At 45.3% G+C, this 144,179-nt stretch overlaps 1 protein-coding gene across 1 annotated transcript; it reads right to left on the minus strand.

The window, feature by feature from the left end:
• Window positions 1-980: 980 nt before the first annotated feature.
• On the minus strand, window positions 981-80,092 carry LOC141111254 (indolethylamine N-methyltransferase-like). The gene is made up of 3 exons (XM_073603397.1): window positions 79,888-80,092; window positions 77,203-77,410; window positions 981-1,566 (listed from the first exon to the last, which is right to left on the minus strand). Exons 1-3 carry the CDS (start codon window positions 80,036-80,038, stop codon window positions 1,143-1,145), a joined length of 783 nt encoding a protein of 260 aa, XP_073459498.1. The 5' UTR covers window positions 80,039-80,092; the 3' UTR covers window positions 981-1,142.
• Between the last annotated feature and the right edge of the window lie 64,087 nt (window positions 80,093-144,179).

Consider the following 144,179-nt stretch of genomic DNA (forward strand, 5'->3'; position numbering starts at 1 on the left):
GCACTAGGAGAGAAGAAGGAAGCCAAAAACCGGCTTGTGTTAAAGGGACATCAACACTAATAATAAGGGCACCGATTATCAGTGTACTGATTATCAATGCAGTCCCAACAGTGCCCATAAGTGCTGCCAATCAGTAGCCATCAGTGCCTCTTCATCAGTGCCACCTATCAGTGTTGCCTACCAGCGCTACCTATCAGTGCTGCCTATCAGTGTCATCTGCCAGTGCCACCCATCAGAGCCCATCAGTGCCACCTGAGTGCCCATCAGTGCCACCTATCAGTGCACATCAGTGCCTCCTTATCAGTGCCCATCATTGCAGCCTAATAATGCCCATCAGTGAAGGAGAAAAATTATGTTTGCCAAATTCCATAACAAACTATGAAAAAAAAATATTTTTGAAAAGTGTTTGGTCTTTCTTTGTTTGTTTAGAAAAAAATTAAAAACCCAGTGGTGATTAAATACCACTAAAAGACTCTATTTGTGTGAAAAAAATGATAAAAATGTCATATGGGTAAAGTGTAGCATGACTGCGCTGAATTGTCATTCAAATTGTCATTCAAAGTGTGACAGCACTGAAAGCTGAAAATTGGCCTGGGCAGGAAGGGGGTAAAAGTGCCCAGTAAACAAGTGGTTAAAGGGACCACAACCCAAATAGTGGGGAAATATAGCTGCCAGCCAGGACCCATCCCTGCCATCCTATACAACACTTAACACTCAATTTAATCTCCTATGTTTTTTCTCCTCGCAAACTTTTAATAATGTTTACGTATTGAACCTGATAATGTTATTTTTTTTATGTTTTCTAATATATTGTCCATACACTGTATCTGATATTGTATTTTTACATAATCTTTATCCATATTCTGATGAAAGGCACACAGTAAATGTCCTGAAATGCGTTGGTTATCAATAAATAGATAAAAAGATATATTGTATACATAAAAGGTTTACAATATTTTTCCAAGACAAGTCAACACACATTTAGATTCTGAATCTTTATTAAGATAGCGATATTTGTTAAAACAATTTAACACAGATTAATGCAAAATAACATTGCTGACTTTAGCGCAGCTGCTGTGATTTCTGACTGCCATTAGTAGGTCATTACATAATTCTATTTAGGTTTATTTGGCTCCAATCATCTACTCCCCTTTGCGTCCTACAATGAATAGCATAGCTTTATAATCAATGATATCGCTGACATTGCGTCTCCTCTGCACTGCATAGTAATCAATGACTAAACCCAGCTTACCAAAGGCGTTTTTCACAAACTCCTCATTAATTTTAAAACAATGGAACCGTTCTGCTCCAGCAAACCAGTACGTTGCATCTAATGACGCAATAAGTAACAGTTGGCCTCCGGGTTTTAGCAGCTTTATGATCTTCTCCAGATTCTTCATGTATTCATCTTCATTTTTACTGATAACTTCCAGTATCCACGCACTGATAATACAATCAGCAAGTGGTAGTAGCATGGGGGAAATTGTGTTTTCCTGTTCAAAATCACATTTCAAAATCTGCCTGATGGATGACCTTAGGCACATTTCTTTCTCCTGAAGTTGATCTCTGAAAGAAAAAAAAACACATAATATGGACATTACAGGAAATATTTCAATATACAGTGATGTGGCGTAATAAGCAATTCTGCCAAAATTCAGTTAGACTTTAATTTGACAAGTTAAAATAAAATTGTCATACTAGTGTAGCACTACCCCCGTAGGAGTTGCTAATGGCAGGGTTCCCCATTACTGCACAGCCAGTCACACAGCATTTCCTTCTCACATCCAGACACAGTGATCAGACCTTTGGCTTGTTTTTTGTTGTTTTGTTAGGTGATGATAACTTGGATGGGGTAATGGCAGTTCCGTCCTAATAGCATCATGGGCCCCTGGGCAAAGTAATGCACTGGGACCCCTATCAGCTTGCCTCAATTTACGAACCTACTTTCAAGAAATAGTTCATAGAATTAAACATAGATTCATTAGTACTTTCAATAAAATAAATAAAAAAAAAATCAAAGACTAAATCAACACAAAGCGCACAGTACACTGGGGAATGCAGAAGGGCACAGTACAGGAGGGGTCAGGAGGGCACAATATTAGGATCAGGAGGGCACAGTATAGGTTCTGGTACTCTTCCCAGAACACGGCCATCTTGGGACAGTTTAGTAAAAATCACCACTGTCCCAGCAAATCCGGGACAGTTGCCAAGTATGATGCCCAGGAGTGCCCTTGTATTAAGATGGCCCTGGGTAAGGGATTATGGGATACTCAACTTGAAAATGTCCAACAATTAAAACCAGGGACAACTTCCTCCCTATTGACAGATTTCTCTTCTTCCTTACACCTGCACAAACTTGGTTCCCTTGTACAGCTACTGCTGGTTCACTCCTAGGGGAACTAACAGTCTTTAGTTAGTTCAGCAACAGCCCGTTACAGGCTAGAAATAGGGATGAGCTTGATGTTCGGGTCGAACATACAGTAAGTTCGACTCGAACATTGGGTGTTCACCCGTTCGCCGAACAGCAAACATTATGGGGCATTCATGGAAAATTTGAGCGCCGCAGAATGCCCCATAATGCACTGCGAGATCGCAGTGCATTGCTGTATGATGATTGGCCAAAGCATGCTCCTGACCTGCATGCTTTGGCCAATCACATCACGCTCTGCTGAGAAAGCCATAATTGGCCAAAGGCAGGGTGCCTTAGTGGCAGTGTATTATATACATACATATACATACACACACACACACTCTGCATCCAGTGTAGCCTATATCTACATTGCATTCTTTGGTGTACTGTTTCTAATACACTTCAGGCAGTGTATTAATATATACAGTATCTCACAAAAGTGAGTACACCCCTCGCATCTTTGTAAATATTTTATTATACCTTTTCATGTGACAACACTGAAGAAATAATACTTTGCTACAATGTAAAGTAGTGATGTACAGCTTATATAGCAGTGTAAATTTGCTGTCCCCTCAAAATAACTCAACAAAAAGCCATTAATGTCTAAACCACTGGCAACAAAAGTGAGTACACCCCTAAGTGATAATGTCCAAATTGGGCCCAATTAGCGATTTTCCCTCCCTGGTGTCATGTGACTCGTTAGTGTTACAAGGTCTCAGGTGTGAATGGGGAGCAGGTGTGTTCAATTTGGTGTCATCACTCTCACTGTCTCATACTGGTCACTAAAAGTTCAACATGGCACCTCATGGCAAAGAACTCTCCGAGGATCTGAAAAAAAGGATTGTTGCTCTACATAAAGATGGTCTAGCCTATAAGAAGATTGCCAAGACCCTGAAACTGAGCTGCAGCACGGTGGCCAAGACCATACAGTGGTTTAACAGAACAGGTTCCGCTCAAAACAGACCTCGCCATGGTCAACCAAAGAAGTCGAGTGCACATGCTCAGCATCATATCCAGAGGTTGTCTTTCGGAAATAGATATAGGAGTGCCGCCAGCATTTATACAGAGGTCGAAGGGGTGGGGGTTCAACCTGTCAGTGCTCAGACCATACGCCACACACTGCATCAAATTGGTCTGCATGGCTGTTGTCCCAGAAGGAAGCCTCTTCTAAAGATGATGAACAAGAAAGCCCAAAAACTGTTTGCTGAAGACAAGCAGACTAAAGGCATGGATTACTGAAACCATGACCTGTGGTCTGATGAGACCAAGATAAACTTTTTTGGTTCAGATGGTGTCAAGCGTGTGTGGCGTCAACCAGGTGAGGAGTACAAAGACAAGTGTGTCTTGCCTACAGTCAAGCGTGATAGTGGGGGTGTCATGGTCTGGGGCTGCATGAGTGCTGCCGGCACTGGGGAGCTACAGTTCATTGAGGGAACCATGAATGCCAACATGTACTGTTACATACTGGAGCAGAGCATGATCCCCTCCCTTTGGAGACTGAGCCGCAGGGCAGAATTCCATCATGATAACGACCCAAAACACACCTCCGAGATTACCACTGCCTTGCTAAAGGAGCTGAGGGTAAAGGTGATGGACTGGCCAAGCAGGTCTCCAGACCTAAACCCTATTGAGTATCTGTGGGACATCCTCAAATGGAAGGTGGAGCAGTGCAAGGTCTCTAACATCTACCAGCTTCATGATGTCATCATGCAGGCGTGGAAGAGGACTCCAGTGGCAACCTGTGAAGCTCTGGTGAACTCCATGTCCAAGAGAGTTAAGGAAATGTTGGAAAATAATGGTGGCCACACAAAACATTGACACGTTGGGCCCAATTTGGACACTTTCACTTAGGGGTGTACTCACTTTTGTTGCCAGTGGTTTAGATATTAAATGGCTGTGTGTTGAGTTCTTTTGAGGGGACAGCAAATTTACACTGTTATACAAACTGTACACTCACTACTTTACATTGCAGCAAAGTGTTATTTCTTCAGTGTTGTCACATTAAAAGATATATTAAAATATTTACAAAAATGTGAGGGGTGTACTCACTTTTGTGAGGTACTGTATATACAGTCAGGTCCATAAATATTGGGACATTGACACAATTCTAATCTTTTTGGCTCTATACACCACCACAATGGATTTGAAATGAAACAAACAAGATGAGCTTTAACTGCAGACTTTCAGCTTTAATTTGAGGGTATTTACATCCAAATCAGGTGAACGGTGTAGGAATTACAACAGTTTGTATATGGGCCTCCCACTTTTTAAGGGACCAAAAGTAATGGGACAGATTAACAATCATCCATCAAACTTTCACTTTTTTTTATAAGCTTGTTTTTTTTTTTCCAAAAAGTTTATTAGAATTTCAAGTTATACAAACAAGCACAACAGATCTGTAATCATTACATCAGGTATAGATAGTTTTACAATGTACTGGGCAAATATCAATAAAGAGCACGTTTCAGAAATAGCACATCTATACACTTGAAATACAGTCTATACTTAGATTGTTCATGGTAAGCGTAGAGTATGGTGAACACCAACGTCGCTGCCGTACGACTTAGGAGGGTATTCCTCAGAAATCTTGCACCAGAGTGTCTGGTAAACCAAAGCAGGCCGTCCCATATCCCCAAAACCCCAGACCGGATCATACTGTGTTAGGGAGGGGCGATTATAGCTGTTAGGATTTAAAGCCATAGTAATAGAATACTCGTTGGAATAACTGGCCTTCACCATAAGCAAGATGGTTTGGTAAAGTAAGCCGTAAATAAGGAGCCGTCAGAAAAAGTATTTTTACATATTACCTTTAGGTAGTCCCTGCTTAGGAAGGTTGGGGCAATAGTATAAGGAGATAGTTTCTCCTTACTGCATGGAGGGTTAGCATGAGAAATTAGGGATTAGGGATGAGCTTCGAGTTCAAGTCGAACTCATGTTCGACTCGAACATCGGCTGTTCGCCAGTTTGCCGAACAGCAAACAATTTGGGGTGTTCGCGGCAAATTCGAAAGCTGCGGAACACCCTTTAAAAGTCTAATGGGAGAAATCAAAAGTGCTAATTTTAAAGGCTTATATGCATGGTATTGTAATAAAAAGTGTTTGGGGACCTGGGTCCTGCCCCAGGAGACATGGAACAATGCAAAAAAGCAGTGATTTTAATAATGCTTAAAGTGAAACAATAAAAGTGTAATATTCCTTTAAATTTCATACCTGGGGGGTGTCCTGCACCCCTTTACAGTATGCCTGTAAAGGGGCGCATGTTTCCCGTGTTTAGGACAGTCTGACAGCAAAATGACATTTCAAAGGAAAAAAAGTCATTTAAAACTACTCGCGGCTATTAATGAATTGCCAGTCCAACAATACACATAAAAGTTCATTGATAAAAATGGCATGGGAATTCCCCACAGGGGAACCCCAAACCAAAATTTAAAAAAAAAATGATGGTCCCCCTAAATTCCATACCAGGCCCTTCAGGTCTGGTATGGATATTAAGGGGAACCCCGGCCAAAATTTAAAAAAAAAATGGCGTGGGATCCCCCTCAAAATCTATACCAGACCCTTTAGGTCTGGTATGGATTTTAAGGGGAACCCCGCGCCAAATTTTTTTTAAAAAATGGCGTGGGGTCCCCCCAAAAATCCATACCAGACCCTTATCCAAGCACGCAACCTGGCAGGCCGCAGAAAAAGAGGGGGGACGAGAGAGCACCCCCCCTCCTGAACCGTACCGGGCCACATGCCCTCAATATTGGGAGGGTGCTTTGGGGTAGCCCCCCAAAACACCTTGTCCCAATGTTGATGGGGACAAGGGCCTCATCCCCACAACCCTTGCCCGGTGGTTGTGGGGGTCTGTGGGCAGGGGGCTTATCAGAATCTGGAAGCCCCCTTTGACAAGGGGACCCCCAGATCCCGGCCCTCCCCCCTGTGTCAAATAGTAAGAGGGTACAACAGTACTCCTACCATTTCACAAAAAAACTGTCAAAAATGTTAAAAATGACAAGAGACGGTTTTTGACAATTCCTTTATTTAAATGCTTCTTCTTTCTTCTATATTCCTTTGGTTTCTTCCTCCATCTTCTTCTTCTTCTGGTTCTTCTGGTTCTTCCTCTGGTGTTCTTGTTCGGCATCTTCCTCCGCTCCGTCTTCTTCCCTTCTTCTCGGGCCGCTCCGCATCCACCATGATGGGAGGCTCCCGCTGTGTGATGCTACTCCTCTTCTGATGGTTCTTAAATAATGAAGGGCGGGGCCACCCGGTGACTCTGTCCCCTCTGACACACGGGGACTTGACGGGGACTTCCCTGTGGCATTTCCTGTGATGTCAGAGGGGGCGGGGCCACCCGTTACGTAACATATTATTCTGGTGATATGGCATGCCCATTGATATTTGTGTAGGTCAGGGAGGCCCAATCCCCCTTTGGGGATAGTTATTTGGTTCCAACTAATTCTCGGGCATCCAGTTGCCCAAATGAAACTCCTGCAGATTCGTTTGTAATGAGTGAAGAAAGACAAGGGGATTTTAGTTGGGACTGTCTGAAAAAGATATAAGATTCTGGGCAAGATGTTCATTTTTATTATTGCTAAAAGACCAAACAATGAAAAATTCCCTGGTGACCTTTTGTGGAGGTCTTGTTGGATAGTTTTGATTATTGGAACATAATTCCTGTCGTACAATTCAGTCAGTTTCGCTGAGATTTGTATACCTAAATAAGTAAGTGCTTGTTGTTCCCATCCAAACGGGAAATTGGTCTGACATTGAGAAACCAGTGTGGAAGGAAGGGAAATATTTAGTGCTTTTGATTTTGCAAAGTTTATCTGTAAGTTAGATATAGATTTAAAGAGGGTAAATTCCTTAAGCAGGTTGGGGGTGGTGGTAATGGGGTCAGTGATTTTACAGGTTTTGTTTAGAACATTAATGCCCTTAATGTTTGGGTTCGCTCTTATTTTGCGTAGCATGGGTTCAAGAGTGAGCACAAAAATTAGGGGGGAGAGGGGCATCCCTGGCGTGTGCCGTTCGAGATGGAGAAGTGCTCGACAGGCGGCCGTTGACTCTAATTTTGGCTGTGGGAGTAGAGTATAATGCCTTTATTAAGTGAAGGAAGTGGGCTGGGAAACCCATAGCCTGTAATGTAGCCGATATGTAGTCCCATGCCACCCTGTCAAACGCCTTCTCCTCATCGAGGGAAAGAAAAAAGCCTTGTGTGGAGGTATTTGTGAGCCATTGATGAATGTTTAATGCTTTTATGGTGTTATCCCTGGCTTCTCGTCCAGGGATAAAACCTATCTGGTCCAATGAGATCAGTTTGGGGAGTAGGGGTAGTATGCGGTTAGCAAGAATTTTAGCGTAAAGTTTCACGTCCACATTCAAAAGGGATATGGGTCGCTAGTTAGATACTATCGTGACGTCTTTGCCTGGTTTGGGTATGAGTGTTATGTGGGCTTCGAGGATATCTTTGTTAGCTTGAGGAGATGATGATAAAGAGTTAAATGCCTTTGTGAAGTGGGAGGTGAGTATGTTAGAAAAAGTCTTATAATAGCTCACCGTTAGGGCATCCGGTCAGTGGCTTTTACCCGTTTTAAGTTGTTTTAGGGCAGTAAGGGTTTCGTCCACCATGATCTAGGGTGATCTATGTTCGCCGAGTCCTCAGTTGAAATGGACGTTGGACAATATTGTTTTAAAAAGGCGTTAAGCAGCGCAGTCCTGCTGTTGATGCATCCCGTTGTGTGAGGGGAAGGCAGGTTATAGAGTTTAGAGAAATAGTGGACAAACTGGTCTGCAATATCTTCTGTGGTCACGTGAGCACGTCCTAGGGGATCCTTAATCATGTGAATGGTCCAAGATGCCTTTTTATGTTGCAGGGCTCTCGCTAACAGTTTTCCTGGTTTGTTCCCAAACTCATAAAACAGTTTCTGTGTTAGTAGATATTTGCGTTTCAATGTTTTGCCCAACTCCTCTAATGGGGCATACACACGGTCGGACTTTTCGGCTACAAAAGTCCGACGGACGCCGACGGACCAAATCAGGCGGACAATTAGATCGTGTGTGGGCCTCCCCGGACTTTCAGCGGACGTTTCCAGTCACAAATCTGATAGACTTTAGATTTGGAACTTGCTTCAAATCTATACGTCGTAACTCCGCCGTACCCAGAAATCCGCTCGTCTGTATGCTAGTCCGACGGACAAAAAACGACGCTAGGGCAGCTATTGGCTACTGGCTATCAACTTCCTTATTTTAGTCCAGTGTACGTCATCACGTACGAATCCGTCGGACTTTGGTGTGATCGTGTGTAGGCAAGTCCGGTCATTAGAAAGTCCGCCAAAAGTCCGTCGAAAGTCTGTCGGACAGGCTGTCGGACTTTTGTAGCTGAAAAGTCCGACCGTGTGTACGCCCCATAAGAGTTCTTTTCTAGCCTGTATGAGGTCAACCAGGACAATAACTTGTCTTCATTCCATGATATATCAAAGTACCGTGGCGTCAATATTTATATGTGGTTTTTAGCATGCCTTGCATTTATGCTATTTTGTGTATGCATTTTTTGTCAATGAGTATGCTGTATAAGATCTCGCAAGGTACAGTAAAATGTTCTTTGCAATGACTGCTTTTTGTTATACATCTCTCATTCAAAGTCCCCAAAAAAACACCTTTTTTGTTGGATATTATGTAATAAACTCATACAAGCAATACTGTGTTTTACAGTGCCATGCAACAGTATTCACCCCCCTTGGCATTTTATCTATTTGCTACATTACAGCCTTTAGTTCATTTTTTAAAATTTGAATTATATGTGATGGATCAGAACACAATAGTCTAAGCCGGTGAAGTAAAATTAGAAAAATATATACATAAAACAATTTTTCAGAAATAAAAAACTGATAATTGGCATATGCGTATGTATTCATCCCCTTTGTTATGAAGACCATAAAAAGCTCTGGTGCAACCAATTACCTTCAGAATTCACATAATTAGTGAAATGATGTCCACCTGTGTGCAATCTAAGTGTCACATGATCTGTCATTACATATACACACCTTTCTGAAAGGCCCCAGAGGCTGCAACACCTAAGCAGGAGGCACCACTAACCAAACACTGCCATGAAGACCAAGGAACTCTCCAAACAAGTAAGGGACAATGTTGTTGAGAAGTACAAGTCAGGGTTAGGTTATAAAAAAATATGCAAATCTTTGATGATCCCTAAGAGCACCATCCAATCTATCATAACCAAATGGAAAGAACATGGCACAACAGCAAACCTGCCAAGAGACAGCCGCACACCAAAACTCACGGACCGGACAAGGAGGGCATTAATCAGAGAGGCAGCACAGAGACCTAAGGTAACCCTGGAGGAGCTGCAGAGTTCCACAGCAGAGACTGGAGTATATGTACATAGTACGACAATAAACCATATGCCATAGAGTTGGGCATTATGGCAAAGTGACCAGAAGAAAGCCATTACTTTCAGCAAAAAACAAAATGGCATGTTTTGAGTTTGAGAAAAGGCATGTGGGAGACTCCCAAAATGTGTGGAGGAAGGTGCTCTGGTCTGATGAGACTAAAATTGAACTTTTTGGCCATCAAAGAAAACATTATGTCTGGCACAAACCCAACACATCACCCAAAGAACACCATCCCCACAGTGAAACATGGTGGTGGTAGCTTCATGTTGTGGAGATGTTTTTCAGCAGTCGGGACTTGGAAACTGGTCTGAGTTGAGAGAAAGATGGATGGTGCTAAATAAAGGGATATTCTTGAGAAAAACCTGTACCACTCTGTGTGTGATTTGAGGCTAGGACGGAGGTTCACCTTCCAGCAGGACAATGACCCCAAACACACTGCTAAAGCAACATTTGAGTGGTTCAAGGGGAAACATGTAAATGTGTTGGAATGGCCTAGTCAAAGCCCAGACCTCAATCCAATAGAAAATCTGTGGTCAGACTTAAAGATTGCTGTTCACAAGCGCAAACCATCCAACTTGAAAGTGCTGGAGCAGTTTTGCAAGGAGGAATGGGCCAAAATCCCAGTAGTAAGATGTGGCAAGCTCAGAGACTTATCCAAAGCGACTTGGAGCTGTGATAGCCGCAAAAGGTGGCTCTACAAAGTATTGACTTTAGGGGGGTGAATAGTTATGCACATTGACTTTTTCTGTTATTTTGTCCTATTTGTTGCTTGCTTCACAATAAAAAAAAATCTTCAAAGTTGTGGGCATGTTCTGTAAATTAAATGATGCAAATCCTCAAACAATCCATGTTAATTCCAGGTTGTGAGGCAACAAAACCCGAAAAATGCCAAGGGGGTGAATACTTTTGCAAGGCACTGTATATCCTATGTGCTTGCTCTATATAGTGATTGGCCTCATTCAAAGTCCCCCTGACCAAAATTCTCTTTCTTTCTGTCCATATTTGGGATGGAGGCCAATTACTGATGGTGCCACGAACCACATAATTTTTCTCTTTCAATATGGAGGGAACAGCATCTCACACAACCTTCTGCCTCTTCGTAGAGGCTCATCCCAGTTTTACTGCTTACAGAAATGCTAGCCCACCTGGCTGCCACCAGCCCATTTGGCTGCTTTCTCTTCTCAGTCCTCCCAACTGACACACATGGAGACTCCCCAGGGCAAGGTTGGATGAAGAGTTGGCAGACTACTGTCTATAAGAGAGCACTGCTACAGCTGGAAGTCTCTCCCCTTGTCTGTCCCTGCACTGTGTTGATCTACTCGCTGTCTCTCTTTGCTCTCACTGCCTCTCTAGCTAGGGTCCCTCCAACTGCCTCCTGTAGTGGGATCCTTCCAGGTTTGCCTACTGAACTCTAGCCTGAGGCAAAGCCCCTCCTGGCAGGGGTCCCTCAAGGGCTACCGACAAACTCTCTTCAACACTGCTTCTCCATCTGCCACCCATCTCCTTTGCTGGCATAGGTCATTAGTTCCCTGTCAGGCCCCCAACCTGGGGATTGGCTAAGGATCCCTAAATATTCAAGGCAAACTCTCCTAGCTTCCGTCCACTATCTTCCAGAATGTTCTCCAACATTCTAGAAACAGGGTGGGGGCATCAGAGAGCTGCTAGGATGAGTCATTTAGCCTTGGCCTCTAATAACCCTGACTTAGATCCAGTGACCCAGGTTTATCCCTGGGCTAGACAATAGTTTGCCTACTCTCCATTCTAGTAGCACGCACTGGAGGGTGCTACACTAGGATTTTAAAATTAAATTACATTGCAGTCAACAGGAGGTCATATTTTATGTTTAACACAAAGACAATTTAAAAAAATAAAAATTTTCTTGCATGTGATTGAATGATAGAAGTCAGTAGACCTTCACTTTATTCGCTAAGTGCAGGGTAAAATTCCCTTGCAAAGTACAACTTCCTTTGCAATGTCTATTTGTCTTTAGGAAATTAACTCCAAAAAGTGTAATAATAGCACCCTAAAAAACAGAGGCTCCGTCTCTCTGAAGTTTGGCCCCCTCCTCCTTCCTCCACCACCGGACCAATTAGAAAGCACAGCCCACTTTGCACATGCGCAGTAGGGACCTGGCTGTGAAGTCGAAAAGCTTCACTGCTGGAGTTCCCTTACCTTGAATGGCGGCGGCTGCACCCGACACCGCAAGATCCCTTAACCTCCCTGACGGTATTCCTGAGTGTGGCTCGGGGTTAAATTTCAGTACCATTAGCGGTAACCCCGAGCCACACTCGGGATTACACCTCAGGATTCTGGTGCAGGTTACTTACCATGTCCCCTGGATCCTGCGATGTCCCCCCGCGCTGTCTGCAGTCTCCATCCTCTGCCCGAAGCCTCTCTATGCCAGGCTCCGTTCCCTGCGAGTGTCGCGATGCACGGGGGCGGAGCCTGGCGGCAAATTAAAAAAAATTTAAAAATCATAACACATACAGTACTGTAATCTTACAGATTACAGTACTGCATGAAATCATTTCACTTCCCTTTTGTCCCGAGTGCTCTGGCCCATGCCCTGCATATATAAAACACCAAATTTCTATGCAAAATAATTGTACCGCTTTGAGACACAAAAATCTGAAATAATCATACCACCAGAGAGGTTAACAGATAAGTGTCCATATATTAAAAGTTATCAGCTGCAGTATTTGTAGCTGCTGACTTTTTTTTTTTTCGTGGGGAGGCTGGACCTCCTCTTTAAGTTCATTCTCTTAACTGATTATTCACTGTGATTGTATTTCAATACATTTTACCTTCGACTAAATACATTTCTAATTTTTGCATTCTGCCTAATAGTACTTTCCTGTGCATGGCATAGCAGCATACTGATGGGTCAAACCTTACAAGGCTACAAGACCGACTACTCCATAAATAAAAAATAAAAAACTCTACCTAGCACCAGAATCCTTTTTTTCTTATTTATCCTCACAGTAATAGGATGCAGCTACTGTCCCTAGCAAGAAATTCATTACTAAAGAAATACATTTTTTTTACCATTTTTACCATTACCTGACTTCATACCTTTGGTCCATTTCAGGCAAGTCCTCTGAAACTCTCCTCCATGAATTCCTCATACCACAGGTGCTAAAGGTGTCCCCCATGAGGAACCCTATTCTGGTGGTTGTGGGGGTATTGTGTAATAAGCAGGTAACAAGTAATGTGGTGTTCTATTAATGAAGCACAGGACATGTGTCCAGGGCTGTCTTTAATATGGATTGGACTTGGACCCTGGGCAAACATTTTCTTTGCCCCCCCCCCCCCCCAGCAATTTTGCTCTTCACCCCAACATCTCAGTTCCCCTTATCACATCACAGCACCCCATTACATTGCGGCCATTTCTACATCATAGTGCCCCTCTACAAATCACAGTGCCCCATTACATTAGAGTCCCCTTCATGTCATAGTGCCCCTTTACACATCACAGCACCCCAATTACATTGCAGCCATTTTCTTATCACAATGTATACTAGTGCATTATGACTTAAACCTGTAGTGTTTTAATTTGTAAATTACTTTACTACCACTTTAGGCCTGGTTCACCTGTATGTGAGTTGGCGGCCCAGATTTGCACAGGCACAGCAGCCCATTCATTTCAATGAGTTGCCATGCCTGTGTTACATGCAGAAAAAAGGTGCATACAGCATTTGAACCCCTTCAATACTGGGCACTTTTACCCCCTTTCTGCCCAGGTCAAATTTTCAGCTTTCAGCGTTGTCACACTTTGGATGACAATTGCGCGGTCATATAACACTGTACCCATAAGCAATTTTTATAATTTTTTTTCACACAAATAGAGCTTTCTTTTGGTGGTATTTAATCACCTCTGGCTTGTTTTTTTTTTTTTTTGCACTACAAATAAAAAAAGACAATTTAAAAAAAAAATTTTTTTCTTTGTTTCTGTTATAAAATTTTGTAAATAAGTACATTTTCTCCTTCACTGACGGGCACGGATGAGGCAGCACTGATGGGTACCGATGAGGCAGCACTAATATGCGGCACTGATAGGTGACACTGTTATGCAACACTGATGGGCACTAAAAGGTGGCACTAATAGGGGGCACTGATGGGCACTAATAGGTGGCACTGATGGGCAGTACTGTTTGGCACTGATGGGCAGCAGTAATGGGTGGCAATGATGGGCACCGATGGGCAATGATGGGCACTAATAGATGGCACTGATAAGGAGTCAATGATAGGCATTACTAATGAGCACTGATTTGCATACTTTATTGCCACTGATTGGCATATGATGTGGGTACAGTTGGCACTATTTGACATACAGGTGGGCTACTGATGGGCATCACTAGCAGGCACTGGTGGGCATTGCTGATTGATCTGCACTGATAATCAGCGTAGACCCCCCCTGTCAGGAGATCCGCCAATCAGCTCTCCTCTACCCACACCTTGTCAGCCTGAATAGAGGAAAGCCAATAAACGGCACTTCCTAGTTACCACTGTGATCAGCTGTGATTGGGCACAGCTGGTCACATGGTAAAGAGCCTATGTCAGAGGCTCTTTACCTAGACCAGAAATTCAGTGTGTTGGATCGACACACCACACCACAGATCACCGCGCTGCATGCCCCTGGGATGCGCAAGAGTGGCTGCAACCACTTTCTGGCCGTCATTCTGCTATATGGTGGGCAAGAAGTGGTTAAAAATGCAGTGCCTTGAAATCCATTCTGCTTTTGCACCATGCAACTTACCTGCAGTCTCTGCACATACAAACGCACTGTGTTTTTAAGTACATGGCCCACGCATCTAAAAACACAGCAAGTTTGCTGGTGCAGGAACTGCAGGTAAATCGCATGGTGCAAAAGCAGAAAAGGTTTCAAGACCACTTGATTTTTAAAATGCTGCATGCACCTTTTTTTCTGCAGGAAACGCAGGCATGGCAGCCCATTCAAATGATTGTGCCAGGGGAAAATCACATCCATGTAAACCAGGCCTAAAATAAGCCCATCAAGCAATAAAATACAGTACTTATATGTGATAGAGTCTTGCGAGCTACTCAAGAACCAAAAGTAATTATACATGTACTAGAAACACAGAATGGGTGTGTGAAAGGTATTCAAAAGACCAGCTGCTAGCACTGATCACATCCCCATATGCATGTGCAAAAAATAAATATATAAGAGTGCAGCTCTGAATCATGAAATATAAACAAACACATATCAAAAATCATTGAATCAAACAACATATAAAGTGCATAATAAAATGTCCATACAATAAAGTGCAAAAATAATAGTCCATAATAAATAAGTGAACTTTCCACAAATGTATATTGATTGATGAATGACTAAATGCAATTGTAAAAACCTATATGTAAAACTTCCAGACCACCAACGAATCACCTCACACGTGCTCCCCCCAATGGGTATAGGCTCACCTCTGGGATTGCGACCCCCATTTTAGCAGGGTCAAAAATGCCTGTGAGCCACCCCAGGACTCAGTGAGTTATCCAACACAGCTGGCTCCTAAACTTCTCCCAAGATCTCCTCCTCAGTATGTCAGCAGCAGAGTCTATGCAGAGAGAAAGACTCCAATAGTGCTTGAATTGTTTAAAACACTTTAACATGCGTTCATTAAAATGTACAGGGTTCTCACAATATGCGAGTGCTTCCAGCACACCACACTAATAAGAGCATAGGTTTAAAGCGCAACATAGAGCCACACATCCAAAATCTTGATCAGCTCCTCAAATCACTATAGAGCCCGAGTGCCTTCACCGTCCTAGCCCCTCCCCTACGTGTGTTCGACACAGGGTCACATGTCTTCCTCAGGGGGAACTCTGATTGATCTGGTGGCCCATGCTGCATGCTCTGTAATAAATACAGCCACAGCCTGGACTGGTCAGGGTTTTGAAAAGCTACATATGGGGAGTCAGGGGAGGAGAAAGGCCTACCTGGTCCTCCTTGCCAGCTCATCTCTGATCACCATTTGCAGGCGGGCTCACACCAGTGCTGTTGGCTGCCACAATTTACCACCCAGCACTCTGACATCGGCTCCACTGCGCAGTCCTACCCGAGGACTCCGATGTACAGGAAGCACGGCACACATAGAGAGGGGTGGGGTCAGAGCATTAGTGGAGCTCAAGGCCCCGCCAGCCCACGGCCTGCTCCTTGCTTGAGAATATGCAGCACTGCACGCTGATGCTGGCTGCCTGTGTCACTGTCTGCAGCGCTGATGGGGGTCTTGATTTGTGGACAGCGCAAGCTTAAGGGGCAGCTCTGCTTTGGGCCCCAAAACAATGATAGGGCCCTGGCAGGCTGCCCCGTTTACCCTGCGGTAAAGACAGACCTGCACATGTGCCATGCTTTTATTTCCATGCTTTCAAACAGGCTTCCTGAGCCAGTGCATATGGAGATCATTACTTTAGATAAGCCAAATTGGCTCTAGGTATTAAATCTGCAAAAGCAGCTGGACATGGGAACTTGGATCACAATATGTCAGATGTCAGCACTCAAGGCTGCAGAGCTCATTTTCAGGATATTCTAGTCCAGGGCAAATAGCCAAGGTCAGAAATAGTAACAGTCTTCAATATTCTGGAACTTTGAGCAGCATGACAGACATTGTACTTCTTTGTTTCTCTAATCAGGAATAAGAAAACTTTAATTCAAACAAACAACAAGATGGTAGTGTCTTATTTTCTGAAGCAAGAGACAATGAAATGCAACACCATCTACTACAAAGCCAAAGTACTAGACTAAATGAAGTACTGGTTCTCTTCCCAAACAGACAATAGGTATACTCAACTAGAAAGAGAGATTACTCCAGGACATAACCTTCCAGCTTTAGCAATGGCAGTCTGCACCATAGCCCATCAATTCCTCCTTACTTGACCATTCAAGCCACTACGGCAATGTGGCCCTCACCGACGAGGCAAAACTTTGCTGAAACACCAGTTTGTACACTTACAATACCCTTAGCATCCCATGAATACCTAATCCCAGGGGTTATCCACTCAATGCTGGGCAAAAAAGGGGGAGCATTACTCCACAGCTGATATAACAGATCCAGATGCATTGCACAGGTGCAACATTTACCAAATACAGCACTACAAAACCTCGAACCAAGCCCACCCCATAGAATTACCTCTAACAATATGGAACTACTTAAGGAACAAAAATACAAGTAAAACTAAAGGGATATCCTCCCCTCTATGCATACAAGCTAAACTACCAAACATGGTAAAATGGGAACGAGATCTGCAAAATGAATTTACATTACACCAATGGCAGTTAGCTATACATTATAGTAGTAAATCGTCAGCATGTGTAGACCACTGGGACAACACCCAGAAAATACTCCACAGATGGTACCTCACACCTTTACGTATAAACAAAATGGACCCAAATACCTCACCATTATGCTGGGAGATTGCTATGGTACTGGCAATCTCCTTCATACACTCTTGAATTGTGTAGTGATACGTCCTTTCTGGGAAGAGGTCTCGTCTCTTATCCAAGAAATTACAGGGCACAATTGCACCTTAACCCCATCATTAGCCATACTGAGCCTGGGGATTGAGCAGTTCCCCCCTCTAACGAGGAAAGTGGTCATTCATATACTCTTTGCCACACGTATTAGCCTAGCGAAAGAATGGTGCTCTAAGACATCTCCAAAAATTGAGGAGGTAATCTCCAGACTGAATACACAATACACAATGGAAAGTTGTTTGCATATAAAGAAGGGAGAGCCTTGGGATTTCATAAATTTTGGGATATCTGGAGAAATTCTCCAAAAGCCACCTCACATTTATGATGTACGATTTATTCATCCAAAGAATGATGATAACTGATGTAAACGTGTAAAGTGTTCACCCTCCAGTGGTAGTACTGATTGATGATAACTCCAGCTTTCTAGAGGCGACAGTATATATGAGCTGAGAACTGCTAGAAAATGTGTATAGCTCTACACCCTAAGCATGAGTTTATATGTTTGCTTATCAACAAATACCACTAAGCACAAGCAGCATTGATGTGACCGAGCACAAGAGCCCTTCTCCAAGGGTCGGGGTGGGCCTCATACTAATGTATGACCAAAAGCCTGCTCACAGTGTGAACCCAGATGGGGTGACAGGTTGTAGCTCAAAGCAAAACCATTATTTATTGCATTATAAAAGGGCCGGCATATGATAAGCTACGTTTCAACATTGAAATCCCCTCTTGTGTTAATACTTTGTATAACTAATATTTTGTACGAAATGCAACTTATAATGTAATGTACACTATGAAAATCAATAAAAAACTATGGTTAAAAAAAAAAAAAAAAAGAAAGAAATGCAACACCATCCTGAAGGAGTCCAAGCCAATTTTTCTCTGAGCACAGAACAATCTCTTAGACCTTAAAGCGGAGTTTCACCCAAAAATGGAACTTCCGCTTTTCGGAATCCTCCCCCCCTCCGGTGTTACATTTGGTACCTTTCAGGGGGGAGGGGGGAGCAGATACCTGTCCAATACAGGTATTTTGCTGCCACTTCCGGGCATAGATAGCCGAGCCACCCGCGGGTATCTACGCCACTTCCAGCGGCTTCCCCGTCCCCCCTTCTGTCTTCTGGGAGAGACACAGCTCCCAGAAGACAGCAGGGACCAGTGGGATCGCACAGCGCGAGTCGCGCATGCGCAGTAGGGAACCAGGAAGTGAAGCCGCAAGGCTCATGTGAATGAGTATCGGGTACATAGTAACACTACCCATTCATCAAAAAAGTGTAAAAGTGTAATAAAAACAAGTTTTTGACAAATCCTTTATTAAAAAATTAAAAAATAGTGTCCCTCAATGTAAATCCATCATCATTTACGCCACCCGCCGCACCGCCGACCCCCAAAAATAATTGTTTTTTTATAAAATGCTTTGCCTCCTGGGATGGCCTCCCGCCAAATGCCTGCTCTGCACTTTGAGATTTCTTATATGGCTAATGCCGCGTACACACGGTCGGACTTTCCGGCATACTTGGTCCGGCGGACCAGAGTGTGCCGGACAATCCGCCCGTGTGTGGGCGGCGGCGGACTTTTCCGGCGGACTTCTTCCCAAAAGCCTGCCGGACCTAGATTTGAAACAAGTTTTAAATCTTTCCGTAGGACTCAGTTTCGGGCGGAAAGTCCGCTCGTGTGTGTGCTGGTCCGACGGAAAGCCCGCTCGTGTGTAGGCTGGTCCGACGGACCAGATACGACGCGAGGGCAGGGTATTGCATCTCGCGCTCTCTGCAATAGGAAAAACAAATCTTCCTATTGCGGTGAGCGCGGTGCATGCCAGGCCCTTAGGTCTGGTATGGATTATAAAGGGAACCCCGCTACGCCGAAAAAACGGCGTGGGGTCCCCCCTAAAATCCATACCAGACCCCCGATCCGAGCACGCAGCCTGGCCGGTCAGGAAAGGGGGTGGGGACGAGCGAGCGCCCCCCCCTCCTGAACTGTACCAGGCCGCATGCCCTCAACATGGGGGGTGGGTGTTTTGGGGGAGGGGGGCGCCCTGCGGGGCCCCCCCACCCCAAAGCACCTTGTCCCCATGTTGATGAGGACAAGGGCCTCTTCCCGACAACCCTGGCCGTTGGTTGTCGGGGTCTGCGGGCGGGGGGCTTATCGGAATCCGGGAGCCCCTTTTAATAAGGGGGCCCCCAGATCCCGGCCCCCCACCCTATGTGAATGAGTATGGGGTACATGGTACCCCTACCCATTCACCTAGGGAAAAAGTGTAAGTAATAAAACACACTACACAGGTTTTTAAAATATTTTATTAGACAGCTCCGGGGGGGGATCTTCCTCCAGCTTCGGGGGTCTTCTTCCGGCTTCGGGGGTCCCTCCGCTTCATCTTCTCCCGGCATCCGGTTGGTTCTTCTCCGCTCTCTTCTCCCGGTGTTCCTGTTCTTCGGCCGGCTCCTCTGCTGTCTTCAGGTAGCTCTCTTGCCAGCAGAGGTCCGGACTTGTGGGCTTCTGGGCTTCTGGGCTTCTGGGCTTCTTGTCTTCTCTTCCCCAGATGTTGACACGACGCTCTCTCCGGCTGGACTGCTCTCCGAGGGCTGCGTTGTGACTTATATAGGCGGAGACCCCGCCCCCTTTTGATGTCACAGTCCCTGGGCATGCTGGGACTGTGACGTTTTAGGGGGCGTGGTCAACATCACCCAGTGACCACGCCCCCTAAAACGTCACAGTCCCAGCATGCCCAGGGACTGTGACATCAAAATGGGGCGGGGTCTCCGCCTATATAAGTCACAACGCAGCCCTCGGAGAGCAGTCCAGCCGGAGAGAGCGTCGTGTCAACATCTGGGGAAGAGAAGACAAGAAGCCCAGAAGCTCAGAAGCCCAGAAGCCCACAAGTCCGGACCTCTGCTGGCAAGAGAGCTACCTGAAGACAGCAGAGGAGCCGGCCGAAGAACAGGAGCACCGGGAGAAGAGAGCGGAGAAGAACCAACCGGACGCCGGGAGAAGATGAAGCGGAGGGACCCCCGAAGCCGGAAGAAGACCCCCGAAGCCGGAGGAAGATCCCCCCCCGGAGCTGTCTAATAAAATATTTTAAAAACCTGTGTAGTGTGTTTTATTACTTACACTTTTTCCCTAGGTGAATGGGTAGGGGTACCATGTCCGGTCGTGTGTGGGCAAGTCCGTCCGTTTTAAAGTCCGGCGCACCTGGCGGACAAAGTCCGTCGGAAAATGTGCCGGACCAAGTAGGATAGAAAGTCCGACCGTGTGTACGTGGCATAAGGGGTGGGCCCACCTGTCTACGTCACCCAGGGGCCCATTGTGACAACACAGACACAGCATTAGGGATGGGCCGAACACCCCCAGGTTCGGTCAGCATCCAGAACATGCGAATGAACCAAAAGTTTGTGCGAACATTCGAACACCGTTAAAGTCTATGGGACTCGAGCGTGAAATCAAAGTGCAAATTTTAAAGGCTAATATGCAAGATATTGTCCTAAAAAGGGTTTGGGGACCTGGGTGCTGCCCCAGGGGGCATGTATCAATGGAAAAAAAAGTTTTAAAAACTGACGTATTTTCGGGAGCAGTGATTTTAATGATGCTTAAAGTGAAAAAATAAAAGTGAAATATTCCTTTAAATATTGTACCTGGGGGATGTCAGTAGTATGCCTGTAAAGTGGCACGTGTTTCCCATGCTTAGAACAGTCCCTGCACAAAATGACATTTCTAAACTAATAAAAGTCATTTAAAACTGCTTGAGGCTTTAATGTAATGTCAGGTCTCGGCAATAGGGATGAAAATCAGTGAGACAAATGGCATGGGTACCCCCCAAGCGTATTACCAGGCCCTTTGGGTCTTGTATGGATATTAAGGGGAACCCCGCACCCAAATTTAAAAAAGAAAAGGCGTTGGGCCCCCAGGCCCTATATAGGCTGAACAGCAATATACAGGTGGTGCAAACAAGACAGGGACTGTAGGTTTGTTCTTATGTAGAATCTGTTTGTAATTTGGAACAGGTGCATTTTGTAAGTGTAGCTCCAGCTAAAAAATCTATTTTAAAGCTTTTTGGAAAACATAGGGAAGGGTTATCACCTCTGTAACATTTGTTTTGCAGTCTGTGCCCCTGTTTAGAAGATTTCACCTCACTTTCTGTCCCAATGACAATTGGATTTTGAAAATTTGGGGTTTTTAAAGGAAACAAGGATTGATGATAAATCAGTGGATGAGACACCTTTTTTTCCCATATTAAATCTTACAGGAGAGAATTTCCCTTCCTAGGGGTAGATTTCCTCTCACTTTCTGTTGTCTCCCTCCGTTTGCAAGTAGGAGTCGTTTGTAAGTCGGATTTTTGAAAATAGGGGACCGCCTGTATATACTATACGGCCTGCCCTATACACTCTGCAGAAAATTGGGCCTTAGGTGTTGGTGGTACCAGAACACTGTAAGCCCTCACAGTTACTCTTGGTGGACTCTGGAGTGGGCCCTGCTGTGAAATATTATATTAAGAATTGTAATTACATGCCCCTGTTAAACAGGGGCAGAAAAATTGGGGCTTAGGCGGTGGTGGTGTCACAACACTGTAAAGCCTCACAGATACTTTTGTTGAGTACAGGAACAAGCCCTGCTGTGAAATATTAGATCAAAAATTGTAATTACACGCCCCTGTTAAACAGGGGCAGAAAAATTGGGCTTTAGGCAGTGGTGGTGGTGCCACATCGGTCAGACGGCCACCCTCTCCACCGCTCTTTCTGTGACTGACCGAAGCCTCAGCAACACGTTGTCCATGAGTACCGGGAAATTGTAACTTCCCAGGCTCTGGAAATGCATTGCACAAACCTTTCTGCAAGGCCTCCCGAAGATGTTTAATCCTCTGCTCCCTTTGCGACGGATGGATAAGTTTATGTGGATCAAGAAGGGTTGCCAGCCAGTACTGATCCCTCTCCTTGATACCACGAATCTGAGGGTCCTTTCGCAGGCATTGCAGGATCAGGGAGGCCATGCAGCATATGTTTGCTGAGGCATTTGGTCCAGAGTCCTCTGGGTCACTAAGGACGACCTGACCTGCAGCCACCTCCTCCCAGCCACGTACAAGTCCATGGGTTTCTGAGGACTGAAAATGATCCCTTGAAGACTGCTGCTGATGCTGAGTGCCAGGCTCCACCTCCATGCTGACATAATCCTCCTCCTCCTCCTCTTCCTGTGTGATAGGTGGGCCTGCAGGAATACTGTTTGGGGGCCTTGAGAGGTAAGGAAGTCCTCCTTTTCCTCCCTCTGTTCTGCCTCAAGTGTCCTGTCCATTATTCCACTCAACGTGTGCTCCAACAGGAAGTCAAGAGGGACAGTATCACTGATGCATGCACTGTCACTGCTTACCATCCTCGTGGCCTCCTCAAATGGTGACAGGACAGTACATGCATCCTTGATCATGAGCCACTGGCATGGCGAAAAAAAGCCAAGCTCCCCTGACCCTGTGCTGGTGCCATACTCGCACAGGTAGTCATTGATGGCCCTCTGCTGCATGTGCAGCCGCTGCAGCATTGCCAACGTTGAGTTCCACCTGATAAGCATGTCACAGATGAGGCGGTTCTTGGGCAGGTTGCATTCCTTTTGGAGGTCAGCCAGCTGAGCACTGGCATTATATTACCGGTGGATATGCCCACAGACTTTCCTGGCCTGCCTCCGGAGATCCTGTAAGCCTGGGTACCTGCACAAAAACTGCTGCACCTCCAAATTAACGTGAGCCAAACAGGGAACATGAGTGAAGTGTCCCTGTCGGAGGGCGGAGAGAAGGTTGGTGCCATTGTCGCAAACCACCATTCCTGGCTGAAGCTGATGTGGCATCAACCACCTCTGAGCCTGCCCCTGCAGAGCTGACAGAATCTCTTCCCCCAGTGTGGCACCTGTCCCCTAAGCAAACCAACTCAAGCACTGCATGGCATCTTTTTTGCCTGAGTGCTTGCGTAGCCCCTAAAATGCCTACAGAGCACCGCTGGTTCTGAGGACAAATCTGCACAGGAAGAGGCCATAGAGGAAGAAGAAAAGGAGGGGGTGGAGGAGAGAGGTGTGGCAGAATCACCACTACCAGCATTTTGGAGGCGTGGTGGCGGAACAAGCTCCAACAATACTGCACCCTTCCCAGCTGCCAGCAGGGTTACCCAGTGCGCCGTGAAAGAAAGTTAACATCCCTGTCCATGCCTGCTGGACCATGAGTCAGCGTTAATATGCACCTTACCGCTGACCGCCCTGTCCAACGAGGCCAAGACATTGCCTTCCACATATCGGTAGAGAGCTGGAATGGCCTTCCAAGAAAAAAATTGGCGTTTGGGAACCTGCCACTGATGTACCGCACATTCCACAAATTCTCAAAAAGGGGGCAGAGTCTACCAGCTGAAAAGGCAGTGGTTGGAGTGCTAGCAATTTAGCCAAACTAGCATTCAGCTGCTGAGCATGTGGATGGCTGGGACCGAATTTCTTTCACCGGTTTAGCAACTGGGGTAGGGAAATTTGCCTGCTACAATCGGATGTTGGTGTACCGCTAGCAGATTGCCTGTGCTTGGGATACCTAATTCTACACCTTCATTCCTGTCAGTGCAGGTCTCTGAGAGGACAGAAGTCATAGTGGGGTTGGAGAACCCAGCTGATGAGGAGCAAGGAGAGGTCCCCCTTGTTCTTTGGTGTGGGTCTTTTAAGTACTGTTGCCAAGGGACTGCATGGGAGCTCGACATATGTCTGATCAAGCATGTGGTGCCCAAGTGGCTGCTGTTTTGGCCACGCTTGATACGCTTTAGACATATGTTGCAAACAGCAAAGGTGCGATCTGCTGCACAGGTCTCAAAAAAGGCCCACACCAAAGAACTTTTGGAAAAATGCACGTGAGCAGTACCCTGCACATGCGGAGCTCTGCGGTGTGATGCAGTTGGTTGCCTGCCCTTAAGCTGGCCCCTGGAGGGCATCCTGCCTCGTTGTGCCTCCTCTTCCTCCTCTCTTATATCTGGCACCCACGTAGAGTCAGTGACCTCATCATCCCCTCCCTCCTCGCCAGTGGAGCAAACCGGGCAGTATACTGCAGCTGGGGGAACATGACTGCCAGTTTCTTGTCCTTCTTGGAATCACACCCTCTCTCTGGGCTCACGTTACTGCCTTCATCCTCAACCTGGGTACCATCATCAGAGCCTTCAAAATGCTGCACATCCTCCTGCAGCATGTACCCTACACTGTGCTTGAACAGTTCGGGGGACTCCTCAGGGCATGATGGTGGGGCTAGGGAAGGAGTGACTGATGACATTGAGCCGATGGAAGAGGCCGCTTTGGCAGCTGCATTGGCAGACAAAGTACCCTGAGCCTAGGTGACAGAGGATGAGGAGGATGAGGACGGCTTGGTCATCCACTCTACCAACTCTTCTGCATGTTGTGATCAACAGGGCTAGCTGCCGAAAAAAAAAAAGACAAGCGTGCCCCACGGCCACGTGCTGAGGATGCACCGTGTCCACGACCAGCACTGTTGGCTGTACAGAGCCTGCTCGCCCTCTTTTAGTGGCCTGTGAGCGTCTGCCTCTCCTTGGTGGCCTTCCAGACATACTGTACAATTAGATTAGCAAAACAATGCCTGAAGTTTACTAAAAACAGTACACCAGGAATGCATGGAAAGCAATGGATGAGTTTGTGTTCGGTTCTCTGCACAGATGGTGTTGCTGTGTTTGGTCACTGGAGGGAGCTCTTAGGTAATTCCATGATAACGCTCGTTACTTCAGTATAAAAATAGTAGGGAACGTCCCGCTGCTGTCAGAGATAGAGTGGGGTGTCATGGGGGGCTGCCAGCGTCTATAGCATTGCTATGTCGACGCGTTTCATTCTTTGAACAAGCACTTCATCTGGACATTTGTGCTTATGAAATGATCATTCTTATATAGGGCATACCTGCCAACCAAAAAACCACTCGCACCTTGGATTGCATAGCGCCATCATGTGGTAGCAACTTAATACTGCAGCTATCTTAAACATATAAGGAAAACAGGCAGAAAAGGTTAAGAGTCATGCAGGACTGTGATGACAAATAAATCAAGAAAAAACAGAGACTGTTGTATTTTTCATTGATCAATACCGTTGTGATTCTCCCATTGATTGCAGTCCTGGGACTGCTCTAATCCCAACCCCCCCTTTTTTTCTTAAAAATATATATATATATACATACACACACACATGAGGAATAACAGGAAAAATCTGCGCTAATCTATAACAACTCATAAATATAAGCAGCCAGCATAGTTGGTTGATATCCAAACACAAAAGTCCAAAATCTGTAAATGCGGCGCTAAAATAGCAACTGATAAAATGTCCAATGAAGAGCAAAAGATGTGGATAATCCAATCACCAGCTATAGTGCGTCTATGGGGGAGCACTCGGCACCACGTGATAAGGTAGACTGCTTACCAGATGACTCTAAAAGATAGGCATGTGGAAATATTCCCTGGCTCATCCTGCACATTCAGCTCTCTGGAACCACTCATCCATCAAGAAGCAGCACTATACAGATGGAATTCTCCATCTATTATTTTCTCCCAGCAGAAGCAAGACTGCAAATCCGTGATCAGCAAGCACTTTTGTTATGCTGAAGAAATCCATGGAAAGCCAGAGCTCCCCCCAGGCCTGACATGTGGAGGGAGACGGAGGATGCGGGCTCCACCCCTGGTGAACATGCAGGGGGGTGGGGCTTCGGAGGGGAAGCTGTCTGCAGCGATGTAAAAACAAGTATCTTATATAGTGTATATATATATACTATATAATATACTATATAAGATACTTGTTTTACATACATATATTGTTTTTTGTCCAAGAGTAAATGAAGGGGAAAGCCTCTTGGGGGGAATGCAATATCTGTACAAATCAATGAGTTTTGAGCAAACTATTTAGGAGTTTTTTGTATTTTCTCCTTTCTTTTTAAAGGTTAATCTGGGACCCTCCTGGGCTGTCCTTTCACTTGGGGGCCTTTGCGAGGTCATTCCTGAAGCCGAGGGATAACCATTATCTCACACTGGTTGGTCAGCCGACAGCCAGTGTTTTTTATCTAAAAGATACAATTTGTTGCGCCATCCAAAATTAGATGCCTGTGCATACTTGTGCATATATCTTTCATTTTTGAACAACTTCTCACTAGTATGTATGGTGGACACAGTGGTATGCTGGGTTACAAAACCTTTTTCTGTTCATATTGCAAATTATTCTCATTTGTTGTTTCAGAATGTATCTCCTACCCATACGATTTTTCTCTCTGCAATACGCCTCTGAAGAAGGGACATCGTCCTGAAACATGTCAGACCCTTAGAGAAAATATCCTATCATAAATGGAAGTATACAAAATTGTTATATGAAAGCAAATTCTATTGTACAAGTAATACTGCTGAGATTTATGTCCAATGTATCTTGTTTTTATGCTTTTTTCAAATAAATAAAACATTTTTTATCTAAATTTAATCGTATGGTTTGCCTATAAAGTCCCACTATACTGGGGGTATATAAGTTCCCTAATCGAAGGGTCTTATTTTTCTGTACCAATTCGGGATGTTGGCAACCGTTTGAAGGCAACATATTTGGCCTTCAGTGGTTCATTTCACTATATACTTTTTTAGGCAGCCTGGTAAGTCTGTTTTCTCTTCATTATATATTGCGGTGGAGGACGGGTTAGGGGTGGGTGGTGGGAACAGGTCTGGTAGGCAGCTTACTCCGCAGCAAGCGGTTCTACCATTGCCCCCTTCCGGCCGCGTTGGTCCGCGACCACGCCATGGCAGATATGGGTTTACAGAGGTTTCTGGCGGGTTTAAAGGAGTTGGAAAAAAGGTTTGAGCTGGGGCCGAGCGGGCACATGTCGCCGGCGTCAGCTTGGGTGGCTCCAGGGGGAGGAGGGCAAATGGGGGATCCAGCAACGGGGGTTGCACCCACGCCTCCCATAGTAGCGGCAGCGCTCGCGGTGGGTGCAACGGCGGTGGCCGGGCAGGAGGAGGCTCCCATGACGTCGGCGGGGGACATGGCGGGGAGGCAGCTAAGAAACAGGATCTTGTCAGGTTGGCGGACACTGCTAAGTGTGAGGTTTATGTTTGTTTTGAGGGGCCCCTTGGGGCGCACTTTAAACCGAAGGTGCGGGAGAAGATCTGGAAAGGTGAGTATGTGAAGATATTCACACTGCTGCCGCTGGAGAAATTCAATTTAATTTCAATAGTTTCTATTGTTTTATAAGAAGTAAACAGAGGAGAAGTGCATACTAATGTAGGAACATAAAGGTTAGTTCCAATTGTTATATTGAGTAACATATACAGGTACAATCATAGACATATTATAATTTTGAATATAATTCTGGTTTAAACATTAGAGTATGTTGAATTGTAGTGGTGATCTTATTTAGGTTCTATTGACCTATCCCATATATATCTTTGAAGTACACATACTCCTATTTCTGAATATAAAAGATAAAAAGAACCGAAAAAGAGGAAAATAAATGCGCAGCAAACTAACCAAAGGAATATGAACTCTATGTTCATCAGTCAACCCATCTGTTTAAGAACATCATTGTTGGTGGTATTACCAATAATATTACCTCATCTATATTTATTGTTAGAACTTCAAGGCTTCACTCCCTCATGGTCTTGGTTGGATGTGTACCATTTTTGCCAGTAACTCCATAGCTTATTGGTTCTTTCTTTGGTACCTATACTATATGCAAATTGTTTTTCATAGACGCTGTGTCTATTCGTTGTTTGTAGAGTTTCTAGTATAGTGGGTGGATTGTTGTCTTTCCAGTGACGGACTATAGTAAGCCTAGCAACTAAGAGTATGTGGGTTATCATTGTTCTTAGGTGTGGTGGGAATAACTCTATGTCAAGTGATAGAAGTGCTAGACCTGGGGAAGGGACCACTTGTATGAAAGATGCGGGACCAGAACTTTTTGATGCGTAGACATGCCCAAGAAATGTGATAATGTTCCTGTTCCTCCACAACCTCTCCAGCGTGCCGATGATTTCTCAGATGTAAATTTTTCTATGCGGTATGGGGTGAGATACCATTGCAGCAAAATTTTTTTGGTGTAGTTCCCAAAGACCAGCACTTCTTGTTGATGCATAGGTTATTTTAAGAGCTTTCTGCCACTTGTGTTCTGTGTAGCTTTCCCCAAAGTCCCTCTCCCAGACTTGTATATTGGGAGTTTTCTTAAAGGATTGTTTATCCTGTAAGTGTCTGTATATTAAGGATGTGCCTTTAAGTTTGGTGTTAGTATTTGTATAATATAAGGCTTATTGCCAGGGTAGAAGAGTGGTAAGGTTGTTGTGTTGTTTAAGTAGGTGGGATATTTGAATATATTTGAAAAAATCTGATGATGGGATAGAGTATTCTATCTGTAAGGATCTGAATGTCTTAATTACTGGCCTTACATATAGATCTTCCAAAAGGAGATTTTTGGTGGTACACCAAGAGTTTAAGGACATGTCAGGTATCAGGGGGGCTATGGCTGTGATTGGTAGTTTCAGAGGTTTTAGGGTACTTGAGCTTCCTACTATTTTAGAAAAGTATTGCCAAGCTTCTATAGATGCTTGAATAGTAGGGGCGAGTGTTGGGGTTTTGGATATGCAAAAAGAGCTAGTTACTAGATAATCGTATAAGTTACCCCCTGGTACTTGAATCCCTTCGAGTTCAGCCCACAGGGTGTTGGCAAGAGGGTCACACCATGTCATAATCTGCTCTAGGAGTGTTGCAGCGCGGTAATCCTGTAAATGTGTATGTCCCACCCCGCCTACTCGTTTAAGAGTAATAAGACTGCTGAAGGCGCAACGTGCCTTTTTCCCCATCCATAAGAATTTGTTCAGCTCAGACTGTGCCTGTTGGAAAAATGCTTTAGGGACTGAGATAGGCAGTGTCCTGAACAGGTATAAAAATTGTGGGAGAATTTGCATTTTGAATGCAGCTAACCTGCCTGACCAAGATCTCAACTTAAACTTCCCTATATTGTCCAGCTTGTGTCTTAGGGTGTGGAGGAAGTGGGTATAGTTCTCTTTAAATAGATCTGATGTTCTAGGGGTGAGAGGGATTCCGAGGTAACCTATACCTTTTTCTTTCCATGTGTAGGGGAAATTAGTGCTGATATCCTTCTTGATGTCACTGGTCAGACCCAGCCCCAATAGGTATGACTTGGACTCATTGACTTTATAGTATGATACAGTGTTGAACAGTTGTAAAGCTTGATGTACAGAAGCCAGGGAGGATGTAATGTCCGTTAACATCAGTATTTATTTCGTCCGCGAATAAGCTGATGGTATGCATTCTACCCCCTACTGAGAATCCTTTCATTTTTGGATGTTGGCGGATATATTCAGATATAGGTTCCATGAGCAAGTTAAAAATCAGTGGGGATAAAAGGCACCGATGGTGGGTTCCGTTTGTTATGTTGAATGGGGTTGAAAGCATGCCCGAAATATAGACCTGGGCTGATGGGGTTGTATACAGTGCCATAATGGCTTGAAGCATCTGGCCTTGGAATTGTATACAGTGCCATAATGGCTTGAAGGATCTGGCCTTGGAATCCAAATTTATGGAGAACTTGCTCCAGATAATCCCAGTGGACTCTTTCGAACGCCTTCTCTGCATCCAAAGCTAGGAGCAGAGAAGGCGTTTTATTTTTTTGTGCAAGATGTATGATGCTAATTAGGCGCCTGGTAGCATCAGCCGTCTGCCGTCCCTTGGTGAACTCAGATTGGTCCAAATGGACCACAGAGGGCAGAATGTCCACCAGCCTGTTAGCTATTAATTTAGCGTAGATTTTCAAATCGTTATTGAGTAACGATATAGGGTGGAAGTTTTGTGGGACGTTGGGGTCCTTCCTAGGCTTCGGCAAAGCAACAGTCATAGCTCTAAGTATTTCAGATGGGAAAGAAGATGAGGAGACGGCTTGATTGTATACCTCTAATAGATTGGGAGTTATTATATCTCTGAATGTTTTGAAATATTCCCCAGTGAAGTCATCTGGGCCTGGTGACTTGTTATTAGGTAAAGAATCTATGGTCTGGGAAATTTCTTGTATAGTAAATGGAGAGTTTAATTTGGTTATATGCTCTTCTGTGAGTTGTGGAAGATTGATTTTGCTAAGAAATTCAGCAATCGTGTGGGAGGTATGTTGGATCGTGTTGGGATCTAGTTTTAGATTGTAAAGTGAGCTGTAGTAGGAACTGAAAGCATCCGCTATAGCTTGAGGATGGTATAACTTAGATTTATCAACTGGATGGATTGTATAGGGTATTTTCGCTTTGTGTCTCTCCCCCCTAAGCCGAGTAGCAAGTAATTTACCTGCTTTATTGTTATTAATGTAGTAGGACATTTTAAGCCTCTTTGAGGTCTGTTCAAAGTCCTCCAGCAATATTACACAAAGCCCATATCTCAGTTTAGTTAGTTCGTCTGACATTGCTGGAGTAGTATTAATTTTGTTTTGGGCTTCTAGTGTTTATATACAGGAATAAATAGTTTGAATCTGCCGTCCCCTCAACTTCTTGGCTCTGGCTCCCAGTTGAATTAGTAAGCCCCTCATAAACGCCTTATGTGCATTCTAGGTTATAGAAGGGTCAGTCACAGAATTCACGTTATGTTCAAAGTATTCTTTAAGGTTTTTCATTAGATCTGATTTGGAGGGATCATCCTGGAATATCCGCGGGTTGGATCTCCAAATGAACATGGACTTGGCATTAAATGCATCGTTAACCCGCAGAGACACAGATTCATGATCTGACCAAGTGATAGTGTTAATCTTAGACATTTTAGTTTTGGTTAGTAACCATTTATCTGTTAAGAAAAGGTCAAGTCTCGTATAGGTTTTATGGCTTGTGGAGAAAAAGGAGTAGTCTCTTTCTGCAGCGTGTAAGCATCTCCATGCCTCATATAAATCATATCAGAGAAGAAGTGGTTGGAGTGCCTGGTGCTGTCTATTAGATGATGTGGTGGAGTCCATCTTAGGATCTGGGGGTAGATAGAAATCTCCACAGAGCAGTAGGTAACCTTATCTGATCTGTGAGATCTTTTTCAGAATTCTGTGCAGAAAACGGGTTTGATGGACGTTTGGTGCATATACATTAACCACTGTATAGGTTGTGGAATTAATGTCACAAATCAGAACATGGTATCTGCCCATATGGGCAGAGATTTCTTTGTTTAAGTGGAAAGCTACCATGTCCTTTACTGCAGTAAGTACACCCCTTTTCTTAGTATCCGCACTGGCGAAAAAAATGTGTGGAAACTTGGGATTTGGACAGGAGGGTTGGGCATGGATGTTAAAGTGGGTTTCCTGGGCACACAAAATGTCACAGTTATTCTGTGTTGCCTCTTTCCACAGAGATCTGCATTCTCTGGGTGGTTTAGACCCCTAACATTCATGGTTAGAAAGGTGATGGTCATCTTAAGGTTTGGGCAGGGATGGTGTTATGTAGCAGGTGCTGGTAACACTTACACGGATTGGTTATCTTGGCAAGCCAGGCTCTGAGGTGTTGGTAGTTGAGGTTGTGGTTGTTATCATTACTCCTGTGCCTTGTCGTAGACATTCCTGAGGTGGGATGGGTAGAACTGTGACTGCGGATTGGAACAATAGTTAGCTGCAACATCAAAAATAAGAAGAAAGGTAGAAATAGTTGTAACAAACATAGGTCAATGCAACCCGGGTGTGGCATTGAGCCACTCATGTATGCATAGAGGGTGTAAACAGAGAACAGTTCCTCTTTATGGCTTTCTACTAATCAAGGAGCAGCAGGTATTTCCCATTGCTGGCTGCATTCAGTTTAGCTGTGTCTGTGAGCATTTTTGGAAGTGACTAGATTCCAGTCCTCCGCAATGTGGTTGGGGCTTTGTTTTTTGGAGGATTGAGGAGATCCTTCTGGTACAATGTGCCACATTTTGAGCAACTGTATGTCCTTGGCTAGAGTATCCACAGTGTGATCTTTGCCTTCTTTGGTGATGATCAGTTTAGTCGGGAACCCCCACTTGTAGGTGATCTTGTGGTTCCTTAGTGCTTTCAAAATGGTATTCAGATTTCTGTGTTTCTGTAAAGTGGACTGAGAAAGGTCAGCAAAAAATTGGAGGTCCCTGTATTGTGGGGGGAAAAGATCTTTGGTGCCTGATGCTGCCATTAGACGTTCCTTTACTTGAAAGAAGTGAAGACTTAAGATGACTTCTCTGGGTATGTTGTCAGGCAGGTGTACCGGCTTTGGTAATCGGTGGATCCTGTCCACTGTGATATCCAAATCTATCACATCCAGTAGTATGGATTTGAAAAGTTGCGCTGCATATTCACGCAAGTTAGGTTGTTGGACCAATTCTGGGACCCCTCTGATTTTTAAGTTATTTCGTCTGGAGCGGTCCTCAATATCCGCTAATTTAGCTTTGATCGCCTCCATGTCATCCTCAGTGTTGTCATGGGCACCAACTAGATCATTGATGGTGGTTGCAAATTCCTCCATCTTTGTTTCTATGTGATCTACTCTGGAAGATGTAGCTTGCAGCTCTACCCCAAATTTATGAACACATGATAGCATGTCAGCCTGTGGTGAGCTCCTTAGGAACACTAACATCTCTTTTAGAGTGGTGTCCAGCACTGGCTGGTTGTTTGTAGGAAAGAGATCAATTGAGTCAGGGAGCTCCCTCGTGTCCTCCCCTGAATCTGGGCCCTGGCTTTCTTCACGGCTTGAATCCATTGCATCCAGCCTCAATCTTGCCTTCTCAGGGCTCCCAGATGAAGGGGTATGAAAGGGAGATTGTGGGCTTTTAGATGGCGCATTCCTTTTAACTGAATTACCTTTAGCAGGTCCCTGCTGAGGAGTGCCGGATCTGGCATGTTCTGATGCGCCGCCGCCATCTTGCCTGAGCCCCTGAGCTGAGTATGCAGTGAGCTTCTGTGGCTTTCTGCTGTCTTTATGCCGTCTAGGCATGATCGATCGGGTCCCCGATGTTCTGCCTCGGCTCCGGTGTGCTCGGTGGTCCGTGCTGGGTGGTATACAGGCTGGTGTATGCCGATGTTGCCCTGATGGCCGTGAAGCTGCTGGATTAAGCGTCCATTGCTGTCCGCAGCTAGCTCGACCCGAGAGATTCAATTTAGACAGAGTGAAGCCGGAGGATCATAAGAAGGATGATGAGGAGAAGAGGAGATACAGGCTTATCACACTGACTTTTCAGAACTGGCTTCAGGCTTTTGCCATAATGGCTAGTGTTATAGGAGGAAGGAACCCGGAACATTGTTTGGCGCTGTTGGGTGAGGCACATAGAATCTTTGGGGCAATGGCGTGGTTGTGATATGATGAACAGTTCCAGCAGAGGAGGGTGATACTCCCGTCCTTACGGTGGGATCACAAGGATATTAGCTTGTGGATGCGACTTATGACATTGGCGAGGACAACGAGTCCGTTTTTTCAAGGGGGGGGGTGGCTCATCCAACCCCGGACAATAGGCCACAAGAAAAAAGGGGGTGTGCTGGCAATATAATGAGGGTTCCTGCAAATTTGGGGGGCCTGCAAGTACAAGCATGAATGCTCGAGTTGCGGAAGTGCACATTGAGTGTCCCATTGCTTTAAGCAAGGAAAGGGTAGTGCCGGGAGTCTGTTCCTAAAAGGGACGACGCCGGTAAAAGTGGAAAGGATGCAGCCGTTTCTCAATAGGTACCCGGACAGGGGGGCGGCACGGTTGCTAAACCTTATTTTTATTTTAGAGGGGTTTCAGATTCCATTGACCCTGGTCAATGCGCCCCCTTTGGCTCGTAACCTGCGCTCTGCCTTGCAACATGCGGACGGAGTTTCAGAGAAACTGCGGAAGGAGGTGGCATTGGGATGCTTGGGGTTCCCATTTACTTGTTTTCCATTACCTGATTTGGTGGTCTCACCTTTGGGGGTAGTGCCAAAGAAGGAGCTGAATAAATTTAGGCTGATCCACCATCTTTCATTCCCAAAACTGGAATCTGTCAACGATGCGATCAACCCGGAAATGTGTGCTGTATCGTACACATCTTTTTTATATGCGGCTGTGTTTTGGGTTGGTAAGTATGGACAGGGGGCCCATATGACAAAAGCTGACATAGAATCGGCTTTTAGACTGCTTCTTGTGCATCCAGATAGTTTTCGGTTGCTAGGTTGTCATTGGAAGGAGGAGTTCTTTGTAGACCGCTGCTTGCCCATGGGTTGCTCTATTTCTTGTACTTTGTTTGAACAGTTTAGTTCATTCATGGAGTGGGTGGTATGAAACGTCGCGGGAGTGAATTCCATTATACATCACCTGGATGACTTTCTGTGTGTGGGCCCGGCATCGTCGGAGGTTTGTGCAGTCCTGTTGGCTACACTGGAACACGTTTCCGATCATTTCAGCATCCCCTTGGCCCTGGAGAAGGTGAAGTGGCCAACTATGGTGCTGAGCTTCTTGGGCATTGTCTTGGACGTGGACGTCATGGAGCGTAGACTACCAGATGATAAGCTGGTGGTGCTGCAGGCTGAGGATATTGGGATTACGCAAGGTGCAACTTCGGACGCTGCAGTCTCTATTGGGTACGTTGAATTTTGCATGTCGCACCCTCCTGATGGGGAGAGTATTTTGCCGATGGCTGTCAGCAAGTATGGCGGGCATTACATCCCCCACTCATTATATGCGACTGAGAAGAGAGCACAGGGAAGATTTAAGGATTTGGCATGTGTTTCTGGATGATTTCAATGGAAGGGCACTATGGATGTCAGGGCCGGTTAGCAACTTTGATCTGGAACTATGCACAGATGCGACTGGATCAGCAGGTTTTGGGGCCTTCTTTCAAGGTAAGTGGAGTCTGGCCAGATTCGTGGAAGGAGGCAGGTCTTTTGAAGAATATGTTGTTGCTGGAACTGTTTCCAGTAGTTTTGGTGGTGGAGTTATGGGGGGAGGCCTTTAGGAACTTGAAAGTGCGCTTTCACTGGGATAATCTGGGGGTGGTGCAGGTCATCAATAGAGTATCGGCTGCGTTCCCACCAGTGATCCGGCTACTCAGACACCTAGTTTTGCATTGTCTACAGCTCTACTGAGGGGTGGTGGTTTAACGAATGTTATTTATAAAGTTATGTAAATTTACTTGAGTTGTTAATAAAAATGGCTGCTACGGCCAATATTTACTCCAGCTTCGTGTGGTCTCCATTCATGGGTAAGGGTAAGGTAAAAGTGGAACTGGGTATTGGTAAGGCAGAGAGATGGTAACATAGTCGAAAGGCAAGAGGCCTGCATTCAGTCCTCTCCAAAAGCCTCTGTCCCGGCTAGGTCTGTAACAGTAATTATGTAACATCTGTTATAAAGTACAATGTCAAGAGAAACCCGGAGTAAATAAAATAAAATGGCATAAATGAGGGTGGACATGACAGGGTTAAGCAGGGTACATGGGAAGAGGGCTTTTGTTAGAGCTGAGGAGATTGGGTGTGAGTCAGTGGGGAGGAGTTAGCTGCATGGAGCAGCACATGTGCCCCTCCCCAGCTCAGTGGCAGCAGTAGGAGCAAAGCTTCCCACCCTCCCTCCCTGACAAGGTTTGTATGGTTCGTGGGTTTTCATGCTAAAAACAAGAAGTTGTTTTTTTCCACATGTAGCACTTACCCCCGAAGGAGCTGCTGGTTTAAATTGGGTCTTACCTTAGTGATTGCAGCTCCGACACACAGTCTCTTTCTTGAATGCTTTATTTAAGAAAGATTCTTGCAATAGAGGGATGGAGGGTTTAGGGAGAATTCAGGTACCTTGAAATTGCAGATCAGGAACACTCTCTTTATTCCAGAGGGCAATAGCATCTCTCACTGACCTAGCAGCCGATGTGATGCTCGGTCAGTCTCTGCCACAGACTTTAAGATTTGGTGTAACTGTTACACAATCCTCTGCCACAGGATTGGGTAATTAGCAACTTGTTGCAATATCAAAGAATTGATTACACAATACCAGTTCCCTTCTTCCGAACTTACGGTACTGTGTGGTATGTGACCCAGGATGCATCCTCCAACTGAGTCTCCAGGCTCTTCTAGAGGCACTGGCCTTACCGCGCAGTCCTCTCCTGAAAAGTCCGCCCCTGGATTCTAAAGTCGCTTGGCTTCTTCCCGCAGGCAAGACAGCACAGGACCATCCCTGGATCAGTAGGCCCCAAGACTTTTGGGCCTAGCTTCAGTAGCTACATCTCAGGCCAGCTGGCCCCGAGACTAACTTGAAAGCAAGGACACACCTTAGGCAAGGAGGGCCATCAGGTCGGAACTGAACTCCCTGTTTCCCGGGGTCTGCCCCATAAGTACCCTCTCCCTGAATGCACAGCAGGCAGACCACACCCACTGACTGTTTTCCGGGCAAGTAGGCACTCAATACACCCAGCTTGTTGCAATTTCCAACCTTGGCTGAAATAATAGGGCGCCATCTCCAGGCCAAAGGGAAAACCACACAACCAGCCAAGCTGAAACAGAACCAGAATTTTTAATAAAAACTACAGCCTCAGACAACTACATTTTTACTTATAGCGTCTGTATTAAAAATACCAGCGCTACACACAGAACAGTTGATGCAGGATGTCGTGGCAGTGGCGGGTTGTTGATATTTGCGGGTGAAGGAAGAAACCTTGGATACGGAAGAGTTTGGGACCCATCGGTGGTATTCCAGCTAATGGTGGTTTAGCTGGAATTTGGTTAACAGGTGTACTGAGGTCAGTGTTTGGTTGTCTCTAAGCTAGTATGTCAGCTGGAGGCCTATTTAAGTTAAAGGTACCGCAGTGCCGGATTGGATCGCGTGGCAAGCTTGGGGTTTTCCTGCAAAGACCAATGTGAGTATGTGACTGAGGGGTGGTGGTTTAACGAATGTTATTTATAAAGTTATGTAAATTTACTTGAGTTGTTAATAAAAATGGCTGCTATGGCCAATATTTACTCCAGCTTCGTGTGGTCTCCATTCATGGGTAAGGGTAAGGTAAAAGTGGAACTGGGTATTGGTAAGGCAGAGAGATGGTAACATAGTCGAAAGGCAAGAGGCCTGCATTCAGTCCTCTCCAAAAGCCTCTGTCCCGGCTAGGTCTGTAACAGTAATTATGTAACATCTGTTATAAAGTACAATGTCAAGAGAAACCCGGAGTAAATAAAATAAAATGGCATAAATGAGGGCGGACATGACAGGGTTAAGCAGGGTACATGGGAAGAGGGCTTTTGTTAGAGCTGAGGAGATTGGGTGTGAGTCAGTGGGGAGGAGTTAGCTGCATGGAGCAGCACATGTGCCCCTCCCCAGCTCAGTGGCAGCAGTAGGAGCAAAGCTTCCCACCCTCCCTCCCTGACAAGGTTTGTATGGTTCGTGGGTTTTCATGCTAAAAACAAGAAGTTGTTTTTTTCCACATGTAGCACTTACCCCCGAAGGAGCTGCTGGTTTAAATTGGGTCTTACCTTAGTGATTGCAGCTCCGACACACAGTCTCTTTCTTGAATGCTTTATTTAAGAAAGATTCTTGCAATAGAGGGATGGAGGGTTTAGGGAGAATTCAGGTACCTTGAAATTGCAGATCAGGAACACTCTCTTTGATCCAGAGGGCAACAGCATCTCTCACTGACCTAGCAGCCGATGTGATGCTCGGTCAGTCTCTGCCACAGACTTTAAGATTTGGTGTAACTGTTACACAATCCTCTGCCACAGGATTGGGTAATTAGCAACTTGTTGCAATATCAAAGAATTGATTACACAATACCAGTTCCCTTCTTCCGAACTTACGGTACTGTATGGTATGTGACCCAGGATGCATCCTCCAACTGAGTCTCCAGGCTCTTCTAGAGGCACTGGCCTTACCGCGCAGTCCTCTCCTGAAAAGTCCGCCCCTGGATGCTAAAGTCGCTTGGCTTCTTCCCGCAGGCAAGACAGCACAGGACCATCCCTGGATCGGTAGGCCCCAAGACTTTTGGGCCTAGCTTCAGTATCTACATCTCAGGCCAGCTGGCCCCGAGACTAACTTGAAAGCAAGGACACACCTTAGGCAAGGAGGGCCATCAGGTCGGAACTGAACTCCCTGTTTCCCGGGGTCTGTCCCATAAGTACCCTCTCCCTGAATGCACAGCAGGCAGACCACACCCACTGACTGTTTTCTGGGCAAGTAGGCACTCAATACACCCAGCTTGTTGCAATTTCCAACCTTGGCTGAAATAATAGGGCGCCATCTCCAGGCCAAAGGGAAAACCACACAACCAGCCAAGCTGAAACAGAACCAGAATTTTTAATAAAAACTACAGCCTCAGACAACTACATTTTTACTTATAGCGTCTGTATTAAAAATACCAGCGCTACACACAGAACAGTTGATGCAGGATGTCGTGGCAGTGGCGGGTTGTTGATATTTGCGGGTGAAGGAAGAAACCTTGGATACGGAAGAGTTTGGGACCCATCGGTGGTATTCCAGCTAATGGTGGTTTAGCTGGAATTTGGTTAACAGGTGTACTGAGGTCAGTGTTTGGTTGTCTCTAAGCTAGTATGTCAGCTGGAGGCCTATTTAAGTTAAAGGTACCGCAGTGCCGGATTGGATCGCGTGGCAAGCTTGGGGTTTTCCTGCAAAGACCAATGTGAGTATGTGACTGAGGGGTGGTGGTTTAACGAATGTTATTTATAAAGTTATGTAAATTTACTTGAGTTGTTAATAAAAATGGCTGCTATGGCCAATATTTACTCCAGCTTGGTGTCTCCATTCATGGGTAAGGGTAAGGCAAAAGTGGAGCTGGGTATTGGTCAGGCAGATAGATGGTAATTATTAGGGACGAGCTTCGTGTTCAAATTGAACACATGTTCGACTCGAACATCGTGTGTTTGGTCGTTCGCCGAATTACGAACGATATGGGCCGTTCGCGCCAAATTTGAGTGGCGCGTCACGGCCCATAATTCACTGCGGCATCGCAGTGCATTGCTGGCTGATGATTGGCCAAGAGTGCACTATGACCCGCATGCTTGGCCAATCACAGCGCCCTCTATATAGAGAGCCATAATTGGCCAAAGCCAGGGTGGCTTTGGCCAATTATGGCGCAGGGGGTTTAGTACACGCCCCACACTATATAAGGCCACCTGCACGTCGGCCCTGTGTAGTGTGTTCCAGCTTGAGAGAGAGAGATAGACAGAGAGAGAGAGACAGTGTCATTTGATTTAAGTTAGATAGAGTAGGCAGGTTGAGTCAGTTAGCTGCATTTACAGTGTATTGTGTATATATATATATGCATCCCAGGTGTTATATATACCGTATTTATCGACGTATAACACACACTTTTTTCCCCTTAAAATCAAGGGGGAAATCACGGGTGCATGTTATACGCCGATCCCCCGCTGACTGTGAGCGGAGCGATCGCCGGCCGCCGATTTGAAAATGGCGCCGCCGAAATACACGAGCCGGTCCACGACTCTTCTCGGTCACATTCGGCTCCGCTCGAGCGCCACCCATGTACAGATTATTATCCATATACAGCAGTGACACTGACAAGTCACTGCAGTTTAACTGCAGCCTGGGCAAGGCTGAAAATGGACACAGACAAAGCTGCAGATCGACACTGACAAAGCTGCAAGGCTGCAAATGAATACTGATAAGGCTGCAAATGACTGCAAGGCTGCAAATGACACCAAGGCTGCAAATGACACTGGACAAGCATACAGATGGACGCTGTGCAAGGCTGCATTGATGGGCATTTAAATGTAAGTTTTTTTCCTTAAAACATTTTTGTCCTTATAATTCCCTACTAAACTTGGAGTGCGTGTTATACGCCGGCGCGTGTTATACTCCGATAAATACGGTATATATATATATATATATATATATATATATATATATATATATATATATACACACACTGTATTCAGTTTAGCTAGATCCTGTTCTTCTCTTCCTAATATACTGACAGGCAGGCAGGTGTTTTTACAGTATTTCCAGTTACTGTACTATGTACCTTGCACAGTTGCACCTACAGTATAGCTACCTGAAGCCAGGTGCTTGTGTAGGCTCTTTGAAGAATTTCCAGTTACTGTACTGTGTACCCTGCACAGTTGCACCTACAGTATATCTACCTGAAGACAAGTGCAGGTGTTCTCATACTAATAATACTACAGGCAGGCAGTTGATTCTGCTAGCTGCAGTATAATCTCTCTCTATATATATATATATACACATCCCAGTTTTGTGCAGCTACATCTCACTGCAGGCCAATAGTATGTCTGGAAGGCCAACAAGGAGAGGCAGACAGTCAGAAGCCAATAAAAGAGGGTGAGCAGGCTCTGTGTCTAGAGGCAACAGTGCTGGTCATGGACACGGTGCATCCTCATCAGCACATGGCCGTGGGACACGCTTGGCCTTTTTTCGGCAACTGGCCGTGTTGAGCCGCAACATGCGGAAGACTTGGTTGAGTGGATGACCAAGCCGTCCTCATCCTCCTCATCTCACCCAGGCTCAGTGTACTTTGTCTGGCAAAGCAGCTGCCAATGCGGCCTCTTTCCTCGACTCAATGGCATCAGTGACTCCTTCTCTAGCCCCACCACGTCCTCCAGAGGAGTCTCTCGAACTGTTTGACCACAGTGTTGGGTAGATGCTCCAGGAGGATGCCCAGTGTTTTGAAGGCTCCGATTGTACTCAGCTAGAGGAAGGCAGTAATGTGAGCCCAGACAGGGGGGGTGCCCAAGAAGGACAGCAATCTGGCAGTCATGTTTCCCCTGCTGCAGCATACTGCCAGGTTTGCTCCAGTGATGAGGAGGAGGGAGGGGATGATAAAGTCACTGACTCCACGTGGGTGCCTGATAGCAGGGAGGAGGAGGAGGAGGCACATCACCAATGAGGCAGGATGCCTTCCAGGGGCCAGCCTAAGGGCAGCACACTGACTGCATCACACCGCAGAGCTCCGCATGTGCAAGGCGCTGCTGTCTCTGCGCGTTATTCCAAAAATTCTTTGGTGTGGGCCTTTTTTGAGATGAGTGCATCAGATCACACCGCTGCTATTTGCAACATATGTCTCAAGCGCATCTCGCGTGGCCAAAACATCTCCCGCTTCGGCACCACATGCTTGACCAGACATATGTTGACCTGACATGCAGTTCGTTGGCAAGCGTACCTAAAATACCCAAACCAAAGAACATAGAGGACCTCTCCTTGCTCCTCATCAGCTGGGATCTCCAACCTCACTATACCTTCAGTCCTCTCTGAGACCTGCACTGATAGGAATGAAGGTGTAGAATTAGGTGTGTCACAGCCAAGTACTTGCGGGCAATCTGCTATCGGTACACCAACGTCAGATTGTACCAGGCAAATTTCCCTGCCCCAGATGCTGCACCGCCGAAAGAAGTTCGCTCCCAACCATCCACAAGCCCAGCAGTTGAATGCTAGCTTGCTAGCACTTCAACTGCTGCCTTTTCAGTTGGTGCACTCTGCCCCCTTCCGTGAGTTTGTGGAATGTGCAGTTCCTTAGTGGCAGGCTCCCAAAAGCCACTTTTTCTCACGGAAGGCGATTCCGGCTCTCTACCGGCATGTGGAAGGCAATGTCTTGGCCTCGCTGGACAGGGCGGTCAGCGGTAAGGTGCATATTACTGCTGACTCATGGTCCAGCAAGCATGGACAGGGACGTTACCCAAGTTTCACGGTGCATTGGGTTGGAAGGATGCAGGACAAGGTGCAGTAGTGTTGGAGGTTGTTCCGTCACCACGCCTCCAAAATGCCACTTCTGGTGATTCTTACACACCTCTCTCCTCCACCCCCCCCTTCTTCTTCCTCCATGGCCTCTTCCTGTGCATTGTCCTCGGAACCAGCGGTGCTCCGTAGGCGTTCAAGGGGCTACGCAAGTACGCAGGCCAAATTATGCCATGCGGTGCTTGAGCTGGTGTGCTTGGGGGACAGGAGCCACACTGGGGCAGAGATTATGTCAGCTCTGCAGAGGCAGGTTCAGAGATGGTTGACGCCACGCCAACTTAAGCCAGGAATGGTGGTTTGCGACAATCGCACCAACCTCCTCTCCACCCTCCAATAGGGACAACTGACCCATGTGCCCTGTTTGGCTCACGTCTAACTTGGTGGTGCAGCGGTTCTTGGGCAGGTACCCGGGCTTACAGGATGTCCTGAGGCAGGCTAGGAAAGTCTGTGTGCATTTCCGCCGGTCATATAATGCCAGTGCTCAGCTGGCAGACCTCCAAAAGGAATTTAACCTGCCCAAGAACCTCCTAATCTGTGACATGCCCACCAGGTGGAACTCAACGTTGGCCATGCTGCGGCGGCTGCACATGCTGCAGAGGGCCATCAATGAGTACCTGTGCGACTATGGCACCAGGACAGGGGAGCTTTTTTTTTCCCCACGCCAGTGGGCCATGATCAGGGATGCATGCAATGTCCTGTCACCATTTGAGGAGGCCACGAGGATGGTGAGCAGTGACAGTGCATGCATCAGTGACACTGTCCCCCTTGTCCACATGTTGGAGCACACGCTGCGTGGAATAATGGACAGGGCACTTGAGGCAGAACAGAGGCAGGAAGAGGAGGAATTCCTTAGCTCTCAAGGCCCCCTTTATCCAGACAGTGTTCCTGCATGCCCGCCGATCACACAGGAAGAGGACGAGGAGGAGGAGGATTGTGTCAGCATGGAGGTGGAGCCTGGCACTCAGCATCAGCAGCAGTCTTTAAGGGATCATTTACATTCCCAAGAAACCCATGGACTTGTACGTGGCTGAGAGGAGGTGGCTGCGGATCATTTCGTCCTTAGTGACCCAGAGGACTCCGGACCGAATGCCTCAGCAAACCTACGCTGCATGGCCTCCCTGATCCTGCAAAGCCTGCGGAAGGATCCTCGTATTCGTGGTATCAAGGAGAGTGATCGTTACTGGCTGGCAACCCTCCTTGATCCACATTACAAGAGTAAGGTTGCAGACCTTATCTTGCCGTCACAGAGGAAGCAAAGGATGAAACATCTTCGGGAGGCCTTGCAGAAAGGTCTGTGCAACTCGTTCGCAGAGACTGGGAGGTTACAAACTCCTGTTCCTGGACAACATGTTGCTGAGGCTTCGGTCAGTCAAAGAAAGGGCCGTGGAGAAGGTGGCTGTCTGACCGATGCGTTCAGACAATTTTTTAGTCCGCAGCCCCAAGGTATGATCGGTTCCAGCAACCATCGCCAGCGTCTGTTTTACATGGTGCACGAATACCTAGGAGCAAGATCTGACTTAAACACCTTTCCCACCGAAAATGCTCTAGGTTACTGGGTTTTGAGGATGGATCACTGGCCAGGGCTTGCACAGTATGCAATTGAGCTACTGGCTTTTCCTGTATCCAGCATTCTTTCGGAACGCACATTCAGTGCTGCTGGAGGCTTTGTAACCGATCACAGGGTGCGCCTGTCCACCAACTCGGTAGATCGACTGACCTTCATAAAAATGAATCAGTCTTGGATCACTACCAGATACCAAGCACCTGATGCTGATGTAACTGAATACATTTTTTTTCAAGACTGCCTATGCTGATGCTGAGTGACTATCCTGTTATGCTAAGTGACTATCCTCTTCCTCCTCAATGATCATGCTGATAGCTTGTAAGAATATTTTTATTTCTGGGCACCGCCAACAGTGGCTAAGGCCCAATTTTTCAGCCCCTGTTTAACAGGGGCATGTAATTACAATTTTTGATGCAATTCTGTGTCGCAGGGCTCTTTCCTGCACTCCAACTAGAGTATCTGTGAGGGGTTGCAGTGTTGTGGCACCAGCACCAGTGCCTAAGGCCCAATTTTTCAGCCCCTGTTTAACAGGGGCATGTAATTACAATTTTTGATGCAATTCTGTGTCGCAGGGCTCTTTCCTGCACTCCAACTAGAGTATCTGTGAGGGGTTGCAGTGTTGTGGCACCAGCACCAGTGCCTAAGGTCCAATTTTTCTGTCCCTGTTCAACAGGGGCATGTAATTACAATTCTTGATCTAATATTTCACAGCAGGGCCCGTTCCAGCGCCGACCAAGAGTAACTGAGAGGACTTACAGTGTTGTGGCACCAGCACCACCACCATCACCAAAGGCCCAATTTTTCTGCCCCTGTTCAACAGGGCCATGTAATTACAATTATTGATCTAATATTTCACAGCAGGGCCCTGTGAGGGCTTACAGTGTTGTGGCAACACCAACACCTAAGGCCCCAATTTCTGTAGTGTATATAGGGCAGGCGCCTACTTTCAAACATCCAACTTACAAACGACTCCTACTTGCAAACGGAAGGAGACAACAGGAAGTGAGATGAAATATACCCCTAGGAAGGGAAATTCTCTCCTGTAAGAGTTAATATGGGAAAACCGTTTCTCATTTCCACTGATGCTTTATCACCAATCCTTGCTTCACTAAAAATCCAAAATTTTCTAAAAACATTTGTCATTGTGACAGAAAGTGAGGTGAAATCTTCTGAAGAGGAGCACAGACAGCAAAACAAATGTCACAGGGGTGATAACCCTTCCCTATGTTTTCCAAAAAGCTTAAAAATTGATTGTTTGGCTGGAGCTACACCTTAAAAATGTACCAGTTCAAAATTACAAACAGATTCTACTTAACAACAAACCTACAGTCCCTGTCTTGTTTGCACCGCCTGTATACTGCTGTTCAGAGTATATAGGGCCTGGGGGCCCCACGCCTTTCCTTTTTTTAATCTGGGTGCGGGGTTCCCCTTAATATCCATGCAAGACCTAAAGGGCCTGGTAATGGACTGGGGGGTACCCATGCCGTTTGTCTCACTGATTTTCATCCATATTGTCGGGACCGAACATTACATTAAAGCCGCAAGCAGTTTTAAATGACTTTTATTCCTTTAAAAATGTCATTTTGTGTAGGGACTGTTCTAAGCGCGGGAAACACGCGCCACTTTACAGGCATACTATAGACACCCCCCAGGTACGATATTTAAATGAATATTTCACTTTTTTTTTTTCACTTTAACCACTTGCCGACTGCCGCACGCCGATGTATGGCCAAACTTTGGTGGCGGATATCTTTGTTATGGCAGCAGCTAGCTGCCATAACCCCGGTATCCCCGTTTTCGTGCAGTGGTCGGTTTTCAGATAAAAGAGGTCCCTGCAGTGGATCCGCCGCAAGATCACTTATCGGTGGTGGGAGAGGGGCCCCCCTCCTGCCATGATCCGGTGCCCTCCGCCACTTACCGGAGCTGTCGGTAGCGGTGGAGGCGATCGCATCCGTCTCCCTTCTGTGCCTGGAGACGAGTGAGGCTAAGATGGTGCCTACTCGTCTCCATGACACTGCTGCGCGGAAGCGACGTCAAAACATCACTTCCGCCCACACCTCTTAAAGGCACATTTTTTTCAATGTCATTTTTTTAAATGACTTTTTTTTTTTTATTGCATTTTAGTGTAAATATGAGATCTGAGGTCTTTTTGACCCCAGATCTCATATTTAAGAGGTCCTGTCATGTTTTCTTCTATTACAAGGGATGTTTACATCCCTTGTAATAGGAATAAAAGTGACACAATTTTTTTTTAAACAGTGTAAAAATAAATAAAATCATGTAAAATAAATAATAATAATAAAAAAAATTTTGAAAAACCCCCCGTCCCGACGAGCTCGCGCGCAGAAGCTAAAGCATACGTGAGTAGCGCCCGCATATGAAAACGGTGGTCAAACCACACATGTGAGGTATCGCCGCAACCGGTAGAGCAAGAGCAATAATTTGAGCCCTAGACCTCCTCTGTAATGCAAAACATGCAACCTGTAGAATTTTTTAAACGTCGCCTATGGAGATTTTTGAGGGTAAAAGTTTGACGCCATTCCATGAGTGGGCGCAATTTTGAAGCAAGACATGTTGGGTCAATTTACTTGGCTTAACATTTATTTCACAATATAAAAAAAAAATTGGGCTAACTTTACTGTTGTCTTATTTTTTTATTCAAAAAAGTGAATTTTTTCCAAAAAAAGTGCGCTTATAAGACCTCTGCGCAAATACGGTGCAAAAAAAAGTATTGCATTGACTGCCATTTTATTCTCTAGGGTGTTAGAAAAAAAACAATATATAATGTTTGGGGGTTCTAAGTAATTTTCTAGCAAAAAAACCTGTTTTAAACATGTAAACACCTAAAATCCAAAACGAGGCTGGTCCTTAACCACTTGCTGACCGCCTAACGTATATATACGTCGGCAGAATGGCACGGGCAGGCAGAATCACGTACCTGTACGTGATCTGCCTCCCGCGGGCGGGGGGTCCGATCGGACCCCCCCCGGTGCCATCGGCGGTCGGCATCTGACTGGGAGCGTCGGGAGGCGAGGGGGAGATCATCCGATCGTGGCCCCCCCCTCGCGATCGCTCCCAGCCAATGGGAATCCTCCTCTGCCTGTGTATAGTTTCACACAGGCAGAGGATGTGATGTCATCTCTCCTCGGTCTGGCAGTTTCCGTCCAGCGCCGAGGAGAGAAGACATGTAAGTCCACACAACACAAACACACACAGTAGAACATGCCAGGCATACTTTACACCCCCGATCCCCCCCCGATCGCCCCCCGATCCCCCCCCAATCACCCCCCCCGTCACAAACTGACATTAGCAGTATTTTTTTTTTTTTTTTTTCTGATTACTGCATAGTGTCAGTTTGTGACAGTTACAGTGTTAGGGCAGTGAGTATTACCCCCCTTTAGGTCTAGGATACCCCCCTAACCCCCCCTAATAAAGTTTTAACCCCTTGATCACCCCCTGTCACCAGTGTCACTAAGCGATCATTTTTCTGATCGCTGTATTAGTGTCGCTGGTGACGATAGTTAGAGACGTAAATATTTAGGTTCGCCGTCAGCGTTTTATAGCGACAGGGACCCCCATATACTATCTAATAAATATTTTAACCCCTTGATTGCCCCCTAGTTAACCCTTTCACCACTGATCACCGTATAACTGTTACGAGTGACGCAGGTTAGTTTGTTTATTTTTTATAGTGTCAGGGCACCCGCCGTTTATTACCGAATAAAGGTTTAGCCCCCTGATCGCCCGGCGGTGATATGCGTCGCCCCAGGCAGCGTCAGATTAGCGCCAGTACCGCTAACACCCACGCACGCAGCATACGCCTCCCTTAGTGGTATAGTATCTGTACGGATCAATATCTGATCCAATCAGATCTATACTAGCGTCCCCAGCAGTTTAGGGTTCCCGAAAACGCAGTGTTAGCGGGATCAGCCCAGATACCCGCTAGCACCTGCGTTTTGCCCCTCTGCCCGGCCCACCCAAGTGCAGTATCGATCGATCACTGTCACTTACAAAACACTAAACGCATAACTGCAGCGTTCGCATAGTCAGGCCTGATCCCTGCGATCGCTAACAGTTTTTTTGGTAGCATTTTGGTGAACTGGCAAGCACCAGCCCCAGGCAGCGTCAGATTAGCGCCAGTACCGCTAACACCCACGCACGCACCGTACACCTCCCTTAGTGGTATAGTATCTGATCGGATCAATATCTGATCTGATCAGATCTATACTAGCGTCCCCAGCAGTTTAGGGTTCCCACAAACGCAGTGTTAGCGGGATCAGCCCAGATACCTGCTAGCACCTGCGTTTTGCCCCTCCGCCCGGCCCAGCCCAGCCCACCCAAGTGCAGTATCGATCGATCACTGACACTTACAAAACACTAAACACATAACTGCAGCGTTCGCAGAGTCAGGCCTGATCCCTGCGATCGCTAACAGTTTTTCTGGTAGCGTTTTGGTGAACTGGCAAGCACCAGCCCCAGGCAGCGTCAGGTTAGCGCCAGTACCGCTAACACCCACGCACGCAGCATACGCCTCCCTTAGTGGTATAGTATCTGATCGGATCAATATCTGATCCGATCAGATCTATACTAGCGTCCCCAGCAGTTTAGGGTTCCCACAAACGCAGTGTTAGCGGGATCAGCCCAGATACCTGCTAGCACCTGCGTTTTGCCCCTCCGCCCGGCCCAGCCCAGCCCACCCAAGTGCAGTATCGATCGATCACTGTCACTTACAAAACACTAAACGCATAACTGCAGCGTTCGCAGAGTCAGGCCTGATCCTTGCGATCGCTAACAGTTTTTTTGGTAGCGTTTTGGTGAACTGGCAAGCACCAGTGGCCTAGTACACCCCGGTCGTAGTCAAACCAGCACTGCAGTAACACTTGGTGACGTGGCGAGTCCCATAAGTGCAGTTCAAGCTGGTGAGGTGGCAAGCACAAGTAGTGTCCCGCTGCCACCAAGAAGACGAACACAGGCCCGTCGTGCCCATAATGCCCTTCCTGCTGCATTCGCCAATCCTAATTGGGAACCCACCGCTTCTGCGGCGCCCGTACTTCCCCCATTCACATCCCCAACCAAATGCAGTCGGCTGCATGAGAGGCATTTTCTTTATGTCCTCCCGAGTACCCCTACCCAACGAACCCCCCCAAAAAAGATGTCGTGTCTGCAGCAAGCGCGGATATAGACGTGACACCCGCTATTATTGTCCCTCCTGTCCTGACAATCCTGGTCTTTGCATTGGTGAATATTTTGAACGCTACCATGCACTAGTTGAGTATTAGCGTAGGGTACAGCATTCCACAGACTAGGCACACTTTCACAGGGTCTCCCAAGATGCCATCGCATTTTGAGAGACCCGAACCTGGAACCGGTTACAGTTATAAAAGTTAGTTACAAAAAAAAGTGTAAAAAAAAAAAAAAACACATACAAAAATATAAAATAAAAAAAAAATAGTTGTCGTTTTATTGTTCTTTCTCTCTCTATTCTCTCTCTCTATTGTTCTGTTCTTTTTTACTGTATTCTATTCTGCAATGTTTTATTGTTATTATGTTTTATCATGTTTGCTTTTCAGGTATGCAATTTTTTATACCTTACCGTTTACTGTGCTTTATTGTTAACCATTTTTTTGTCTTCAGGTACGCCATTCACGACTTTGAGTGGTTATACCAGAATGATGCCTGCAGGTTTAGGTATCATCTTGGTATCATTCTTTTCAGCCAGCGGTCGGCTTTCATGTAAAAGCAATCCTAGCGGCTAATTAGCCTCTAGACTGCTTTTACAAGCAGTGGGAGGGAATGCCCCTCCCCCCCCCAACGTCTTCCGTGTTTTTCTCTGGCTCTCCTGTCTCAACAGGGAACCTGAAAATGCAGCCGGTGATTCAGCCAGCTGACCATAGAGCTGATCAGAGACCAGAGTGGCTCCAAACATCTCTATGGCCTAAGAAACCGGAAGCTACGAGCATTTTATGACTTAGATTTCGCCGGATGTAAACAGCGCCATTGGGAAATTGGGAAAGCATTTTATCACACCGATCTTGGTGTGGTCAGATGCTTTGAGGGCAGAGGAGAAATCTAGGGTCTAATAGACCCCAATTTTTGCAAAAAAGAGTACCTGTCACTACCTATTGCTATGATAGGGGATATTTACATTCCCTGAGATAACAATAAAAATGATTAAAAAAAAAAAAAAATGAAAGGAACAGTTTAAAAATAAGATAAAAAAATAATAATAATAAAGAAAAAAAAAAAAAAAAAAAAAAAGCACCCCTGTCCCCCCTGCTCTCGCGCTAAGGCGAACGCAAGCGTCGGTCTGGCGTCAAATGTAAACAGCAATTGCACCATGCATGTGAGGTATCGCCGCGAAGGTCAGATCGAGGGCAGTAAGTTTAGCAGTAGACCTCCTCTGTAAATCTAAAGTGGTAACCTGTAAAGGCTTTTAAAGGCTTTTAAAAATGTATTTAGTTTGTCGCCACTGCACGTTTGTGCGCAATTTTAAAGCATGTCATGTTTGGTATCCATGTACTCGGCCTAAGATCATCTTTTTTATTTCATCAAACATTTGGGCAATATAGTGTGTTTTAGTGCATTAAAATGTAAAAAAGTGTGTTTTTTCCCCAAAAAATGCGTTTGAAAAATCGCTGCGCAAATACTGTGTGAAAAAAAAAAATGAAACACCCACCATTTTAATCTGTAGGGCATTTGCTTTAAAAAAAATATATAATGTTTGGGGGTTCAAAGTAATTTTCTTGCAAAAAAAAATTATTTTTTTATGTAAACAATAAGTGTCAGAAAGGGCTTTGTCTTCAAGTGGTTAGAAGAGTGGGTGATGTGTGACATAAGCTTCTAGATGTTGTGCATAAAATGCCAGGACAGTTCAAAACCCCCCCAAATGACCCCATTTTGGAAAGTAGACACCCCAAGCTATTTGCTGAGAGTCATGTTGAGTCCATGGAATAATTTATATTGTGACACAAGTTGCGGGAAAGAGACAATTTTTTATTTTTTTTATTTTTTTTTGCGCAAAGTTGTCACTAAATGATATATTGCTCAAACATGCCATGGGAATATGTGAAATTACACCCCAAAATACATTCTGCTGCTTCTCCTGAGTACGGGGATACCACATGTGTGGGACTTTTTGGGAGCCTAGCCGCGTACGGGACCCCGAAAACCAAGCACCGCCTTCAGGCTTTCTAAGGCCGTAAATTTTTGATTTCACTCTTCACTGCCTATCACAGTTTCGGAGGCCATGGAATGCCCAGGTGGCAAAAAAACCCCCCAAATGACCCCATTTTGGAAAGTAGACACCCCAAGCTATTTGATGAGAGGTATAGTGAGTATTTTGCAGACCTCACTTTTTGTCACAAAGTTTTGAAAATTGAAAAAAGAAAAAAAAAATTTTTTTTCTCGTCTTTCTTTATTTTCAAAAACAAATGAGAGCTGCAAAATACTCACCATGCCTCTCAGCAAATAGCTTGGGGTGTCTACTTTCCAAAATGGGGTCATTTGGGGGGGGTTTGTGCCACCTGGGCATTCCATGGCCTCCGAAACTGTGATAGGCAGTGAGGAGTAAAATCAAAAATGTACGCCCTTAGAAATCCTGAAGGCAGTGATTGGTTTTCGGGGTCCCGTACGCGGCTAGGCTCCCAAAAAGTCCCACACATGTGGTATCCCCATACTCAGGAGAAGCAGCTAAATGTATTTTGGGGTGCAATTCCACATATGCCCATGGCCTGTGTGAGCAATATATCATTTAGTGACAACTTTGTGCAAAAAAAAAAAAAAAAAAAAAAAAATTTGTCACTTTCCCGCAACTTGTGTCAAAATATAAAACATTCCATGGACTCAACATGCCTCAAAGCAAATAGCTTGGGGTGTCTACTTTCCAAAATGGGGTCATTTGGGGGGGTTTTATGTCATCTGGGCATTTTATGGCCTTCAAAACTGTGATAGGTAGTGAGGAGTAAAATCAAAAATGTACGCCCTTAGAAATCCTGAAGGCAGTGATTGGTTTTCGGGGCCCCGTACGCGGCTAGGCTCCCAAAAAGTCTCACACATGTGGTATCCCCATACTCAGGAGAAGCAGCTAAATGTATTTTGGGGTGCAATTCCACATATGCCCATGGCCTGTGTGAGCAATATATCATTTAGTGACAACTTTTTGTAATTTTTTTTTTTTTTTTTGTCATTGTTCAATCACTTGGGACAAAAAAAATGAATATTCAATGGGCTCAACATGCCTCTCAGCAAATTCCTTGGGGTGTCTACTTTCCAAAATGGGGTCATTTGTGGGGGTTTTGTACTGCCCTGCCATTTTAGCACCTCAAGAAACGACATAGGCAGTCATAAATTAAAGGCTGTGTAAATTCCAGAAAATGTACCCTAGTTTGTAGACGCTATAACTTTTGCGCAAACCAATAAATATACACTTATTGACATTTTTTTTACCAAAGACATGTGGCCGAATACATTTTGGCCTAAATGTATGACTAAAATTGAGTTTATTGCATTTTTTTTAGAACAAAAAGTAGAAAATATCATTTTTTTTCAAAATTTTCGGTCTTTTTCCGTGTATAGCGCAAAAAATAAAAACGGCAGAGGTGATCAAATACTATCAAAAGAAAGCTCTATTTGTGGGAAGAAAAGGACGCAAATTTCGTTTGGGTACAGCATTGCATGACCGCGCAATTAGCAGTTAAAGCGACGCAGTGCCGAATTGTAAAAAGTGCTCTGGTCAGGAAGGGGGTAAAACCTTCCGGGGCTGAAGTGGTTAAGTGGTTAAGCATCATTAAAATCACTGCTCCTGAAAAAATGGCCGTTTTTAAAACTTTTTTTGCATTGATACATGTCCCCTGGGGCAGGACCTGGGTCCCCAACATTCGAGTCCTATAGACTTCAATGGTGTCCTAATGTTAGTGCAAATTTTCGGTTCGTTCGCAGGTTCTGGTGCAAACCGAACCGGGGGGTGTTCAGCTCATCCCTAGTAATTATGTAACATCTGTTATACAATGTCGTGGTCTTTACACACCAACTTTACAGCCACTCCCACTATACCATCCAAATCTGGAATCACACTCAATGGTCAACTTGGAGGGATACTACATTGGAATATTTCTGTTCAGTACACTTTTGCACACCAGGTTTGTGCGATATAGGCGGTTGACTGCGTGATGAACAATGTATGGATGGCTAATGGGTGTGTACAATTAGAGAAAACTGCAATACTTGTGGTTATATACTGTGATCTGTCTCAACATACCTACAAAGACTGCTGCCAAATCATGATCTTTCATATCCAACACATCTTATTTTTAATGGTTTTAAGTGTTTGTCATCTAGTCTGTGTTAAGAGAAATGTGAATAAAGATTTGTATATTTTTAAAATATATATTTGTAAATTGAATTGTCCTTCAGGGGATATCTCTACTAGAGAACGATTATATTGAATAGCATTTAATCCAGAGTCTGGGACACATTCATAGACCACATAGGAAAACATAAATTCAGTCCAATCAATTCAGGTGCAAAGCAAATTTTAAGTTTTCTTCAAAGTAGCCTGGATTTGAATCTAGGGGACAATACTTTGAGAGTTCATATTTTGACCTTGTCAGCATTCTCAGCAACCAGATAGGCTCTTCATCCAATTGTAATTCTAAAGACTATATGATGAGTAGACCTTAAAAAGAGAGCTTTGTAACATTGTGGGATTTGAATGTAGTTCTTTAACCACTTCAATATAGGGCACATTCACACCTTCCTGCCCAGGCCAATTTTCAGGTTTCAGTGCTGTCACTTTTTAAATGACAACTGCGTGGTCATGCTACACTGTACCCAAACTAAATATTTATCACTTTGTTCCCACAAATAGAGCTTTTTTGGTGGTATTTGATCACCTCTGCAGTTTTTATTTTTTGCTAAACTAATAAAAAAAGACCGAAAATTTTGAAAAATAAAAGTTTTTCTTTGGTTTTGTTATAAAATTTTGTAAATTAAGTTTTCTCATTCACTGATGGGCCCTGATAAGCTGCACTGATAAGGCGGCACCGATGAGGTGGCACCAATAAGAAGGCACCGATGAGTTGGCACTGATGGTCATTGACGATGGGCACTGATAGGCAGCACTGATAGGTGGCACTGATATGCGGCACTTATGGGCATTATTAGGCAGCACTGATGGGCACTCATAGGTGGCACTGATGGGCACTGATAGGTGATACTGATGGGCACTGAAAGCCTGTAGTGATGGGTACTTATGGGTGGCACTGATAGACGGCATTGCTGGGCACTGATGGGCACTGATAGGCGGCACTAATGGGCACTGAAAGGTGGCAATGATGGGCATTGATGGGCACTGATGGCTGGCACTGGCACTGGATTTCACTGATCACTGGCACACATTTTACAATGGCACTGATTTGCAGCTGCCTAGGCACTGATTGGCAGCTGCCTGGGCACAGATTGGCATTTCCCTGGTGGTCTAGGGTGGCATACCTGGGGGTCCAGTATGGTGGCCATCCCTGGTGGTCCTGGCGGCATCCTGGTGGTCCTGGGCGGGCATCCAAGGGGTGGCTGCACTGGTAAACAATCAGCACAGACCCCCATTTCAGGAGAGCAGCCGATCGGCTCTCCTCTACTCGTGCCTGTCAGACGCGAGTGAGGAAAAGCCGATCAACGGCTCTTCCTGTTTACATTATGATCAGCCATGATTGGACATGGCTGATCACGTGGTAGAGTCTCTGCCAGAGATCCTTTACCTAGATCGGAGTTGCATTGTGTCAGACTGATACACCGCAACAACAATCGCCGCAATGCGCTCCCCGGGGGCGCACAGCAGCTTGATGACCTTGCAATGTCATATGATGTCTGGTCAGGACATCGCAACCACTTTGAAAATTTCATATTGCTATATGGCGGGTGGCAAGTGGTTAAGATACCAACTATAGTATCCTCCTAGTTAGGTTGCTAATAGGTTTAGGTAAATTTAGTTTTGGGCTCCTCTGTAGAGTGGAGCAGGATTCGATTTTGGTTGTTTTGGATTCTGCTGGTTGCAGGCTCAACTACTTCTCATGCAGCCTCAGCCAATCCCTGGTCAAAGGTAGACTGAGGTCTACCCTGAAGAAGTTACCTACTACTAGAGTGTGTCGTCTGCACGGGCGTTGCTAGGTGGCAAAAAGACCGGTGTGCACTGACCTACCTGAGGCTCACCGACCTACCTGATGCATACTGACTTACATGACCTACCTGACATACACTGACCTTCCTACCTGGCATACACTGACCTACCTGACATAAACTGACCTATATGACCTACCTGACATACACTGACCTACCTGACATATCTGACATACACTGACCTACCTGACCATTACACTGACCTATCTGACATACACGGACCTCCCTGACATACACTGATCTACCTGACGCACACTGACCTCCCTGACGTGACCTCCTCCCGCGGCTCAGCCATAGTGTGCGCTGCGCCCATCACAGTAGAGTAGATAGTGGACAACAAGCACTCCAGGCACTCCAGGCAGCCAGAGCCATGATTGGACAGGAGAGGAGAGCCGCCCGCCCGAGCGCCAAGTGGGGATCTTCTCACAGTGACATGACATGGCAGCGGCCACATTGTAATTCCCACCTTCTGGAGCCTACAGTGCCTATGATGGACATCACACGTCCTTCAGTCCTGGCACTGGACCTCCATCATACGCGCTGCAGGCTCTAGAAGGCGGGACCTGCTATGTCACTCAGCTGCGCTCTGGGTCAGATCGGTCCCCGCTCGGGCTAGGAGCTAATAATAGAATTGTGCAAGCCCGAGACGTGGGGCTTTTTGGGGACCCACTCAGGGCTCCAGCCCCCCTCAGCCCCACTCCCGATGCCACTGGTCATCTGTTAAAGTGTACACTGGATTTGGAGTATCCCAAGCCTCATCCTATAACCTAAGTTCTTCAGGCAATAAACCCTAAAAATACTTTCTGCCTGGTTATTGCACAAGACTGAAAACTGCTCTGTGCCTGGCTGCTATGCATCCAGTAAGGAAGATAACCTGGGACAAACAGCGAGACTGGTTTGGGGTCTGCACTACACAACATTTGGAACTTAAACCCGAAAACAGCATCTTTCATGGCCATAACATCTAGTCTTAGAGTTTATGAAGCACAGATGCTAGACCATAAAGAGTTTTGCCTATGTTTTTTTTGTTGTTGTTGAAAAATGTGATCTTTATTAAATCATCGCACGTGGGTGATTATATAGAACATACTGTTTCCAAGATGACAAATACAAGTACATGCAAAGGAAGAATCCCCCAATAGTACAACACAATACAGTACAATGGACAGTGTAGTACAATACTGCAATCACTAAAAAAGAGGTTGACTCCTAAACAAGGTACAAATAACAGTTAGTGGAAGTGGAGCATAGGTGTGATAAGATCAATGGAATTTTACCAATAGAAGGCATGCGGCCCATTAATAAAGGACCCTTTTATTAGTCAATCATAAAGTGGGGCAAAGCAGTACACAAGTTGGTCCATTATTCTTCATGTGGCATAGAAACACATATTCCAAAATCACCCATATGTTGCTTACGACTGCAACCATCTATCCCACATTTTGTTGTATTTGGACATAGAAAAAACTTCTTATAAGGAAATGTTTTATTAATTTCACAAATCCAGGAGTTGAGTGTAGGGGGATCAGCTCTCACCCAACTTCTCGCAATTAATTTTCTAGCTAGGAATAGGGTTTCAAATGTAATAAATTTAGTGAACTTATCCATATCGGGATTAGGATAATGTTCAAGCAGACACGGCTCAGGCCCAGGGTCAGTGGGGAGCCCATGGTGTCATGCAGAAATGTCGCCACTTGTGCCCAGAACTCCTGAATAATATGACAGACCCATAGCAGATGATAAAATCTGCCTGAGGTAAGTTCTGATCCTGAAGCATGTCGTAGGTACCGAAAAAATATGTGGTTGGGTAAAGAGAATTCCTCCTTCAAGAGGTTAAATATTTTGAGGCTACCAGAGGACAGCACATGGTGTAAGCAATATATACCTTTGGACGCCCAAATATCCACATTGGGAATAGATAGAAGCTCAGGTAGGTATTTATTGTGCCAGAGAGGAGTGAAATCATGATATTCTGGGGGATTCAGTTTGTAGAGGCTAAGTCCCATATTCTTTTTTAGGGATGGGGGAACGGTTTAGCCCCAGCCTGTTCAGCCGGTCCCCAAACACCCAAATTTGCAGAGTGTTCGCCGGGTGTTAGCCCCGACAACCATCCTGCAATGCACTGAGCTCTGCACAGTGCCTTCTGCTCCCTGACTGGGCAAAGCTTTGACCAGTCATGGCGCAGTGTAAGCTGGTTGTTAAGAAGTGGGGCCGTTGCGTCCGTAACAACCGATGAGTCATCAGCTGTCAATGGGTTTCCCTGCTGACAGCTGAATAAAAAAAAGTGCTGGTAACACAACAATGGCATGGAGACCCCCCTCCCAGTCCACACCAGGTCCTTCAGGTCTGGTATGGATTTTAGGAGGAATCCAATGCCAAAATTTTAAAAACAAATGGCATAGGGTCCCCCCAAAATCCATACCAGACCCTTATCCGAGCATGCAGCCCAGCAGGTCAGAAAAGGGGAGGGGACGAACCTCCCCTCCTGAACCATACCAGGCCACATGCCCTCAACATGGGAGGTGGGTGTTTTGGGGGGGGGGCTCATCTCCCACCCTATGTGAATGGGTATCAAGTACATCGTACCCCTACCCATTTAACAAAAAAGTGTCAAAAAGTAATAACCACAAGAAACAGTTTTTGACAATTCCTTTATTAAAAAAAAAATTGTCTCCCTTGATGTGAATCCATCGTCAATCATGACATCCGCCGGACCTGAAAAAAAAAAATTGCCTCCCGCCGATTGCCCAGTTCTTATGTACTTTGACACCTGGATACTTCAACCGGTGGCACCGCCCCTTCTGATGTCACACCCCTTGCCTATATAAGAACTGTCAAAGCAGGTAGTCAGCGGGAGGCCTTCCAGGAGGCGAGAGCTTTTTAATTTTTTTTCTATTTTTCGGGTCCGGCGGGCATTGTGATTGATGATGGATTTACATTGAGGGACAATATTTTTTATTTTTTAATAAAGGACTTGTCAAAAACAGTTTCTTGTGGTTATTACTTTTTGACACTTTTTTGGTGAATGGGTAGGGGTACGATGTACCCCTACCCATTCACATGGGGGGGCAGGATCTGAGGCTTCCAGATTTCAATAAGCCCCCTGCCTGCATAGCATACCCTGACAACCACAGCCAAAGTTGTTGGGAAGAGGCTCTTGTCCCCATCAACATGGGGGCAAGGTGCTTTGGGGCAGGGGGCAGAGCCCCCACCCCCCTATGTTGGGGGCATGTGGCCTGGTATGGTTCAGGAGGGGGGGCTCGCTTGTCCAAACAGAAGAAATACTGTAGGTAATGTGGAGGCTTCAAAAATATGATTGAACAAGTGTAGAAGTTTAATTATTAATTTTTTTAATGTTGTTTAGTTATTGGTGTTCACTTTAAAATATGTAGTACGAAAAAGCTAAAAGAAAAATGTCTTAAAAGACAGGAAAAAAACATAGGTGAGGAAGATGGAGCTTGTGCCATGATAATAAACCTGTGTACTAAATCCCAATCGTAAAACTCAATCAAAAATTACAAGAAAAGGTCTAAGATTCATAGAAGGAAAATAGGACAAAGACCCCATACGATATCTCTCCTGTCAACAATAATATTCAATACACAAATGTTTAACAGAAATATTGTGTAAGATAGGGGGTCAAAACTAGCACAATCTAAGCAAGCAGATGAAATAACCTAAGGGACACAATAAACTGGGACAAGTCTATGTACAGGATTCGCTTGAGTGAATAAATGATCTCCAACTGAGAAAAAGGGAATAATGTGAATAGTCTGTGTAGGTTTAAGAGATATCATGGAATCCAGCAAAGATGATGAATATGTAAATATAAAAATAAGTTCACAGGAATAAATGAAATGCTGAACTCAGAGGTAAATATGTGTGGTTAAATATCACAAGACTGTGACATAGCCCACAGAAAAAAGTAATCTTGAAGCAAGACTAATACCCCGTACACACAGTCGGATTTTCCGAAGGAAAATGTGTGATAGGACCTTGTTGTCAGAAATTCCGACCGTGTGTAGGCTCCATCACACATTTTCCATAGGATTTTCCGACACCCAAAGTTTGAGAGCAGGCTATAAAATTTTCCGACAACAAAATCCGTTGTTGGAATTTCCGATCGTGTGTACACAAATCCGACGTGCAAAATGCCATGCATGCTCAGAATAAATAAAGAGATAAACGCTATTGGCTACTGCCCCGTTTATAGTCCCGACGTACGTGTTTTACGTCACCGCGTTCAGAATGATTGGATTTTCTGACAACTTTGTGTGACCGTGTATATGCAAGACAAGTTTGAGCCAACATCCGTCGGAAAAAATCCTAGGATTTTGTTGTCGGAATGTCCGATCAATGTCTGACCGTGTGTACGGGGCATTAGGCCTCGTTCACACCATACGTGCGCGAAAAATGATGAGAACCGAAGGAAATGCAGATTTTACTTGCAGAAACATCAGTTTCACGTCAGTTTACATCAATTTTCATGCATGTCAGTTCTGTGCCCTGTTCACACCGATGTTGATGTCATGTCAGGTTTTTTCCATGTGGGAAACTGCATACACATTTAAGATTTCTGCACAGAAAAAATCCACACGTGATACCAGTGTTGTGGTGTGAACAGGGAACATAGAGAACCATTTTTTTTGTCATTGCAGAACGCATGCAGAAAAACTGGAGTCTCTGCACCATGGTGTGATCCAGGGGCTAAGGCCTCATGCCCTGTTCACACCTCAACATGCAGATTTTTTCTGCACAGGAATCTGCAATGTGTATGCAGTTTTCTGCATGGGAAAAAAACTGACATGGCATCAACATTGGTGTGATCAGGGCACATAACTGACACACATGAAAACTGATGTCAACACGCATGAAAACTGATGTGAAACTGATGTCTCTCCAATTGAAATCTGCACGGTTTTCGCTTCAGTTACCATCAGTTTTCATGCATGTCTGGTGTGAATGAGCCCTCATGGTAGAAATGTTTTCAATCCTGATCTGATTAAATGCATATGAAGATACTCTCCTTGATAGTGGAATAGACTATAATCCAAAATAAACTTCTAAATGGCGCAAATATTACTAGTGTAAATACAAGACCACCCTCTCAATGTGCTACACTGGTGTGGAAGTTCATGTGCAAAAAAGCCAGCAAGGAGTGGGCAGAACGGGCAGCTGCCCTGGGCACATGTGAGGTGGGGTGGGGGGGGGTATGTGTACTTGGAGCGATTTTGAGGGGTAGAGGATTTGTGGTAGGAGGCGTGACTTTTTTTGGGGAGGGGTATTTTGGTTGGGGGGGGATTTAGGGGATGGGGGGCAAAGATTTGTGCTCGGAGGGGGGATTTCAGCAGGGGGGCAGATTTGTACTTGGAGGTTTATGCTTAGCGGGTAAGCATGTAGATTAGTGCTCAATTTTGTGTTGGGGGTTATTTTTGCTGACACATGGGGGGTTATTTACTAGGGATGAGCCGAACACCCCCCTGTTCGGTTCGCACCAGAACATGCGAACAGGAAAAAAGTTCGTTCGAACATGCGAACACCGTTAAAGTCTATGGGACACGAACATGAATAATCAAAAGTGCTAATTTTCAAGGCTTATATGCAAGTTATTGTCATAAAAAGTGTTTGGGGACCTGGGTCCTGCCCCAGGGGACATGGATCAATGCAAAAAAAAGTTTTAAAAACGGCCGTTTTTTCAGGAGCAGTGATTTTAATAATGCTTAAAGTCAAATAATAAAAGTGTAATATCCCTTTAAATTTCGTACCTGGGGGGTGTCTATAGTGTGCCTGTAAAGGGGCGCATGTTTCCTGTGTTTAGAACAGTCTGACAGCAAAATGACATTTTGAAGGAAAAAACTCATTTAAAACTACCCGCGGCTATTGCATTGCCGACAATACACATAGAAGTTCATTGATAAAAACGGCATGGGAATTCCCCAAAGGGGAACCCCGAACCAAAATTAAAAAAAAAAAATGACGTGGGGGTCCCCCTAAATTCCATACCAGGCCCTTCAGGTCTGGTATGGATATTAAGGGGAACCCCGGCCAAAATTTAAAAAAAAAAATGACGTGGGGTTCCCCCTAAATTCCATACCAGACCCTTCAGGTCTGGTATGGATTTTAAGGGGAACCCCGCGCCAAAAAAAAAAAAAAAAAACGGCGTGGGGTCCCCCCAAAAATCCATACCAGACCCTTATCCGAGCACGCAACCTGGCAGGCCGCAGGAAAAGAGGGGGGGACAAGAGTGCGGCCCCCCCTCCCTCCTGAACCGTACCAGGCCACATGCCCTCAACATTGGGAGGGTGCTTTGGGGTAGCCCCCCAAAACACCTTGTCCCCATGTTGATGAGGACAAGGGCCTCATCCCCACAACCCTGGCCGGTGGTTGTGGGGGTCTGCGGGCGGGGGGCTTATCGGAATCTGGAAGCCCCCTTTAACAAGGTGACCCCCAGATCCCGGCCCCCCCCCTGTGTGAAATGGTAAGGGGGTACATAAGTACCCCTACCATTTCACGAAAAAAGTGTCAAAAATGTTAAAAATGACAAGAGACAGTTTTTGACAATTCCTTTATTTAAATGCTTCTTCTTTCTTCTATCTTGCTTCATCTTCTGGCTCTTCTGGTTCTTCTGGTTCTTCCTCCGGCGTTCTCGTCCAGCATCTCCTCCGCGGCGTCTTCTGTCTTCTTCTCCTCGGGCCGCTCCGCACCCATGGCATGGGGGGGAGGCTCCCGCTCTTCTCTTCTTCTCTTCTTCTTTTCTTCTTTTCTTCTCTTCTTCTTCTTCATTTTCTTCTCCGGGCCGCTCCGCAATCCATGCTGGCATGGAGGGAGGCTCCCGCTGTGTGACGGCGCTCCTCGTCTGACAGTTCTTAAATAACGGGGGGGCGGGGCCACCCGGTGACCCCGCCCCCCTCTGACGCACGGTGACTTGACGGGACTTCCCTGTGGCATTCCCCGTGACGTCACAGGGAAGTCCCGTCAAGTCACCGTGCGTCAGAGGGGGGCGGGGTCACCGGGTGGCCCCGCCCCCCCGTTATTTAAGAACTGTCAGACGAGGAGCGCCGTCACACAGCGGGAGCCTCCCTCCATGCCAGCATGGATTGCGGAGCGGCCCGGAGAAGAAAATGAAGAAGAAGAAGAGAAGAAAAGAAGAAAAGAAGAAGAGAAGAAGAGAAGAGCGGGAGCCTCCCCCCCATGCCATGGGTGCGGAGCGGCCCGAGGAGAAGAAGACAGAAGACGCCGCGGAGGAGATGCTGGACGAGAACGCCGGAGGAAGAACCAGAAGAACCAGAAGAGCCAGAAGATGAAGCAAGATAGAAGAAAGAAGAAGCATTTAAATAAAGGAATTGTCAAAAACTGTCTCTTGTCATTTTTAACATTTTTGACACTTTTTTCGTGAAATGGTAGGGGTACTTATGTACCCCCTTACCATTTCACACAGGGGGGGGGGCCGGGATCTGGGGGTCACCTTGTTAAAGGGGGCTTCCAGATTCCGATAAGCCCCCCGCCCGCAGACCCCCACAACCACCGGCCAGGGTTGTGGGGATGAGGCCCTTGTCCTCATCAACATGGGGACAAGGTGTTTTGGGGGGCTACCCCAAAGCACCCTCCCAATGTTGAGGGCATGTGGCCTGGTACGGTTCAGGAGGGAGGGGGGGCCGCACTCTTGTCCCCCCCTCTTTTCCTGCGGCCTGCCAGGTTGCGTGCTCGGATAAGGGTCTGGTATGGATTTTTGGGGGGACCCCATGCCGTTTTTTTTTTTTTTTTTTGGCGCGGGGTTCCCCTTAAAATCCATACCAGACCTGAAGGGTCTGGTATGGAATTTAGGGGGAACCCCACGTCATTTTTTTTTTTAAATTTTGGCCGGGGTTCCCCTTAATATCCATACCAGACCTGAAGGGCCTGGTATGGAATTTAGGGGGACCCCCACGTCATTTTTTTTTTTAATTTTGGTTCGGGGTTCCCCTTTGGGGAATTCCCATGCCGTTTTTATCAATGAACTTCTATGTGTATTGTCGGCAATGCAATAGCCGCGGGTAGTTTTAAATGAGTTTTTTCCTTCAAAATGTCATTTTGCTGTCAGACTGTTCTAAACACAGGAAACATGCGCCCCTTTACAGGCACACTATAGACACCCCCCAGGTACGAAATTTAAAGGGATATTACACTTTTATTGAATGACTTTAAGTATTATTAAAATCACTGCTCCTGAAAAAACGGCCGTTTTTAAAACTTTTTTTTGCATTGATCCATGTCCCCTGGGGCAGGACCCAGGTCCCCAAACACTTTTTATGACAATAACTTGCATATTAGCCTTTAAAATTAGCACTTTTGATTTCTCCCATAGACTTTTAAAGGGTGTTCCGCGGCATTCGAATTTGCCGCGAACACCCCAAATTGTTCGCTGTTCGGTGAACTTGCGAACAGCCAATGTTCGAGTCGAACATGAGTTCGACTCGAACTCGAAGCTCATCCCTATTATTTACTAAAGGCAAATCCACTTTGCACTACAAGTGCACCTGAAAGTGCACTTGGAAGTGCAGTCGCTGTATATCTGAGGGGAAGATCTGAAATTAGGGGAAGCACTGCTGATTTTATCATCCAATCATGTGCAAGCTACAATGCTGTTTTTTATTTTCCTCACATGTCCCCCTCAGATCTACAGTGACTGCACTTCCAAGTGCATTTTCAAGTGCACTTGCAGTGCACTTGTAGTGCAAAGTAGATTTGCCTTTAGTAAATACCCTGTTTCCCCGAAAATAAGACCTAGCGTGATTGTCAGTGACGGCTGCAATATAAGCCCTACCCCCCAAATAAGCCCTGCCCTGTTTCCCCGAAAATAAGCCCTACCCTGAAAATAAGACCTACAAGGACTTAAACTAGGGCTTATTTGGGGGGTAGGGCTTATATTGCAGCCATCACCGACAATCACGCTAGGTCTTATTTTTGGGGAAACAGGGTAACACCCATAATGTTCATACATCTCAACATCGCAGTTTGGCTTGTTCGCCCTGGGACTCTAGATTACTATGTGATGGCACTGCAAAAGAAGCATAATAAACCATGCATACCAATCAGAGTGTCCACTGAGAAAAGTCTATGTGGAAGCAATAAGCTAAGTGTTTGGTATTCAAAATATAATATGATGATCCCTGTAAGGACGTGGCAAAGTACTGAAACTTCTACCAAAACAATGTGTAAAACATTATACGTCATCACTAAAAAGTGAGCATACAAATGAAAGATAAAATAATCTGATAAGTTTAGACCCCTAAACAAAGGTCAGTTGTGCAGGAAATTGCATCTAAAGGGTTAAGAAAACGTGCCCCAGCTGTATAACTTAATAATATCAGCCATAGCTCACACATTCAGCAAAGTGTCACATTGAGACATCCAAGGAACCATTATACTTGCAGATAAACCATCAAAAAGTCTTGAAAACTGTAATTTGTCCAACTATTTACAACAGTCCATATGATCCAGTCAGAGACAAGAACTTAGCCTCAATGTTGAGATTGTTTAGACCTGTGTACATGCTGGGATGTGCCCGAGATGACAACTCATTCACCAGAGTAGTGCCTTCAGGTGAGGCATTCATCATAAGCAATGAAGATAAGAATAAATTTAAATATAAACTGGCCAAGCAGCAAGATCCTGTATAGAAATAAGGCTCTAAAGTGCATAGCTTCAATAAGTACAGAATAGACCAAAGCAGAGACCAGGGAACCTGGACATACTCACTGTGACCCATGATAAATGCTTAAGGGTTGTCAAGGTCCCATGAGTTGGATGCTGCTGACTAGTGAGGGTGCAGGCTGAGGAGAGGTCTGCCCAGACCAAAAGCATACTGCAGAAATAGGAAGATATAGTCCAGCCACAGCACACCTCATCTGGCCCAAGTGGTTAGCAGGTAAAAGGTAACTCTGTTTAACTCTAAACAACTTGTAAAGATATTTAAAGAGTCGCCTATGGAGAATTTTTTAGTACCGTAGTTAGGCACCATGCGACGGGTGTACGCAATATTAAAGTGTGACGTGTTAGATATCTGTTTACTCTGCATAACATTATCTTTTATATTTTACCAAAAATTGGGTATTATATTGTGTTTGCATGCAAGTAAATTCATTAAAGTGTATTTCTTCCAAAAAAAATTGTGTTTGAAAATCCTCTGCACAAATACCCATTATTTTATTCTATAGGGCCTCTGTTAAAAATACATATACGGTATATACAATGTTTGGGAGTTCTAAATAATTTTCCAGCAAAAACAAATGTAGATTTTTACATGTTTGTGAGAAGTGTCAGAATTGGCCCGGGAAGGAAGTTGTTAAATCAAGAAATAGTCTTGCCAATTTTCCCAAACTTATCATAGACCAACTTCATGCTCTTACCGTCTAAATTTACCTGTAAAAGAGCAGAATATGGTGCCACAGAAAATGTATTTGTGCTACCACGAAGACCATGTAAAAGACAGCCAGTGACTTCCAGAACCATTTTCCTCATGGCAAGAAAAAAAATCATCAAAAAGGCATACTCTGTCCAGGGCATGGAAGTTTCATTTGGTATTAAAGAATATTCACGAAAGCTTTATCTTTGTCTATAGCATTTATCTCCAAACTGTGGCCTTAGGGGCAGATGCGGCCCTTTGCATGCTGTTATCCAGCCCTTCGGGCACTCTTTCATCTACTGATACCAAAGATAGGGCATCATTTCTCCAACTGACACCAATGAAGGGGCGCAATTGCTCCCAGTGACACCAATGATGGGGCACAATTTATCTCTGATGACACCAACAATGGGGCTCAATGACACCAATGATGGGGCATAATTCCTCCCACTGACACCAAAGATAAGGGCATTGATTTCCCACTGATGTCGAGACTTTCGCTACTCCAAATGTCCACAGTCCTGCCCTCCTAAAGTCTAAAGGACAATAAACTGGCCCTTTGTTTAGAAAGTTTGGAGACCATTGTTCTATAGCAGGGGTCTCTAAACTATGGCCCTCCAGTTGTTCAGTAACTACAATTCCCATCATGCCTAGTCATGTCTGTGAATATCAGAGTTTTACAATGCCTTATGGGATGTGTAGTTCAAAAAAGTTGGAGGGCTGTAGTTTGGAGATCCCTGGTCTATAGCAACATGCAGAGGATTGCACTCCATTGGAGATTTTTAAGGCAGCAATATGGTCATCTTATGCTACCTCCTTGACACATAACAGTGTCAATCCTATTGCCCTTACAATGGTGGACTTTGGAAGAGCTGTAGTTTTCTCCTCTGCTTCCAATATTAATAATTAAAAGAGAAGTAAGGGTTTTTTTTTTTTTTAGATTTATACTTACCTCAGTGGATGCAGCATCAATGCGATGATGCATCTGTCCCCCGGATCCTCTGCACTGAAAACCGAGCGATTGAACACCGCCGATCGCTTGGTTTTCACAGCTCCATGAGCAGACAGCTGCAGACTGTCATTCACAGCTCTCTGCTCATCTTCTTCCATGCTCATTGGAGCACTGAGCTGTGGAGGGGCGGCTCGCTGAGAGGCTGAGATGGGTGTCAGTCCAGGCACCTGGCAGATCCTGACTCCCATTGTCGGATGATGCTATGCCTAGACTGATATCCGGGACATCAGCAGAGAGCAGACTTCAGTCCACTCTCTGCTAAAAAAGGGTCACAGGAGTGCAAAACAAATTGCACTCCTGTAAACCATAGGAGAAGCCCAGCCAAACAAGCTTTGGCTGGACTGCTCCTTTAAACTCTATAGGTCATTTTTATGTTTTTAGATTGTTGTGTACTATCTATGCCATACATATTCTACGTGTTAATAAAGGAAAATGACCACAGGTAAGTATACAGTTTTTTGAATTGTATGTGTCATTCAATGCAGGGGCGGATCCAAAGTCTAGTCTCGGGAGGGGCACTTCCAGAAAATACCTTTTTTTGCGGGCAATTTATCGGGGAAACTGCTGGTGTTGGCGCTTCAATCATCACGGCACCATGGTTATTATAGTGTCAGGATGATTAAAGCGCATTATTTCTATTCTTACATTGTAATATAAAATGAAATAGTTCAACTCACCATAATGCAGAATCAGTGGGAGTCCTGAGTGTGTCACTTTCCACGTCGCCTGCCACCAAATGCGGATTGTCACTTGCAACGTCACCTGCTACACATTGTGGATTGTCACTTGCCACGTCACCTGCAACACGTTGCGGATTGTCACTTGCCACGTCACCTGCCACATGTTGTAAATTGTCACTTGCCACGTCACCTGTAACCAGATGAGGATTGTCACTTGCCACGTCACCTGCCACACGCTGCAAATTGTCACGTCACCTGCTACACGTTGCAGATTGTCACTTGCCACGTCACCTGCCACCAAATGCTGATTGTCACTTGCCACATCACCTGTCACCAGATGCGGATTGTCACTTGCCACGTCACCTGCCACACATTGTGAATTGTCACTTGCCACGTCACCTGCCACACGTTGTGGATTGTCACTTGCAACGTTACCTGCCACACATTGTGGATTGTCACTTGCCACGTCACCTGCCACACGTTGCAGTTTGTCATTTGCCACACTGTAACGGGCCCCTGCTCGCTCTGTTCCTCTCTCCCGACACTCCTCTGCTGCTATAGAATCATATTGCAGATCGCACATCTGATGGTTCAGTCATCCGATGCTCCGGGATTAGAACTACAGCTATGTGCCGTTCTAATCCAGTTGTGTAGCTCAGAACAAACACCAGGCAGGCTGTATGTAAGTTCAACCAGGAATCTCTTTTATTGAAAGGAATACAGGCTCTTTTATACAGTAAAAGAGGAGGTGTATACCTCCTGCTCATATTACTCTGAACATACACCTGTGACCAGAAACCTAATTAACATGGGCTAATTAACTAATCCCTTTAGACAGCCTAGATGACTCAGACATGACCTTTAGGCCAGACTGGCCATCTTGTAGCTCAGACTTATTTACAATACACATTCTAGCAGGCAACAGACAGACAGGTGGCTGGAATTGACATCAGCATCTCCTAACAGTATTTGTATCAGCATTATGAATCAGCCAGTATTTCTAATATGGCAAATCCAGGGTCCCCAGAGTCTGTGTGTCCTGGGGGACCAAGACCCGAATCCACAGTAACACCACCTCAAGTGTCCCCAGGCATACAGCTCACAAAGAGCACTGTTCCCCCAACTGCCAGGGCTCACGATCGATCGGCAAGAGGCTAGCATTCAGTCCCCTCCAAAAGTCTCTCTCCCGGCTAGGTCTGTCACATTTCTCCCCTTTCAGCAGGAGACTAACACAGGAGGAGACACCAGACGGGTTGACTCTGAAGTTAGTCAGTAGTTCCAGTCCTCTAATGCCTGTACCCACACAGTACCCCAAACAAATTGTTCCAAATAAAGCATTACTCACCCAGCCAACCTCTGCCTCTCTCAGAGAACATATCTGCCGCTGGGGAGAGGCCTGGACTGGCCCTTCTCCCAGGAGTCCTTTCTGCCGCTGGAGAGAAGACAGGGTGTCTGGGCTCACTCCGTCATGCTGTTGGGGATCTGGGCCGACTGCCCAGCATCCCTGGGGTATACAGGTGGAGACTGAAGTCCCATCCACCTTCACAGGAAATCCATCCTCTGTTAGTTGAGGGCAGAGTCCAGCAGTACTCGGCCCTGTTGCCAGCCCTTCTGCTGGAAACCCCACACCATCTGCTCCGGCTAACTGTTGGGGAGGGAGGCCGACTGCCCCGCCTCCCTGGAACTCTGTAGTTGTTGCCGGTGCTGGGCAGAGGTTGGTAGCACTTTGCCCTGTTGCCAGCACTTCTGCTGGGGACTTCACATCCTCCGCTCCAGCTAACCGTTGGGGCAGGAGGCTGGCTTCCTTCACTCCCAAACTGTGTAGCTGCCATTGGGGAGGTGAGCCGGCTGCTTCCTTTTCCATTCCCTCATCTGGATGTTGAGACAATATGTCTGTGGTACTGTCTCCCAGGTGCACGGATCTTTGCTAGGGAGGAAAGACCACTTCTTCCACCCTGGCCAACTGTTGGGGAGGGATGACGAACACCTCCTCTCCCTTCTCCCCCTGTATCCTGATCTGCTGCTGGGAAGTGACCACCTCCTTCTCACCCTGAGTCTCCGGAACCGCTGCAGGTGTAGAGCAGAGATCTTGGACCCTCTGTCCGGTTGCCAGCGCTTCAGCTGGGGAAGTTCCTTGTAACTTCACAGATACTTCTGTTGGTGCTGGGCAGAGCACAGTGAAGTTTGGCCCTAATAACAGCTCTTCTTCTGCTGAAGGCTCACCAGGTTGTTCTTCCTCAGCAGAAAAGTCTATCAAATCCCCTATCTCTGCAACTCGTGTCTGAGGATAAAGGTTCACCATCTCCCCTCCGTGGAACCCAGAAGATGCTATCAGTGCTGGGCAGAGTACAGTGAAGTTTGGCCCTAATAACAGCTCTTCTTCTGTTGGAGGCTCACCAGGTTGTTCTTCCTCAGCAGAAAAGTCTATCAAATCCCCTGTCTCTGCAACTGGTGTCTGGGGATAAAGGTTCACCATCTCCTGTCCCTGGAACCCAGAAGATGCTATCAGTGCTGGGCAGAGGTTAGCAGAGCTCTGCCCTGTTGTCAGCACTTCAGGTTTGGGGACGGCAATCTTCAGATTTTCCACTGCCGATTCTCTGGCATGTTGCTGGACAGGCACATTCCTCCATCCAAGATCATGCAATGCAGAAACAGGTTCATCAAGGTCAGTCAGCACTTGCTGCATCCGCCATAAGACCTCCGCCTCCATAGCTGCGGGGCCAGGTTGACAAAGCACACTGTTACTCTGCCACATTGTCAACTCTTCAGCCAGGATTTCAGAGTTGTCAACTTATATTTCCTGATAGTCCCAAGCAAAGGGAGCCCCACCCTGCTGCTGAGCGGAGTCTAGCAGTTGTCTGTAGGCCATCTCAAGCTCCCATTCCTGAACGGCCAGAAACTCCAAATCTTCCTGTGCCCAGTGCACTTCCGAGACATTCAGTCTTCGCTCTCTGTGCTCCATTATTTCCTCCAAACGCCACTCCCGATCACTCCCAAAGTCAGGGTCCCTGGACAGCTTTCAGTACAACAATCCCAGGCCATCGTAGTCAAAGCCTTCCCTTGGGCTGTCATCCGCTGTCCACGGGCACACTTGGGCTACATACCACTGGAGGGCTCTGTAGCTCTCGTCCAACCGCATTTCTGCCCGGATCAGCCTGCTTAACTCAGCTGTCCACTCCTGGTTCGGCTGTTCCCTCAATAACAGCATTCGCACTTCATACTGCGACCAGTACCTTACATGGATGGAGGGGAGAACTTTTCCCTGGTTTCGCTGCTCACAGGCTCGCGCTTCCTTCCAGAGTTCGCAGCGGATAGAATAAAACCATTCTAGCAGGACCTGCTCTGATACTGGTCCTTTGTGCTGTATCTGCATCTCTCGCAACCTCCTTCTGAATTCCTCTTCCATGGTGGCTGGTATCTGTACCTCTCCTCTCCTGCTATCTGGACCTTGGATCCAGGTGATGGTTTGGATGTGTTCACGGCAAGGAAGCACGATCCCACCATTCCCTCCACGGCTTTCAAGTAAGTCTTTCAGCATGGCTCTTCTGCAGGCTGGTTTGGAGTGTCCCAGTAACTGGAGAGCAAATCCCACGGCTGCCAACCAATGTAACGAGCCCCTGCTCGCTCGGTTCCACTCTCCCGACACTCCTCTGCTGCTATAGAATCAGATTGCAGATCGCACGTCTGATGGTTCAGTCATCCGATGCTCCGGGATTAGAACTACAGCTATGTGCCGTTCTAATCCAGTTGTGTAGCTCAGAACAAACACCAGGCAGGCTGTATGTAAGTTCAACCAGGAATCTCTTTTATTGAAAGGAATACAGGCTCTTTTATACAGTAAAAGAGGAGGTGTATACTACCTGCTCATATTGCTCTGAACATACACCTGTGACCAGAAACCTAATTAACATGGGCTAATTAACTAATCCCTTTAGACAGCCTAGATGACTCAGACATGACCTTTAGGCCAGACTGGCCGTCTTGTAGCTCAGACTTATTTACAATACACATTCTAGCAGGCAACAGACAGACAGGTGGCTGGAATTGACATCAGTATCTCCTAACAGTATTTGTCCCAGCATTATGAATCAGCCAGTATTTCTAATATGGCAAATCCAGGGTCCCCAGAGTCTGTGTGTCCTGGGGGACCAGGACCCGAATCCACAGTAATACCACCTCAAGGGTCCCCAGGCATACAGCTCACAAAGAGCACCATTCCCCCAACTGCCAGGGCCCACGATCGATCGGCAAGAGGCTAGCATTCAGTCCCCTCCAAAAGTCTCTCTCCCGGCTAGGTCTGTCTCACACACACGTTGCAGATTGTCACTTGCCACGTCGCTTGTCATCAGATGCGGATTGTCACATGCCGTGTCACTTTCCTGCTAAGGTGGTCTCTTGCTATGTCCCAGAGTCAGGCAGCAGAGAGATGATGTAATCTCTCTGCTGCCCACAGCTGCCTTCACAGTGAGGGCGGAACTGCAGGGATGCAGGGCGGGTGCAGGCTGCAGGGTGGTGAGAGATGATGTCATCTCTCTGCTCCCCTGCCTGCTGGCTCCCTGATTGGCCAGCAGCCCACTCACAGTCACACACGGAGCCGCCCAGCTACCCCCCCTCTCTCATCCGCCCACTCACTGACCTAGCCGCCCACACTGTCACCCGCAGCGGAGCCGCCCGCACGAAAAATCAAAAGTGCTAATTTTAAAGGCTTATATGCAAGTTATTGCCATAAAAAGTGTTTGGGGACCCGGCTCCTGCCCCAGGGGACATGTATCAATGCAAAAAAAGTTTTAAAAACTGCAGTTTTTTCAGGAGCAGTGATTTTAATGATGCTTAACCACTTCAGCACTGGAAGAATTTAACCCCTTCCTGACTAGAGCACTTTTTGCAATTCGGCACTGCGTCACTTTAACTGACAATTGCACAGTCGTGCGAGGTGGCTCCCAAACAATATTGATGTCCTTTTTTCCCCACAAATAGAGATTTCTTTTGGTGGTATTTGATCACCTCTGCAGTTTTTATTTTTTGCGCTATAAACAAAAAAATAGCGACAATTTTGAAAAAAACGCATTATTTTTTACTTTTTGCTATAATAAATATCCCCCAAAAATATATAAAAAAACATTTTTTTTCCTCAGTTTAGGCCGATACGTATTGTTCTACATATTTTTGGTAAAAAAAATTGCAATTAGCGTATATTGATTGGTTTGCGCAAAAGTTATAGCGTATGCAAAATAGGGGATAGTTTTATGGCATTTTTATTAATATTTTTTTTTTACTAGTAATGGCGGCGATCAGCGATTTTTATCGTGACTGTGACATTATTGCGGACACATCGGACAATTTTCACACATTTTTGGGACCATTGGCATTAATACAGCGAACTGTGGGGGGGAATGGGCTAGCAGTGACATGACACTGATCGCTACTCCCGATGACAGGGAGCAGACGATCGGTGTCCTGTCACTAGGCAGAACGGGGAGATGCTGTTTACATCGGCAATTCCCCGTTCTTTAGCTCCATGACACAATTGCGGTTATCCCAGAGGCGATCGAGTCCGCGGGTCCCACGAGCATGGTCACGGAGCTCGCGGCAGGCATGTGGGCGCGCTGCCGGGGGGCACGCGCGCACGGCGGGAATTTCAAAGTAACGTACAGGTACATTACTTTGCCCAGCCGTGCCATTCTGCCGACGTATATGTGCTGACAGCGGTCGGCAAGTGGTTAAAGTGAAACAATAAAAATGACATATTGCTTTAAATATCATGCCTGGGGAGTCTCCTTAGTCTGCCTGTAAAGTAGCATATCAGTGTAATGTGTTTTACTATGCCACAGCAAAATGAAATTTCTAAAGAAATAAACTGCTCGCGGCTGTAATGTAGTGTCGGATCCCGACAATATACATAAAAATCATTGAAAAAAACGTCATGTGATTCATACTAGATCCAAAGGGCCTGGTAATGGACTGGGGGGGCAGTCCGTTACCAGGCCCTTTTGGTCTGGTATGAATATTAAGGGCAACCCTGCACCAAAATTTTTAAAAAAATTGTGTGGGGGTCCCCCCAAAATCCATACCAGGCCCTTCAGGTCTGGTATTGATATTAAGGGGAACCCTGTGCCAAAATTAAAAAAAAAATGTTATGGGGTCCCCTTTAAAATCCATACCAGACCCTTATCCGAGCATGCAATCTGGCAGGCGGCAGGAAAAGGGGGGACGAGAGAGCGCCCCCCCTCCTGAACCATACCAGGCCACATTCCCTCAACATGGGGGGTGTTTTGGGGTTCACCTCAAAACACCTTGTCCCCATGGGGATGGGGACAAGGCCCTCTACCCCACAACCCTTGCCCGGTGGTTGTGGGGGTCTGCGCTTGGGGGGCTTATCATGGAGGTGGAGTTTTTCCGGTTTGTTGGGGTTTTTTTCTTGGGAACGTCGGACGCTGTAATCGAAGATGAATGGACATCACGGGACATTTTTATTTTTTTGTCCCAAACTGTCTACTGTCATTTTTACTTTTTTGACCTTTTTTTGGAGAATGTGTCCAATGTACCCGATACCCATTCACATAGGGGGGACCCCAAAACAACCTCCCCATGTTGAAGGCATGTGGCCTGGTATGGTTCAGGAGGGGGGCGCTCTCTCATACCCCCCTTTTCCTGCAGGCTGTCAGGTTGCGTGCTCGGATAAGGGCCTGGTATAGATTTTGGGGGAGGTGACCCCCACGCCATTTTAAAAAACATTTTTGGTGCAGGGTTTCCCTTAATACCCATACCAAAACTGAAGGGCCTGGTATGAATTTTGGGGGGACCCCCACGCAATTTTTTTGAAAATTTTGGTGCGGGGTTCCCCTTATAATTCATACCAGAACTGAAGGGCCTGGTAATGGACTGGGGGAGACCCATGCCGGAATCTGACAACACATTACAGCTGCAAGAAGTTTTAAATGACATTTTTTCCTTTAGAAATGTCATTTTGCTGTGGTATTGTTCTAAACACAGGAAAGATGCACTACGTTACAGGCATACTATAAACACCCCCAGGCACAATATTTAAAGGAATATTTCATTTTTATTGTTTCACTTTAAGAATTATTAAAATCACTGCTCCTTAAAAAACATCAGTTTTTAAAACTTTTTTGCATTGATACATATCCCCTGGGGTAGGACCCGGGTCCCCAAACACTTTTTATGACAATAACTTGTATATAAGCCTTTAAAATTAGCACTTTTGATTTTTCACATTTTTGTCCCTTAGACATTTTTGTCCCCTAACAATTTTTTTGTTCTTGTGCGAACTGAGGGGGGGTGTTTGGCTCATCCTTATTCAGTATCTCCTATCTAAAGCTGGCCATACATGGATTGAAATTAGACTGGTTCAGCAGGGACTGACCGAATTTCAATCTACGTATGGGCACTGTAGTTGCACAGAAGTTTATCCACCGATTGACTTCTGTACAACCACCCTGTTGAATTCTCCATGCTCGATCAGTGCTGCAGGAAGACAATGACACAGCAGGGAGGATTCATTCATCCACCTTGAATGTGTGGATAGGGGGATCTGATCAGTTTTTTCATTCAGCCCGCTCATCTATGGGCAGCCTAATACACCACTCTAATACCCACCAGCTAATCCAACAGATCTGGAAAGCACATCCACTAATTTCTGATCAAATACAAATAAACATGATTTTATTTTATATCTACTCTATACTATATCTATCAATTTTAGGATTAAAAAAAAAACAAAAAAAAGAAAAAAAAAACCAGAACTCCAGATACAAATAACAAGATGAATAGCATGTTAAAAGATAACATAACACAACCAGATTTTTCTGCAATATTCACCTTCAGTCCAGAGATATCCCTCATAGTACCATTTTTCTGCCACTTGATGTCCTCGGTCTGATGGCCGGGATCATTGAACCCACTTCCTCTTAGCGCAGGTTGTCCTGGACCCTCCCCACTCTGTGACTGGACAGTGATATGAGAAGCAGCACAGTGATGGTCTTGTCTCTGTCACTCTGCTCCTTCCTTCTATCACCACATGAACATGCACTGCTTTTTCTTCTCACACTCCAGTCCTGTAGTACTGAGACTGCAAGAGGCAGATAACAGGTTGGATTCAGGTACTTACAGTGTTTGCATTTAAAATGATTACAGAGCTCCATTAATCTGAGTCTTTTATATCTGCCCAGATTTCAGTTTTAATATATATATAAAATACATCTCATTATAGAAAATTATTATTATCTTTCTCTTTTTATATGCATAAATATTCACCTTATTCATCCAGTCAATCAGACTCAGCTAATCACACATCGGAGTAAGGGGACAATTTTTTTACTCGCACTGACAGCGTGAGGAGGGGAAAAAAGCTGATTACCGGCTTCTGTAAACGGGACATTGGTCACTTACACAGAGAGGCACTGCCGCCTCATTAATGCCCACCAGTGCCACCTACCAGTGCGCATAAGTACTGCTAGGCAATGCCCACTAGTGCCACCTATCAGTGTCCACCAGTGCTGCCAATCAGTGTCCACCAGTGCTGCCAATCATTGTCTACCAGTGCTGCCAATCAGTGCCCACCGGTTTTGCATCACCAGTGCCACCTATCAGTGCTGCCTATCAGTGTCACCTACCAGTGCCACCTATTAGGTCCACTTATCAGTGCTGCCTATCAGTGCCCTTTAGTACCGCCTATCAGTGCCACCTATCAGTGTAGCTTTATTAGTGCCTCCTGATAAGTGCCCACCAGTGCAGCCTATCAGTGCCCATAAGTGCAGCCTCATCAGCGCACATCAATAAAGGAGAAAAATTACCTGTTTGCAAAATTTTATAACAAACTATGAAACCCCAGTAGTGATTAAATACCACCAAAAGAAAGCTCTATTTGTGTGAAAGAAAATGATAAAAATGTCATATGGGTGCAGTGTTGCATGACCATGCAATTGTCATTCAAAGTGCAACAGTGCTGAAAGCTGAAAATTGGCCTGGGCAGGAAGGGGGTTTAAGTGCCCAGTAAGCAAGTGGTTAATGAGCAATTACAGTAAGTAGAAGATCTCTGTACTTTTCTACATGTTAATGGGCCAATACCAGCTGCTTATGAAAAACAAGTCTGCTGAGATTTTTTAATACACCTATATTATGAGTAATCACTGCTCAAGGTTGGTCTCCACCTGTACCACCTTCACTGCATACAACCAGGTGCTGGCCCTGTTCGTTATGGGCTTCACAGTAGAGGAAAAGGGTCTGGTCGGCCATACATCCGATAAAATCACCTTAATATAGACATATTCCTAATAGACTCTCCACAATGTACAATCGAGGGAAAATGGCACACCAACTAGTGCTATTTTCCCTCAATTGTACATTGTGGAGTGTCTATTTCGGAATATGTCTAAATTAAGGTGATTTTATCAGATGTGCGGCCAAACGGACCCTTTTCCTCTACTGTGAAGCCTGTAATGGACAGGGCCAGCACCTGGTAGTGTGCAGCGGAGGTGGTACAGGTGGAGACCGACCTTGAGCAGTGATTACTCTTCACCCATAGGCTTACTATGGGGCATCCATAGTCAGTTTGGACCAGAGGGCCCTCAGAATAGGTAAGCATAGACATCCTTCCTTTACAGATTAGTTAGTATAGGGCTTAGAATGGGGGTGAGAGCAGGGTTAAAGTGGTGTTCCGGACGAAATTATACTTTTTAAATAAAAATAATCCTATAATACACAAGCTTAATGTATTCTAGTAAAGTTAGTCTGTAAACTAAGGTCTGTTTTGTTAGTTTATAGCAGTAGTTTGTTATTTTATAAACTTACAGCAGGCCGTGGCCATCTTAAGTCTGGGCATCGGAAGCCAGACTGTATTTCTTCCTGGATCTCATGCTTGCAGATCTCGCACATGCTCAGTGCAGCACAAGCAGTGTAATAGGTTTCAGGTCAGGTTTCCATAGCAACGTCAGTGTCAGAGGAAGTTGCCGCCCTTTCCCAGAAGGCATTGCAAACAGGAAATGATGCGATGGGCCATGGCCAGGGAGGAGGAAGTGAAAAATGAATACAGCAGATATACAGTAGGTGCTGAGAAAAAAAATTTAAAAATATCCAATTCGTTTACAATGCACAGTTTAGTGAGGGATGCTGAAGAGTTGTAAAAGTGGGTGGAACTCCACTTTAAGTTTAGATTTGACTGGACTTCTACTTTAAACAATGTGAATAGGCTTTTTCAGCACAGTAGATAAGGGGAGCCTGAATACAAACATTATAAAGAGCTGAGAGCTCCATCTGCTGGATGAAAACATAGATTTTAACATTTCAAATACAATATTTCAAAGTTACCTGACTAAAAACACGAAAAAAAGTTTGTATTTTAAACAACTTAATAAATGAAATATACTCAAACATAATAGAAGTTGCCTTTAAAGAAATAATCTTCTGCAACCTAAAATGCAAAAATCATAAAGTAATGAAACATTAGCGGACAAGTCACCTTGTTCCTTCTAACTCAGCTGCGGCTGATGATGTATGCGACCAATCATATGCTCCGGTACGGTCATGTAGCCATCTGTTCAGTTCCATGATACATTTCTCCTGGAATTTTAATATGACTATATTTTTAAAGGAATTGGAGGCAGAATAAAGATTGTGAATGGCGGAACCAAGGCTGATGTCAATCAAAAATGTACCCTCAATTCGACCTGGAGGAATATTAGAGATTCAGATGTTATCTTACCCGAAACTAATTTCACTGCCAAAAAAAGATTTCACACTTTCATAATTTGGCATTTAATGACAGTGCTAGATGAAAATAGCTTTAAAAAATTATTCCCAACCAATATATAATATGGTTCTGGGATTTCCTGCTAGGCCCAGCCTTATATGTTACATTATCTTCCATATATGAAAGCACCAGATGAGCAAGGAGCTGAGAGAGAGAGAGAGAGAGAGAGGGTAAGGTGAGTATAAAGGGGTCAGAGGGCCATTTGCAGAGAAGCAGTCACTTTCCTCTACATCTGTTCTGATCATTTAGGCTCCATTCACACTTGTGCAACTTCAAAATTGTGTGATTTCCATTGCGACTTTACAGTGTGATTTGATGCGAGTTTGATGCCACGTTGGACGAGTGCGACTTTATTGCAACTTTGCCTTTGACCATGTGACTGCGTGTGCTCTACAAAGTCGCACACACATGTATATGATTCAGGTGCAACTTTAATGTGACTTTTGAGGGTTTACATTAAGTCTATGGGCCTCATGTCACTTTAAAGTTGCTGTGACTTTAAGGCCTTATGAATACAGTGCGTTAAGAAAAAAAAACAAGCGGCAAAGCCAGTACCGACACCAGGAAAAATGCGCTTTTAGAAGTGTTTTGCATTGGCATTAATGTTGTTAATGCACACAGAGTTCCTCCTTACATCAGAGTTTGCAGGATTCCCCCTTACATGCTGCGCTGATGTTTAGCAGTGTTTCTCTGCCCTCGTCTATTTTCCACTCCCAAATCCAATTACTGCATCTTAAAAACGCTTGACGGGGCTTAGTGCTGTACACAGCGTTAGCACACATTTAGCCACGTCAGGCGTTTTTATAGCTGTAACGCTGCTGCCTAAGAACGCGCTGGCCCTGGGGTTTTTTTGCAGCTTGAAAACGCCTATGACACTAAAAGCTCCTAAAAGCCTATGTGGACACATAGAATAACATGGAGAGACGTTTTTAATCTGTATAAAAAAAAGTCTGATGCTCCTAAAAGCGACAGGAAAAACGCCCTATGTGCATGAGTTTTAAGTCACACAAGTATGAACAGTACTCATTGGAAAACATGGGGTGCAACTTGTCATGTGACTTTGGGGTGCAAAGTTGCATGTCAAGTCGTACAAGTGTAAACTGGGGCTTAAAGATAGAAAACAAATATGATAATGTTTGTGAATTGACCTTTTGCAAGCAAATAAATAAAACATGATAATATACTGATCAAGAGTGACATATTCACCAAATAAAACCGTCATAAGAAATAAATTATGATTTGCTATTGTCTCATCATAATGTGGTACCAGTTTATGATTCTGTTTTACAATAATCTTCTTTGGATCAGGCTGCCACTGTTGACCTCTCCACCTCAAGTTGGAGTTCTCCATCCCTTCATTGTGCCATTGGATGAAGTAAATGGACAGAGGCTTAATCTGGAAGTTGTTGTTTGCCTCCCATGGAAGTGGCACCCAGGACAGCTTTTCACAATAAAATGTTTTTTAACACCCGCTGTAGAAGTTTCTAAAAATTATTTCTAGAACCCAACCTTGATTGGAACTGGTCTAAACCCTTATCCTGGACTTGCTTACTCCAGGAACATTATTTACCCAAAAGTAGACTTCATTCAACCAATTATACTAAATCAGAGGGAGATTGGTTGCTCCAGAGGAAACCCATTTTTTTGTGTTGATCTTTGTTATCTATTTAGAAAATTCAATCTAATCTCATGTACATCCGTGATATAAAATATCAATCAGATCAATTTCAATTGCAGGTTGTAACACAACAAAATGTGGAAGAGTCCATAGTGAGGTGAATAATTTTTTTATAGAAACAGCATGATTTTTTTGCAAGAAATAAAGCATTCCCCCTATTCCAGAAATAGAAAGCTGTGAGGACAGGGCTATGGGGACTCCCATGTATGTTAGTGATACTCATAAGCTCGTACACATGATGAGATTTTTGTCAGGGAAGTGTGAGGTGACAGACTGTTGGCCTAAAATCTGACCGTTAGTACGTTCCATCAGACAATTGTTGTCCAACTTTCCACCAGCAAATGTTGGATGGCAGGCTAGAAAATTTTCAGTGGACAACGGTCTGTTGTCAGATTTTCATATTGTCTGTATACAAGTCCGTTACACGAAAGTCCAAATACAAACACGCATGCTCGGAATCAATGCTCACCAAACACGACATTAGCAGAAGGTGCCCAAAGGGTGGCGCTCAAGAGCTAAAATTCCACATAGTATGTTACTACGTTTGTGTTTGTTGGCCGACAATTATGTGCCATTAGTATGCAAGACAAGTTCCTGGCACAAGCCCTTCAGACAAAAGTCTGATGCTCTGTTGGTCAACAATCCTATCGTGTGTACGAGGCTTTAGATTTATTAACATTTTTTTGTTAAAAAACATCAATCTATGCTGTACATACCGCTGCTGAACTGATAGTGAAACATCGCCATTGGAAATTTTATAGAATCCTCTGCAAAGACCATGTCCTCCTTATTAGAGAAATACGTATCAAGAAAACCTCTGGAATCCATTCCATGTACATGATAGAGTTTATGTGTTGTGGAATCCATCGTCCTGCAATGCTGAACTTCACCTCTTTGATTTCTGCTTTCAACTAAGCTTTAATGTTTGAGTTCTATTTATATTCTTTTGAAATAAGGTGTTTACATTTTATTGTAATATAATCATAAATATATTTATAAAGCAGTCATGTGCATAGTGCTGACTGAGGCATGATTGTCATCTGAGTTTGCAAAGGTTTAACCACTTTAAGACCAGGCTTTTTTTACATTTGTTGTTTTCAAGTAAAAATCTGTATTTTTTGCTAGAAAATGACTTAGAACACCCAAATATTATACAGTGGGGAAAAAAATTATTTGATCCCCTGCAGAATTTGTAAGTTTGCCCACTTACAAAGAAATGAAGGGTCTATAATTTTTTATCATATGTGTATTTTTGTAATGCTAGAGACAGAATATCAACCAAAAATCCAGAAAAACCACATCAAACAATACTATAAATTGAGTTGCAGTTCAGTGAGTAAAATAAGTATTTGATCCCCATGCAAAATACGACTTAGTACTTGGTGGAGAAAACCTTGTTGGCAAGCACAGAGGTAAGATGTTTCTTGTAGTTGGTTACCAGGATTCAGTATTGCCAACCCCCACTCAAGTGCAATTTACTGGCAGGATGCAAAAATTTACAAACAGTGCCAATTTTTTACTGGCAAAAATCATGAAATTTACCGACAGAGCCACATTTTTTACTGATACTACAAAAATATCTAAAATGCCTTTATACAGTGCTGAACAGTGCAAACATCAATATTTTCAACTATAAACATGTAGCTAGTGCTTTTAGTAATGTCTTTAGGTTAAACAAAAGTCAAAAACACAAAGTTCCTCCTTACATCAGAGTTTGCAGGATTCCCCCTAATGCCCCGTACACACGGTCGGACTTTGTTCGGACATTCCGACAACAAAATCCTAGGATTTTTTCCGACGGATGTTGGCTCAAACTTGTTTTGCTTACACACGGTCGCACAAAGTTGTCGGAATTTCCGATCGACAACCACGCGGTCACGTACACCACGTACGACGAGACTAGAAAAGGCCGGTTCAGAACCAAGCGCGGCACCCTTTGGGCTCCTTTTGCTAATCTCGTGTTAGTAAAAGTTTGGTGAGAGATGATTCGCGCTTTTTCAGACTCGTGGCTTTCAGATCGTTTTCTGCTATTCAGTTTGTGCTTGTGGGTTTGTATCTGCTCTTCAGTGCGTGCAGTCAGTTCGTATCAGAGTTTTCTGTGTGATCTTGCCTGCTCGTTGCTGTTTTTCAGGTTGCTCTTCACAGGCCTTGCTGTTCTTCAGTGCATTCTGTTACTTCGTTCTGAGCAGCCGACCGTTTTCTAGCCATGTTTCGTATGCGTACTCCTCGTACAGTTCGTGCTGTGCGGGGGCTTGGTGTTGGGGTCCTGACCTTGACACAAGTCCAGTCCATGAACAGGGTGGGGAGGAGTTCATGGACCAAGAATTGGTTGCTTCAGCGTCACCAGTACTCTCATATGCTTTTGCTCTGTGAGATCCGTGAGAATAATCCTGATGATTTCAGGAACTTTCTCAGGATGACGGACCCCGTGTTTCACCGTTTGTTGGCTTTGCTGACCCCATATATCAGCAGGCAGGATACCTGCATGAGGCAAGCCATCACTCCGGAGCAGAGGTTGGTCGCTACCTTGCGGTATTTGACCACAGAGAGAAGCCTGCAGGACCTCAAGTTCTCGACAGGCATCTCCCCCCAGGCTCTTCTTTGTGGACATTTACTGCTTGTGTTTGTTTGAGCTGACCCTGACAGAAATGTGTGGAGTGCAGAAAATATTGTGATTGTGTAACCTTATACAAAGCACTGTTGGCTGTTATTTACTAAATGCAAAGACACTTTTCACTACAAGTGCACTTGCAACTGCACTGAAACTGCACTTGTAGTGCAAAGTGGATTTCCCCTTAGGAAATAACCCCCATTTTCTCATAAAACAACAATTACATCACCCCAAAAGTGTTGTAGCGTGAGACAATAATCCACACATTCTTGATGAACAATCTTTTTAATACCTGCACAATCACATGTGCATTTACCAAAGGTTTTTCTGACAAACCGACATGTTTGTTGTATAACAATTTTTGTGGTGTCATTATTCAAAATCAAAATGTGCATTTTATAGAAAACAGGCCTGTGTAAAACCAACAAGAAAGACACAAATCTTGATCTTACAAAGTTCACATTTGGTAGAACTGGAAGGCAATATCAGACATGAGTATTTAGGAACTGTGTTTGATATAGCGTTCAGATGGGGGGAAATCACCCCTGGAAAAGCCAAATTTGGAAGAAGCACACAAATTTCCCAATGTCAACATGTGCTAGCTGCCATCACGGGGGATCAAGGGACGTGTTTTGGGGGAGAAAGCCCTTCCTCACCGCTACTTTATTATTGAGGAAGGGTTTGCACCCCCAAAACGCGTCCATTGATCTCCCGTGATGGCAGATAGCACATGTTGACACACTGTGTGCATCTTCCAAATTTGGCTTTGGGAAAAATCACAAAAACATTTCGCACATTGTAGCAGACAAAAGAAGAAAGTGATTTGGAGGGGCTTTAAACTCGCCCCAAAACATCAATGATGTTTTTATATTTTGGAATAACATCATTGATGTTTTGCTTGATGTTTTCCAATTGTAAATTACACCCCATGATCTCCCCGATCAGGATCTGGGCACTTTCGGATGTGAAAGGATCTGGATCCACAACCTCACGATCACCTAAAAAGAGAGGAACCCCAAAATAAATTAGGTTTCAAAAAAATGCCGCAATCCATCTCTTATCGGAGCCTGTGGTTGCAGACACTCACCTGTTGTGGTAACTACTTCCACCACATCTTCATCCTCCTGCTCAGCTTGTGTTGGGGGGATTTCCCCTTCTTCCAGAGGGGGGGGGGGCTCTGGTCTCCTCGGATGAGGGGTGTCCTCCGAGTCTTTTCTCCCCTATGTAAAACAAAAATGGTATAATTAGCACACAGATATTTGATGGCAGAACTATAAAGATGAAACATTGCTTGGAAGTTGGGTACAATTATCTATTTTAGCAGAGTTCCAACATGTAGCTTTTTTAGTGTCCTTTGTCAAGCTGCAATACTTTACCTATTTGGTAAAAGCTTCACAGATGTAGCCCCCCCTATAGTATACACTGGAGCACCTGTGTGGCCCCCTAATAAAAATGGTGTTCTTGTGTCCCACACTAGTGCTCCAGTGTCCAGATGTGAAAACAGCTGCTCAGTGTCCTCTCCTTACACAGAATCTAGTTTGCATTTCATTCTAGTAACAAAGCCATCTACACAACCCAATTCTTTGAAGACAAGTATAGGGCGTCAAAATGGTGGCCAAATGCATATGGCCTAAACAATGGTATTTTATCGTCCGAAATAACAATGTGTGATCCGAACGAATAATGTGCCCATGAACATGAAAGTTGCCATTTTAAACTGTACAACAGTTCCTAAAAGCACATGGAGCAGCACGAACGTAATAAACATAAAGAATAGGAACACAGCACAACTACTTACTTTTTTGCAGCACTCTCCGGATCTTTCTGTACTGCTCATGTTCTCGTAATTTCAGGTCCGACCACCGCTTCCTGAGCTGATCTTTCGATCGTCGTACCCCGAATTTCCGGTGCAGACTCCTGACCACTTTCGCCATGATCTTGGCCTTTCGGACATTGGGGTTGGGGTAAGGCCCATACTTTCCATCATAGTCGGCCTTCTTCAGGATGTCCACCATCTCCAACATCTCCCCAAAGGACATATTTGAGTCCTTTAATCTCCTTCTGGATCGGGACGTTTCAGGCTCCGGCCTTTCCTCCTCCTCCTCCTCCTCGTTACTACAATTAGCATGATCCTGCTATCTATCCGCCATGTGCTCTTCCCCCACTGCGCCGAACGAAAAGGGGCGGGGAATAGACTAGAAAGAACGTCAGGGGCGGGCGGAGTTATAAGCATGCGCAGTGTGTATAAATCGTAACGCGCGCGTCTTACGTACGATCTGTGAGCAGAGGAAGGAGCATCGGAGACGCCGATCGTGCTAACGAAGGTAGGATCTAAACTTGGGCCTATACTGCTTCGAAATGGAAGCCTATATTGTAACAAGATTAGGGGAGTTTGGCCTGACATTAGGCTTTGTCTTGTGTTGTGTCTTACATAGAAAATGGATGGGTTCAACGACCACAATTTCCTGCCCCTGTTCATAGACAAGTACAGGGAGCTGCCCTGTCTGTGGCAAGTGAGACACCCCCACTATAATCACAAACAGAAGAGGCAGGCAGCGCTGGAGAAACTGCTGGAGTTGGTGAAGCCGGTGGTCCCCACAGCAACCATCCCTTATTTGAAAGCTAAAATTGGTGGCCTGAGGAGCACTTATCTTAGGGAGCGCAAGAAGGTCACAGATTCCCAGAGGTCCGGAGCTGCAGCAGATGACATTTATGTCCCCAGGCTCTGGTACTACGAGAGACTGCGATTTCTGTCAGACCACACTGAAGTCAGGGAATCCCTCTCCACTCTTCCTTCCACTCTTCCTTCCACCCCAGCTGAGGCTTCCGATGTCCAACCTGGGCCTTCCAGCCAGGAAGAAGTGGAGGAGCCCAGCTGGAGTCAGGTATAGCATTCTTCTACAGATTTCTGGTCAATAAATAAATGATGTTTATTAGATGTTATTATTGATCACTAATTGCTGATTAAAAAAAGTGCTTTACATATCCATAGACAGTAGTGGGCACCCAAAATTGGGAAAAGAATGAAAACTGCTGGGCTCAGAAGGATAGTCTGTTATATTTGTTAACATTCAATTTGCAGCAGTCAGGAGGTGAAAATTGTGTGTGATTGATGAATAAAAAAACTAAAACTATGTCCCTTTTTCATACACAGGAAGACCTCAGCCAGGAGGAGGTTGTGGAATGTGGCAGTCAGGAGGAGGCGGGGATTAGTGGCAGCCAGGAGGAGGCGGGGCTAAGTGTCAGCCAAGAGAAGCCAGGGACAAGTCGCAGCCTGACTGAGTCTCAGGTCCCTCCCCTCCGCCTGCCATATAAACGAGCCAGGAAGGCCACTCCGAGTCCCGTGCAGGATTCAGCATACAGGCTGATCCAGGAGGCTTCGGCGTCCCTCCGAGCCTTCCCCAGTCCTGAAGAGGCCTTTGCCTGCATGGCTGCCACAAAATTGCAGGGCATGCAGGAGGGTCAACGCAAGATCTCTGAGGACCTGATTTATAAAGTCCTTCGTAAGGGGGAACTGACACACAAGATGGATGTCATTGAGATCGACGATCCTCCTCCTCCTCCTGCTGCCACAACTCCACCACCACAGCCAAAGGCTGGAAGGAAGCGTGGAAAGAAGACCTGAGAGTGATTGCCCTGGGTTCAGTCTGGTCTGACAGAAGCTGCAGTCTCTCGTATGACCACAGCCTGGGGACACAGATGTCATCTGCTGCTTTCCGGATCTCTGGGACTTCTGGACCACACTGCCCTCCCTTAGATAAGGACTCCTCAGGCCACCAATTTTGCTTTTAAATAGTTGATGTCTGCCCCGGGGGTCCAAGGCTTCGCCCACTTCTGCAGTTTCTCCAACGTTGCCTCCCTCTTTGTTTAGTTGTGAGCCCTTAATAAAATTTTTTGGGGTAAATTCTACTCTCCTGTGTGTGTTTTCATCCAAAAAGGACAGTTTGTTGGTGACGATTCAGGTACATTTCTAAAGTACAATGTGAAATTAACAAGGGACAACAACACCAAACAATCTCCTACAGATTAAATAGAACAACATATTAGTGGTGTTGTGGGAACTTGTCACAAAAAACACACAAACATTTTCGGGAATACAAATCAAAATCACCAAAAAAAAAAAAATAAAAAAGAGAAACACAAAAAAAGAATCTACATTAAAGTCCAAAAAAAAAAAAAAAACGTTGTTGTCAGATGTGAGAAATCAAAATATATTGAAGGAATCCCGATAAATAGTAACGAAATAAGTTTGTGAGAAGTGTGTGTGAATATGAGCAGCAAAACTACTTAATTCTTGTCACATTATAAAGAAGAAGAGAGTGCGCTGTATTAAACCATTTTGAACATTGCAGCGTGACGAAAGTGCTGTATCCATTCTGAACGCTACATTTACCAGAACGAGCTGTCCCGTGTCGGAATTTCTTCTGAGCATGCGTGGCACTTTGTGCGTCGGAACAGGCCACACACGGTCGGAATTGACGCGATCGGATTTTGTTGTCGGAAAATTTTATCTCCTGCTGTCCAACTTTGTGTGTCGGAAAATCCGATGGAAAATGTCTGATGGCGCCCACACACGGTCGGAATTTCTGACAACACGCTCCGATCGGACGTTGTCCATCGGAAAATCCGACCGTGTGTACGGGGCATTACAGTGCAAGGGAATTCTGACATAAAGGGGAATTCTGCAGATCATGATCTAAGGGGGAACTCTGATGTGGGGGGGGGGGCTCTGGTCACCAGAGACTGCCTTTTATCAGAGTCCACTGCATTCTCCTTTACATCAGAGTTCCCACTTACATTTGGGTCTGCAGCATTGCCTTTTACATCAGAGTTCCCCTTTACATCAGGTTTTCCAGAATTCCCCCTTCAGACTGATGTAAAGGGGAACACCTGGAACTCTGATGTGGGGGGCACTCTGGTGACCAGAGTCCACCTTCTGCAGAGTGAATACACTAATGTAAGGGGGTTACTGATATCAGCTGGAACCCTTATATCAGGGCCCCCTTACATTGTTGTATTTACTCCCCCCTTACACCAGTGACCCCCCCCCTCAGACTGGCCTGATGGCGATGTCACTGACCTCCTCTAAGGTGCAGGGCTCTCAGGTGCAGGGCTCAGTCAGTTGGCTCCAGCTTGGTGGCTCTGGTTTTATCCTATAGGCCAGTGATGGTGAACCTTGGCACCCCAGATGTTTTGGAACTACATTTCCCATGATGCTCAACTACACTGCAGAGTGCATGAGCATCATGGGAAATGTAGTTCCAAAACATCTGGGGTGCCAAGGTTCGCCATCACTGCTATAGGCTCTTCTCCACAGTCCACACACTGACTCCTCCCATAATCCCCATCCTGGCGGCGTTCTAACTTTCAATGCCTCTCCCAGCTCCCCCTCAGAGACTGCAGATATGATACAAGACAAGAGATGCTCAGAGATTGCAGACATCATACAGAGGTGGTCAGAGGATGCAGACATGGTACAGAGATGGTCAGAGATTGTGGGCATGATACAGAGATGGTCAGAGGATGCGGACATGAATGATACAGAGGTGGTCAGAGGATGCGGACATGAATGATACAGAGGTGGTCAGAGGATGCGGACATGAATGATACAGAGGTGGTCAGAGGATGCGGACATGAATGATACAGAGGTGGTCAGAGGATGCGGACATGAATTATACAGAGGTGGTCAGAGGATGTGGACATGAATGATACAGAGGTGGTCAGAGGATGTGCACATGGTACAGATGTGGTCAGATATTAAAATGTATTCATTTTAATTTTTCCTGATGAAATCCAGTATCCTTGCATTACAATGCAGTCAGCAAGTGGTAACACCTCCAGAGAGGTTATGTTTTCCTGTTCAGAATCACATTTAAAACACTGCTTGATAAACTCATTTAGGTGCATTTCTTTCTCCTGAATTTCCTCTCTGAATAAAATATTAAATGGGCATTACAGGGAACGTTTCCAATATTCTGCAAATGAAGAACATATTTTACTCAATGAATTTATCAGCAACATCTACAGGTTTTATTCAGAATTGATTGTAAAGTCTGTTTTTTTCTTCTATAGATATAACAAACATGTCATTCTTACCTCCTCTGTGCAGTGGTTTTGCACAGAGCAGCCTGGAGATCCTCCTCTTCTCAGGTCCCTCTTCGGCTCTACTGGCCCCTCCCTCCTGTTGAGTGCCCCCACAGCAAGCAGTTTGCTATGGGGCACCCGTGCTAAGTCACAGATGCCCGTGTCCATTCAGACATGGAACTGGGGCCTGGCCCCACCCCCTCTCTCTCCTGATTGGCTGACTAACTTTGATTGACAGTGGGTACCGCTGCTGAGTCTCAGCTAATCAGAAGGGAGAGTCTCAGATGGCCGAGACACTCAGGGACATCAATGGTCAGAGATGGGGCTCAGGTAAGTATTAGGGGTGTTGGGGGGGCAGCTGCACACAGAAGGCTTTTTATCTTAATGCATAGAATGCATTAAGATAAAAAAAAAAACTTCTGTCTTTACAACTCCTTTAACTGCTTCAGCCCAGGAAGATTTTACCGCCTTCCTGACCAAAGCACTTTTTGCGATTCAGCAATGCGTCACTTTAACTGACAATTGCGCAGTCATGCAACATTTCACCCAAACAAAATTGACGTCCTTTTTTTCCTACAAATAGAGCTTTCTTTTGGTGGTATTTGATCACCTCTGTGATTTTTATTTTTTGCGCTATAAACAAAAAAGAGCGACAATTTGGAAAAAAACGCAATATTTTTTACTTCTTGCTATACTAAATATCCTCCAAAAATATATAAAAAAAACATTTTTTTTCCTCAGTTTAGGCCGATATGTATTCTTCTACATATTTTTGTTAAAAAAACGCAATAAGCGTATATTGATTGGTTTGCGCAAAAGTTATAGCGTCTACAAAATAGGGGATAGATTTATGGCATTTTTATTATTAATTTTTTTATTTACTAGTAATGGCGGCAATCTGCGATTTTTATCGGGGCTGCAACATTATGGCGGACACATTTTTGACACATTTTTGGGACCTTTGGCATTTTTACAGCGATCAGTGCTATAAAAATGCATTAATTACTGTAAAAATGTCACTGGCAGGGAAGGGGTTAACACTAGGGGGCGATCAAGGTGTTAATGTGTTCCCTAGTATGTGTTCTAACTGAAGGGGGGGAGGGGACTGTGTAGGAGAAGAGATAGAGCGCTGTTCATACTCTGTATGTTGAAGGGGCATGACCAAAAAATGTCTGCTGATTGCCACCCCATCAGCATTCTCAGCCAATGGCTTAGAGCGCTGACCAGTGTGTTCTGGCAGGGGCCCCTGTCAGAACACAATAGCTCAGCCGGGGAGATCGCTAACATCAAATAGCTAAGAAAACGGCTCCTCCCGAGCTCTTCATTTTTTTTTTGTTCAGCCTGCAAAAAAAACTGTTATGCCGGGTTCAGACGATCGGACATTCTGACAACAAAATCCTGGATTTATTTCCGACAGATGTTGGCTCAAACTTGTCTTGCATACACACGGTTGCACAAATGTTGTCGGAAATGCCGAACGTCAAGAACACGGTGACGTACAACACGTACGACGAGCCGAGAAAAATGAAGTTCACTAGCCAGTGCAGCTCTTCTGCTTGATTCCGAGCATGCGTGGAATTTTGTGTGCCGGAATTGTGTACACACAAACGGAATTTACAACAACACATTTTGTTGTTGGAAAATTTGAGAACCAGCTCCAAATTTTTGTTGACGGAAATTCCGACAAAAAATGTCCAATGGAGCCTACACAGGGTCGGAATTTCCGACAACAAGCTCCCATCGCACATCTGTTGTCGGAATGTCTGATCGTGTGTATGTGGCATTTGTGTGTACCAGGCTTTATAGACAGAAAAATTAGAAAGTTGGAAATGCTTGTCCCCTGAATTTTTGCTTGAGCTACTGAGCTGTATAAAGGAGCTGAGAGCTTTATAGGTGGCTAGAAATATTATTAGTAAATATTAAGTATGTGTATGCAATATTTCATATTTTCCTGACTGAAAGTTTTTTTTTTGGGAGGGGGGATATTGGAAATAGCAATCCCAAACAGGATATTGCACTATGCCTCTAGAAAAATAAGAGCATCAGAACTGTCGGTAAGTGGAAGTGTGAATTTGATAATAAAGTTGGAAAGTTGGCAGTGCTTCCACCCAGGGTGGGGCCTCTGTGAACAGTGGGGACTCCCTTCCTCAGAAATTAAACAGAAATCTAAACAAAGTAATTGGGAGCAGAGGAACTACTGCAACCAGCATATACCATTATTAATCTCTATCCACAGCGCTGTCCTTCTCATGCTAATATTATCACAGCAATAGTACCATACATGATCTCATCATATACTGTATTCATTTGTGCATAAAAATAAAAAACTAATGAAACTGATATAACAAGAAATAAGAAATTATTATACCAATTTCATGAATTGTGTAATTAATGCACAAATGCATATATGATGAGATCATGTATGGTAATATTGATGTGATATTAGCATGAGGAGGACCCCGCTGTGGATAAAGATTTATGCCCTGTACACGCGGTCGGATTTTCCGAAGGAAAATGTGCGATCGGAGCTTGTTGTCAGAAATTCCGATCGGACTTTTTCCCTCGGATTTTTCGACACACAAAGTTTGAGAGCAGGCTATAAAATTTTCCGACAACAAAATCCGATTGCGTCAATTCCGACTGTGTGTGGCCAATTCTGACGCACAAAGTGCCACGCATGCTCAGAATAAATTCCGAGACGGAACTGCTCGGTCTGGTAAAATTAGCGTTCGCAATGGATAGAGCACTTTTGTCACGGTGCAATGTTTGAAATTGTTTAATGCAGCGCACTCTGTTCTTCTTTATAATACGAGAAGAATGAAGTTGTTTTGCTGCTCATATTCGCACAGACTTCTCACAAACGTCTTTCTTTATTATTTATCGTGATTTCATCAATATATTTTGATTTGTCACATCTGACTCAAAAATTATCATTTTTTAAATTTTTTTTGTTTGTATTTTTTTCAAGCCTGATCTTTTTTTTTTACTCCAGAATATTTTTGGGTGTGTTTTGTGTGTCAAGTTACCATAACACCATTATTATCTTGTATTATTTTATCTCAAGGAGATTGTTTGGTGTCTCTTGTTAATTTCACATTGCATTTTTGAAATGTACCTGCCTCCTCACAAACTGTCCTTTTTGAATGAAAACACACATAGGCAAGTATAATTGAAACAAAAATTCCTTTATTAAGGGCTCATAACCAAACAAAGAGGAAGGCAACGCTGGATAAACATCAGAGATTGGCGAAGCCTTTGGCCCCCAGGGCAGACATCAATTATTTTACAGCAAAATTGGTGGCCTGAGGAGTCCATATCTAAGGGAGTGCAATCTGGTCCAGAAGTCCAAGAGAATCATGAACAGCTGCAGATGACATGTATGTCCCCAGGCTGTGGTCATACAAGACCCTGCATCTTTTTCCAGACCAGACGGAACCCAGGTCATCACTCTCTGGTCTTCCTTACACGATTCTCTCCCAGCTGTGGCTCTGGTGTTGGAGGTGTGGCAGGAGGAGGAGTAGGACTTTGAGGAGGAGGCCCATGGGTGAGCTGACAAATGTGGCTTTCGCATGTGAGTTGGCCCCTCAACACCTTCTGTAGATCTTTAGAGCTTTGAAAATGACAAACTCACATAAGAGGCGTTGGCCCTCCTCCATTTGCAGCATTTTGCATGCTGTTATGGCAGCATAATCCTCTTCCACAACGTGGGGTGTTCTGAGGGCCTCAGTAGCCTTCCAAAATAGGCCAATTGCAGCCTCCTCCAGGTTACTCCTCTTCCTGCCACTTTTTGGTTGAAGGAGGAGGGGAGGGACCTGGGTATCGGGCAGCCTGCTTGACCCGGCCACCTCCTGGCTGAGACTTCCCTGTGTAGGGATGAGCTGAACACCCCCCTCTTCGGTTCGCACCAGAACATGCGAACAGGCAAAAAATTTGTTCAAACACGCGGACACTGTTAAAGTCTATGGGACACAAACATGAATAATCAAAAGTGCTAATTTTAAAGACTTATATGCAAGTTATTGTCATAAAAAGTGTTTGGGGACCTGGGTCCTGCCCCAGGGGACATGGATCAATGCAAAAAAAGTTTTAAAAATGGCCGTTTTTTCGGGAGCAGTGATTTTAACCACTTGCCGCCTGCCCTATTACAGAATGACGGCGGCAAAGTGGTTTGATATTCCTGATCGGACGTCATATGACGTGATCAGGAATATCGAACTGCTGCGCGCCCACGGGGGCGCGCATCGCGGCGATCGTTGTTGCGGGGTGTCAGTCTGACACCCTGCAACACCGATCTAGATAAAGAGTCTCCGACGGAGACTCTTTACCACGTGATCAGCCATGTCCAATCACGGCTGATCACGATGTAAATAGAAAGAGCCGGTGATCAGCTTTTCCTCACTCGCGACTGACAGACGTGAGTAGAGGAGAGCCGATCAGCTGCTCTCCTGACAGGGGGGTCTGTGCTGATTGCTTATCAGCACAGCCCCCCTTGGATCCTACCCAGGACCCCCAGGGAAGCCGCCCAGGACCACCAGGGAAGCGATCCACACTGGAAAACCAGGTATGCCCCTAGACCACCAGGGAAATGCCACTGTGTGCCCAGGCAGCTGCCAATCTGTGCCCAGGCAGCTGTCAGTCAGTGCCCACTTCAATGCCTACCACTGCCAGTGCCACCAGTAGGGATGAGCTTCGTGTTCGAGTCGAACCCATGTTCGACTCGAACATCGGCTGTTCGATCGTTCGCCGAATTGCGAACGTTATTGGCCGTTCGCGCTAAATTCGTGTGGCGCGTCACGGCCCATAATTCACTGCGGCATCGCAGTGCATTGCTGGCTGATGATTGGCCAAGCATGCACTATGACCCGCATGCTTGGCCAATCACAGCGCCGTCAGTAGAGAGAGCTGTAATTGGCCAAAGCCAGGGTGGCTTTGGCCAATTATGGCTCAGGGGATTTAGTACACACCCCACACTATATAAGGCCGCCTGCACGGCGGCCCTGTGTAGTGTGTGTTCCGGTGTGCTGAGAGATAGAGAGAGAGAGAGACAGTGTCATTTGATTTGAGTTAGATAGATTAGGCAGAACAGTCAATCAGTTAGCTGCACTTACAGTGTATTGTGTATATATATGCATCCCAGGTGTTGCATATATATATATACACTGTATTCAGTTTAGCTAGATCCGTTCCTGTTATCTTCTATCTAGACTATTTACATTTAATGCAGTGCGTCCTGCTCACAGTGTTCAGCTAGATCCGTTCCTGCTATTTACATTTAGTGCAGTGCGTCCTGCTCACAGTGTTCAGCTAGATCCGTTCCTGTTATCTTCTAGACTATTTACATTTAGTGCAGTGCGTCCTGCTCACAGTGTTCAGCTAGATCCGTTCCTGTTATCTTCTAGACTATTTACATTTAGTGCAGTGCGTCCTGCTCACAGTGTTCAGCTAGATCCGTTCCTGTTAAATTCCTACTGACAGGCAGGCTTGTCTGGTTACAGTATATAAAGCTACCTGAAGAAAATTACAGGTGTTCTATTTGATCCTATTAGTACCACGGTCAGGCAGCTAGACTATTTACATTTAGTACAGTGCGTCCTGCTCACAGTGTTCAGCTAGATCCGTTCCTGTTATCTTCCTACTGACAGGCAGGCTTGTCTGGTTACAGTATATAAAGCTACCTGAAGAAAATTACAGGTGTTCTATTTGATCCTATTAGTACCACGGTCAGGCAGCTAGACTATTTACATTTAGTACAGTGCGTCCTGCTCACAGTGTACAGCTAGATCCGTTCCTGTTATCTTCCTACTGACAGGCAGGCTTGTCTGGTTACAGTATATAAAGCTACCTGAAGAAAATTACAGGTGTTCTATTTGATCCTATTAGTACCACGGTCAGGCAGCTAGACTATTTACATTTAGTACAGTGCGTCCTGCTCACAGTGTTCAGCTAGATCCGTTCCTGTTATCTTCCTACTGACAGGCAGGCTTGTCTGGTTACAGTATATAAAGCTACCTGAAGAAAATTACAGGTGTTCTATTTGATCCTATTAGTACCACGGTCAGGCAGCTAGACTATTTACATTTAGTACAGTGCGTCCTGCTCACAGTGTTCAGCTAGATCCGTTCCTGTTATCTTCCTACTGACAGGCAGGCTTGTCTGGTTACAGTATATAAAGCTACCTGAAGAAAATTACAGGTGTTCTATTTGATCCTATTAGTACCACGGTCAGGCAGCTAGACTATTTACATTTAGTACAGTGCGTCCTGCTCACAGTGTACAGCTAGATCCGTTCCTGTTATCTTCCTACTGACAGGCAGGCTTGTCTGGTTACAGTATATAAAGCTACCTGAAGAAAATTACAGGTGTTCTATTTGATCCTATTAGTACCACGGTCAGGCAGCTAGACTATTTACATTTAGTACAGTGCGTCCTGCTCACAGTGTACAGCTAGATCCGTTCCTGTTATCTTCCTACTGACAAGCAGGCTTGTCTGGTTACAGTATATAAAGCTACCTGAAGAAAATTACAGGTGTTCTATTTGATCCTATTAGTACCACGGTCAGGCAGCTAGACTATTTACATTTAGTACAGTGCGTCCTGCTCACAGTGTTCAGCTAGATCCGTTCCTGTTATCTTCCTACTGACAGGCAGGCTTGTCTGGTTACAGTATATAAAGCTACTTGAAGAAAATTACAGGTGTTCTATCCCAGCTTAGTGCAGCTACAGGCCATTAGTATGTCTGGAAGGCCAAGAAGGAGAGGCAGACAGTCACAAGCCAATAAGAGAGGGCAAGCAGGCTCTGTGTCTAGTGCTGGTCGTGGAGACGGTGCATCCTCATCAGCACGTGGCCATGGGACACGCTTGGCCTTTTTTTCGGCAGCTGGCCGTGTTGAGCCGCAACATGCGGAAGACTTGGTCGAGTGGATGACCAAGCCGTCCTCATCCTCCTCATCCTCTCTCACCCATGCCCAGGGTGCTTTGTCTGGCAAAGCAGCGGCCTCTTCCCTCAGCTCAATGTCATCAGTGACTCCTTCCCTAGCTCCACCATGTCCTCATGAGGATTCCCTCGAACTGTTTGACCACAGTGTTGGGTACATGCTCCAGGAGGATGCCCAGCGTTTGGAAGGCTCTGATGACGATACTGAGCTCGATGAAGGCAGTAACATGAGCACGGACAGAGAGGGTGCCCAAGAAGGACAGTAATCTGGCAGTCATGCTCCCCCTGCTGCAGCATACTGCCAGGTTTGCTCCAGTGATGAGGAGGGAGGGGATGATGAGGTCACTGACTCAACGTGGGTGCCTGATAGGAGAGAGGAGGAGGAGGAGGAGGAGGAGGAGGAGGAGGAGGCGGCGGCACATCACCAACGAGGCAGGATGCCCTCCAGGGGCCAGCCTAAGGGCAGCACATTGACTGCATCACACCCCAAAGCTCCACATGTGCAGGGCGCTGCAGTCTCTGCGCGTTATTCAAAAAGTTCTTTGGTGTGGGCCTTTTTTGAGACGAGTGCATCAGATCGCACCGCTGCTATTTGCAACATATGTCTCAAGCGTATCTCGCGTGGCCAAAACATCTCCCGCTTGGGTACCACATGCTTGACCAGACATATGTTGACCTGCCATGCAGTTCGTTGGCAAGCGTATCTAAAAGACCCACACCAAAGAACAAAGAGGATCTCTCCTTGCTCCTCATCAGCTGAGATTTCCAACCCCACTAGACCTTCAGTCCTCTCTGAGACCTGCAGTGAGAGGAATGAAGGTGTAGAATTAGGTGTGTCACAGCCAAGTACTTGTGGGCAATCTGCTTTTGGTACACCGACGTCAGATTGTACCAGGCAAATTTCCCTGCCCCAGCTGCTGCACCGCCGAAAGAAGTTTGCTCCCAGCCATCCACATGCCCAGCGGTTGAATGCTAGCTTGGCAAAATTGCTAGCACTTCAACTGCTGCCTTTTCAGTTGGTAGACTCTGCCCCCTTCCGTGAGTTTGTGGAATGTGCGGTTCCTCAGTGGCAGGTACCCAAACGCCACTTTTTCTCACGGAAGGCGATTCCGGCTCTCTACCGGCATGTGGAAGGCAATGTCCATGCCTCGCTGGACAGGGCGGTCAGCGGTAAGGTGCATATTACCGCTGACTCATGGTCCAGCAGGCATGGACAGGGACGTTACCTAAGTTTCACGGCGCATTGGGTGACTCTGCTGGCAGCTGGGAAGGATGCAGGACAAGGTGCAGTAGTGTTGGAGGTTGTTCCGCCACCACGCCTCCAAAATGCTGATTGTGACACACCTCTCTCCTCCACCCCCTCCTCTTCTTCTTCCTCCATGGCCTCTTCCTCGGAACCAGCGGTGCTCCGTAGGCGTTCAAGGGGCTACGCAAGTACGCAGGCCAAAAGATGCCATGCGGTGCTTGAGCTGGTGTGCTTGGGGGACAGGAGCCACACTGGGGCAGAGGTTTTGTCAGCTCTGCAGGGGCAGGTTCAGAGGTGGTTGACGCCACGCCAACTTAAGGCAGGAATGGTGGTTTGCGACAATGGCACCAACCTCCTCTCTGCCCTCCGACAGGGACAAATGACCCATGTGCCCTGTGTGGCTCACGTCCTTAACTTGGTGGTGCAGCGGTTCTTGGGCAGGTACCCGGGCTTACAGGATGTCCTGAGGCAGGCCAGGAAAGTCTGTGTGCATTTCCGCCGGTCATATAATGCCAGTGCTCGGCTGACGGACCTCCAAAAGGAGTTTAACCTGCCCAAGAACCGCCTAATCTGTGACATGCCCACCAGGTGGAACTCAACGTTGGCCATGCTGCAGCGGCTGCACACGCAGCAGAGGGCCATCAATGAGTACCTGTGCGACTATGGCACCAGGACAGGGTCAGGGGAGCTTGGTTTTTTTTCCCCACGCCAGTGGGCCATGATCAGGGATGCATGCACTGTCCTGTCACCATTCGAGGAGGCCACGAGGATGGTGAGCAGTGACAGTGCATGCATCAGTGACACTGTCCCCCTTGTCCACCTGTTGGAGCACACGCTGCGTGGAATAATGGACAGGGCACTTGAGGCAGAACAGAGGCAGGAAGAGGAGGACTTCCTTAGCTCTCAAGGCCCCCTTTATCCAGACAGTGTTCCTGCGTGCCCGCCGATCACACAGGAAGAGGACGAGGAGGAAGAGGAGGAGGAGGAAGATTGTGTCAGTATGGAGGTGGAGCCTGGCACTCAGCATCAGCAGCAGTCTTTAAGGGATCAGTCCCAAGAAACACATGGACTTGTACGTGGCTGGGAGGAGGTGGCTGCAGACCATGTCGTTCTTAGTGACCCAGAGGACTCCGGACCGAATGCCTCAGCAAACCTACGCTGCATGGCCTCCCTGATCCTGCAAAGCCTGCGTAAGGATCCTCGTATTCGTGGTATCAAGGAGAAGGACCAATACTGGCTGGCAACCTTCCTTGATCCACGTTACAAGGGTAAGGTTGCGGACCTTATCTTGCCATCGCAGAGGGAGCAGAGGATGAAACATCTTCGGGAGGCCTTGCAGAAAGGTCTGTGCAACGCGTTCCCAGAGACTGGGAGGTTACAAACTCCTGTTTCTGGACAACGTGTTGCTGAGGCTTTGGTCAGTCAAAGAAGGAGCGGTGGAGAAGGTGGCCGTCTGACCGATGCGTTCAGACAATTTTTTGGTCCGCAGCCCCAAGGTATGATCGGTTCCAGCAACCATCGCCAGCGTCTGTTTTACATGGTGCAGGAATACCTAGGGGCAAGATCAGACTTGGACACCTTTCCCACCGAAAATCCTCTGGGTTACTGGGTCTTGAGGATGGATCACTGGCCAGAGCTTGCACAGTATGCAATTGAGCTACTGGCCTGTCCTGCATCCAGCGTTCTTTCGGAACGCACATTCAGTGCTGCTGGAGGCGTGGTAACCGATCACAGGGTGCGTCTGTCCACCGACTCGGTCGATCGGCTGACCTTCATAAAAATGAATGAGTCTTGGATCACCACCAGCTACCAAGCACCTGATGCTGATGTAACCGAATAATTTTTTTTGAAATCTCAGATCCCTTCAAAGACTGCCTATGCTGATGCTGAGTGACTATCCCTGAGTAATTATCCTCTTCCTCCTCAATCATCACGCTGATAGCTTGTAAGAACATTTTTGGTTCTGGGCGCCACCACCAGTGCCTAAGGCACAATTTTTCAGCCCCTGTTTAACAGGGGCGTGTAATTACAATTTTTGATGTAATACTTTGCAGCAGGGCTCGTTCCTGCATTCCAACTAGAGTGTCTGTGAGGGGTTGCAGTGTTGTGGCACCAGCACCAGTGCCTAAGGCCCAATTTTTCTGCCCCTGTCTAACAGGGGCGTGTAATTACAATTTTTGAAGCAATACTTTGCAGCAGGGCTCGTTCCTGCGTTCCAACTAGAGTGTCTGTGAGGGGTTGCAGTGTTGTGGCACCAGCACCAGTGCCTAAGGCCTAATTTTTCAGCTCCTGTTCAACAGGGGCATGTAATTACAATTCTTGATCTAATATTTCACAGCAGGGCCCTGTGAGGGCTTACAGTGTTGTGGCCACAGCAACACCTAAGGCCCAAATTTCTGCTGAGTATATAGGGCAGGACCCTACTTTCAAACATCTAACTTACAAACGACTCCTACTTGCAAACGGAAGGAGACAACAGGAAGTGAGATGAAATCTACCCCTAGGAAGGGAAATTCTTTCCTGTAAGAGTTAATATGGGAAAACAATTTCTCCTTTCCACTGATGCTTTCCAATCCTTATTCCACAAAAAAACCCAAATTTTCAAAAAACATTTTTCATTGGGACAAAAAAGTGAGGTGAAATCTTCTGAAGAGGAGGAAAGACAGCAAAACAAATGTCACAGGGGTGATAACCCTTCCCTATGTTTTCCAAAAAGCTTAGAAAAGATTTTTAGGCTGGAGCTAAACACGTTAAAAATGTTCAAAATTACAAACAGATTCTACTTAACAACAAACCTACAGTCCCTGTCTTGTTTGCACCGCCTGTATACTGCTGTTCAGAGTATATAGGGCCTGGTGGCCCCACACCTTTCCTTATTTTAATTTGGGTGCGGGGTTCCCCTTAATATCCATACAAGACCCAAAGGGCCTGGTAATGGACTGGGGGGTACCCATGCCGTTTGTCTCACTGATTTTCATCCATATTGCCATGACCCGACATGACATTAAACCCGCAAGCAGTTTTAAATGAGATTTTTTCCTTTAAAAATGACATTTGGTGCAGGGACTGTTCTAAACATGGGAAACACGCGTCACTTTACAGGCATACTATAGACACCCCCCAGGTACGATATTTAAAGGAATATTTCACTTTTTTTTTTTTACTTTAAGCATCATTAAAATCACTGCTCCCGAAAAAACGGCCGTTTTTAAAAGTTTTTTTTGCATTGATACATGTCCCCTGGGGTAGGACCCGGGTCCCCAAACCCTTTTTAGGACAATACCATGCAAATTAGCCTTTAAAATGAGCACTTTTGATTTCGAACGTTCGAGTCCCATAGACGTCAATGGGGTTCTAACGTTCGTGCGAACTTTCGGTCCGTTCGCGGGTTCTGGTGCGAACCGAACCGGGGGGTGTTCGGCTCATCCCTAGCCACCAGGGATGCCCATCAGTGCCTCATATCAGTGCCGTGTATCAGTGCCCATCAGTGCCACGTATCAGTGCCCATCAGTGCCACGTATCAGTGCCCAGCAGTGCCGCCTATCAGTGCCCAGCAGTGCCGTCTATCAGTGCCGCCTATCAGCGCCACCCTATCAGTGCCCAGCAGTGCCGCCTTTCATTGCTCATCAGTGTTGCCTATCAGTGCCCATCAGTGCCAACCAGTACCACCCAGTGCCACCCATCAATGCCCATCAGTGCCACCTATCAATGCCCATCAGTGCTGCATATCAGTCAGTGCCCGTCAGTGCCCACTCATTGGTGCCACCTCATCGGTGCCGCCATATCAGTGCCTGTCAGTGCCGCCTTATCAGTGCCCATCAGTGAAAGAGAAAACTTACTTATTTACAATTTTTTTTAACAGAAACAAAAGCAAAACTTTTATTTTTTTCAAAATTTTCGGTCTTTTTTTATTTGTTTAGCAAAAAATAAAAACCGCAGAGGTGATCAAATACCACCAAAAGAAAGCTCTATTTGTGGGAACAAAATGATAAAAATTTAGTTTGGGCACAGTGTAGCATGACCGCGCAATTGTCATTCAAACTGCAACAGAGCTGAAAGCTGAAAATTGGTCTGGGCAGGAAGGTGTCTAAGTGCCCTGTATTGAAGTGGTTAATAATGCTTAAAGTGAAACAATAAAAGTGTAATATCCCTTTAAATTTCATACCTGGGGGGTGTCTATAGTATGCCTGTATAGGGGCGCATGTTTCCTGTGTTTAGAACAGTCTGACAGCATTTCAAAGGAATAAAAGTCATTTAAAACTACTTGCGGCTATTAATGCATTGCCGGTCCGACATTACACATAGAAGTTCATTAATAAAAACAGCCTGGGAATTCCCCACAGGGGAACCCCGAACCAAAATTTAAAAAAAATGACGTGGGGGGACCCCCTAAATTCCACACCAGGCCCTTCAGGTCTGGTATGGATATTAAGGGGAACCCCAGGCCAAAATAAAAAAAAAAAAAATGACGTCGGGGGTCCCCCTAAGTTCCATACCAGGCCCTTCAGGTCTGGCATGGATATTAAGGGGTACCCCAGCCAAAATAAAAAAAAATGGCGTGGGGTCCCCTCAAAATCTATACCAGAACCTACAGGTCTGGTATGGATTTTAAGGGGAACCCCGTGCGAAAGTAAAAAAAAAAAACGGCGTGGGGTCCCCCCAAAAATCCATACGAAACCCTTATCTGAGCACGCAACCTGGCAGGCCACAGGAAAAGAGGGGGGGACGAGAGAGCACCCCCCTCCTGAACCATACCAGGCCACATGCCCTCAACATTGAGAGGGTGCTTTGGGGTAGCCCCCCAAAACACCTTGTCCCCATGTTGATGAGGACAAGGGCCTCATCCCTACAACCCTGGCCAGTGGGGGTCTGCAGGCGGGGGGCTTATCGGAATCTGGAAGCCCCCTTTAACAGGGGGACCCCCAGATCCCGGCCCTCTCCCCTGTGTGAAATGGTAATACCATTTCACTAAAAAACTGTCAAAAATGTTAAAAATGACAAGAGACAGTTTTTGACAATTCCTTTATTTAAATCCTTCTTCTTTCTTCTTTCTTCTATCTTCTATCTTCCTTCGGTTTCTTCCTCCATCTTCTTCTTCTTCTGATTCTTCTGGTTCTTCCTCCGGTGTTCCTGTCCAGCATCTCCTCGGCGTCGGCGTCTTCTTCCCTTCTTCTCCTCGGGCTGCTCCGCATCCATGATGGCATGGAGGGAGGCTCCCGCTCTTCTCTTCATCTTCTTCTCTTCATATTCTTCTCTTCTTCATCTTCTTCTCTTCATCTTCTTCTCGGGCCGCTCCGCATCCATGATGGCATGGAGGGAGGCTCCCACTGTGTGACACTTCTCCTCTTCTGACGGTTCTTAAATAATGGGGGGCGGGGCCACTCGGTGACCCCGCTCCCCTCTGACGCACGGTGACTTGACGGGACTTCCCTGTGGCGTCACGGGGAATGCCACAGGGAAGTCCTGTCCTGGCCCCACCCCCCCGTTATTTTGTGTTTTGGGGTGCAACCCCTTCCTCTCAGCTACTTTATTATTGAGGAAGGGGTTGCACCCCCAAAATTTTGTTTTGAACATCAGTGATGTTTTGCTTTATGATTTCCAAGTCCCTATTACACCCCATGATCTCCCCGATCAGGATCTGGGCACTTTCACTGGTGAAATGACCTGGATCCACAACATCACGATCACCTAAAAATATAGAAAAAATAAAAAAAAACATGTATTATAAATATGCTGGCATCCATCTCTTACCCGAGCCTGTGGTCGCAGACACTCACCTGTTGTTGTGACAATTTGCACTACGTCTCCATCCTCCTCCTGCTCTGCTTGTCTTTGTGGCATTTCCACTTCTTCCTGAGGTGGGGGGTCTGTTGTCTCCTCAGATGAGTGGTGTCCTCCGAGTCTTAGCACACAGATACAGGTATAAGTATAGGTATACTAAGCACACAGATATTTTATGACAGAAATAGGAATATGAAACATTGCTTGGAAGTGGGGTACAATTGTCTATTTCGGCAGAGTTCCAAGATGAAGAAATATTTTTGTCCTTTGTTAAGCTTGAATACTTACCTGTTTTGTACAAGCTTCACAGATGGAGAAACCCCTATAGTATACACTGGAGCACCTGTGTGGGCCCCCTAATAAAAAGGGTGTTCTGGTGTCCCACACTAGTGCTCCAGTGTCCTGATGTGTAAACAGCTGCTGAGTGTCCTCTCCTTACACAGAATCTAGTTAGCATTTCATTCTAGTTACAAACCCATCTAGACACCAAAAACTGTCTCTTGTCATTTTTAACATTTTGACAGTTTTTTAGTGAAATGGTAGGGGTACTTTTGTATCCCCTTACCATTTCACACAGGGGGGAGGGCCAGGATCTGGGGGTCCCCTTGTTAAAGGGGCTTTCAGATTCCGATAAGCCCCCCACCCGTAGACCCCCACAACCACTGACCAAGGTTGTGGGGATGAGGCCCTTGTCCTCATCAACATGGGGACAAGGTGTTTTGGGGGGCTACCCCAAAGGACCCTCCCAATGTTGAGGGCATGTGGCCTGGTATGGTTCAGGAGGGGGGGCTGCTCTCTCGTCCCCCCCCTTTCCCTGCAGCCTGCCAGGTTGCGTGCTCGCATAAGGGTCTGGTATGGATTTTGAGGGGGACCCCACTCCATTTTTTTTTTTTAATATTGGTTCGGGGTTCCCCTGTGAGGAATTCCCAGACCGTTGTTATCAATGAACTTCTATGTGTATTGTCGGACCGGCAATGCATTAATAGCCGCGAGTAGTTTTAAATGACTTTTTTCCTTTGAAATGTCATTTTGCTGTCAGACTGTTCTAAACACGGGAAACATGCACCCCTTTACAGGCATACTATAGACACCCCCAGGTACGAAATTTAAAGGGATATTACACTTTTATTGTTTCACTTTCACTAAGCATTATTAAAATCACTGCTCCCGAAAAAACGGCCGTTTTTAAAACTTTCTTTTGCATTGATCCATGTCCCCTGGGGCAGGACCCAGGTCCCCAAACACTTTTTATGACAATACCATGAATATAAACCTTTAAAATTAGCACTTTTGATTTCTCCCATAGACTTTTAAAGGGTATTCCGCGGCATTCGAATTTGCCGCAAACACCCCAAATTGTTCGCTGTTCGGCGAACTTGCGAACAGCCAATGTTCGAGTCGATCCCTGTGTATGAAAAAGGGACATCGTTTTAGTTTTTGGTTCATTAATCACAATCAGAAATTAGTACTCCAAACTAACATAGATTTAACATCATTAATTGGACAACCAGAAATATTTAGAAGAACGCTATACCTGGCTCAAGCTGAGCTCCTCCACATGTTGCTGCCTGGAAGGCCCAGGTTGGGCGCCAGAAGCCTCAGCTGGGGGGGGAAGGAAGCCTGGAAGGAAGAGTGGAGAGTGCTGACCTGGGTTCAGTCTGACCTGACAGAAATGCAGCCTGTCATAGTACCACAGCTTGGGGACATAAATATCATCTGCTGCTCCTGTTCTCTGGGAATCCTAGACCTTCTTGTGCTCCCTTAGATAAGTGCTCCTCATGCCACCAATTAGGATCTTCAAATAGGTGATGTCTGCCGTGGGGATCACCGGCTTCATAAATTGCAGCAAATTATCCAGCGCTGCCTTCCTCTTTGTTTGGTTCTTATAATCAGGGTGGTTTACCTGCCACAGACAGGGCAGCTCCCTGAACATATCTATGAATATGCTGATAAACTCCTGATCCTTCAAGATATCCATTTTCTCTGCAAGACAAACCCTAATGTCAAGCTAAAGTCTCCTAATCTTGTCACAATACAGACCTCAATCTAGAAGCAGTATAGGCCCAATTTTAAATCTTACCTTCGTTATCACGATCGGCGCCTCCGATACTCCTTCCTCCGCTCACAGATCGTACGTACTACGCACGCGTGTTACGCTTTATATACACTGCGTGAAACTCCGTCCACCCCGACGTTCTTTCTAGTCTATTCCTGCCCCTTCTCATTCGGTGCAGTGGGGAAGAGCACATGGCAGAGACACAGCAGGTGCGTGCTAAATACAGCACTGAGGAGGAGGAGGAAAGCCCGGAGCCAGAAACGTCCCGATCCCAGAGGAGACAATTTAAGGCATCAAATATGTCCTTTGGGGAGATGTTGGAGATGGTGGACATCCTGAAGAGGGACGATTATGACGGGAAGTATGGACCTTACCCCAACCCCAATGTCAGAAAGGCCAAGATCATGGCAAAAGTTGTGAATAGTCTGCACCGACATTTTGGGGTCCAGCGATCCAAGGATCAACTCAGGAAGCGGTGGTCAGACCTCAAATTAAGGGAGCAGGAGCAGTACAGAAGGATCAGGAGAGTGCTGCAAAAAAGTAAGTAGTTGTCCTGTGTTCCTATTCTTTATTTTTCTAACGTTTGTGCTGCTCCATGTGCTTTTCTTAACTGTTGTACAGTTTAAAATGGCAACTTTCATGTTCATGGGCACATTGTTCCTTCATATGAAACATTGTTCATTCGGCATAGAAAACACCATGTTTTGGCCATATGCATTTGAATACATTTTTGCTAGCCTACTTCTCTAAAAAATAATTTTGGTGTCTAGATGGGTTTGTAACTAGAATGAAATGCTAACTAGATTCTGTGTAAGGAGAGGACATTCAGCAGCTGTTTACACATCTGGACACTGGAGCACTAGTGTGGGACACCAGAACACCCTTTTTATTAGGGGGCCCACACAGGTGCTCCAGTGTATACTATAGGGGTGTCTCCATCTGTGAAGCTTGTACAAAACAGGTAAGTATTCAAGCTTGACAAAGGACAAAAATATTTCTTCATCTTGGAACTCTGCCAAAATAGACAATTGTACCCCACTTCCAAGCAATGTTTCATATTCCTATTTCTGTCATAAAATATCTGTGTGCTAAGTATACCTATTTTTTTTTACATAGGGGAGAAAAGACTTGGAGGACACCACTCACCTGAGGAGACAACAGACCCCCCCACCTCAGGAAGAAGTGGAAATGCCACAGACAGACAAGCAGAGCAGGAGGAGGATGGAGACGTGGTGGAAATTGTCACCACAACAGGTGAGTGTCTGCGATCACAGGCTCAGATAAGAGATGGATGCCGGCATATTTATAATACATGTTTTTTTTTTTTTTTTCTATATTTTTAGGTGATCGTGATGTTGTGGATCCAGGTCATTTCACCAGTGAAAGTGCCCAGATCCTGATCGGGGAGATCATGGGGTATAATAGGGACTTGGAAAACATAAAGCAAAGCATCACTGATGTTCAAAACAAAATGAAGAACATCATTGATGTTTTAGGGAGGGTTTAACCACTTGAGCCCCGGACCATTATGCTGCCTAAGGACCAGAGGTCTTTTTCCAATTTGGCACTGCGTCGCTTTAACTGCTAATTGCGCGGTCATGCAATGCTGTACCCAAACGAAATTTGCGTCCTTTTCTTCCCACAAATAGAGCTTTCTTTTGACGGTATTTGATCACCTCTGCAGTTTTTATTTTTTGCGCTATAAATGGAAAAAGACTGAAAATTTTGAAAAAAAATGATATTTTCTACTTTTTGTTATAAAAAAAATCCAATAAACTAAATTTTAGTCATACATTTAGGCCAAAATGTATTCAGCCACATGTCTTTGGTAAAAAAAATGTCAATAAGCGTATATTTATTGGTTTGCGCAAAAGTTATAGCGTCTACAAACTAGGGTACATTTTCTGTAATTTACACAGCTTTTAGTTTATGACTGCCTATGTCATTTCTTGAGGTGCTAAAATGGCAGGGCAGTACAAAACCCCCCCAAATGACCCCATTTTGGAAAGTAGACACCCCAAGGAAATTGCTGAGAGGCATGTTGAACCCATTGAATATTTATTTTTTTTTGTCCCAAGTGATTGAATAATGACAAAAAAAAAAAAATATTTACAAAAAGTTGTCACTAAATGATATATTGCTCACACAGGCCATGGGCCTGTGTGGAATTGCACCCCAAAATACATTCAGCTGCTTCTCCTGAGTATGGGGATACTACATGTGTGCGACTTTTTGGGAGCTTAGCCGCGTACGGGGCCCCGAAAACCAAGCACCGCCTTCAGGATTTCTAAGGGTGTAAATTTTTGATTTCACTCTTCACTGCCTATCACAGTTTCGGAGGCCATGGAATGCCCAGGTGGCACAAAACCCCCCCAAATGACCCCATTTTGGAAAGCAGACACCCCAAGCTATTTGCTGAGAGGCATATTGAGTCCATGGAATATTTTATATTTTGACACAAGTTGCGGGAAAGTGACACTTTTTTTTTTTTTTTGCACAAAGTAGTCACTAAATGATATATTGCTCACACAGGCCATGGGCATATGTGGAATTGCACCCCAAAATACATTTAGCTGCTTCTCCTGAGTATGGGGATACCACATGTGTGGGACTTTTTGGGAGCCTAGCCGCGTACGGGGCCCCGAAATCCAATCACCGCCTTCAGGATTTCTAAGGGTGAAAATTTTTGATTTCACTCTTCACTGCCTATCACAGTTTCGGAGGCCATGGAATGCCCAGGTGGCACAAAACCCCCCCAAATGACCCCATTTTGGAAAGTAGACACCCCAAGCTATTTTCTGAGAGGCATGGTGAGTATTTTGCAGCTCTCATTTGTTTTTGAAAATGAAGAAAGACAAGAAAAAACATTTTTTTTTTCTTTTTTCAATTTTCAAAACTTTGTGACAAAAAGTGAGGTCTGCAAAATACTCACTATACCTCTCAGCAAATAGCTTTGGGTGTCTACTTTCCAAAATGGGGTCATTTGGGGGGGTTTGTGCCACCTGGGCTTTCCATGGCCTCCGAAACTGTGATAGGCAGTGAAGAGTGAAATCAAAAATTCACGCCCTTAGAAAGCCTGAAGGCGGTGCTTGGTTTTCGGGGGCCCCGTACGCGGCTAGGCTTCCAAAAAGTCTCACACATGTGGTATCCCCGTACTCAGGAGAAGCAGCAGAATGTATTTTGGGGTGTAATTTCACATATTCCCATGGCATGTTTGAGCAATATATCATTTAGTGACAACTTTGTGCAAAAAAAAAAAAAAAAAAAATTTGTCTCTTTCCCGCAACTTGTGTCGCAATATAAAATATTCCATGGACTCGACATGACTCTCAGCAAATAGCTTGGGGTGTCTACTTTCCAAAATGGGGTCATTTGGGGGGGTTTTGAACTGTCCTGGCATTTTATGCACAACATTTAGAAGCTTATGTCACACATCACCCACTCTTCTAACCACTTGAAGACAAAGCCCTTTCTGACACTCATTGTTTACATGAAAAAGTTATTTTTTTTGCAAAAAAATTACTTTGAACCCCCAAACATTATATATTTTTTTAAAGCAAATGCCCTACAAATTAAAATGGTGGGTGTTTCATTTTTTTTTTCACACAGTATTTGCGCAGCGATTTTTCAAACGCATTTTTTGGGGAAAAAACACACTTTTTTAAATTTTAATGCACTAAAACACACTATATTGCCCAAATGTTTGATGAAATAAAAAAGATGATCTTAGGCCGAGTACATGGATACCAAACATGACATGCTTTAAAATTGCGCACAAACGTGCAGTGGCAACAAAATAAATACATTTTTAAAAGCCTTTAAAAGCCTTTACAGATTACCACTTTAGATTTACAGAGGAGGTCTACTGCAAAAATTACTGCCCTCGATCTGACCTTCATGGCGATACCTCACATGCATGGTGCAATTGCTGTTTACGTTTGATGACAGACCGCCGCTTGCGTTCGCCTTAGCGCGAGAGCAGGGGGCGACAGGGGTGCTTTTTTTTTTTTTTTTTTTTTTTTTCTTTATTATTTTTTTGCTTTTTTATCTTATTTTTAAACTGTTCCTTTCATTTTTTTTTTTTAATCATTTTTATTGTTATCTCGGGGAATGTAAATATCCCCTATGATAGCAATAGGTAGTGACAGGTACTCTTTTTTGAAAAAATTGGGGTCTATTAGACCCTAGATCTCTCCTCTGCCCTCAAAGCATCTGACGACACCAAGATCGGTGTGATAAAATGCTTCCCCAATTTCCCAATGGCGCTATTTACATCCGGCGAAATCTAAGTCATAAAATGCTCGTAGCTTCCGGTTTCTTAGGCCATAGAGATGTTTGGAGCCACTCTGGTCTCTGATCAGCTCTATGGTCAGCTGGCTGAATCACCGGCTGCATTCTCAGGTTCCCTGTCGAGACAGGAGAGCCAGAGAAAAACACGGAAGACGGTGGGGGGGGCATTCCCTCCCACGGCTTGTAAAAGCTGTCTAGAGGCTAATTAGCTGCTAGGATTGCTTTTACATGAAAGCCGACCGCTGGCTGAAAAGAATGATACCAAGATGATACCTAAACCTGCAGGCATCATTCTGGTATAACCATTCAAAGTCGTGAATGGCGTACCTGAAGACAAAAAAATGGTTAACAATAAAGCACAGTAAACGGTAAAGTATAAAAAATTGCATACCTGAAAAGCAAACATGATAAAACATAATAACAATAAAACATTGTAGAATAGAATACAGTAAAAAAGAGCAGAACAATAGAGAGAGAGAGTGTTACTGCAGTGCTGGTTTGACTACGACCGGGGTGTACTAGGCCGCTGGCGCTTGCCAGTTCAATAAAAAGCTACCAAAAAAACTGTTAGCGATCGCAGGGATCAGGCCTGACTCTGCGAACGCTGCAGTTATGCGTTAAGTGTTTTGTAAGTGACAGTGATCGATCGATACTGCACTTGGGTGGGCTGGGCCGGGCGGAGGGGCAAAATGCAGGTGCTAGCAGGTATCTGGGCTGATCCCGCTAACACTGCGTTTTTGGGAACCCTAAACTGCTGGGGATGCCAGTATAGATCTGATCGAATCAGATATTGATCCATTCAGATACTATACCACTAAGGGAGGCGTATGCTGCGTGCGTGGGTGTTAGCGGTACTGGCGCTAATCTGACGCTGCTTGGGGCTGGTGCTTGCCAGTTCACCAAAATACTACCAAAAAAACTGTTAGCGATCGCAGGGATCAGGCCTGACTCTGCGAACACTGCAGTTATGCATTTAGTGTTTTGTAAGTGTCAGTGATCGATCGATACTGCACTTGGGTGGGCTGGGCTGGGCCGGGCGGAGGGGCAAAACGCAGGTGCTAGCAGGTATCTGGGCTGATCCCGCTAACACTGCGTTTTTGGGAACCCTAAACTGCTGGGGACGCTAGTATAGATCTGATCGGACCAGATATTGATCCGTTCAGATACTATACCACTAAGGGAGGTGTACGGTGCGTGCGTGGGTGTTAGCGCTACTGGCGCTAACCTGACGCTGCCTGGGGCTGGTGCTTGCCAGTTCACCAAAATGCTACCAAAAAAACTGTTAGCGATCGCAGGAATCAGGCCTGACTCTGCGAACGCTGCAGTTATGCGTTTAGTGCCTTGTAAGTGACAGTGATCGATCGATACTGCACTTGGGTGGGCTGGGCGGAGGGGCAAAACGCAGGTGCTAGCAGGTATCTGGGCTGATCCCGCTAACACTGCGTTTTTGGGAACCCTGAACTGCTGGGGACGCTAGTACAGATCTGATCGGATCAGATATTGATCCGATCAGATACTATACCACTAAGGGAGGCGTATGCTTCGTGCGTGGGTGTTAGCGGTACTGGCGCTAATCTGACGCTGCCTGGGGCTACGCATATCACCGCCGGGCGAACCAAAATATTTAGGTCCCTAACTAGCGTCACCAGTGACACTAATACAGCGATCAGAAAAATGATCGCTTAGCGACACTGGTGACAGGAGGTGATCAAGGGGTTAAAACTTTATTAGGGGGGGTTAGGGGGGTATCCTAGACCTACAGGGGGCTAATACTAACTGTCCCAACATTGTAACTGTCACAAACTGACACCAATGTAGTAATCAGAAAAAAAAAAAAAACTGCTGGTGTCAGTGTGTGACGGGGGGGGTGATTGGGGGGGGATCGGGGGGAGATCGGGGGGGATCGGGGTGTTTTGTGTGCCTGGCATGTTCTACTGTGTGTGTGTAGTGTTGTGCACTCACATACCTGTCTTCTCTCCTCGGGCCGGAACGGAAATTACCGAGCCGAGGAGAGATGACATCATTTCCTTTGCTGCTGTTTAGCATACAGCAGCAAAGGAATGATTCGATTGGCCGGCGGCGATCGCGAGGGGGGGGCCACGAACGGATGGCCTCCCCCTCACCTCCGATCGCCGTGGGACAAAAGACGACCGCGTCAGGCACCGGAAAGGGGGTCCGATCGGACCCCCCACCCGCGGAAGGCAAATCACGTATATGTACGTGATTTTGCCTGTCCGTGCCACCTTGCCGACGTACATCGGCGTGAGGCGGTCGTCAAGTGGTTAAAACACCTCCAAATCCATTACTTTGTAGTGATTTTTTTACTGAAACAATATTTCTAGTTTTTTGACATATTCTCAAAAAGCCAAATTTTGAAGCTGCACACAGTGTGTCAACATGTGCTATCTGCCATCACGGGAGATCAATGGACGCATTTTGGGGGTGCAACCCCTTCCTCAATAATTAAGTAGCTGAGAGGAAGGGGTTGCACCCCCAAAACACATCCCTTGATCCCCCATGATGGCAGCTAGCACATGTCAACATTCGGCAATTTGTGTGCGTCTTTAAAATTTGGCTTTTCCAGGGGTGCCTTCACCCCATCTGCTGAACGCAATATCAAACACAGTTTATAAATACTCATGTCTGATATTGCCTTCAATTTATAACAAAGTTGAACTTTGCAAGTTCCAGAGTTGTGTATTTCTTGTTGGTTTTAAACATGCTTGCTTTACCTTAAATGGACATTTCTACTTTTATTAATGTGACCCCAAAAAATTGTTATATAACAAATATGTTGGTTTGTTTTAAAAACCTTTTATAAATGCACATGTGATTGTGCTTGTATTAAATATATTGATAATCAAGAATGTGTGTATTCTTCTTTCAATGCTCCGAAACTTTTGGCGTGGTAAAATTGGTGTTTTCTGTGTCAATGGGGTTATTTCATAAGGGCAAATCCACTTTGCACTACAAATGCCGTTTCAGTGCAGGCTCAAGTGCACTTGTAGTGCAAAGTGCCTTTGCCTTTAGTAAATAACAACCAACAGTGCTTTCTAATGTTACACAATCACGCCATTTTCACGACTCCCCAAATTCCAGTCAGGGTCAGCTAAAACAAACACAAGCAGTAAATGTCAGCAAATATTTTAGTAGTTAAAATTTTTTTCATGTAAAAAATGTCTCAGACATTGTCTGGCATATTGATGGCCCCCCTACCGGCAAAGTATTCCATGTATCTTAGACGGACCTCCTGGGCACTCAGGGGCGGCAAGTCAGGACGGCCAGCTTCAAGCGCCATCAGGGTTGGTTCATTTACATGAATTCCAGATTCAGGCCCAACTGAGCCAGCATAATTCACCAAATTTCTCCTTAATAAGTTGTGGAGAACACAGCAAGCCAAGATGATATGATTGAGTTTATACTCCACCATATGTATGGGTGTAAGAAATAGGTGGAAACGGCTGGCCATTATTCCAAACATGTTCTCCACCACTCTTCTCACTCTGGCCAGCCAGTAATTAAAAACCCTCTGGTCCGAGGTGAGGGTCCTCATAGGGAATGGCCACATAAGACGGTCCCCGAGCGCAAAAGCTTCATCCGCAATGAAGACAAATGGGAGTCCTTCCACATTGTCTTCTGGAGGTGGTAAGTCCAAGCTGCCATTCTGGAGGTGCCTGTAGAACTCGGCCTGGGCGATGACTCCACCATCTGACATCCAGCCATTTTTCCCCATGTCCACATACAGGAACTCGTAAGTAGCCAATACCACAGCCAACATCACAATACTATTGAACCCCTTATAGTTGTAATAGTACGAGTTGGGTGGTGGGACGATGTGGATGTGTTACCCATCAATTGCCCCTCCACAGTTAGGAAAGTCCCACCGCTGGGCAAAGTGGGAGGCCACAGTCGGCCATTCCTGTGTGTTGGAAGGAAACTGTGGAGTCAAACAAGAAAAATAAATTAATCATTTTGCACATAAACATGGTAAGCAGATTAGACACAAACCTTCTTGGCCAACATCAGTATAACATTTATTTTATTGAGTATTTAAAGACCAAGGTATAAGGTCCACCTATCAGATTCCCCTCCCTCTCATGGGCCATTTGTAAAATTTTATGGGGGGATGTTTTGGACAGGTAACCCTCTCCACTTCATTGAGAGATGAATGCCTAAATAATGTGTATTACTTTGGCCAGCCCCTCCTTACTTACACTATTGGCAGCCCACTGGACAGGTAAGAAGTGTCATAATACAAAGAGATAAATACACACTGTACACATTTTAGCACATTTTAACATTCTGCTATTACCTATCAAGATAATAATAGGATACAAAAACGTCAAACAGTACCATTTAAAAGTATTCAGGCAGGCCCTTGCACTACATGCTTTGGGGAATTCATCCATAAATCTGACCACAAAAGAGGTAGATATAGTGTGTATGGGTTTGGCAAAGTCAGCAAATAGAGGATTGGTATCAGCTGAGCTAGCAGTTGGGGGAGGGAGGCTTCCAAATGATTTTGTGAACCCCAAAAAAAAGCCTCTGGCACTCTGTCTGAATTTAAAGCACACATCACAATTTTACACATTTTAGGGGGTGTTTAGGGTAAAGCACCACTATGGAGCTGAAAAAATACATTGTTAAGTTATTACACTAGGTGACTATAGGGCCAAGAGAGCATGCTGGGGAGGTTAGTGAAGGCAAATATGTATGAAGGACAAAAACAAAAAAAATTACATAAAAATCCAGCATGCATGAGGACAAAGGGGACATTGACAGCATATTACAATCATGGTAATTAGGGAATGAGAAAAAATACATTACATTAGCAAACAATAAATACAATAAAATGTGATGTTAAAGGACAAAAATCTTACCTTAATATTGTCCTTCTGCAGGACCTGGATGATGGCAGAACAGGTCTCTGGGATAATGATCCCCAGAGCCTGGGGGAAGATGCCTGTCGAGAACTTGGGGTCCTGCAGGCTTCTTCCTGTACCGCAGGGTGGCGACTAGCCTCTGCTCCGGAGTGATGGCTTGCCTCATGCAGGTATCCTGCCTGCTGATATAGGGGGTCAACAAAGCCAACAAACGGTGAAATACGGGGTCCGTCATCCTGAGAAAGTTCCTGAAATCATCAGGATTATTCTCACGGATCTCACGTAGCAAAGGCATGTGACAGAACTGGTCACGCTGGAGCAACCAATTCTTGGTCCATGAACTCCTCCCCACCCTGTTCATGGACTGGACTTGTGTCAAGGTAAGGAACCCAACACCAAGCCCCCGCACAGCACAAACTCTACGAGGAGTACGTATACGCAACATGGCTAGAAAACGGTCCGCTTCTCAGAACAAAGTAACAGAATGCACTGAAGAACAGCAAGGCCTGTGAAGAGCGACCTGAAAATCAGTAACGAACGAACAAGAACACAATGACAAGTCAATTGTACTCGCTGCACGCACTGAAAACCAGATACAAACCCACAAGCACAAACTAAACAGCAGAAAACGATCTGAAAGCCATGAGTCTGAAAAAGCACGAATCGTCTCTCACCAAACTTTTACTAACACGAGATTAGCAAAAGGAGCCCAAAGGGTGCCGCGTTTGGTTCTGAAACCCTTTTATAGTCTTGTTGTACATGGTGTACGTGACCGCGTTCTTGGCGATCGGAAATTCCTACAACTTTGTGCGATCGTGTGAAGACAAAACAAGATTGAGCCAACATCCATTGGAAAAATTCCATGGATTTTGTTGTCGGAATGTTCGGTCAATGTCCGATCGTGTGTACAGGGTATTATAGTTCAGGAAGTACAGAGGAGACATTGCTGGAAGTTTCAGCAGAGGAGCTAGGAGTTCATTATCCCCACATTAGAGTGATTGCTTGGTACCTGGTTGACAGCGGGCTTATCTCAAGGTTACGAGGTGGTGGTGTCTCCATTCCATGAAAGGCCCCGACCGGGTTAAGGTCGCAAGCTCCCCTATGCTTGCCGTTTGGTAAGCGTGCATTTTTTACCAGTATCACAGTGGTGCGGTGAAGGATTCATCCACTTTTTACATGCATTCCTGCCTCTAGACCGGGGCCTGTGCCTATGTCTCTCCATTTCACCTCACTCATTTGGATTTTGATCACGAATTAGGACTGCTATCAAAAATAATAATGCTAATATGAACTTTTGATATCAATTATTTTAATTTTGGGCTTATTTATTTATCTTATATATATTGGTTCACGTATACTTATATTGGCTTAATCTATAAGCTTATAACACTCACAGCGCTGCTCCTTATATTGATTGTCTTTAGTGTGTGTAACTCACCTTTTAGCGGCTGCTTCTGCCATTCAAATTTTATTGATTTTGTCACCTATATTTTGTTTTCAAAAATTTTTTTCAATATATTTTCTTGATTGTGCTAAGTTTCTATATGTATGTAGCGCGGTAGTCTTTCCCTTCCATATTATAGTACAAACAACTGCTTAAAATTCTGGTACTTGATAAACAGCAAGCAGTCCAAGGCAAATATTCATGCTTTTAAAGTTAAACCAATGTGGTAAATTTATCAGCATATACCATTAACCATAAATATAAAGATAAAACCACAAAACATGATATCTACAGTGCTATCTATGTTCCAATCCTAATGTCACAGGATTTTTTCATTAATTTTTTTCTTATTTTTTTCTTTTTTGTATTATCTTTTCTGTTTATTTTTTCTTTTTTGTTTACTCATTAGTTGGCAACTCGCCACGTAGAGATGAGCTTCGAATTCGAGTCGAACCCATGTTCGACCGTTCATCAAATTTCTAACGTTATGGGCCGTTCGCACCAAATTCGAGTGGCGCGTCATGGCCCATAATTCACTGCAGCATTACAGTGCATTGCTGGCTGATGACTGGCCAAGCATGCACTATGGCCCGCATGCTTGGCCATTCACAGCGCCATCTGTACAGAGAGCTGTAATTGGCCAAAGCTTTGGTCAATTATGGCTCAGGGGGTTTAGTACACGCCCCACACTATATAAGGCCACCTGTGTGGCGGCCTTGTGTAGTGTGTTGCGGCGGCTGCAGAGAGATAGACAGAGAGACAGTGTCATTTGAACTAAGTTAGAGTAGGCAGGCGAGTCAGTTAGCGGCACTTACAGTGTATTCTGTATATATATGCATCCTAGGTGTTGTGTGTGTGTATATATATATATATATATATATATATATATATACCGAATTTGGTTTAGCTAGATCTGTTCCTGTTATTCTCTTCTTACTGACAGGCAGGCAGGTGTTTTTACAGTATTTACAGCTACCTGAAGAAAATTGGTGGTGTTCTTCTGATCCTAGTAGTCCATTAGCTACAGTACTTACTCTTGTGCATCCTCTGCACAGTGTACACCTAAAGCTACCTGAAGAAAATTGGTGGTGTTCTTCTGATCCTATTAGTACCGCAGGCAGCTGCAGTATTTACAAGTTAGTGTAGTGCGTTCTCTGTACAGTCTGCACCTAAAGCTACCTGAAGAAAATTGGCGGTGTTCTTCTGATCCCATTATTACCACAGGCAGCTGCAGTATTTACAAGTTAGTGTAGTACGTCCTCTGCACAGTGTGCACCTAAAGCTACCTGAAGACAATTGCTGTTGTTATGATCCTATTATTACCAGAGGCAGGCAGCTAAAGTATTTACAGTTAGTGTACTGTGTCCTCTGCACAGTGTGCACCTAAAGCTACCTGAAGAAAATTGGTTGTGTTCTTCTGATCCTTTTAATACCACAGGCAGGCAGCTACAGTATTTACAGTTAGTGTACTGTGTCCTCTGCACAGTGTGCACCTAAAGCTACCTGAAGACAATTGCTGTTGTTCTGATCCTATTAATACCACAGGCAGGAAGCTACAGTATTTACAGTTAGTGTACTGTGTCCTCTGCACAGTGTGCACCTAAAGCTACCTGAAAACAATTGCTGTTGTTCTGATCCTATTATTACCACAGGCAGGCAGCTACAGTATTTACAGGTAGTGTAATGTGTCCTCTGCACAGTGTGCACCTAAAGCTACCTGAAGAAAATTGGTGGTGTTCTTCTGATCCTATTAATACCACAGGCAGGCAGCTACAGTATTTACAATTAGTGTACTGTGTCCTCTGCACAGTGTGCACCTAAAGCTACCTGAAGACAATTGCTGTTGTTCTGATCCTATTATTACCACAGGCAGGCAGCTACAGTATTTACAGTTAGTGTACTGTGTCCTCTGCACAGTGTGCACCTAAAGCTACCTGAAGACAATTGCTGTTGTTCTGATCCTATTATTACCACAGGCAGGCAGCTACAGTATTTACAGTTAGTGTACTGTGTCCTCTGCACAGTGCGCACCTAAAGCTACCTGAAGAAAATTGGTGGTGTTGTTCTGATCCTATTAATACCACAGGCAGGCAGCTACAGTATTTACAGGCAGTGTACTGTGTCCTCTGCACAGTGTGCACCTAAAGCTACCTGAAGAAAATTGTTGGTGTTCTTCTGATCCTATTAGTAACACAGGCAGGCAGCTGCAGTATTTAAAGTTAGTGTACTGCGTCCTCTGCACAGTGGGCACCAAAAGCTACCTGAAGACAATTACTGTTGTTTTGATCCTATTAATACCACAGACAGCTACAGTATTTACAGTTAGTGTACTGTGTCCTCTGCACAGTGTGCATCTAAAGCTACCTGAAGAATATTGGTGGTGTTCTTCTGATCCTATTAATACCACAGGCAGGCAGCTGCAGTATTTACAGTTAGTGTACTGTGTCCTCTGCACAGTGTGCACCTAAAGTTACCTGAAGACAATTGCTGTTGTTCTGATCCTATTATTACCACAGGCAGGCAGCTACAGTATTTACAGGTAGTGTAATGTGTCCTCTGCACAGTGTGCACCTAAAGCTACCTGAAGACAATTGCTGTTGTTCTGATCCTATTAATACCACAGGCAGGCAGCTACAGTATTTACAGTTAGTGCACTGTGTCCTCTGCACAGTGTGCACCTAAAGCTACCTGAAGACAATTGCTGTTGTTCTGATCCTATTATTACCACAGGCAGGCAGCTACAGTATTTACAGTTAGTGTACTGTGTCCTCTGCACAGTGTGCACCTTAAGCTACCTGAAGAAAATTGGTGGTGTCCTTCTGATCCTATTAGTACCGCAGGCAGCTGCAGTATTTACAGTTAGTGTACTGCGTCCTCTGCACAGTATGCACCTAAAGCTACCTGAAGACAATTGCTGTTGTTCTGATCCTATTAATACCACAGGCAGGCAGCTACAGTATTTACAGTTAGTGTACTGTGTCCTCTGCACAGTGTGCACCTAAAGCTACCTGAAGAATATTGGTGTTGTTCTGATCCTATTAATACCACAGGCAGGCAGCTACAATATTTACAGGCAGTGTACTGTGTCCTCTGCTCAGTGTGCACCTAAAGCTACCTGAAGAAAATTGTTGGTGTTCTTCTGATCTTATTAGTAACACAGGCAGGCAGCTGCAGTACTTACAGTAATGCCCCGTACACACGGTCAGATTTTCCGATGGAAAATGTCCGATCGGAGCATGTTGTCGGAAATTCCGACCGTGTGTGGGCTCCATCGGACATTTTCCATCGGATTTTCCGACACACAAAGTTGGAGAGCAGGAGATAAAATTTTCCGACAACAAAATCCGTTGTCGGAAATTCCTATCGTGTGTACACAAATCCGACGGACAAAGTGCCACGCATGCTCAGAATAAATAAAGAGATGAAAGCTATTGGCCACTGCCCCGTTTATAGTCCCGACGTACGTGTTTTACGTCACCGCGTATAGAACGATCGGATTTTCCGACAACTTTGTGTGACCGTGTGTATTCAAGACAAGTTTGAGCCAACATCCGTCGGAAAAAATCCTAGGATTTTGTTGTCGGAATGTCCGAACAAAGTCCTACCGTGTGTACGGGGCATTAGTGTACTGCGTCCTCTGCACAGTGTGCACCTAAAGCTACCTGAAGACAATTGCTCTTGTTCTGATCCTATTAGTACCACAGGCAGGCAGCTGCAGTATTTACAGTTAGTGTACTGTGTCTTCTGCACAGTGTGCACCTAAAGCTACCTGAAGAAAATTGGTGGTGTTCTTCTGATCCTATTAGTACCGCAGGCAGCTGCAGTATTTACAGATAGTGTAGTGCGTCCTCTGCACAGTGTGAACCTAAAGCTACCTGAAGACAATTAGTGGTGTCCTTCTGATCCTATTAGTACTGCAGGCAGCTGCAGTATTTGTAAGTTAGTGTAGTGCGTTCTCTGCACAGTGTGCACCTAAAGCTACTTGAAGAAAATTGGTGGTGTTCTTCTGATCCTATTAGTACCGCAGGCAGCTGCAGTATTTACAGATAGTGTAGTGCGTCATCTGCACAGTGTGCACCTAAAGCTGCCTGAAGAAAATTAGTGGTGTCCTTCTGATCCTATTAGTACTGCAGGCAGCTGCAGTATTTGTAAGTTAGTGTAGTGCGTCCTCTGCACAGTGTGCACCTAAAGCTACTTGAAGAAAATTGGTGGTGTTCTTCTGATCCAATTAGTTCCACAGGCAGCTGCAGTATTTACAACTTAGTGTAGTGCGTCCTATGCACAGTGTGCACCTAAAGCTACCTGAAGAAAATTGGTGGTGTTCTTCTGATCCTATTAGTACCGCAGGCAGCTGCAGTATTTATAAGTTAGTGTAGTGCGTTCTCTGCACAGTCTGCACCTAAAGCTACCTGAAGAAAATTGGTGGTGTTCTTCTGATCCTATTAATACCACAGACAGGCAGCTACAGTATTTACAGTTAGTGTAGTGCGTCCTCTGCACAGTGTGCACCTAAAGCTACCTGAAGACAATTGCTGTTGTTCTGATCCAATTAATACCACAGGCGGGCAGCTACAGTATTTACAGTCTGTGTACTGTGTCCCCTGCACAGTGTGCACCTAAAGCTACCTGAAGACAATTGCTGTTGTTCTGATCCTATTATTACCACAGGCAGGCAGCTACAGTATTTACAGTTAGTGTACTGTGTCCTCTGCACAGTGTGCACCTTAAGCTACCTGAAGAAAATTGGTGGTGTCCTTCTGATCCTATTAGTACCGCAGGCAGCTGCAGTACTTGTAAGTTAGTGTAGTGCATCCTCTGCACAGTGTGTACCTAAAGCTACCTGAAGAAAATTGGTGGTGTTCTTCTGATACTATTAGTACCGCAGGCAGCTGCAGTATTTACAGTTAGTGTAGTGCGTCCTCTGCACATTGTGGACCTAAAGCTACCTGAAGAAAATCCGTGGTGTTCTTCTGATCCTATTAGTACCGCAGGCAGCTGCAGTATATACAGTTAGTGTTGTGCGTCCTCTGCACAGTGTGCACCTAAAGCTACCTAAAGACAATTGCTGTTGTTCTGATCCTATTAATATCACAGGCAGGCAGCTACAGTATTTACAGTTAGTGTACTGTGTCCTCTGCACAGTGTGCACCTAAAGCTACCTGAAGAAAATTGGTGGTGTTCTTCTGATCCTATTATTACCACAGGCAGGCAGCTACAGTATTTACAATTAGTGTACTGTGTCCTCTGCACAGTGTGCACCTAAAGCTACCTGAAGACAATTGCTGTTTTTCTGATCCTATTAATACCACAGGCAGGCAGCTACAGTATTTACAGTTAGTGTACTGTGTCCTCTGCACAGTGTGCATCTAAAGCTACCTGAAGAATATTGGTGGTGTTCTTCTGATCCTATTAATACCACAGGCAGGCAGCTGCAGTATTTACAGTTAGTGTACTGCATCCTCTGAACAGTGTGCACCTAAAGCTACCTGAAGACAATTGCTGTTGTTCTGATCCTATTAGTACCACAGGAAGGCAGCTGCAGTATTTACAGTTAGTGTACTGTGTCCTCTGCACAGTGTGCACCTAAAGTTACCTGAAGACAATTGCTGTTGTTCTGATCCTATTATTACCACAGGCAGGCAGCTACAGTATTTACAGGTAGTGTAATGTGTCCTCTGCACAGTGTGCACCTAAAGCTACCTGAAGACAATTGCTGTTGTTCTGATCCTATTAATACCACAGGCAGGCAGCTACAGTATTTACAGTTAGTGCACTGTGTCCTCTGCACAGTGTGCACCTAAAGCTACCTGAAGACAATTGCTGTTGTTCTGATCCTATTATTACCACAGGCAGGCAGCTACAGTATTTACAGTTAGTGTACTGTGTGCTCTGCACAGTGTGCACCTAAAGTTACCTGAAGAAAATCGGCGGTGTTCTTCTTATCCTATTAGTACCACAGGCAGGCAGCTGCAGTATTTACAGTTAGTGTACTGCGTCCTCTGCACAGTATGTACCTAAAGCTACCTGAAGACAATTGCTGTTGTTCTGATCCTATTAATACCACAGGCAGGCAGCTACAGTATTTACAGTTAGTGTACTGTGTCCTCTGCACAGTGTGCACCTAAAGCTACCTGAAGAATATTGGTGTTGTTCTGATCCTATTAATACCACAGGCAGGCAGCTACAATATTTACAGGCAGTGTCCTGTGTCCTCTGCTCAGTGTGCACCTAAAGCTACCTGAAGAAAATTGTTGGTGTTCTTCTGATCTTATTAGTAACACAGGCAGGCAGCTGCAGTACTTACAGTAATGCCCCGTACACACGGTCGGATTTTCCGATGGAAAATGTCCGATCGGAGCATGTTGTCGGAAATTCCGACCGTGTGTGGGCTCCATCGGACATTTTCCATCGGATTTTCCGACACACAAAGTTGGAGAGCAGGAGATAAAATTTTCCGACAACAAAATCCGTTGTCGGAAATTCCTATCGTGTGTACACAAATCCGACGGACAAAGTGCCACGCATGCTCAGAATAAATAAAGAGATGAAAGCTATTGGCCACTGCCCCGTTTATAGTCCCGACGTACGTGTTTTACGTCACCGCGTATAGAACGATCGGATTTTCCGACAACTTTGTGTGACCGTGTGTATGCAAGACAAGTTTGAGCCAACATCCGTCGGAAAAAATCCTAGGATTTTGTTGTCGGAATGTCCGAACAAAGTCCTACCGTGTGTACAGGGCATTAGTGTACTGCGTCCTCTGCACAGTGTGCACCTAAAGCTACCTGAAGACAATTGCTCTTGTTCTGATCCTATTAGTACCACAAGCAGGCAGCTGCAGTATTTACAGTTAGTGTACTGTGTCTTCTGCACAGTGTGCACCTAAAGCTACCTGAAGAAAATTGGTGGTGTTCTTCTGATCCTATTAGTACCGCAGGCAGCTGCGGTATTTACAGATAGTGTAGTGCGTCCTCTGCACAGTGTGAACCTAAAGCTACCTGAAGACAATTAGTGGTGTCCTTCTGATCCTATTAGTACTGCAGGCAGCTGCAGTATTTGTAAGTTAGTGTAGTGCGTTCTCTGCACAGTGTGCACCTAAAGCTACTTGAAGAAAATTGGTGGTGTTCTTCTGATCCTATTAGTACCGCAGGCAGCTGCAGTATTTACAGATAGTGTAGTGCGTCATCTGCACAGTGTGCACCTAAAGCTGCCTGAAGAAAATTAGTGGTGTCCTTCTGATCCTATTAGTACTGCAGGCAGCTGCAGTATTTGTAAGTTAGTGTAGTGCGTCCTCTGCACAGTGTGCACCTAAAACTACTTGAAGAAAATTGGTGGTGTTCTTCTGATCCAATTAGTTCCACAGGCAGCTGCAGTATTTACAATTTAGTGTAGTGCGTCCTATGCACAGTGTGCACCTAAAGCTACCTGAAGAAAATTGGTGGTGTTCTTCTGATCCTATTAGTACCGCAGGCAGCTGCAGTATTTATAAGTTAGTGTAGTGCGTTCTCTGCACAGTCTGCACCTAAAGCTACCTGAAGAAAATTGGTGGTGTTCTTCTGATCCTATTAATACCACAGGCAGGCAGCTACAGTATTTACAGTTAGTGTAGTGCGTCCTCTGCACAGTGTGCACCTAAAGCTACCTGAAGACAATTGCTGTTGTTCTGATCTAATTAATACCACAGGCGGGCAGCTACAGTATTTACAGTTAGTGTACTGTGTCCCCTGCACAGTGTGCACCTAAAGCTACCTGAAGACAATTGCTGTTGTTCTGATCCTATTATTACCACAGGCAGGCAGCTACAGTATTTACAGTTAGTGTACTGTGTCCTCTGCACAGTGTGCACCTTAAGCTACCTGAAGAAAATTGGTGGTGTCCTTCTGATCCTATTAGTACCGCAGGCAGCTGCAGTACTTGTAAGTTAGTGTAGTGCATCCTCTGCACAGTGTGTACCTAAAGCTACCTGAAGAAAATTGGTGGTGTTCTTCTGATACTATTAGTACCGCAGGCAGCTGCAGTATTTACAGTTAGTGTAGTGCGTCCTCCGCACATTGTGGACCTAAAGCTACCTGAAGAAAATCCGTGGTGTTCTTCTGATCCTATTAGTACCGCAGGCAGCTGCAGTATATACAGTTAGTGTTGTGCGTCCTCTGCACAGTGTGCACCTAAAGCTACCTAAAGACAATTGCTGTTGTTCTGATCCTATTAATATCACAGGCAGGCAGCTACAGTATTTACAGTTAGTGTACTGTGTCCTCTGCACAGTGTGCACCTAAAGCTACCTGAAGAAAATTGGTGGTGTTCTTCTGATCCTATTATTACCACAGGCAGGCAGCTACAGTATTTACAATTAGTGTACTGTGTCCTCTGCATAGTGTGCACCTAAAGCTACCTGAAGACAATTGCTGTTTTTCTGATCCTATTAATACCACAGGCAGGCAGCTACAGTATTTACAGTTAGTGTACTGTGTCCTCTGCACAGTGTGCATCTAAAGCTACCTGAAGAATATTGGTGGTGTTCTTCTGATCCTATTAATACCACAGGCAGGCAGCTGCAGTATTTACAGTTAGTGTACTGCATCCTCTGAACAGTGTGCACCTAAAGCTACCTGAAGACAATTGCTGTTGTTCTGATCCTATTAGTACCACAGGCAGGCAGCTGCAGTATTTACAGTTAGTGTACTGTGTCCTCTGCACAGTGTGCACCTATAGTTACCTGAAGACAATTGCTGTTGTTCTGATCCTATTATTACCACAGGCAGGCAGCTACAGTATTTACAGGTAGTGTAATGTGTCCTCTGCACAGTGTGCACCTAAAGCTACCTGAAGACAATTGCTGTTGTTCTGATCCTATTAATACCACAGGCAGGCAGCTACAGTATTTACAGTTAGTGCACTGTGTCCTCTGCACAGTGTGCACCTAAAGCTACCTGAAGACAATTGCTGTTGTTCTGATCCTATTATTACCACAGGCAGGCAGCTACAGTATTTACAGTTAGTGTACTGTGTGCTCTGCACAGTGTGCACCTAAAGTTACCTGAAGAAAATCGGCGGTGTTCTTCTTATCCTATTAGTACCACAGGCAGGCAGCTGCAGTATTTACAGTTAGTGTACTGCGTCCTCTGCACAGTATGCACCTAAAGCTACCTGAAGACAATTGCTGTTGTTCTGATCCTATTAATACCACAGGCAGGCAGCTACAGTATTTACAGTTAGTGTACTGTGTCCTCTGCACAGTGTGCACCTAAAGCTACCTGAAGAATATTGGTGTTGTTCTGGTCCTATTAATACCACAGGCAGGCAGCTACAATATTTACAGGCAGTGTACTGTGTCCTCTGCTCAGTGTGCACCTAAAGCTACCTGAAGAAAATTGTTGGTGTTCTTCTGATCTTATTAGTAGCACAGGCAGGCAGCTGCAGTACTTACAGTAATGCCCCGTACACACGGTCGGATTTTCCGATGGAAAATGTCCGATCGGAGCATGTTGTCGGAAATTCCGACCGTGTGTGGGCTCCATCGGACATTTTCCATCGGATTTTCCGACACACAAAGTTGGAGAGCAGGAGATAAAATTTTCCGACAACAAAATCCGTTGTCGGAAATTCCTATCGTGTGTACACAAATCCGACGGACAAAGTGCCACGCATGCTCAGAATAAATAAAGAGATGAAAGCTATTGGCCACTGCCCCGTTTATAGTCCCGACGTACGTGTTTTACGTCACCGCGTATAGAACGATCGGATTTTCCGACAACTTTGTGTGACCGTGTGTATGCAAGACAAGTTTGAGCCAACATCCGTCGGAAAAAATCCTAGGATTTTGTTGTCGGAATGTCCGAACAAAGTCCTACCGTGTGTACGGGGCATTAGTGTACTGCGTCCTCTGCACAGTGTGCACCTAAAGCTACCTGAAGACAATTGCTCTTGTTCTGATCCTATTAGTACCACAGGCAGGCAGCTGCAGTATTTACAGTTAGTGTACTGTGTCTTCTGCACAGTGTGCACCTAAAGCTACCTGAAGAAAATTGGTGGTGTTCTTCTGATCCTATTAGTACCGCAGGCAGCTGCAGTATTTACAGATAGTGTAGTGCGTCCTCTGCACAGTGTGAACCTAAAGCTACCTGAAGACAATTAGTGGTGTCCTTCTGATCCTATTAGTACTGCAGGCAGCTGCAGTATTTGTAAGTTAGTGTAGTGCGTTCTATGCACAGTGTGCACCTAAAGCTACTTGAAGAAAATTGGTGGTGTTCTTCTGATCCTATTAGTACCGCAGGCAGCTGCAGTATTTACAGATAGTGTAGTGCGTCATCTGCACAGTGTGCACCTAAAGCTGCCTGAAGAAAATTAGTGGTGTCCTTCTGATCCTATTAGTACTGCAGGCAGCTGCAGTATTTGTAAGTTAGTGTAGTGCGTCCTCTGCACAGTGTGCACCTAAAGCTACTTGAAGAAAATTGGTGGTGTTCTTCTGATCCAATTAGTTCCACAGGCAGCTGCAGTATTTACAACTTAGTGTAGTGCGTCCTATGCACAGTGTGCACCTAAAGCTACCTGAAGAAAATTGGTGGTGTTCTTCTGATCCTATTAGTACCGCAGGCAGCTGCAGTATTTATAAGTTAGTGTAGTGCGTTCTCTGCACAGTCTGCACCTAAAGCTACCTGAAGAAAATTGGTGGTGTTCTTCTGATCCTATTAATACCACAGGCAGGCAGCTACAGTATTTACAGTTAGTGTAGTGCGTCCTCTGCACAGTGTGCACCTAAAGCTACCTGAAGACAATTGCTGTTGTTCTGATCCAATTAATACCACAGGCGGGCAGCTACAGTATTTACAGTTAGTGTACTGTGTCCCCTGCACAGTGTGCACCTAAAGCTACCTGAAGACAATTGCTGTTGTTCTGATCCTATTATTACCACAGGCAGGCAGCTACAGTATTTACAGTTAGTGTACTGTGTCCTCTGCACAGTGTGCACCTTAAGCTACCTGAAGAAAATTGGTGGTGTCCTTCTGATCCTATTAGTACAGCAGGCAGCTGCAGTACTTGTAAGTTAGTGTAGTGCATCCTCTGCACAGTGTGTACCTAAAGCTACCTGAAGAAAATTGGTGGTGTTCTTCTGATACTATTAGTACCGCAGGCAGCTGCAGTACTTACAGTTAGTGTAGTGCGTCCTCTGCACATTGTGGACCTAAAGCTACCTGAAGAAAATACGTGGTGTTCTTCTGATCCTATTAGTACCGCAGGCAGCTGCAGTATATACAGTTAGTGTTGTGCGTCCTCTGCACAGTGTGCACCTAAAGCTACCTAAAGACAATTGCTGTTGTTCTGATCCTATTAATATCACAGGCAGGCAGCTACAGTATTTACAGTTAGTGTACTGTGTCCTCTGCACAGTGTGCACCTAAAGCTACCTGAAGAAAATTGGTGTTGTTCTTCTGATCCTATTATTACCACAGGCAGGCAGCTACAGTATTTACAATTAGTGTACTGTGTCCTCTGCACAGTGTGCACCTAAAGCTACCTGAAGACAATTGCTGTTTTTCTGATCCTATTAATACCACAGGCAGGCAGCTACAGTATTTACAGTTAGTGTACTGTGTCCTCTGCACAGTGTGCACCTAAAGCTACCTGAAGAAAATTGGTGGTGTTGTTCTGATCCTATTAATATCACAGGCAGGCAGCTATAGTATTTACAGTTAGTGTACTGTGTCTTCTGCACAGTGTGCACCTAAAGCTACCTGAAGACAATTGCTGTTGTTCTGATCCTATTAATACCACAGGCAGTCAGCTACAGTATTTACAGTTAGTGTACTGTGTCCTCTGCACAGTGTGCACCTAAAGCTACCTGAAGAAAATTGGCGGTGTTCTTCTTATCCTATTAGTACCACAGGCAGGCAGCTGCAGTATTTACAGTTAGTGTACTGCGTCCTCTGCACAGTATGCACCTAAAGCTACCTGAAGACAATTGCTGTTGTTCTGATCCTATTAATACCACAGGCAGGCAGCTACAGTATTTACAGTTAGTGTACTGTGTCCTCTGCACAGTGTGCACCTAAAGCTACCTGAAGAATATTGGTGTTGTTCTGATCCTATTAATACCACAGGCAGGCAGCTACAATATTTACAGGCAGTGTGCTGTGTCCTCTGCTCAGTGTGCACCTAAAGCTACCTGAAGAAAATTGTTGGTGTTCTTCTGATCCTATTAGTAACACAGGCAGGCAGCTGCAGTATTTACAGTTAGTGTACTGCGTCCTCTGCACAGTGTGCACCTAAAGCTACCTGAAGACAATTACTCTTGTTCTGATCCTATTAGTACCACAGGCAGGCAGCTGCAGTATTTACAGTTAGTGTACTGTGTCCTCTGCACAGTGTGCACCTAAAGCTACCTGAAAGAAAATTTGTGGTGTTCTTCTGATCCTATTAGTACCGCAGGCAGCTGCAGTATATACAGTTAGTGTTGTGCGTCCTCTGCACAGTCTGCACCTAAAGCTACCTGAAGACAATTGCTGTTGTTCTGATCCTATTAATACCACAGGCAGGCAGCTAAAGTATTTACAGTTAGTGTACTGTGTCCTCTGCTCAGTGTGCACCTAAAGCTACCTGAAGAAAATTGTTGGTGTTCTTCTGATCTTATTAGTAACACAGGCAGACAGCTGCAGTATTTACAGTTAGTGTACTGCGTCCTCTGCACAGTGTGCACCTAAAGCTACCTGAAAACAATTGCTCTTGTTCTGATCCTATTAGTACCACAGGCAGGCAGCTGCAGTATTTACAGTTAGTGTACTGTGTCCTCTGCACAGTGTGCACCTAAAGCTACCTGAAGAAAATTGGTGGTGTTCTTCTGATCCTATTATTACCACAGGCAGGCAGCTACAGTATTTACAATTAGTGTACTGTGTCCTCTGCACAGTGTGCACCTAAAGCTACCTGAAGACAATTGCTGTTTTTCTGATCCTGTTAATACCACAGGCAGGCAGCTACAGTATTTACAGTTAGTGTACTGTGTCCTCTGCACAGTGTGTACCTAAAGCTACCTGAAGATAATTGCTGTTGTTCTGATCCTATTAATACCACAGGCAGTCAGCTACAGTATTTACAGTTAGTGTACTGTGTCCTCTGCACAGTGTGCACCTAAAGCTACCTAAAGACAATTGCTGTTGTTCTGATCCTATTAATACCACAGGCAGGCAGCTACAGTATTTACAGTTAGTGCACTGTGTCCTCTGCATAGTGTGCACCTAAAGCTACCTGAAGACAATTGCTGTTGTTCTGATCCTATTATTACCACAGGCAGGCAGCTACAGTATTTACAGTTAGTGTACTGTGTCCTCTGCACAGTGTGCACCTAAAGCTACCTGAAGAAAATTGGTGGTGTTGTTCTGATCCTATTAATATCACAGGCAGGCAGCTATAGTATTTACAGTTAGTGTACTGTGTCTTCTGCACAGTGTGCACCTAAAGCTACCTGAAGACAATTGTTGTTGTTCTGATCCTATTAATACCACAGGCAGGCAGCTACAGTATTTACAATTAGTGTACTGTGTCCTCTGCACAGTGTGCACCTAAAGCTACCTGAAGAATATTGGTGTTGTTCTGATCCTATTAATACCACAGGCAGGCAGCTACAATATTTACAGGCAGTGTACTGTGTCCTCTGCTCAGTGTGCACCTAAAGCTACCTGAAGAAAATTGTTGGTGTTCTTCTGATCTTATTAGTAACACATGCAGGCAGCTGCAGTATTTACAGTTAGTGTACTGCGTCCTCTGCACAGTGTGCACCTAAAGCTACCTGAAGACAATTGCTCTTGTTCTGATCCTATTAGTACCACAGGCAGGCAGCTGCAGTATTTACAGTTAGTGTACTGTGTCCTCTGCACAGTGTGCACCTAAAGCTACCTGAAAGAAAATTGGTGCTGTTCTTCTGATCCTATTAGTACCGCAGGCAGCTGCAGTATTTACAGATAGTGTAGTGCGTCCTCTGCACAGTGTGCACCTAAAGCTACCTGAAGACAATTAGTGGTGTCCTTCTGATCCTATTAGTACTGCAGGCAGCTGCAGTATTTGTAAGTTAGTGTAGTGCGTTCTCTGCACAGTGTGAACCTAAAGCTACTTGAAGAAAATTGGTGGTGTTCTTCTGATCCTATTAGTACCGCAGGCAGCTGCAGTATTTACAGATAGTGTAGTGCGTCCTCTGCACAGTGTGCACCTAAAGCTGCCTGAAGAAAATTAGTGGTGTCCTTCTGATCCTATTAGTACTGCAGGCAGCTGCAGTATTTGTAAGTTAGTGTAGTGCGTCCTCTGCACAGTGTGCACCTAAAGCTACTTGAAGAAAATTGGTGGTGTTCTTCTGATCCTATTAGTTCCACAGGCAGCTGCAGTATTTACAACTTAGTGTAGTGCGTCCTATGCACAGTGTGCACCTAAAGCTACCTGAAGAAAATTAGTGGTGTTCTTCTGATCCTATTAGTACCGCAGGCAGCTGCAGTATTTACAAGTTAGTGTAGTGCGTCCTCTGTGCAGTGTGCACCTAAAGCTACCTGAAGAAAATTGGTGGTGTTCTTCTAATCTTTTTAGTACTGCAGGCAGCTGGAGTACTTACAGTTAGTGTTGTGCATCCTCTGCACAGTGTGCACCTAAAGCTACCTGAAGAAAATTGGTGGTGTTCTTCTGATCCTTTTAGTATCACAGGCAGCTGGAGTATTTACGGTTAGTGTTGTGCGTTCTCTGCACTGTGTGTACCTAAAGCTACTTGAAGAAAATTGGTGGTGTTCTTCTTTTCCTTTTAGTACCACAGGCAGCTGGAGTATTTACAGTTAGTGTTGTGCGTCCTCTGCACAGTGTGCACCTAAAGCTACCTGAAGAAAATTGGTGGTGTTCTTCTGATCCTTTTAGTACCGCAGGCAGCTGGAGTATTTACAGTTAGTGTTGTGCGTCCTCTGCACAGTGTGCACCTAAAGCTACCTGAAGACAATTGCTGTTGTTCTGATTCTATTATTACCACTGGCAGGCAGCTACAGTATTTAAAGTTAGTGTATTGCGTCCTCTGCACAGTGTGCACCTAAAGCTACCTGAAGAAAATTGGTGGTGTTCTTCTGATCCTATTAATATCACACACTGGCAGCTACAGTATTTACAGTTAGTGTATTGCGTCCTCTGCACAGTGTGCACCTAAAGCTACCTGAAGAAAATTGGTGGTGTTCTTCTGATCCTATTAATACCACAGGCAGGCAGCTACAGTATTTACAGTTAGTGTATTGCGTCCTCTGCACAGTGTGCACCTAAAGCTACCTGAAGACAATTGGTGGTGTCCTTCTGATCCTATTAGTACCGCAGGCAGCTGCAGTACTTGTAAGTTAGTGTAGTGCATCCTCTGCACAGTGTGTACCTAAAGCTACCTGAAGAAAATTGGTGGTGTTCTTCTGATACTATTAGTACCGCAGGCAGCTGCAGTATTTACAGTTAGTGTAGTGCGTCCTCTGCACATTGTGGACCTAAAGCTACCTGAAGAAAATTTGTGGTGTTCTTCTGATCCTATTAGTACCGCAGGCAGCTGCAGTATATACAGTTAGTGTTGTGCGTCCTCTGCACAGTGTGCACCTAAAGCTACCTGAAGACAATTGCTGTTGTTCTGATCCTATTAATATCACAGGCAGGCAGCTACAGTATTTACAGTTAGTGTACTGTGTCCTCTGCACAGTGTGCACCTAAAGCTACCTGAAGATAATTGCTGTTGTTCTGATCCTATTAATACCACAGGCAGTCAGCTACAGTATTTACAGTTAGTGTACTGTGTCCTCTGCACAGTGTGCACCTAAAGCTACCTGAAGAAAATTGGTGGTGTTCTTCTGATCGTATTAGTACCACAGGCAGGCAGCTGCAGTATTTATAGTTAGTGTACTGTGTCCTCTGCACAGTGTTCACCTAAAGCTACCTGAAGACAATTGCTGTTGTTCTGATCCTATTAATACCACAGGCAAGCAGCTACATTATTTACAGTTAGTGTACTGTGTCCTCTGCACAGTGTGCACCTAAAGCTACCTGAAGAAAATTGGTGGTGTTCTTCTGATCCTATTAGTACCACAGGCAGACAGCTAGAGTATTTACAGTTAGTGTACTGTGTCCTCTGACAGTGTGCACCTAAAGCTGCCTGAAGAAAATTGGTGGTGTTCTTCTGATCCTATTAGTACCACAGGCATGCAGCTGCAGTATATACAGTTAGTGCACTGCCTCCTCTGCACAGTGTACACCTAAAGCTACTGAAGACAATTGCTGTTGTTCGGATCCTTTCAGTATCACAGGCAGGCAGCTGCAGTATTTAGAGTTATGCCCCGTACACACGGTCGGATTTTCCCTTGGAAAATGTCCGTTCGGAGCGTGTTGTCGGAAATTCCGACCGTGTGTGGGCTCCATCAGACATTTTCCATCGGATTTTCCGACACACAAAGTTTGAGAGCAGGCTATAAAATTTTCTGACAACAAAATCCGATCGCGTCAATTCCGACTGTGTGTGGCCTGTTCCGACGCACAAAGTGCCATGCATGCTCAGAAGAAATTCCAACACAGAACAGCTCGGTCTGGTAAACTTAGCGTTCGCAATGGATACAGCACTTTCGTCACGCTGCAATTTTAAGAATGGTTTAATACAGCTCACTCTCTTCTTTATAATGTGAGAAGAATGAAGTAGTTTTGCTGCTCATATTCACACAGACTTCATACAAAGTTCTTTCTTTATTATTTATCGGGATTCCCTTAATATATTTTGATTTGTCACATCTGACAAATTTTTTTTTTTTTTTTATTAAAGCCAGTTTTTTTTGGGATTTTATGTTTGTATTTTTTCAAAGTCTGATCTTTGTTTAATTTTATTTTTAGTTTTACTCCAGAATATTTTTGTGTGTGTTTTGTGTGTCAAGTTACCACAACACCATTGATATCTTTTATTATTTAATCTCAAGGAGATTGCTTGGTGTTGGTGTCCCTTGTTAATTTCACATTGTATTTTTGAAATGTACCTGAATCCTCACAAACAAACTGTCCTTTTTGAAGTAAAACACACATAGGCAAGTATAATTCAAACCAAAATTCCTTTATTAAGGGCTCAGAACCAAACAAAGAGGGAGGCAAAGCTGGAGAAACAGGAGAAATTAGCGAAGCCTTGGACCCCCAGGGCAGACATCAATTCTTGAACATCAAAATTGGTGGCCTGAGGAGTCCATATGTAAGGGAGGGCAGTCTGGTCCAGAAGTCCCAGAGATCCGGAAAGCAGCAGATGACATCTGTGTCCCCAGGCTGTGGTACCACAAGAGGCTGCATCTTTTGCCAGACCAGACTGGATCCAGGGTCCTCACTTTCTGGTCTTCCTTCCACGCTTCCTTCCTGGCTGTGGCTCTGCTGTTGGAGATGTGGCAGGAGGAGGAGTAGGACCTGGAGGAGGAGGATGACTAGTAGGACCTGGAGGAGAAGGAGGAGGAGGACCTAGAGGAGGAGGACCATGTGTGAGGTCACAAAGGTGGGTATCAGATGTTATTTGAGCCCTCAACCCCTTATTGAGAGCCTCCAACATTAAGGACTCACACATGAGTTGTTGGCCCTCCTCCATCAGCTGCATTTTACAGGCAATGATGGCAGCAAAGTCCTCCTCCACGGTGTATGGTGCTCCCAGGGCCTCTGTAGCCTTCCAAAAGAGGCCTATGGCAGCCTCCTCTAGGGTACTCCTCCTCCTGCCACTTTCTCTTTACGGGTGTAGGGGAGGGACCGGCATATCAGCCAGCCTGCTCGGCCCAGCCACCTCCTGGCTGAGACTCCCCTGTGTATGAAAAAGGGACATGGTTGTAATGTTTTGCATCATCAATCACAATCATAAATTAGTACTCCAAACTAACATCTAGTTAACATCATTGATTGGACAACCAGAAATATTTAGAAGAATGCTATACCTGGCTCAAGCTGGGCTCCTCCACTTGTTGGTGCCTGGAAGGCCCAGGTTGGGCGTCAGAAGCCTCAGCTGGAGGGGAAGGAAGCGTGGAAGGAAGACTGGAGAGTGATGACCCGAGTTCAGTCTGGCCTGCCAGAAAATTCAGCCTGTCATAGTACCACATCCTGGGGACATAGATGTCATCTGCTGCTCCGGATCTCTGCGAATCCTGGACTTTCTGGCGCTCCCTTACATATATGCTCCTCAGGCCACCAATTAGGATTTTCAAATATGTGATGTCTTCCGTGGGGATCACCTGCTTCACAATTTCCAACAATTGATCCAGCGCTGCCTTCCTCTTTGTTTGGTTCCTATAATGTGGGTGGTTGATCTCCCACAGACAAGGCAGCTCCCTGAACATGTCAATGAATATTGCCATGAAGTCTGTATCATTCAAGATATCCATTTTCACTGCAAGACACAACACAAGACAAACCCTAATGTCAGCCAAAACTCTCCTAATCTTGTTACAATATAGGCCTAAATCTAGAAGCAGTATAGGCCCAAGTTTGTCTCTTACCTTCGTTATTACGATCGGCGCCTCCAGTGCTCCTTCCTCCGCTCACAGATCGTACATAATACGCACGCGTGTTACGCTTTATACACACTGCGCATGCGTGTAACTCCGCCCGCCCCTGACGTTCTTTCTAGTCTATTCCCCGCTCCTTTTCATTCGGCGCAGTGGGTGAAGAGCACATGGCGGAGTCAAAGCAGGTGCGTGCTAATTATAGCAACGGGGAGGAGGAAAGCCCATATCCGGAAATGTCCCGATCCAGAAGGAGATGATTTAAGGCCACAAATATGTCCTTTGGTGAGATGTTGGAGATGGTGGACATCCTGAAGAAGGCCGACTATGATGGAAAGTATGGGCCTTACCCCAACCCCAATATCAGAAAGGCCAAGATCATTGCGAAAGTGGTCAAAAGTCTGCACCTGAATTTCGGGGTACGTCGATCGAAAGATCAGCTCAGGAAACGGTGGTCGGACCTGAAATTAAGAGAGCCCGAGCAGTACCGAAAGATCTGGAGAGTGCTTCAAAAAAGTAAGTAGTTGTGCTGTTTTCCTATTCTTTTTGTCTTTATTACATTCGTGCTGCTCCATATGCTTTTCTTAAGTGTTGTACAGTTTAAAATGGCAACTTTGTTTAGGCCATATGTATTTTCCCACATTTTTTAGTGCCTACTTGTATGAAAAATATTTGGTTGTGTAGATGGGTTTGTTACTAGAATGAAATGCAAACTAGATTCTGTGTAAGGAGAGGACACTCAGCAGCTGTTTTCACATCTGGACACTGGAGCACTAGTGTGGGACACAAGAACACCCTTTTTATTAGGGGGCCCACACAGGTGCTCCAGTGTATACTATAGGGGTGTCTCCATCTGTGAAGCTTGTACAAGACAGGTAAAGTATTGAAGCTTGACAAAGGACAATAAAAATGCTACATCTTGGAACTCTGCCCAAATAGACAATTGTACCCCACTTCCAAGCAATGTTTCATCTTTATATTGCGGCCATCAAATATCTGTATGCTAATTATACCATTTTTGTTTTACATAGGGGAGAAAAGACTTGGAGGACACCCCTCATCCGAGGAGACCAGAGACCCCCCACCTCTGGAAGAAGGGGAAATACCCCCAACCCAAGCTGAGCAGGAGGAGGAAGAAGATGTGGTGGAAATTGGCACCACAACAGGTGAGTGTCTGCAACCACAGACTCAGGTAAGAGATGGTAACAGATTTTTAATACCTGTTTTTGTTTGGTTTCTCTATTTTTAGGTGATCGTGATGTTGTGGATCGAGATCCTTTCACATCAGAAAGTGCCCAGATCCTGATCGGGGAGATCATGGGGTGTAATTTAGAATTGGAAAACCTCAAGAAAAAAATCAATGATGTTATTCAAAAAAATAATAACATCATTGATGTTTTGGGGCGAATTTAAAACCCCACAAAATCACTTTGTTTTTTTGTGTGCTACAATCTTAAAAATGTTTTAGCAATGTTTAGAAAAGCCAAATTTGGAGGATGCACACAGTGTGCCAACATGTGCTATCTGCCATCACGAGAGATCAATGGATGCGTTTTGGGGCTGCAACCCCTTCCTCAATAATAAAGTAGCTGTGAGGAAGGGGTTGCTCCCCCAAAACATGTCCCTTGATCCCCCGTGATGGCAGCTAGCACATGTTGACATTCGTAAATTGGTGTGCATCTTCCAAATTTGGCTTTTCAAGGGGTGACTTCACCCCATCTGAACGCAATATCAAACACAGTTCCTAAATACTCATGTCTGATATTGCCTTCAAGTTTCACCATATGTGAACTTTGTAAGTTCAAGATTTTTGTCTTTCTTGTTGGTTTTACACAGGCCTGTTTTATCTTAAATGGACATTTCTATTTTTGATAATGCCACCCCAAAAATTGTTATACAACAAACATGTTGGTTTGTTTTGAAAACCTTTTCTAAATGCACATGTGATTGTGCAGGTATTAAAAAGATTGTTAATCAAGAATGTGTGGATTATTGTCTCAACTCTACAACACTTTTGTGGTGATGTAATTGCTGTTTTCTGTGAAAATGGGGGTTATTTCCTAAGGGCAAATCCTCTTTGCACTAGAAGTGCAGTTTCAGTGCAGTTTCAAGTGCACTTGTAGTGCAAAGTGTCTACACCTTTAGTAAATAACACCCAACAGTGCTTTGTATAAAAGGTTACACAATCACGCCATTTTCAGGACTCCCCACATTGCTGTCAGGGTCAGCTAAAACAAACACAAGCAGTAAATGTCACCAAAGATTAGCTTTTTTTTTAAATTTGATAAAGGCTTCACAAATTGTCTGGCATATTGATGGCCCCCTACCCGCAAAGAACTCAAGGTATCTTAACCTGACATCACGGGCACTCCTGGAGGGCAAGCCAGGACGGCCACTTTCAAGCGCCGTCAGGATTGTATCATGTAGAATTCCGGCCTCAGGCCCAACTGAGCCAGCATAGTTGGCAGAATGTTGGCGTAAAAAGTTATGTAGAACACAGCACACCAGGATTATATGATTAAGTTTATACTCCGCCATATGGATGGGTGTCAGAAATAGGCGGAACCTGCTGGCCATGATTCCAAATGTGTTCTCCACCACTCTTCTGGCTCTGGCCAGCTGGTAATTAAAAACCCTCTGTTCCGGGGTGAGGGTCCTCATCAAGAATGGCCGCATAAGATGGTCCCCCAGCGCAAATGCTTCATCCGCAACGAAGACGAATGGGAGTCCTTCCACATTGTCCTCTGGAGGTGGCAAGTCCAAGCTGCCATTCTGGAGATGCCTGTAGAACTCCATCTGGGTGATGACCTTACCATCGGCCATTCTTCCCCACGTCCACATACAAGAAGTCGTAATTAGCCTACACCACCGCCAACATCACTATACTATTGAACCCCTTATAGTTGAAATAGTATGACCCCGAGTTGAGTGGTGGGATGATGTGGACATGTTTACCATCAATTGCCCCTCCGCAGTTAGGAAAGTCCCACCGCTGGGCAAAGTGGGAGGCCACAGTCTGCCATTCCTGTGGCATGGAAGAAAACTGTTGAGGAAAACAAAAAAAAATAGTATTTTTGAACATAAACATGGCAAGCAGATTAGACACAAACATTCTTGGCCAACCTCCAGATAACATTTATTAAGGGGAATTTAACAACACCAAAGTATAAGGTACACCTATCATATCCCCCCCCATGGGCCATTTCTAACATTATAGGGGGGGGGGATCTTGGACAGGTAACCCTCTCCTCTTCATTGAGAGATGAATGCCTAAATACAGGGTATTACTTAGAACAGCCCCTCCTTAGTTACACTATTGGCAGCCCACTGGACAGGTAAGAAGTGTCAGAATACAAAGATATAAATACACACTGTACACATTTGAGGACATTTGGATATTCTGCTATTACCTATCAAAATAATAATAGGATACAAAAACTTTCAACAGTACCATTTGAAAGTATACAGGGAGGCCCTTGCACTACATGCTTTGGGTAATTCATCCATACATCTGAGCACAAAAGAGATGGGTATAGTGTGTATGGGTTTGGCAAAGTCAGCAGATAGATGATTGAGGATAGATAGAGAATTGTGATCAGCTGACTTAGCATTTGGGGGGAGGGAGGGTTAATAAAAATGATTTGGGGACACCACAAAAAAATGCCTCTGGCACTCTGCCTGAATTTAAAGCACAAATCACATTTCAAAACATTTTAGGGGGTGTTTGGAGTAAAACACTACTATGGAGCTGATAAAATACATTGTTAAGTGACTACATGAGGTGAATATAGGGCAGGAGAGCATGCTGGGGAGGTTATTGAAGGCAAATATGTATGAAGGACAAAAAAAATTACAGAAAAATCAAGCATGCATGAGAACAAAGGGGACATTCACAGCATATTACAATCAGCGTAATTAGTGTTAAAATGAGGAAAGAAATACAATACATTATCAAACATTCAATACAATAAAACGTGATTTTAAAGGATAAAAATCTTACCTTCATATACTCCTTCTGCAGGACCTGTATGATGGCAGAACAGGTCTCTGGGATTATGATACCCAGAGCCTGGGGGGAGATGCCTGTCGAGAACTTCAAGTCCTGCAGACTTCTCCTTGTCGCCAAGTACCGCAGGGTAGCGACAAGCCTCTGCTCCGGAGTGATGGCTTGCCTCATGCAGGTATCCTGCCTGCTAATATAAGGGGTCAGCGAATCATCAGGATTATTCTCACGGATCTCACAGAGCAAAGGCATATGAGAGAACTGGTCACGCTGAAGCAACCAATTCTTGGTCCATGAACTCCTCCCCACCCTGTTCATGGACTGGACTTGTGTCAATGTCAGGACCCCAATACCAAGCCCCCGCACAGCACGAACTCTACGAGGAGTACGTATACGCAACATGGCTAGAAAACGGTCGGCTGCTCAGAACAAAGTAACAGAACGCACTGAAGAACAGCAAGGCCTATGAAAAGCGACCTGAAAAAAAATTAACGAACGAACAAGAACGCAATGACTACTTAAAGTCACGCGGAACTTGCTTGCATGCACTGAAGAGCAGATACAAACCCACAAGCACAAACTGAACCGCAGAAAACTATCTGAAAGCCACGAGTCTGAAAAAGCACAAATCGTCTCTCACCAAACTTTTACTAACACGAGATTAGCAAAAGGAGCCCAAAGGGTGCCGTGCTTGGTTCTGAACTGGCCTTTTCTAGTCTCGTCGTACGTGCTTGACGTCACCGCGTTGTTGGCGATTGGAAATTCTGACAACTTTGTGCGACCGTGTGTACACAAAACAAGTTTGAGCCAACATCCGTTGGAAAAAATCCTAGGATTTTGTTGTCGGAATGTCTGAACAAAGTCTGACCGTCTGTATGGGGCATTAGTGTACTGTGTCCTCTGCACAGTGTGAACCTAAAGCTACCTGAAGACAATTGGTAGTGTTCTCATACTAATAATACTACAGGCCAGCAGTTGATTCTGCTAGCTGCAGTATAATCAGTATATATATATACATCCCAGCTTTGTGCAGCTACATCTCACTGCAGGCCATTAGTATGTCTGGAAGGCAAACAAGGAGAGGCAGACAGTCAAAATCCAATAAAAGAGGGCAAGCAGGCTCTGTGTCTAGAGGCAACAGTGCTGGTCATGGAGACGGTGCATCCTCATCAGCACATGGCCGTGGGACACGCTTGTCCTTTTTTTTCGGCAGCTGGCCGCGTTGAGCCGCAACATGCCGAAGACTTGGTAGAGTGGATGACCAAGCCGTCCTTATCCTCCTCATCCTCTCTCACCCAGGCTCAGGGTACTTTGTCTGGCAAAGCATCTGCCAATGCGGCCTCTTCCCTCGGCTCAATGGCATCAGTTACTGCTTCCCTATCCCCATCATGTCCTCCTGAGGAGTCCCCTGAACTGTTTGACCACAGTGTTGGGTACATGCTCCAGGAGGATGCCCAGCGTTTTGAAGGCTCCGATGATGGTACCCAGCTAGAGGAATGCAGTAACGTGAGCCCAGAGAGAGGGGGCGCCCAAGAAGGACAGCAATCTGGCAGTCATGTTCCCCCAGCTGCAGCATACTGCCATCTTTGCTCCAGTGATGAGGAGGGAGGGGTTGATGAGGTCAAAGACTCCACATGGGTGCCTGATAGGAGAGAGGAGGTGGAGGAGGCATATCTCCAATGAGGCAGGATGCCCTTCAGGGGCCAGCTTAAGGGCAGCACACCGACTGCATCACACTGCAGAGCTCTGCATGTGCAGGGTGCCGTTATTCCAAAAGTTCTTTGGTGTGGGCCTTTTTTGAGATAAGTGCATCAGATCCCATTGCTGCTATTTGCAACATATGTCTCAAGCGTATCTCGTGTGGCCAAAACATCACCCGCTTGGGCACCACATGCTTGACCAGACATATGTCGACCTGCCATGCAGTTCATTGGCAAGCGTACCTAAAAGACCCACACCAAATAACAAAGCAGACCTCTCTTTGCTCCTCATCAGCTGGGATCTCCAACCCCACTATACCTCCAGTCCTCTCTGAGACCTGCACTGAGAGGAAAGAGGAATGAAGGTGTAGAATTAGGTGTGTCACAGCCAAGTACTTACGGTCAATCTGCTATCGGTACACCAATGTCAGATTGTACCAGGAACATTTCCCTGCCCCAGCTGCTGCACCGCCAAATGAAGTTCGCTCCCAGTCATCCACATGCCCAGCGGTTGAATGCTAGCTTGGTTAATTGCTAGCACTTCAACTGCTGCCTTTTCAGTTGGTAGACTCTGCCCCCTTACGTGAGTTTGTAGAATGTGTGGTTCCTCAGTGGCAGGTTCCCAAACACCACTTTTTCTCATGGAAGGCGATTCCAGCTCTCTACTGGACAGGGCAGTCAGCGGTAAGGTGCATATTACTGGTGATTCATGGTCCAGCAGGCATGGACAGGGACATTAACTATCTTTCACCGCACACAGGGTGACTCTTCTGGCAGATGGGAAGGATGCAGGACAGGGTGCAGTAGTGTTGGAGGTTGTTCCGCCACCACGCCTCCAAAATTCTACTAGTGGTGATTCTGCCACACCCCTCTCCTCCATCCCCTCCTCTTCTTCTTCCTCCATGGCCTCTTTTTGTGCTGATTTGTCCTCGGAACCAGAGGTGCTCTGTAAGCGTTCAAGGGCCTACACAAGCACACAGGCAAAAAGATGTCATGCGGTGCTTGAGCTGGTTAGCTTGGGGTACAGGAGCCACACTTGGGCAGAGATTCTGTCAGCTCTGCAGGGGCAGGTTCAGAGAAGGTTGACGCCACACCAGCTTAAGGCAGGTATGGTGGTTTGCGACAATGGCATCAACCTCCTCTCCACCCTCTGACAGGGACAACTGACCCATGTGAGAGAACACCAAAGGGGAGGACACCTATGGTCATCCAATATAGGTTTTGGGTATAGCCAAAGTTAGATTACAGGCCTATTGATTGATATTATACCCATATATATCATTAAACCATTGCTGATTGGAACCTGCAGTGGGTATCCGTCACGTGCGGATGTTGTCAACACATGGGGAGCGGTCCGGGTCTTACATGACGGCCGCGCGATCACGTGGTGTGATTTCGCGCGCTTTCCGCATCTAGCGTGGTGGGTTGCTGGGCAACCTCCACGTGCGTCCTGTGATACTTCCGGGTCACGACGTTGGATGTGGGAGCCCGGTTTTATTTCCGGACTTTCCAACATATACACGCCCTATACTAAGTGCCAATCACAGGCGATCAGCATGAGACGTCCTGTGATAGTGGCCAGAAACTTACTAATTTCTTTGTCATAAGTTTACTGATAGGCTTAGAGGAGGGGACGAATCAGTGCTAGCTATATGACCCTTACCCCTGGCCAATCAGATTTATCATTGTTCAATGTTTGACAGCCGATTGGTCCTTGAATATGTTTGATGGTTTATTGTATTTTATAAATATCGGCAGTGTTATGAGGGTCTCATATACCCCTGTTGAAGATCGTTTTGATCGAAACGCGTAGGGTGGTTTCATTTACCTCATACACTGCTTTTATCCGTGATCACGTTTTAATTTTTGCTCCCTGTACTGCGATTTTTTAATAAAAATACGGAGTTACACTATGTGGAAGTATCCCTTTTTTCTCCACATGTTCTGATGCATCAAGGAACTATTGATCTGTGGAAATCATCTTTGACCCAGTTCTAGTGGACCAGAAGGGACATCCATAGCCGAGAGAGGCTCTACCCTTGCCTCCACCATAGAGGCTCTACCCTTGCCTCCATCACCTCATGTTTCTGCCCTTGGTGGCACAAAGTCTTACTGATTCTATGCTTATGGCAATAGAATCCAACACAGCTGGTAAGCGTATTCCATCCTTCTACTTACCTTGAAGACTTCTGAGTACATCGTTGAGAAGTTGCATGTATTGCCCCATGGTTCATTTACCCTGATTGTGGACTTTTGTGTTGACAGCCACACGGCATTATTTGGGACATTATATGCACGTGCACATTTATTACTTATACAAGTTGATTTAGCGCTACATTTATTTAATATATGAATTAAAAATAGAACAATAGTCCTATAAAGCACTGGTGGCCTCCGGTTCACTCCATGCACATCAATCACTCATATCCTTACACACATGTTGCCAAATGTCCGAGACCTGGGTCTAACATTGTCACAGACCTAGCCAGAACAGAGGCTGTTGGAGAGGACTGTATGCAAGCCTGTTGCCTTTTGATTATGGGCCCTGGATTTTCAATGGATTCATTCTGTTGGGACACATCCTGTGAGGAGATGCTGGTGTCATCAACCTGTGTTTATGTTAATTGAATGAGCTGATGACATTGTCCTCTATACAATGTAGGAGACGGGACGACTGCTATTGTGTTGATATAACTATGTGAAACTCGGTGCCCACAAGTCTGGGTGAAAGGTCATGTCTCAGTCACCTAGGCTGTATAAAGGATTAGATAATTAGCTCATGTTACATTTGTATTGTTAGAGTAATCTTCTCCTGTGTATATAAGACTGTATTCTGGTTCTGAATAAAGTCAGTTCTTGGTAGCAACAAGCAAGTGTCGCCTTGTGTTGTGCTCAGAGAGGTTGGGATATCTGTATACAGACTGGGAGGAAGTGGTATATGACGGAAGCACTCAAGCGGAGTGTGGGACGTTCCGTGACAAACATATATTAATTCAATTCCCTAATAGGGCTAAAGATTAATAGGTTACTGTCCCATCGGCATACATTAAACAAGGTGCAAGTGCTGGTGATTATGAAGGTTCCATCAGAAAATCACCTGGGAGAGAGGCTGACTCCAAAACGACCAGTGTGTTTAAATGGACATCCTAGTTTTTACATGCCATCGGCAGAATTCAAACAGCGGGCTTGCATTTTATCAAGGAAACAAACAGTAGAGAGCGATGGTTATACCTCCTATATGATTAGATTCTAACAGCTCACCATTTGACGTCTTTTCAGATGGATGCCAGAGCCCGCAAATAGTCCCGATGGCCGCACTAGTTCAGTGTAGAGAAACGATCATACAGCGTGTTCATCCATTGCTGACAGTGAGTGCTGTCTTCCGGTCAGGGTGTACGGTACACCTTGTGGTCCAACTCTTCCAGGCGTTTAGCGTGTCTAGTAACTGGAGGGAGAGCTCTATCCCTACAATGGCTGCACAGTTCACCTTGACGGCTTTGAATCAGATAGGGTGATCCAGTGATCCAGTATGGTTAGAGGTTGTACCTCATCTGTATGTGGAGTCCGATGTCCCACCAGTGCGTTGGTTAGCCGCTTACGCGTTTCACTTGTTGCCAAGCTTCATCAGAGCATGCGCAGTGCCTTTGGCTCCATGCTTAAATAGCCGAACAGCTGAGGCTCTGTATACATTAATTATAGGCGACACCTGGGCACTGTAAACTAACCACATTCAACAATCACCATAAGCGCAATCACACAATTATGTACATATGCATTTCAGATCCAGATAAAACACAAATCATAATTTCTCAATGGTTCCTAAAGCTCCATGGTTTAAATCCCTTCAATCCGTGTATAGCTCAGAACGGACCCAATAAGAAAGAAAAAGGGAGGGGGATGAGTAAAGAGAAGAAAAGAAAAATAGGAAAAGATTTTTTTTTTTTTCTCTACACTGAACTAGTGCGGCCATCGGGACTATTTGCGGGCTCTGGCATCCATCTGAAAAGATGTCAAACGGTGAGCTGTTAGAACCTAATCATATAGGAGGTATAACCATCGCTCTCTACTGTTTGTTTCCTTGATAAGATGCAAGCCCGCTGTTTGAATTCTGCCGATGGCATGTAAAAACTAGGATGTCCATTTAAACACACTGGTCGTTTTGGAGTCAGCCTCTCTCCCAGGTGATTTTCTGATGGAACCTTCATAATCACCAGCACTTGCACCTTGTTTAATGTATGCCGATGGGACAGTAACCTATTAATCTTTAGCCCTATTAGGGAATTGAATTAATATATGTTTGTCACGGAACGTCCCACACTCCGCTTGAGTGCTTCCGTCATATACCACTTCCTCCCAGTCTGTATACAGATATCCCATTAGGGAATTGAATTAATATATGTTAGACCTGGGTCTCGGACATTTGGCAACGTGTGTAAGGATATGAGTGATTGATGTGCATGGAGTGAACCGGTGGCCACCAGTGCTTTATAGGACTATTGTTCTATTTTTAATTCATGATTTGGAGATAGTTATATGTCTGTTTATTTAGGATAATCAATAAAGATATTTAGGTATATATCGAATTGTCCTTGATTTGAACTGTCTTTTGGAGATCTACCCTCCCCTTTTTCTTGCAACTGACCCATGTGCCCTGTTTGGCTTACGTCCTTAACTTGGTGGTGCAGTGGTTCTTGGGCAGGTACCCGGGCTTACAGGATGTCCTGAGGCAGGCCAGGAGAGTCCGTGTGCATTACCGCAGGTCATATAATGCCAGTGCTCAGCTGGATGACTTCCAAAAGCAATTTAGCCTGCTCAAGAACCGCCTAATCTGTGACATGCCCACCAGGTGGAATTCAACGTTGGCCATGCTGCAGCAGCTGCACACACAGCAGAGGGCCATCAATGAGTACCTATGCGACTATGGCACCAGGACAGGGTCAGGGGAGCTTGTTTTTTTTTCCACACGCCAGTGGGCTATGATCATGCATGCATGCATGCACTGTCCTGTCCAATTTGAGGAGGCCACGAGGATTGTGAGCAGTGACAGTGCATGCATCAGTGACACTGTCCCTCTTGTCCACCTGCTGGAGCACAGACTGCATGGAATAATGGACAGGGCACTTAAGGCAGAACAGAGGGAGGAAGAGAAGGACTTCCTTACCTCTCAAGGCCCCCTTTATCCAGACAGTGTTCCTGCATGCCCACCGATCACACAGGAAGAGAAGGAGGATTGAGTCAGCATGGAGGTGGAGCCTGGCACTCAGCATCAGCAGCAGTCTTCAAGGGATCATTTACAGTCTGATGAAACCCATGGACTTGTACATGGCTGGGAGGAGGCGGCTGTGGATCATGTCATCCTTAGTGACCCAAAGCACTCTGGACCAAATGCCTCAGCAAACCTACGCTGCATGGCCTCCCTGATCCTGCAAAGTCTGCGGAAGGATCCTCGTATTCGTGGTATCAAGGGGAGGGATGATTACTG

Source organism: Aquarana catesbeiana, linkage group LG10 (assembly GCF_042186555.1).
Source record: "Aquarana catesbeiana isolate 2022-GZ linkage group LG10, ASM4218655v1, whole genome shotgun sequence".
Taxonomy (NCBI): Eukaryota; Metazoa; Chordata; class Amphibia; order Anura; family Ranidae; genus Aquarana; species Aquarana catesbeiana.

Coding starts and splice junctions, on each gene's coding strand:
- LOC141111254 (XM_073603397.1), bottom strand. CDS start 80,038: ATGGATTCCACAACACATAAACTCTATCATGTACATGGAATGGATTCC. Junction 77,411..79,887: donor TCACTATCAGTTCAGCAGCG/GTATGTACAGCA, acceptor ATATTCCTCCAG/GTCGAATTGAGGGTACATTT. Junction 1,567..77,202: donor GCTGAGTTAGAAGGAACAAG/GTGACTTGTCCG, acceptor TTTTTCTTTCAG/AGATCAACTTCAGGAGAAAG.